This window comes from Mauremys reevesii, linkage group 6 (assembly GCF_016161935.1).
Source record: "Mauremys reevesii isolate NIE-2019 linkage group 6, ASM1616193v1, whole genome shotgun sequence".
NCBI lineage: Eukaryota > Metazoa > Chordata > Testudines > Geoemydidae > Mauremys > Mauremys reevesii.
Window position 1 is genome coordinate 127670312 of NC_052628.1, and position 144179 is coordinate 127814490.

The window sequence follows — 144179 nt, forward strand, 5'->3', positions numbered from 1 at the left end:
ATTTTAATTTACATTTGATTATATGATACTATTTATTTTAAGTACGGTTATTGATGTAAATGATGCTTGATACTTAGCCTCCCTCAACTGGATAATATCCTTTCAATGCTATTAGTGTTCTGAGTAACCATTATTGTTGATTCTCATTGCTTGTTGAAATGTATACTCCCATTATTCAAGTCCTTTAGACAGAGTTAATCAAACTGTCATCTTTTAAATTTTATTTTATATGCTAGAATTTCCTATTTGATTTTTTAAGCATGACTAATGCCTTGCATCACTCCATTTATTTACCTTTCTTCTCATACTGTGTAACTCATTTGCACACTTTATTAGTTGAAGTTTTGTTTTGTTAGGTTTTTTTATTGGCTTTGTGTACTTTAATAAACAATTGCTTTTATTTCAAAGTCAAGTTTGTTTTGTTAAGTTTGGGACATGAATTATTGATAATTGTTGTTTGAGACTGGTCCAGGGAGTGGATCCCACATTCTATCTGTTGATGTTGTTTTTTCTTGAACTAGTCATATGAGAAACAATTAGTTAATAGTTCCATCTAATTGATTGCTGTTTCTCCCAGTTTTTAATTTTCATAATTTGGATTGTTTTTCTTTCTGGTAAGTTTAAAATTAACTGGTAGTCAACATTTTGAAAGACACCTTTTCATCCCCACAGGTGGAGGGAGAAAGGAAAGCTGAGGAACAGAGTGGTGAAGTAATTTAAGTTACTTAGCTTTTTAATAACTGAGCCAGGATTAGAAGCCAGGTCTATACTCTCAGTCTGATGCCCGATCCACTGGATCATACTGCCTCCCAGATGGCTAGCTGCAGAAAGGAGAACAATCAATCGGTAGGCCAACGGACTTGTTGGCTGCCTGCTGCCTATGCTCGCCAGAGCCAGCTAAATGTATACAAACCCCTGCTCAATAGCAGAGCTGGGGAAGAGTCCAGAGCTAGGAAGGGAAGAGTCATGCAAGTTGGAAACAGGGGCTTGGGGTCTACGCTACAAGTTAGGCAGATACAAGTTGCTTTGCATAGCCCTATCATATGCATGTGTCTACACTCAAATTTGACTCTGGCTGATGTAAGAGGACCGTTACAGTGATGCAGTAAAACCACCTGTCTTGTTTCAGTCAGGAAAAGGGTTTACATGAGGAGGAAAGGAAGCAGGGTGGGCAGTGTCAGGAAATGGAAATAGCAGATGGAGCTTGGCAGTTCCATTGACTATGCTTTGCAGAGATCAGTTTGATTATGAGCCATAATATAAGTTTTTGCAATTGCTCTCCAGTTGCATTGGCTATAGAATGGGGTAGGAACTTTGATGACACTCTGTCACTTAGACGGCTTGATGGTCACCAAGACCTAAAAGTTAGGATTGTTTTACATAAAGTACTTGAGTAACTAGAGTAGCTATACATATGAGCAATCCCCTGACAAGTCCAGAGGAACCACACACTCCAGCTGTCAGACTACCCATATTGTAGGAGAGCAATGTATTTTAGCAGCTGTATTGCTGCACAACAGATGGTCTGTACAGACTACTAATAGTGTGACCAAACCCCCAGGCCTTACCATATTGTTCTTCTTTATTCTACCGGCATTAAAAGCAAAATGTTGAAAAGTGTATGCTCCTAAATATGGACACCTGGGGCATAACTTTAAACACCCAGCTTTGAAAAGTTTGGTCTGTGGATGGAACAGTGCAATTTGGGCTGACAATAGTTTAAATTAATTTTAACTGCATTTTGATTAAATTAAAATCCTTCCTGATAATGACAATGATAGCTGTAATACGTTACTAATAAATCATATGATAATAAACTGTTCTAACTTTTTCATAATAGGCCAAATAAAGGGAGTTTTTCCCAAGTTAGTCCTGCAGGATTTGTCTCACAATTTTATTAATATGACAGGCATGTTTGGAATCAATGTTCCAGATTAATCACAGACAATAGCTGAGGTAAATTCCCTCTCCGAGTTCCTTGTAGTGTGGTCAGCAGTACATTCCTTGATGGTGATACTATCAAATCACACAAATATAAATTGATCACACACCCTCTGTGCTTTTGATGACCATCATGGTACTCAGTATTGCCATGGAGCTGTTCAGATGTGTGGCCTCCTCTATCGCAGCTTTGCTCATCTCCAGCTTCCGGTTGCTCCTGCCATTATTTCACAGGGACAAAGGCAAGAGAGAAGCCCAGACAAAGCATAAATATTACACAGATGGGCAATCCTGATGCACTGAAAAAAAAATGAGCCATGGAGATTCAGCTGATGATCACTATCCAAACTCAAAAATTATTTTTTGCCTTCTCCCCTCATAAATCACTTACACTTAAAAGAAAGCCTCTGATTAAACGACCAAACTACTACAGTATTACCGAAACCAAAGATTTTCTGGATTTTTGTTTATTTCACTTGGAGAATTTCTTGTCATATTGAATTCAATACACTGGCCCTCTTAAAAATAACTAATCTTTATGCATACAAAAACTTACAATCAATACTCTCTAGTGGGCATGCATAATGAGAGGCTAAGCTTCCAGAACTGTCAGTCATGATCATTACAAGCTTGGAAAATGATCTTCACTTTTAAATGTTTGGGGAATCATGTAGTGTGCAGTGTGATGTTCAGTTACAAACTCCCAGATGCCCTTTCTTGGCAAGCCTCACCTCCAGAAGTGGCAGGGACACTGATATGACTTGAGGAGAGACTTATGACCAAATTATAAAAACAAATAGAAACTAGCCTTGTGTATATTATAACTTGAGGTACAGCCCCCATGCAAGGAGAGGGGAGTAAGCTGCACCACCCCAGTAGTAGTGCCAGGAGGAAGTGTGTCTCAAACACTTCTCAAGTCACAATTGCTCCCTTTATTCCTCTTTGCATAAACTGGACTAGACAAATTCACTTAGGCCCCAATTCAGAAAAACTCTTAAGCACATGCAACTTTCAGCATGTGCTTATGTCCCATTAAATCGTGGGTGACGTAATAGGACTAAAGCTAATCAGGCGCTTAAATGCTTTGCTGACTCAGAGCCACAATGTAGTGACCACTTTGGGAATTATATAAATATATAAACCTTTTACGGGCCCAATTCCACTGTCCTTATTCAGACAAAATTCCCACTGAGTAAGCTACACAAGGTTCCAGTCATGCCCCACACTGCAATGCACAGCAAAGCAGAGACACTTTGGATAAGCCAGAGATAGCCAGACTCATGGAGAACCCGTGGCCCAAGGAGAACTGTTTGGTCGCATGGTGCTGACTAACCATAGGGCTAGCCATGATAAGCTAATATGTTCTTAGATTTTAGTGCCTGCATCTACACTAGGTGCTAACTGGTTTTTAAAAACAGGTTAAAGAAAATGTTAGTTGATATGTTTTAAAACAACACTGGTTTTCCAAGTGTAGATAAATCCGCTGTCTGCTTTTGCTTTTCATGTCATCTCCCCTTCCACCTCATCAGCCAGCTCTCCACAGGCCACCTATGGTCTCTAAATCACAAGTTTGGGAACTTCTCCCATAGAATCTGGCCATAGCTGGTCACCTGAGAAATTCCCCTTCTCCCCTCCAATGTATGTGGAAATTCTTAACTGCAGTAAAGACATGATAGTTGCCTCTTTCACCAGCTGCCCCTGTCACATACCCTGGTGTAGAGAGTGTGTCGGGGGCAGCACTGGTTTAAGTTAGAGGAGCCCCTAGGCTGCTCAGATTCATGCTCAGTTCAGGACCAGGGTTAGTGCAGATTGGTCCTACAGAATTAGGGACCTGGAACCACCTTCCCAAACCCTCCTGCATCACAGGGCATCTTGGTGCAGGAAAATATCCGCCACTATAAATTAAAAAGGTTTTGACTGGGAAATGTTTGTTACATCTTGAAGAATTCTGGTGTGTTTGACATCACTACTCACATGAAAGGTCCTGTGGAGTAAAGTCTTAGGTGAATAAAGTTAGGCCTGTATATGTGTTAGCAGAATTGGGCCCTCAGGCACTGTAGCACTCATCAGAATGTAGCTGTGGAAGGAAGGCTGGGTCTGATTCTGATCTCCTACTAGTTTGATTAACTATTGCAGATGTAAGCAGAGTCAGGATGAGCCCTACCCTGACATCTGGTGGTAAATTATGAGGAGTGGGCAAAGGAATTTCAGGAATGCACATTTGCATTGGTAAACCCACTCCACTTAGCATAACACACAGAAGCCTGGGATGGTTATTTTCAAAGCCGTGGAATCCCCAATTTCTTTGTTATTGGGGCAGGAAGGAAAAAAAGTGCTGTTACCTTAATTATGTGAATGAGAAACTATGAGACTGCTTTATGATAGAAATGACTCAACCTACATTAAATAGTACTTGCTAGACAAGGGACATGGGTTCCAAAACCCAGTGAATGGAGAGAGGGTGGGGACTGGTGTGTGTACCTGATGGTATGGGCCCCTTTTGAGGGCCTGGAACACCAATTGCACTTCCTCCTCTCTCCACTGTTAAAGAGCAGAGCTAATTTTGAATCCTTTAGGAGTCCATCTAGAGGTTGCTGACCTGAATTCACGTTGGGCCATGTGGCACTGGGGCTCTCCTACTACAAGTTGAAATCACTAAGAGCTGAAATCACTAAAAGAGCTAAGCTTACTGAGCTGAGATCACTGAGTGCTGTGTTAAGTAGTGGGAGAGCCTGAAGATCTATCACCAAGCAGCTGGCAGAGCGGAGCAGTCTGCAGCACGTTGGAGCAGCCCATGGAACAGTGAGCAGTGTGGAGCGGTTTGCGGGGACGGCTGACGTGGTTCACGGGTCTGCTGAAGGAGCGGCACAGCTGGTGGAGTGGAGCCAGTTGTGGTGAAGGCTGCAGGAGAACTCCATGGAGAAGCGGGGCAGTCGGCCCTGGCCCATGTAAGGTGTCCCTTAGCACCCTGTGTGTGTGACCCCCCCCCATTTCCACCCAGGCTGGGGGGGTAAAACTCTGCAGATAAACTTTTGAACTCTGGGGTGGCACTGACCAGAGACTGAGACTTTTGGGTTGTTGGACTTTGGGGTGATTGGACTTAAGACCCTAAGGATAATGCCAAATGTACTTGGAGGTGGGTTTTTGCTTATGGTTTGTGTATAGTCCTGTTTGTGGCGTCTCTCCAACGTGATGCCGCATTGTTTCCCTTCTTTATTAAAAGGATTTTGCTACACTCGGACTCTGTGCTTGCGAGTGGGGAAGTATTGCCTCCTAGAGGTGCTCGGGGGGTGGTAGGTAATTGTCCCAGGTCACTGGGTGGGGGCTCGAGCTGGTTTTGCATTGTGTTATTGAAATGGAACCCCTGGATACTGAACCCGGCCCTTGTTGCTGCCAACTTAGAGGGGCAGAAGGGTTATATTTTTGGGGGATCCCTGGGTCAGTACCCCTCGCAAGCACCTGTTGAGTGTTCCACTGTATTGGGAAACAATTGTCTTTATATTTTGAGGGAATTACTGTTTGTATAATGGCTAATATGTCGGGTTTGTTGGGCCCCAGTCCTGCAGCTTCTAGCTCAGGGGCGGCAGCCTCAGCCAATGATTGGGCACAAGCACTGAGGCATATATTGGAAAAGATTGTGTTGGCCTATGCTACGTCAAACTCTTGTCGTAAGTTAAGGTTATTTGCTGGGGAAGAGGAGTTTGAACCCTGGTTGGAGCATACCACTGAAATGCTGTGGGAGTGGGCCATACTTGATGTAGAAAAGCGAAGATGTCTAATAGAGAGCCTTAGTGGCCCAGCATTAGATGTACTTCGCACCCTGAAGCTCATTGACTCTAAGGTCAGTGTGAAGGACTGCCTAGAGGCCCTTGATAATACCTTTGGGAGCGTAGAGAGCCCTGAAGACAGTTACTGTAAATTCCTTGATTCCCGACAGGAAAGGGGTGAGAAAATTTCAGCCTATATACAGAGGCTGGAGAGACTACTTCAGAGAGCTGTTATGAGGGGAGCAGTGACTGCTGAGCAGATGGATCAGACCAGACTGGCTCAAGTTGTAAGAGGGACTCGGTATCAGAACCCGATCCTACTTCATCTCCGACTAAGAGAACGGCAGGATCATCCCCCAAGTTACTCCCAGCTGATAAAGGAGGTCAGGGAAGAGGAAGAAAGGCAGGCTGCCAGCGAGTGTTGGGAAGCCCAAACATTGGAACCAGCCAGCACAACGCCACTGCAAATGGCCAGTGTACTGATGGTGAGCACCACAGAGGAACTTGCCCAACAAATGCAGGGCCTGACAGAACGGATAGCTGAGCTGCAAAGCACCATTGGCCGAGCTCAGATTTCCAGAAATAAGGAGCCTCAGATTGTGGTGATGGAGAAGTCAGTATCTAGAGCCACTATCGCACCCTGTCGAAGAGGGAAAGGACAATTCTTTTGCTACCGGTGTGGTCAGGATGGGCACAGTGCTGCTAACTGCCATAAGGAAGAGAACCCCTCCTTAGTGTATGAAAAGCTGAGGATCAGTTGGGAGAGACCCAGTAGCTGTCAGAAGGTCTGGGAACGGAGACCACCTAGGCCTACAGGATTTGAAGATTCCCCCAGAAGAGACCGTCCAGCTGGGATCCCTGCAGGACTGATAGGGCCTCGAGCAGAGGTCATGGTGAGGATTGAAGGGGTGGAGTGTAAAGCCGTGCTTGACACTGGATCTCAAGTGACTATTATATTTCAGTCATTCTACCAACAGATGCTTAGGCACCTGCCTATACAGCCACTGACTGGCATTGGTCTGTGTGGCCTCAGCATGGATGAATACCCCTACCAAGGGTATGTCATAGTGCACCTGGAATTCCCAGAGGAGGTTGCTGGGGTAAGGGAAGAGGTAGACACAGCTGCCTTAATATGCCCTGACCCTAAAGGGACCTCTAATGTGTCTGTGCTGATAGGGACCAACTCCAGTCTCTTCAAGGTGCTCGCGGATTACTGCAGACAACGGGCTGGGGACCAGTACCTGAGTACCCTGATGATCCATACGCTTTGTGCTGAAGCCTCTAGGAAGATTGAGAGCGCTAAAAAAGAGACAGCTGAGCTACCGATTGGGGCACTGAAGTACATGGGCACAACCCCCTTAGTAGTGCCTGCAAGGACGGAGCAAGAGGTGCTTGTCATGAGTACCAGGCTGAAAGGCAGTAAAGGGGCATTAGCAATGATAGAGCAGCCAGTTGAAGGAGAGCTCCCGGAAGGAGTGCTGGTCCCCAGTGGAGTCATAACCCTACCTGCTGAAGCCCAGGAAAAGGTGACTATACTGATTGCTAATGAAACAAGTCGAGATGTTGTTGTGAAGCAAGGACAAAAGATAGCAGACCTCTTCGAGCCTGAATCAATTGTGAAACCCCAGTGCGAGACTCAAGTTCCGACAATAGACCCAGCAAAGTTTGACTTTGGAGATTCACCATTGTCCGAGGAGTGGAAAGATCGCCTGAGGAGGAAACTTTGTGAAAGACCCAAGGTGTTCTCACTGCATGAGTGGGATGTGGGATGGGCAAAAGGAGTAGAGCACAACATCAGACTACATGACTCCCGACCTTTCAGAGAGAGATCTAGGAGGATTGCTCTCTCCGAGATGGAAGATGTGTGACAACATCTTCAGGAGCTGGCTGTGAATGGCATCATTACAGAGTCCTGCAGCCCATATGCCTCACCCATTGTGGTGGTCCGTAAAAAGAATGGGAAAATCTGGATGTGTATTGACTACCGCACCCTAAACCGCCGTACTGTGGTTGACCAGTACACAATGCCTCGAGTCCAAGATGCCTTAGACTGTTTGCTGGGAAGCCAGTGGTTCTCTGTGTTGGATCTTCGGAGTGGATACTACCAGATCCCCCTGGGTGAAGAAGATAAGGAGAAGACAGCCTTCATCTGCCCATTAGGGTTTTATCAGTTCGAACGCATGCCCCAAGGGATTTCTGTAGCACCTGCCACATTTCAACGTCTTATGGAGAAAGTTGTGGGAGACATGAATTTACTGCAAGTATTAGTTTATTTGGATGACTTGATTGTGTTTGGAAGAACTTTGGAAGAGCATGAAGAAAGACTTCTTAAAGTGCTTGATAGGTTGGAGGATTATGGTTTGAAGCTTTCAATTGACAAATGCCAGTTCTGCAGGACCTCGGTGAAGTATGTGGGCCACATCGTGTCCCAAGAGGGTGTGAGTACTGATCCTGATAAAATAGAAGCACTCACTACATGGCCACGTCCAAGCAACTACAGAGAACTCAAGACTTTCCTTGGGTTTAGTGGCTACTACCGTAGATTTGTGAAAAACTATGCTACAGTTGTAAAACCCCTCAATGATCTTACCAGGGGATATCAGTCCAGCAAGAACAAATCTAAGACCAAGAATAAAGGGCCTTCTGTGCAGAGACACTATGGCCCCTTCGAACCCTTTGGGCCACGGTGGAATGAGAGATGTGAAAGGGCTTTTCGAGAAATCATTACTTGCCTAACTCATTCCCCTGTCCTAGTCTTTGCTGACCCAAGCAAGCCATTTATCCTGCATACTGATGCCAGTTTGGAGGGTCTGGGAGCAGTACTGTACCAGGAGGTGGAAGGCAAGCGTAAACCTGTAGCCTTTGCCAGCCGAGGACTGTCTGATAGTGAAGCCCGCTATCCCACCCACAAGCTGGAGTTCTTGGCCTTGAAATGGGCCATCACTGAGAAATTTCGAGACTACTTGTATGGTGCTCAGTTCCAGGTGTGGACAGACAACAACCCATTGACTTATGTGTTAACAAGTGCTAAACTGGATGCTACAGGGCAAAGATGGGTGGCTGCTTTGGCTAGCTATGACTTCAGCATTCAATACCGATCAGGGAGAAGCAATGTAGATGCAGATGCATTGTCCAGGCGTCCACAAGCACCAGGAGTTGCTGTGATACCCACAGATGGAGTGAGAGCTATTTGCAGCGTGAGTCGCAGAGAGCCGGAGACCCATGAGAGCCTTCATGGATGCGTTGCTGAAGCTTTGGGCCTGCCCCCTGAATGCGTGCCTTCTGCTTCGGTGAACTATATTGCTTTGGACCAATCTCCCTTGCCCGTGCTCAATGCGGCTGACTGGCAGGAAGCCCAGCTGCAAGATATTGACATTCGTGATACACTACTTGCCAAAAGGGAGGGGCGAGGCTCAGCTGCGGTTGTCCCACCTACCCCAGAGGGCAAACTACTATTGAGAGAATGGACCAAGCTAAAACTGATTCAGAGAGTGCTACACCGCGTGACCACAGACCCTCTACAAAAGCAACGGAACCAACTAGTGCTGCCGAAAGAGTACAGAGCCCTGGCCATGAGGGCCCTGCATGATGACTTTGGACATTTAGGGATGGAGAGGACCCTGGAACTTACCCGCAGTAGGTTCTATTGGCCCCGGATGGCTGAAGATGTTCGCAGAAAATGTGAGACCTGCGCTCGATGTGTTCAAAGGAAAACTATGCCCACGAGGGCTGCATATCTGAAGAACATCACCAGCAACAAACCTCTGGAGCTGGTATGCATTGATTTCTTGTCTTTAGAAGTGGACAAGAGGAATATTGGGAACATTCTAGTAGTGACCGACCATTATATGCGATATGCGCAGGCATACCCCACACGTGATCAGAGGGCCACCACTGTCGCTCGAGTACTATGGGAAAAATATTTCTCAGTTTATGGATTCCCAGCCCAGATACACTCGGATCAGGGACGAGACTTTGAGAGTCACCTTCTGAAGGAGGTGCTGAGGATAGCAGGAATTAAAAAGTCGAGGACAACGCCTTATCACCCGCAGGGTGACCCTCAGCCAGAGAGGTTCAACCGAACCCTGTTAGATATGTTAGGGACTTTGCGGCCAGAGCAGAAGGCAACCTGGAGCCAACATGTTGCATTTCTGGTGCACGCCTACAACGCCACCAAGAACGATGCTACGGGAGTCACCCCGTATCTCTTGATGTTTGGGCGAGAACCAAGATTACCCATAGACCTGTGCTTTGGTGTATCAGAGGATGGCGATAGCTATGAAACCCATCAGCAATATGTATCCTGACTACGAGAAAAGCTGCGGGATGCTTATCACTTAGCTACATCTGCAGCTCGGAAGAATGCAGATCATAACAAACATCGATATGATGCTAGGGTACGTCTGCAAGAGCTCCAGCCAGGGGACAGAGTCCTGCTGCGAAATTTGGGTATTGCTGGCAAACACAAGATAGCTGACAGATGGAAAGCAATACCTTACTTGGTGATGGAAAAGCTAGGAGACCTGCCGGTCTACAAGATCAAACCTGAAGAGGGTCCAGGGCAGACAAAGACCGTGCATAGAAACCTTTTGCTCCCGGTGGGGGAATTGATAGGCAGCCCTTATGAGATGGGCCACAACAGGGCAACTGGGCAGAACGAAGGTGCTGTACCAAAGCCACCTTCCAACGTGGACAGCCAGCCCCCTGCAGCTAACCTACCCCTACTCAGCACATCTGAGAGTGAGTCTGAGGAGGAAGACACAACCATGGTGTATCCTAGGATGAAGACGAGATTGCAGTCTTGATCAGCTGAATCAAAAGAGAGTACCTCCTCTTCCGCCCTAAACCCTATGGCAGAAGTATTTAGGCCCATTCCTGACACTCCTGAGCCACTGGTGGAATCCCCGTGTAATGACTTACACAGATTACTGGACAGTGGCGACATACAGATGGAAGATGTCCCAAGCACCTTCGACCCTCCACTGTTAGAACTGGAAATGCAGGGGCCTATGCCAGTACCTGAGGGGAACTCACAGGAAACCTTCCCACCCATCACTCAAGAGGATGTCCCCCCTACCACAGCAACAGAGATTCTCAATAGGCGAGACAGGGTAATAAGATCAGTGAAGCGGTTAACTTACGATGCACCTGGGGTGACTAGTGAAGAGCCAATACATTTAGCACACAGGTTTGTGAAAGCTAAAGTGGGCTATCTGAGGCCCTTTGGAGGGGACCAGTAAGTTGGTATAGTAGGGAATGTGATTTGTCGGGACGACAAATTCTCGGCTGGGGGGAGGATGTAAGCAGAGTAAGGATGAGCCCTACCCTGACATCTGGTGGTAAATTATGAGGAGTGGGCAAAGGAATTTCAGGAATGCACATTTGCATTGGTAAACCCATTCCACTTAGCATAACACACAGAAGCCTGGGATGGTTATTTTCACAGCTGTGGGATCCCCAATTTCTTTGTTATTGGGGCAGGAAGGAAAAAAAGTGCTGTTACCTTAATTATGTGAATGAGAAACTATGAGACTGCTTTATGATAGAAATGACTCAACCTACATTAAATAGTACTTGCTAGACAAGGGACATGGGTTCCAAAACCCAGTGAATGGAGAGAGGGTGGGGGCTGGTGTGTGTACCTGATGGTATGGGCCCCTTTTGAGGGCCTGGAACACCAATTGCACTTCCTCCTCTCTCCACTGTTAAAGAGCAGAGCTAATTTTGAATCCTTTAGGAGTCCATCTAGAGGTTGCTGACCTGAATTCACGTTGGGCCATGTGGCACTGGGGCTCTCCTACTACAAGTTGAAATCACTAAGAGCTGAAATAACTAAAAGAGCTAAACTTACTGAGCTGAGATCACTGAGTGCTGTGTTAAGTAGTGGGAGAGCCTGAAGATCTATCACCAAGCAGCTGGCAGAGCGGAGCAGTCTGCAGCACGTTGGAGCAGCCCATGGAACAGCGAGCAGTGTGGAGCGGTTTGCGGGGACGGCTGACGTGGTTCACGGGTCTGCTGAAGGAGCGGCACAGCTGGTGGAGTGGAGCCAGTCGTGGTGAAGGCTGCAGGAGAACTCCACGGAGAAGCGGGGCAGTCGGCCCTGGCCCACGTAAGGTGTCCCTTAGCACCCTGTGTGCGTGACCCCCCCCCCCATTTCCACCCAGGCTGGGGGGGTAAAACTCTGCAGATAAACTTTTGAACTCTGGTGTGGCGCTGACCAGAGACTGAGACTTTTGGGTTGTTGGACTTTGGGGTGATTGGACTTAAGACCCTAAGGACAATGCCAAATGTACTTGGAGGTGGGTTTTTGCTTATGGTTTGTGTATAGTCCTGTTTGTGGTGTCTCTCCAACGTGATGCCGCATTGTTTCCCTCCTTTATTAAAAGGATTTTGCTACACTCAGACTTCGTGCTTGCGAGTGGGGAAGTATTGCCTCCTAGAGGCTCCCGGGAGGGTGGTAGGTAATTGTCCCAGGTCACTGGGTGGGGGCTCGAGCCGGTTTTGCATTGCGTTATTGAAACGGAACCCCTGGATACTGAACCCGGCCCTTGTTGCTGCCAACTTAGAGGGGCAGAAGGGTTACACAAATGTATTAACTACAGTAGAATAACTCTTGATTTGCACTTGCATGACGTAGATCAGAATCAGGTCTGACAGTCTGTTGTAATTTGGGGTTGGAGATTTGACTGTGAATTTCCTCACTTTTGGGTGTGACCATGCAAATACTTACACCCAAGGAACTTTAGTTGTGTAAATAGCACCATTGCCCTCAGTGGGATTATTCAAAGCTGATAGATTTTTCATGATCAGGAGGAAATTTTATTTTTAAATGGCAGTTTTAATGTACATTAAAGATCAGGCCTGTCAACCTTGACAACGTTCCTTCAATAAAAAGGAAAGAATACTTTTATTGTTGAAAGATGAATAAAGCTGTGAATATTTAAAATTAGGCTAAGTACTGACAAATATAAACCATTTACACAGAAGTGATTTGTCTTTCAAACTGGAAGTAAGTTACAAAGTCACCTATTCTGGAGCTGTGTTTGCAGTGGGTTTCACTGATTTTGCTGTAACACATTCCAGAAAGGTCCATTGCAATATTGTACTTGTGGATGTAACAGCAACATAGAAACCAGAACTTATAAGCAAGTATGGCATAGATCATTTAATATTGACTCAGTGGAAAATGTCACCCCAATGGGAGGGGGGCAACCACTGGGCCAAAACACATGGTACTAATTTGGTACAACTGATGCCCATTTAATATCAATTGTCAATTGAAAATCACTGTTGTCCAAATGTATTTAGGATCTTGCAGCTAGCCCCATGTGAGTGTATCAGAGTGCCCAGGGAAACCCTCCATGGTCACAGAGGTCCACACATACAGATCTAATTTCAGGTTTGGGTCCTTACTACTATTCACTATTCCCTGAGGCCCAAGAAATTTTTCATCTTTTCAGTTAACAGCACTGTATGTTTTTTGTTTCAGCTTGTTTTCCTTCAGCTCTGTAATTAATAATTTCACTTTGTAATAGTAAGGCAATGAAAACAAACACCTCTGTTTGGGTGATTTGATTTTAAGCTAAGAAATGTCAGATCAGCTACTGAAGAGTCTTGGATAATGGGGAAAAGACATGGGCGAACTGATAGTGACATTAAGTTGGACTGACTGCATCACTGTGATCAAATATTTAGAAAAGAAAGCTCATGTCTTCTGAACAATAGATAACAATCACTGTGGCCATATAGGTTTGCAATCTAGACCTTAACTTAACTGAAAGTAGTGAAATCTTAGGTTTAACTTTACTGTCAGTGAAGCAAACAGGAATTTTGCCATTGACTTTGAATGGAAGCAGTGTTGTGCCCTTACATAGTAAAAAAAAAAAAATGTTACCAAAATGTATAGTTGTGAGCCTTGTTATGATCACAAAGCAATAATTATGATCACAAAGCAATAATTGTTCCAAATGTTGTAGAATGAAAAGAGAAGAAAATAAACAATCAGATTCCATCCCAGAAAATACTCTCTGCTGTTAAGTTCTCCTCACACCTTCTATGGGCCATATTAATTATCACTTCAAAAAGTTTTTTTTCCTCCTGCTGACGATAGCTCATCTCAATTGATTAGACTCTGCCTGTTGGTATGCGTACTTCCACCTTTTCATGTTCTCTGTATGTATAAATATCCTCTGTCTGTGTGTTCCATTCTATGCATCCGAAGAAGTGAGCTGCAGCTCACGAAAGCTCATGCTAAAATAAATTTGTTAGTCTTTAAGGTGCCACAAGTACTCCTGTTCTCTCTGCTGTTGAACGACCAAATACAGTGGAAGCACCACAAAGCTACTATCTGTAGGAACAGAGCTGCAGAAAGAGCATGCAGGGTGTGGTGTGGTGGGGATACCACATCTCCAACAGCCAACATCTGCAGTGACCTGCTTTATGGAAATGAAGAGGTTATGTATTGACCATAGGATTGCCTATACTGCGTTTCTGGCCTGCTCAGATCCACTGGTTCCAAACTCTGCAATGGAGAAGCAGATGGTAGAGTTGCCCCAGGGGCCTTGCCCTATACACTAGGGGAAGATTATGCTTTTTTCCATCCCCTATTGATTCCTCACTTAAAGCCCAAGTAACAGGCTTTGAGAATTTCATCCTAAGAAATGAAATGTCTTTGGATTCAATGGAGACAAGGTGGGTGAGGCGATATCTTTTATTGGACCAACTTCTGTTGGGGAGAGAGACAAACTTTGGGGCTTACACAAAGCTTCTTCAGGTCTAGGAAATTAGCTTTGGACTTGATTCTCATTTACGCTGATGCCATTTTACACCACTCTGCCAAGTTAAAAGGGCCTTAAAGTGGGTATTGGTTTTATTTAAGCCATCTTTAAAGCCCCTGTACGCTGGCACAGAGGTGCAAAACAGCCTCAGCATAAATGAAGATCAGATCCTATATTTGGGAGGAGAAGTTTGCAATGTATAAATTGTAACCATACACAAATGATAAAAGGGATTGTTTATGTTTAACTGATTCTATTTGATTTCAGTGGTGAAGGGTAGTGCAACTGAGGGAAATTGAACTATTCACTACAAAACATCTACATTTGTACTGACCTATTAACTACAAACCAGCTATATTTACATGTAGAAAGCAGCATTTAAGGAGGTTTGATTGCTTTAAATTCAAACACTGCTAAATGAAACGCTGAAGTACAATTAAAGGTTTTAGCTGCAAGACAAAAAATTAGATACAGTAGCACGCAGTAGTAGTAAAAGAGGGCAAATGATGTTTTAACTTGTAAACAAACAACCAGTACAAGAACAACAAGTGATATTAGATGTGCTTGAACATCACTCTCTTTTTGAATTACCTTGAATACAATGCAACCAAGTTATTCTCTGCTGTCAAGAATGCCGGATTCCTATTAGCAACAGTCAGAAGTTTCTTTGGCTGTCTGGTAAAAGTGAGTGCCAGAGCCCAAGGTGCAGTGGATGCAGACAGCAATGCCACACACACATTCATTCTCACTATGAGGCTCCTCCTAAGTCTCCCCTGGACTGCAGAGAAATCCACCAATTTCTGATCCTCAGTGCTGCTTGGGAAACCTTGCAAAATTATCAGAGACATTCATCAGTTTAAGCACAAAATCTAATCCTCCAATTTACCATGCTAATGATGATAATGATCCAAATATTTTACTTGTTCATTACAAAGTTCTACTCACCCTGCATAAAGAGGGTGAATAGAACTTTGCAAGGTGTCCTGGGATAAGAAGGATGGGGGATTTTATTATTATTTATAGCATAGTAATTGGAACATTCATATATGTTGACATCTAAATTACACTAACATTGATATTTAATGAGGATTTTATATGTGTCTGTGCGTGAGAGAGACAAGGTGGGTGAGGTAATAGATTTTATTGGAACAACTTCTGGTGGTGAGACAAGCTTTCAAGCTACTCAGAGCTCTTCATCAGGTCTGAGAAAGGTACTTTGGGCTCGTCTTCACCTACAGCGGGGTAGCTGTACCGGTGCAGCTGTGCCACTGCATCGTTAGTTAATCCACCTCCCCAAGAAGCAGTAGCTATGTTGATGGGAGAAGCTCTCCCATCAACATAGCATTGTTTACATGGGGAGCGGGGGGGATTAGGCTGGTATAAGTAGGTCACTTAGGTGTGTGGATTTGTCACACCCACAACATAGGTCTGTAGTGCAAACCTGGCCTTAGGGCTTGTCTACACTACACAGCTGTGTCGCTAAAGCCATGCTACTAAAAGTCGTGCAGTGTAGCCAATGTTTGTCCGCTCACCTGCTGACAAAAAACTTCCACCCCCAAAGAGCAAGCAGTGTTTGCGTTGTTGGCAAGAGGCTTGTTGCTGCAAAACTTTTGTCTCTGGGGGTGGGGGAGCTAACACCTCTGAAAGACAAGTTTTGTGATTCAATTGCCAGTGTAGACATAGACTTAGGGTATGTCTACATGATCAATTTATTGGGGATTGATTTATCGTGTCTAGTGTAGACGCAATAAAATCGATCCCCGATTGCTCTGCCGTTGACTCCGGAACTTCGCCGCAGCACAGGGGAGCGGCAGCGGTTGACTCGCCACCATCCTCACGGCCAAGTAAATCGACCTAAGATACGCCGACTTCAGCTACGCTATTCGTGTAGTTGAAATTGCGTTTCTTAGGTCGACTCCCCCCCAGTGTAGACCTAGCCTTAGAGTGTCAAAGCTAAATAGGAGATCCAACAGATAGAACATGCACTAAGGGACCATTGAAGGTGAAGTGGCCCATTAACATTGAACACTGAAGGTGAAGTGGCCCATTAAAGAAAAGGGTGGGGGTTAATGGGTTACAGAGAGCAGGACAGACACCTTTAAGCTCCAGTGAAGTATACTCAGACAGAGAATTTTTTTTAATGAGGGCATCATAAAAAGAGCATGGTAACACTTTTGCTAAAATACGGGGGACAGATGCCCTCCATGTGTAATGCTCATCACAAACCCCCATGTGCTCACGCTCCTGTGTATTATATTGTATAACACTCTACAGTAGTAGCAGCCAGGCAGAGGACCCTGGATCCCAGCTCCTCCTCCAGTCTCAACTGCTCTTCATTCACACCCCGGACCTGCCGCTTCCCTCCTCAATCCTACATCCTTCCAGCAGCCCCTTCACCCAACCCCCACAGTCCCACCCCTAACCCTGCCCCCCAGCATCCCCTTCCCCCAGCCCCCCACAGTCCCACCCCTAACCCTGCCCCCAGCAGCCCCTTCCCCAACCCCCACAGTCCCACCCCTAACCCTGCCCCCAGCAGCCCCTTCCCCAACCCCCACAGTCCCACCCCTAACCCTGCCCCCCAGCAGCCCCTTCCCCAACCCCCCACAGTCCCACCCCTAACCCAGCCCCCCAGCAGCCCCTTCCCCCAGCCCCCACAGTCCCACCCCTAACCCTGCCCCCAGCAGCCCCTTCCCCAACACCCACAGTCCCACCCCTAACCCTGCCCCCAGCAGCCCCTTCCCCAACCCCACAGTCCCACCCCTAACCCTGCCCCCAGCAGCCCCTTCCCCAACACCCACAGTCCCACCCCTAACCCTGCCCCCAGCAGCCCCTTCCCAGCCCCCACAGTCCCACCCCTAACCCTGCCCCCCAGCAGCCCCTTCCCCAACCCCCACAGTCCCACCCCTAACCCAGCCCCCAGCAGCCCCTTCCCCAACCCCCACAGTCCCACCCCTAACCCTGCCCCAGCAGCCCCTTCCCAGCCCCCCAACAGTCCCACCCCTAACCCTGCTCCCAGCAGCCCCTTCCCCCAACCCCCACAGTCCCACCCCTAACCCTGCCCCCAGCAGCCCCTTCCCCAGCCCCCACAGTCCCACCCCTAACCCAGCCCCCAGCAGCCCCTTCCCCAACCCCCACAGTCCCACCCCTAACCCTGCCCCCAGCAGCCCCTCCCCCAGCCCCCAACAGTCCCACCCCTAACCCTGCTCCCCAGCAGCCCCTTCCCCAACCCCCACAGTCCCACCCCTAACCCTGCCCCCAGCAGCCCCTGCCCCCAGCCCTCCACAGTCCCACCCCTAACCCAGCCCCAGCAGCCCCTTCCCCAACCCCACAGTCCCACCCCTAACCCTGCCCCCAGCAGCCCCTTCCCCAACCCCCACAGTCCCACCCCTAACCCTGCCCCAGCAGCCCCTTCCCCAACCCCAGCCCCCACAGTCCCACCCCTAACCCTGCCCCCAGCAGCCCCTTCCCCAACCCCACAGTCCCACCCCTAACCCAGCCCCCCAGCAGCCCCTTCCCCAGCCCCCACAGTCCCACCCCTAACCCAGCCCCAGCAGCCCCTTCCCCAGCCCCCCAGCAGCCCCTTCCCCAACACCCCACAGTCCCACCCCTAACCCTGCCCCCCAGCAGCCCCTTCCCCAGCCCCCACAGTCCCCTAACCCTGCCCCCAGCAGCCCCTTCCCCAACCCCCACAGTCCCACCCCTAACCCAGCCCCCAGCAGCCCCTTCCCCAACCCCCACAGTCCCACCCCTAACCCTGCCCCCAGCAGCCCCTTCCCCAGCCCCAACAGTCCCACCCCTAACCCTGCTCCCAGCAGCCCCTTCCCCAACCCCACAGTCCCACCCCTAACCCTGCCCCCAGCAGCCCCTTCCCCAGCCCTCCACAGTCCCACCCCTAACCCTGCCCCCAGCAGCCCCTTCCCCAACCCCCACAGTCCCACCCCTAACCCTGCCCCCAGCAGCCCCTTCCCCAACCCCAGCCCCACAGTCCCACCCCTAACCCTGCCCCCAGCAGCCCCTTCCCCAACCCCCACAGTCCCACCCCTAACCCAGCCCCCAGCAGCCCTTCCCCAACACCCCACAGTCCCACCCCTAACCCTGCCCCAGCAGCCCCTTCCCCAGCCCCCACAGTCCCCTAACCCTGCCCCCAGCAGCCCCTTCCCCAACCCCACAGTCCCACCCCTAACCCAGCCCCCAGCAGCCCCTTCCCCAACCCCACAGTCCCACCCCTAACCCAGCCCCCAGCAGCCCCTTCCCCAACCCCCACAGTCCCACCCCTAACCCAGCCCCCAGCAGCCCCTTCCCCAACCCCACAGTCCCACCCCTAACCCTGCCCCCAGCAGCCCCTTCCCCAACCCCCACAGTCCCACCCCTAACCCTGCCCCCAGCAGCCCCTTCCCCAACCCCAGCCCCCACAGTCCCACCCCTAACCCTGCCCCCAGCAGCCCCTTCCCCAACCCCACAGTCCCACCCCTAACCCTGCCCCCAGCAGCCCTTCCCCAACCCCCACAGTCCCACCCCTAACCCAGCCCCCAGCAGCCCCTTCCCCCAGCCCCCCAGCAGCCCCTTCCCCAACACCCCACAGTCCCACCCCTAACCCTGCCCCCAGCAGCCCCTTCCCCCAGCCCCCACAGTCCCCTAACCCTGCCCCCAGCAGCCCCTTCCCCAGCCCTCCACAGTCCCACCCCTAACCCAGCCCCCAGCAGCCCCTTCCCCAACCCCACAGTCCCACCCCTAACCCTGCCCCCAGCAGCCCCTTCCCCCAACCCCCACAGTCCCACCCCTAACCCAGCCCCCAGCAGCCCCTTCCCCAACCCCCACAGTCCCACCCCTAACCCTGCCCCCAGCAGCCCCTTCCCCAGCCCCCACAGTCCCACCCCTAACCCTGCCCCCAGCAGCCCTCCCCCGGGAGACCCTGCCCTCCCCACGCAATTTAACCCCGCCCCTCTGTCAATCCCCTTCCTACCCAGCAGCTTCTCCCCACCAACCGAAACGCTCCCCGCACATGCGCAGAGGCCACCCCCGCCTTTCCCCTCCCGCGCCTGCGCACGGAGCGTCCCTGCCCTCTCCCCTCCCCCTATCTTGTGCAGGGGGCTGCGGACGCGAGTCATGATGGCGGCGGCCAGGCTGTGAGCCGCGAGAGCCTTTCCCCCGCGCGCCCGTCCGCCCCCGCCCGACTCCCCCCCCACGCGCGCCGAGCGGAGTGAGCGGCCCCGGGGGCCGAGGCGGCAGGAGCGGGTCCGGGAGGCGCAGGCCGCGAGCGCGGGGCGGCCGAGCTCCGGGGCGGCGCCCTCGCCATGCAGATCACCCTGAAAACCCTGCAGCAGCAGACCTTCAAGATCGACATCGACCCCGAGGAGACGGTGCGCGGCGGGCCGGGGGGGAGGCGGCGGCGCTCCCGGTGTCCGGGCGCCAGGCCCCGCATGGCGGGGGGGGGAGGGAGAGTAGGCCCTTACGGCGGGGGCAGGGGAGCAGGCCTCACGGCGGGGGGGAGGGAGAGAGGGGGCAGGAGAGCAGGCCCCTCACGGCGGGGGAGGGGCAGGGGAGCAGGCCCCTCACGGCGGGGGAGGGAGAGAGGGGAGCAGGCCCTCACGGCGGGGAGGGGCAGGGGAGCAGGCCCTCACGGCGGGGAGGGGCAGGGGAGTAGGCCTCACGGCGGGGGGGAGGGGCAGGGGAGCAGGCCCTCACGGCGGGGGAGGGGCAGGGGCGTAGGCCCTCACGGCGGGGAGGGGCAGGGGCGCAGGCCCTCACGGCGGGGAGGAGAGAGGGGCAGGGGAGCAGGCCCTCACGGCGGGGAGGGGCAGGGGAGCAGGCCCTCACGGCGGGGGGGGGAGGGGGCAGGAGAGTAGGCCCCTCACGGCGGGGGGGGGAGGGGGCAGGGAAGTAGGCCCCGCACGGCGGGGGGGGGAGGGGGCAGGGGAGTAGGCCCCTCACGGCGGGGGGGAGGGAGAGGGGGCAGGCAGGAGAATAGGCACTTTGGGGAAGAGGTGGGAGGCTGTGGGGAACGGGAGGTGCGGGTGTTGGGGGAGTGGCATGGGGGTAGGGAGGCCCGGGATGGTGGCTAACAGCTGCCCCACTTTGTGAGTAGGGGTGACCTTTTTGCAGTCTGGGTGGTGTTAGGGTGCCTGTGTGGGGTGACTGGTGCATCTCTCCTGGGTGAGGCCTGAGGTTGGTGTATGTGGGGAGACTTCATTGCCGGCCCTGGGCGGGTTGTAGTGGCTGCACTTCTCTTCTGGGAAGTATGGGTGTGTGTGGGGGGGGGCACTGGGTGTGAATTGAGAGACCCTGCTTCCTGTAGCAGAAGCTTGTGGGGAGATGATTCTAGGACTTCCTTTAGTGTTTCAGTTGCAGTGACTGCTCTGTAGTGGGGGTGCATGCGTGGGGTGACTCTGACAGTCCCAGTGAGTGCTGGGGGATGGGTATTACTGCAAAGTCCAGTGAGCCTGATGTAGGCCCATTGATATTAAGGGAAGTGGGGGGGTTGTGTGTAATTAAAATGAGGGTTAGGTTCTTAAACTGTCTCCAACCTTGGAGGTGCACTACAGTGCCCTTTAAACTCAGAGAGGAGTGTGGATGCAACCTCTTACAGCTAGTTTCCCCATGTTACACCCATACCTGCTGCCATCTTCTAACACCCCACTGGGATTTCAGTGGATCTTCCTCAGGCCTTGCCCATTAGGGTTGGGCAATGAAACCATGGAAAGACCTCTGTATTTCCCCAGGTCTGATTCTTTAAACACTCCTCCCTCCCCACAAAAAAGAAAAGATAATTGAGTGTTGTGAAGGGTAGCTGCAGCTTGCTCACAGGGATGCTTGGGTCTAGACAAGTTGGCTGAGAGAGATTGTGAATGTCTAATTGAAATGTACACAGCGGAGTCCTTCATAGGCGTAAAACACTAGCCTTTATAATTAATCCCTACCCAGGGAGCCGCTTTCTCTCTTTTTATTTCCCTTCTCGTCATATTGAGTGAATTGGAGCAGTTCTGAGGTCCTAGGAAACCTCAGCAAAAGGAGAGGATTAGAGGGGGAGGTTTGCTAGCCACAGAAACTGTGCATGTGAGTCTGCAAAAAGTATTGGCTAGGTCGGGGTGGGGAACTTTTTTTTAATCATCGGGGCACTGACCCACATAAAAAAAATCAGTCGTGGGTCACACATAACCCTGCAGGGGGGCACATCGGTACGGGGCTTCCCCTAGGCTCCAGATTAGGGCCAGATATGAGGGTTTAATGGTGCAGGACAGGGCTCCAGGCTGGGGTGGGGGTTTGGGTGTGGGAGGGGGTGAGGGCTTCAACTGGCGGGTGCAGGCTCCGGGGGGGGGCTGGGGATGAGGGGTTTGGGGTGTAGGAGGGGGCTCTGGGCGGGGGCCAAGGGATTTGGAGTGCAGGATCAGGCTCAGGGCTGGGGCAGGGGGTTGGAGTGTGGGTTGTGGGATGGGGCTCAGGGCTGGGGCAGTGGGTTGGGGTGCAGGAGGAGGTTCGGAATGAAGGCTCCAAGAAGGCATTAGGCTGTGGGAGGTGGTTTTGACCTGGGGCAAGGGATGGGGATGCAGGGTCTGGGAGGGAGTTAGTGTGTGGGAGGGGGTTCCAACCTAGGGCAGGGAGTTCAGGGTGTGGGCTCCAGCCAGATGGTGCTTACCTCAGGTGACACCCAGTTGGTGGCATAGCAAGGCTAAAGTAGGTGCTGTGCTGCTCCCAGAAGTGGCCACCATGTCCGACCGTTGGGGAGAGGCCCAGCCAGGTGGCTGTGTGCGCTGCCCACAGGCGTTGCCCCTGCAGCTCCCATTGGCCATCGTTCCTGGCCAATGGGAGCTCTGGAGCTGGTGCTGGGTGCAGGGACAGTGTGCGGTGCTTCCCTGATGGCCCCTAGGAGCAGGGGCAGCGGGGACATGCTGGTAGCTTCTGGGAGCTGTGCAGAGCTGACCAGACTTTTAACGGCCTGACAACCCCAGCTTCCGCCCCGCAGTGGGGTGAGCTGGTGCTTGTGGCTCCAGCCCCATGGGATGGGGGGAGGTGCCGAGGCTCAGGGCTTCTGGCCTGTTGTGCAGAAAGTTGCCATGGGCCAGTTACAATGAAGCAGTGGACTGGATCCAGCCCACATGCTGTAGGTTCCCCACCCCTGGGCAGGTGTTGGAGGATGGGGAAATAGAATGGTTTCTCCAATTAACAAACATTGGATGGCTGCGTAAGTGTAACTGAGCAAAGAACTTGCTCCAGTAGATATGGGACTTTGAATACACACAATGATACAGTAGAATTATGGCTAAAAGTATGACAAGATTTTTTGGGTATCTTATGTCAAATTATTGTGACAGACCCAGGCCAGTGGGGTACAGGAGTCTGGTAGAGGGCAAATATACTGGTCACTGGATGAGTAGTTTTCTGTTCCCTGAGTGACCAGAGCAGGGGCTGCACTAGAGTAATCAGGAACCTGCTAGAACCAATTAAGGCAGACAGGCTGATCAGATCACCTGCAGCCAATCAAGGCAGGCTAATCAGGGCACCTGAGTTTAAAAAGGAGCTCACTCCAGTCAGGTGAGGAGGAGCCAGAGGAGAGGAAGTGTGTGTGAGGAGCTGGGAGCAAGAGGCACAAGGAGCTGAAAGGGAGAGGGTGTGCTGCTGGAGGACTGAGGAGTACAAGCATTATCAGACATCAGGAGGAAGGTCCTGTGGTGAGGACAAAGAAGGTGTTGGGAGGAGGCCATGGGGAAGTAGCCCAAGGAGTTGTAGCTGTCATGCAGCTGTTACAGGAGGCACTATAGACAGCTGCAATCCACAGGGCCCTGGGCTGGAACCCGGAGTAGAGGGTGGGCCCGGGTTCCCCCCAAACCTCCCAATTCCTGATCAGACACAGGAGGAGTTGATCCAGACTGTGGGGAAGATCACTGAGGTGAGCAAATCTGCCAATAAGTGCAGGGCCCACCGAGGTAGAGGAGGAACGTTGTCACATTATGTATAGTGAAACCATGATCTTGGTAACTTTGCAGCAATAGGGTTGGAGTATTTAAAACTAGTGCATTCAGTAGAAACTTGTTGGAAAAAGTGTGTCAAACATTAGAACAGTTGATGGTACACTTGTAATGCCAACTTTATAAAAAAAAAAAAATGCTCATGAGGCCTGTGTTAAAAACCAAAGTCAGTTAAAATCACCAAATCCTTTAAAACAGCCTTGTTAATAATTTTGGTTTCAAAGCTGTTTTATTGGTTGGATGTTCCTTTTCAGTCTAATTTTGAAAATGGCCCTTTATAGCACTAAGTATACTAGTGCCCAAACCAAATGTTAGACTTGTGCTTTTGAAAGGTTACATTTAGTCAATTCACTGTTTCCATGTGCTCAGTGCTAAAGGTAGGTTTGATTACTTGGAGAACTGCCCTGTACTGTGACATGGCCAAAATTATCTAGTTAAGATAGGCTCAGGAAACTTCTGTTTTAAACCTCCTACTAGTCTAGCAATTTATGGCCACTTCTTTAACTTTCTTTATATAAGTAAAGCTTAAAAAACCAACCAAACAAAAACTGATGTTGAGTGCAAAGTAAGAAACACTACAGATTGTCATTAGAAGTATTCAACCATTTAAGTATACTTTCCACTGAGAACATGAAACAACCTGCTTAATTTACATTTGATACTAAAATAACCCCAAATTCAGTAACAATTTCAGCATTTTGCATAAAATACTGACAGTATTTCCCTTATAAAAGAACAGGCTTCCATAGCCAAGTGATTGAGTGTTGTTGCTATGGTCCTGAGTTAGATGTCGGTGTGTGTGTGTTTGTTTTATTTATATTTATATTTATTTATTAAGTATTAGCATGGTCTGAACTTGTACTTTCTAATTACTAGACTTTCTAATTACTAGACTAGGACCTGTCTTGTGTCCGTGGAGGTACACTGCTGAATTTATCAGGTAGAAACTATAGAAAATCTCATCTGGTATAATACTTGGTTTAAGAAAATTTTGGCTAAAGGCCTCATGGTTGGAGAAGTTCTGTAGGGTCTGCGTTGAGGGGAAATACTTGCCACACTTTGTTCTGGCCTCTGAATTTTGGGCAGTCAACTTCTGGAACAAATGTGTAAAGATCATATTTATACCCCTCATTCTCTGTGGAAAATTGTTTTGCCAGTTGGAGTGTTCTAAGTTTTGCTGGCTGAATACTTGTAATGCATTCTGGCTGGTTCAGGATGAACAAAAGCACCTGTTTATATAGTAGTTGGTACTCCTGTTTACTGACAACCTTTGATTGAAATGGTGAATGCACTAGAGGACCACAGGCTGAAATAATTCCCACTACCTGAGACTTTTGCAGTACTGTCTAGCAAAGGAGTTCTTGCCTGTGGCTGAAAGACAGTCATGACAATCCAGAGTTGTAGACTTTGAAAGGTGTTATGTTGTTGGGAATGCCTAGACCAAGGTGCAGTTGATGTCACCCAGGAATAGCATGCTTCTAAATATACAGCAGTGTTGGGTAAAACGTTCTTAAGTTTCCCTAATATGTTGAATGCTGGTCTCAATAATTCAGCCTAGTTAAATTAATTTTAGCTCATATTTTACTAGGCTATTGAACTAAATCTCTTGTTCCAAGCTTAGAGAAATGCCAAAAATGTCACTATTTTTCCAACAGTGTCTAGTTAACATTGTCTGCGTTCTTCTGTGCTAGCATTCTTCAAGGAATGCCTGTTTGTTTAAGAAATGTCTTTTTAAAAAAAGTTGTGAAAGCTATTTAAACAACTTTTGGACAAATTTGGTGTTCATGTTAATTTTAACAGTAAAATATAAATATAACTGCTGTATATACTCGATCATAAGCCGATTCGTTTATAAGCTGATCCTATAATTCAGGGGTCAGCAAACTTTGGCTCCTGGGCCATCAGCACAAACCCCTGGCAGGCTGAGATGGTTTGTTTACTTCCAGTGTCTGCAGTCACAGAGATAAACCTAAGTAAACAAAGTGTCCCAGCATGCCAGCTGCTCACCCTGATGGGCTGGGACAGCAACTGGTGGGGGAATATTTTGTGGGGGGGGGAGAAGCTGGAGGTCAGGGGAGTAACACCTGTGACCACCCCCCACATGACCCCACCCCTAACCTGGGACCCCCACACTTTCCCCATCTCATCCCACCTTATCTGGAGAGGGCCAGGGGAAGATGTCTCTGGCCTGGCTGGAGCTGCTCCCACAGTCTGGGCAGCGCGGCTGTAGCCTGCTCCGGTGGGCCAGACCAGGTGCCATGGCTGCAGTATGTTCCAGCGGGCTGGGTCAGGAGGCACAGCCGGAGTGTGCTCCGGTGGGCCGGGTGGTGTGGCCACAGCCTGCTCTGGGGGGCGGGGCAGAGTAGCACGGGGCGGAGCTGCAGCTGCTTTGGAGGCTGGGGGGAGAGCAGTGTGGCCAGAAGCAGAGAGAGACTGGCCCCGCCTCTTCCCTTCTGGCTCTGCTGCCTTTCCTTGCTCCCTCTGTTGGGGGAAGGGGCTGTCTCCCACCTCTTCCTCTCTATACCTGTTCATAAGCTGACCCCCTTTTCTGGTGCTTCCCTTTTTTACTAAAAATATTTGGATTATGAACGAATATAGACAGTAGTATGTACACCTCAAAAAGCCCTGTTCATAACAGATATCTGTGGTGATGTTGAAAGCTGTATTTTAGATAGCACATAGCTTCAGCCTCTCAAATTTTAGCATTACAGTATCTGCTTGGAGGGTAGATTCTAACAAAGAAGGAATCCTGGACGTGAAGCAGGTTCCATTGAAGCTGCAATGGGAGGAGGAAGGGGAAAAAGCTACAGTGGGGATGATGGTGTTGCATGTAGGGCTTCATTGAGTCAACATCTGTAGTGCTCCATCAAGGATGATATACAGCTCTTGGAGGATGATGGGAAGAAATGACTACTCTAGCAGGGAAGGTAAGGGAGATTTTGAGGGATGGGGAGTAAGGCGGCAGGCTTACAGTGAAGGATGTGGGTAAAAACCTGTCAGTCAGAGGAGCACAGAGCCTAGGTAAAATCTGACAAATCTGAAATGTTTTTTCTGGTGATGTAATCGCAAACATATATATGGGTGGAATCCCAAAATGTAACTCTCGTTCTTTTCTGATGTCTGTCTTGTAGTGGTAATGTCAAATTTGTGAATCAGATAATGTTACTAAACCAAATAATCTTTTGGGTGGTTGAAACTTATAAGTGGATTTATATGCCGGTTTGAGACTGAAAGACATATTGGTCCCATCAGTTTCTAATCTCTTCAGTACTTCAGAAGTTTTGCTAAAGACTATTTAAAAGCAGTTAATGAAGTGGGAAGACCACAGTGCTTAAAAGCACAATTCTGCCCTAACTGAAGTCAGTGGCAGTTTTGTCATTGAAATCAACAGGAGTGGCATCAAGCCCTAAACACTTGATTTTTGTGGCAGATAGAACTTGACATTTGCTCAGTATTCAAGAATGAAGTGAGTGATAAATGTAATTTTTCCAAAAATCTGCTTGAATTGTCTAAATTTTAGACTTGCCCATAGTTTTAACAGATCACCTTGTGAGCAGATCTACGCTGGAAGCACTACAGTGGCACAGATCACCGCTGTGTAGACACTTAGTGACAGAAGGTGTTAGCTAGGTTGATCTAAATGTTAGGTTTAGGCCAAGCCTAAGGTTCGGAAGTATCCCTGTTCATCTACCTTAACTTGTCATTTTCTCTTTCCTAAACATTGTCATCAGCTGCCAGTGCCATAGTATGCTTCGCACTTGCTAGCGTGGAAGGGCACACTTCTTGACTCAACAGCCAAGTTGTGGTGTTATGACATAAAAGTAAATATTGCAGTTCTGCTACTTTCATTTCTTATGATGTGGTAGAAAAGTCAAGCATTTCTTTCCATTCCAATAAATCTTCAAAGGGAAAAGTTGGCAATTTTAAACCAAAATGGAATATAATGTGGCATGCTGAAACTGAAGCTGTTCTGCTGAATAGAGCCTCTTACGTGACCGATCGAATGTAATGCCAATTTTAAAAAAAGACTTCAGAGGCTATCTTGGCAATTACAGGCTAAGAAGCCTAACTTCATTACCAGGTAAATTGGCACATAGATGGACACGATGCATTGGGGAAAAGTCAGCATGGCTTTTTGCAAAGGGAAATCATGCCTCACCAGTCTATTGGAATTCTTTGAGGGTATCAACAAGCTTGTGGATATAGTGTACCTGGACTTTCAGAAAGCCTTTGACAGGGTCCCACACCAAAAACTTAAGCAAAGTAATCAGTCATAGGATAAGAGGGAAGGTCCAGTCATAGATCGGTAACTGATTAAAAAGATGGTAATCAAAGGGTACGAATAAATGGTCAGTTTAAACAATGGAGAGAGTTAAATAGCGGGGTCCTCCAAAGAGCTGGACAGGGACCTGTGCTATTCAACAATAATCTTGAAAAGTGGGTAAACAGATGGCAAATTTTCAGTTGATACAAAATTACTCAAGATAGATCCAGAGCTGACTGCAGAGAGTTACAAAGGGATCTCACTAAACTGGGTGACCGGACGACAAAATGACAGATAAAATTCAATGTTGATATATGTAAAGGAATGCATATTGAAAAACATCCCAGCTATACATACAAAATGGTAATATCTAAATTAGCTGTTACCACTCAAGAAAGAGATCTTGGAGTCATCATGGATAGTTGTCTGAAAACATCTGCTCAATGTGTAATGTCAGTCAAAAAATAAGGTTAGAAACCATTAGAAAAGGGATAGATAATCAGACAGAAAATCTGCATGCTGTGTGCAGTTCTGATCATCCCATCTCAGAAAAGATATTAGAATTGGAAAAGGTACAGAGAAGGGCAATGAAGATTATTAAGAGGATGGAACAGCTTTCGTAAGAGGAGAGATTAAAAAGACTGGGACTCTTCATCTTAGAAAAGAGAGGACTAAGGATGGAAATAAGAGGTCTATAAAATCACAAAGTGTAGAAAAAGTGCAGTATGAAGGGATCAATAACACTTTCTTATTCACAAGAACCAGGGGTCACCAATGAAATTCATATGCAACAGATTTAAAACAAATATAAGGAAGTACTATTTCATACAACACACAGACAACCTGTGAAACTCGTGAAGGCCAAAATTATAGCTGGGTTAAAAAAAAATTAGATGAGTTCACAGAAGGTAGGTCTATCACAGATTATTAGGGTTGGAAGGGACCTCAAGAGATCATCTAGTCCAACCCCATGCTCAAAGCAGGACCAATCCCCAAATGGCCCCCTCAAGGATTGAATTCTCAACCCTGGGTTTAGCAGGCCAATGCTCAAACCACTGAGCTATCCCTCCTCTCCCCCCCCCCCCAAAGAACGTGTCAAGAGTGGGATCCATGCCCTGTCCTCAGCTTCTGGCAGTCTATCAATGGCTATTAGCCATAGGATGCAAACCCCTGTCCTGGGTGTCCCATAACCTGAGACTGCCAGAAGCTGAGGACAGGGCATGGATCACTCCATGATTTCCCTGTTCTATTAATTTCCTCTGAAGCATCTCGCTCTGTTCACTGTCCATGAAAGATGGGATATTGGGCTAGATGGACCATTGGTCTGACCCAGTGTAGCTGTTCTCATGTAAGTGGATCGAACAACTAAGTCTGCAACATACCTTCTAGTTTCAATGACTTAATTTCATTTTCTAGTACCAGCAGGAACCACTAGGCCCAAAGTCACCTAACTTCTTTATTTTTAGGTAATATAAATTCATATGGGTTGGCAGACTAGTCATTAGTTTTAAGCCCTATGTTGTTTTAACTTTACCGCTTTGGGATTTAACTTCTCTTTAGAAACTAGCAGTGAGCTGGTGAGGGGAGTGGGGGAAGGGGTTGAGTAAGATATTGGAGCTGAAGTTCCAGCTACCATTCAATAAACAATTGAGGCCTTGGCTACCATTGTAGGTTTTTTCATTACCTGTTTGGTTTTGTCAGTGTCCTTTTTGAGATCCTTCTTTTTCTCTGTTGCTGCAATTTCCCTTCTGGCTGAGGAAGATTAGCGGTGGATACTCTGTCTACACTGAAGTCATAAGTGTGATTTGCAGCTTGTGTAGATATACTTGCACCAGCTTTAATCTTGGCAGCTCACTAAACGTATGGCAGTAAGGACCTGATGGCGCAGGCTTTATAAGCCTGCCCGACCCCTGGGTGTGTATTTGCACTGGTAGCCTACGTTGCTGCACATCCTTCTGTAGTACCTGAAATGAGAATTTGGTCCTGAACTTTGAAGTGTTCCTATTAGACCACTGGACCAGCACCTCATCCTCTTAATCGTTGTTTCTTCCCCTTCGACGTGTGTGTGTGTGCGCGCTGTTGCAGAAGTGTGGTAGTTGGGCCAAGTAATCCACCATCTATTCAGCCTCTCTTACAAGCAATGAAATTGTTGCATCCAAATTAGCTGTGGAGTAAAGGTTCGTTGAGTTACCTACCTCTGATACCACAATGGTCTAGGATTCTTGGCATGGCATTATTCTGAACAAAAAACTTTTCCATCATGCTTGTATCTGTTTCCATCATTTAATACAGTATCAACAGACTTTCTAGGCTTCAGAGTGATAATCCTGGGATCTCATTATATAGAGCCTATGGTGCAAAATTCTTGTGATATAGTCACTAAACTAATTGCTTGAAACGGTCTCTAAAAATTGTCATGAAGGTCTTGTTAACTCTAAACAATAAGGGTATGTCTACACTACAGCAGCACAGCTGCCACTATGCTGTTGTAGTTTACATACTACAGGAAAAGAAGGGATTTTTCTGTTGCTGTAGTAAATATTCCCCTCCTCCTCTTCCTCTTCTCCCCCCTCCCCCCCCTTAGCTACATTGAAGAAGAAGGTACATATTTCTTCAGGACTCAATTAAATCTTGTTAGGTGAGGTAGGGGGTTGTGCCAGGAAAACACCTACTGCTCTAGTAGCCTCATATAACTGAAGTGTGAGGATTAATGGATTTCAAGTGTGGGTTAGGATAAGAAGTAGGTGTTATTTACAGACAGGAGGAAAAAGTGCAAGATCAGCTTCCTTCAAACATCTCAAACTGTCAGGCCTAAAAATGGGCACAAGAATGAAAGTGCTGAACACTCTATAATGTGGAGTTGCTGTGTTTGCTCTCTCAGATTTCTATCACCACTATTTCACATGTCAAACCTCTCACAACTTTACAGTAGCGAAAGAGAAGATCCCTTTGTTTAGAAGTAGATATGGAAGTTTAATTTTAGATTCATAATTGTGAAGAACAGTTGAAAGGCATCCTTCCCTCTATACCCCTATTTTTGTCCTTTGTGGCTTTCTCCACTCCAAATATGTGGTTCATTCACAAGTTACTTCTCCTGACATGCTAGCAGAAACACAAGAATGATCTGCCTAAGAGGGGAATAATGTTCACATTGGTTGGAGGAAAAATATTTTCATGAAGCTGTGCAGAATTCAAACCTGTTTATTTTCCTCTTCTAGGCAAGAAGATGTACTTACATGTCCTTCATCCCTGATGACTTTTATCACTTTTCAGTCGCTATATGGCATCTTGTTTCCCCTCTAAAGGCTAGTTACATTGCTCCTTTAACTGCTACTGCACAAATAGTTGGGGAAGCTGTGAAGTGTAAGGGCCTTACTTACAACATTCAAAAACCAGTCAGAGAACACTTCAGCCTCCCTGGTCACTTGATTACTGACCTTAGAGTCACACTACTCCAACAAAAGAACTTCAAAAACAGACTCCAATGAGAAACTGCAGAATTGAAATTAATTTGCAAACTGGACACCATTAAATTAGGCTTGGATAAAGACTGGGCGTGGATGGGTCATTACACGAAGTAAAACCTATTTCCCCATCCTAAATCCTCCCCCCCCCCCCCGTTACTCACCTTGTCAACTGTTGGAAATGGGCCATCCTGGTTATCACTAAAAAATGTTTTTTTCCTCCTGCTGATAATAGCCCACCTTAATTGATTACTCTTGTTATAGTTAGTATGGCAACACCCATTTTTTCATGTCCTCGGTGTATATATCTTCTTACTGTATTTTCCACTGCATGCATCCAATGAAGTGGGTTTTAGCCCACGAAAGCTTATGCTCAAATAAATTTGTTAATCTCTGAGGTGCCACAAGTACTCCTCATTCTTTTTACTTTGCTTCTTGATTCTTAATGGATGACTCTGCAAAAATAGTAACTTCAAAATTCTACTCTGTCAGAATAAACATTTAGTAGTGTAATTTTTTGCTTCATAATTTGTCATGCTTTCCTCCAAATTAAGATCTGTGGGCAAAGTGAGACATCCTTTTGAGAAGTCAAACTTGTATTTTTCTGTAAAATGCATTTTGCTTTTCTTGGGCAATTCTGTTTGCTTCCAGTCTTATAGCCACAGTTTGAGTTCTCAGGCTAGGGAAGGGTAAAATCCAGTTCTCTTTGGTTTTCTAATCCTCCTCAGTATTGTGTGGTATTTCTTAATATAAATATATTGTATTCCGTAAATCTTCATTAAAGGAATGTAAAGACTGCATGAAATGCCAGAGTATGCTCACAACTAATTTTGTTCAGATACATTACAATGTGGCCTTATAGGATGATTATTTATCTCTGAAGTACTGGGGACTCTCAGCTATTTTATAACCATACATGTTCACACACTCTCTAATAATTTTGTATGCCTATTCTAACTTCTTAAAGTTTTGGATTTTGTGGATTTTTTTTTTAATTTTTGTATTTTATATTATACTCCTTTCAATGATCACACCTTTCCTTGGATGAAGTTCAGAGTATGGGCAATTAACTATCAGGCTAACTTTACTACAGACTTTTGGGGCTATGTGCTAACAAATAACACAGAAATGTTCAATGAATATTTCTGTTCGTTATTTGGGGAAAAGTCCAGGTGATATAGTTATATCATATAACAACGCTTTCTATTCCAGTAGTAATTCATGAGGATGTTAAACAGCTGCTACTAAAGTTAGATATTTAAATCAGCAGGTCCAGATAATTTGCATCCAAGAGTTTAGAAGAGTTGGCTGAGGAGCTTGCTGACCCATTACTGTTGATTTTGTTAAGGTGGAAATTTTGGGAATGTAGACAAGTGCTTTGAAAAATTTACCAGACCTACCTGTGAGGTCTAAACCGTTTACCCAGACATGCTCAAGGTCTAGCAGTGAGAAATCCAATTGCATTTCTCTTTTCTTCTGTCCTGCAGTGCCAATCCCCCCAAAACTTTCAGGTATTGGGAAGGCAAATAGAGTCCTGTCAAAATTCTATCTCGTGTATCAGCTTTTGGTAGCAGGTGTCTGAAATCTCAAATCTACCCCTGCTGCTTTCTGCTGAGAGAAGAAATCTTACATCTGCCTTAGTCTTGACTACTGGGCAAATAGACCTCTGTTCTTTCCCCCTTTCCTGGGTTCTGTGTTGGGATTTTTTTTTTAGGCCTTTTCTCTCTCAGATAACTTCAGTGCTTACCTGTAATGCTCAGAGCTTTTTCCTGTCATCAGCAGAGTGAAGTTGATGTGACTCTTACTTGTGTGGCTTCATTCCTATCCATAGGGTTTTTGAAAATGAGAATTGAAACTTAACTGTTAATTTCCCCTTCATATTGCTTGAGAAATCTATGGATAGCAATATCACTGCAGCTGCCTCTCTGCATCTGAAGAAGTGTTTTTTAATCCCCAAAAGCTTATGCCCAAATAAATCTTTTAGTCTTTAAGGTGCCACTGGACTCCTTGTTGTTTTTTTTGGATACAGACTAACACGGCTACCCTTCTGAGTCTCTGCAAACTGAGGGAAGAATGGCATTAGTTTAAATTTGGTACACCTGCAAAAACATAGCTTCACAAACAGAAGTCTAGAAGCTTTTTAAAGAAAATGATTTGGGTTAGTCCTCCCTCCCCCACCCCCTATATGCTTATCAGGGACAGAATCCTATTTCCTACTGGCAAATGGACTTTAAAGTCCTGGTATTGTCTCAGTATTACTAGTATGAGAGGATGGCGGAGACATCAAAACTAGTGAACCAGGTTGGGTTAATAGAACTTTGTTCTCTTTCTCACTAAATTGCCATGTCTCTACATGCAGCTGTCAAGACAGTTTGCTATTCTGCTCCTGGTCCAGAGGTATTATATAAATTGAGGATAAATAAAACCTGGCATCCCATGTAAAAAGCCTCACTGTAAAGTAGGCTCATGTCAACCAAGACAGTTTTTGATACCTAGCTCCAGCTTTTAGTAGAAGTATCCCCTTATCAGTGAAGTTTGTGTTAGGTTGTCTTCACTAGAAATGTTGCAGCTGCTCCTCTGTAGTGCTTGTTACAGTGACGAGAGTGGTTCTCCCATTCTTGTAGTTAACTCCCCTCCCCAAGAGGCAGTAGCTAGGTTGTCTGAAGAATTCTTTCATCAACCTAACGCTGTCTACACTAGGGAAAAGGTTGGCTTGACCGTGTTTCTCAGGAGCATAGATTTTTCACACCCTTGAGCGATGTAGCTGGATCGACTAACTTTTTAGTGTAGACCTGGCCTTACACTAATACACTGATTATTTTAGTGATCAGTGAGATGTTGGTCCTTTGTCTCTTAGTATTCTTGGAGGAGGGTGGAGGGGAATAAAACCTGTTATATCGGTCAGCTTACCACTTCAGGCTCAGTTGGTTTGTTTCTTGATCTAGCAGCGATGTCATGGGCTGACTTTGAACACACACTATATAGCAATCATCACAGTGCAAATATCCTTTTCAAAGGCTAGACGGCAATGCTTGAGAACCAAAATGTGGGCACTAGTCCACTAGGTTGTGTTCAAAGTGAAATACAAAAAAAGTATTAAAAATGCTTTGGTTTAAATGTTTTGTGAGCAACCTATAGAACTTATAAGATGGGTAAGAACTTCGTATATGCTTTGAATCCACTGATACTGTACTTAACAATCCATTTGAACTGGAAGCTGCTGCTTCAGTCGTCGTCATCTTAGCATGTGTGCAATGTTCCTCAGGTAGTACCTGACCAGGATTCACCACCAAGTTTGGTCTGCTGGTTGATCATTAGCTGGTCTGGGCCGGGAACTGATGGGGAGTGTGCGGTAAATGCTGATCCCTCCCTCCCCCCGCTGCAGTAACTGCGGATCAAATGGTGGTAGAAAAAACAAATAGTGAATGTTCCCAGCATATGGAATAAAATAAAACCAGACATCCCTTTTAAATATTTAACATTTGTAATAACAAAAGTGATGATTACTTCAAAACAGTCTACCAGCCCCACTTAAGAGCTAGAGTCAGACAGACCATTAACGTAACTTTTGTCCACACTGAGTATCTTGCACTGATTTAGTTGCTAGGTAAAAACTCAGTGTAATCAAAATCTTAGTTTAACTATAGATGGTTGCCTGGGACTCTCGCTGAACTTTGTTAGCAGCACTGTAAAATGCAATTTTTAAATCAGTAGTAGTATTTACCAAGGATTCATCCTAGGAAGCTCTTGGATGTGTGCTAGGTATTTTTATTTGTGACAAGGAACATGACAGTTCCCACCAGATTAAAACTTTTTGCTTTTAAAAAAATCACAAGTTAGATTACAAAAAAAACAAGTAACCACTACTTCTGTGAGACCTGTGAACAATTTGAGGTCACTTTACTGCTGCATAGTCATCACCAAACCTCTGGGAATGGTGACAGTTCAGTTTAGTGGTAGTGCAGAAACAAACAGTGGGTTGGCTAGTAGGAAACTTATTTTAAGTTTCTAAAATGGTGTCCTAAATAGGGGAGAGCAAAAAATCTATTAAAGCATAGTTTGCAAACTAACATCTGCAAAGCAGTTTATTCTGTACTGTCCCTCACTTATGACCTAAGTTCCCTGTAAGCTGCACAGCTGTGCAGCAGCCTATTTAGTGATGCGCAGGTGCTCAGGGAACCCACCTGGGGAATGGCCAGGAGAGGGGCACTCCTCCACCAGCCCCAACCTGCTGTGGCTGGGGTGGCCCCCGCAGCCCCAACTATGCTGCAGCCCACACCTGCTGTGGATGAGGCGCCCCTACCCCGATCTGGCCAGGGTGCCGTGGCCTGGACCCAGCTGCTGCTGGGGCCTTATTGGAAATCCTGGGAGGTGGGCGGCCCAGCCCAGTCCCAGCCTTGGCGACTTGGCCCGAACCCGGGCGGCCCTGCCCAGCCCTATTGTGGGGCACCCCTCTCCAAACCCAGCCCCAGCCCAGACCTGTCACGGCTGGAGTACCTCTCCCTGAACCTAGCCCTGGCTGGATCTACAGGGGCCAGGGGAGGGCACCTATCCTGTGGCCCCAGCCCTGGAGCTGCTGTGGTAGGAGAGGTGCCTCTCCCTCCTAGCCCAGGTGCTGCTGCGAGGAGAGAGGGCTGCTGGGAGTTCTCTCTCCACGCTGTAGCCCCAGAGCACCCTCCTACACCCCAAACCCCTCATCCTTGTCCCCACCCCGGAGCCCTCACACCCCTGCACCCCAATCCTCTGCCCCAGCCCTGAGCCCCCTCCTACACTCCGAACCCCTTGGCCCCAACCCCACCCCATGAATTTTGTTTTGTGCACTGATATGAAGATGATGTCACACATTACCTCCATATTAATGCACATAACAAAATTCATTCTGCCCATGGGTGGGAAAAATTAGAGGGAACACTGCTTATGACTTGCAAGAAGAAATCCCTGTAGGTTGAAAGGCTTCAGCTGAAAGCTGACTTTAAAAACAACAACAAAAAGTTTGAGGGGGGAAAATCTGTTCATGCACTCCAGCTTTCTGCCTTTCGCAACTCCAATTACTGCTGCACTTTCCTACAACTTGAATAGCTAACTGAACTTTGAAATTTGGTTTGTAAATAGTGCTCGTTTGACGTGCACAACCAGTTTACAAATTGTTTTTTAAATAAATAAGCATGCTTTGTATATAGGCATCTAAGATTTTTATTGGATCCTAATGATACAGTGCTCCCCCTCAAAAATCACAATGTCCATTTTCTCTGCCTAGACTGACAGTCAAGACACTGCTGTTCTTAGGCATCCGCTGGGTGTAGTGTTTGTATGCTGATGCCTATGTCTGTTGAAACACAGCCGTCTGTAAACTGTCTCATCCTCGACATGAGGGAATTGTGAATTGTGGATTTTTAGGGTCTTCAAAATCTTTGCTTGATTCATCTGTGCAGTACAGGCTTTCTTTTGAAAAGATAAGAGTTCCTCGCCGTCAAGTGCAAAGAGAGCCATCATAAGCAAAAGATACCTGCCCCACTAGCTTTGTAGAAACGGTGTCCAGCCAGACAATACATAGAAAGGTATGAACTTGGCTTTACCACCTTCATTAAGCTTGCTGTCATGGGTACAGTGTATTGGGACTACTTAAATGCCAACTGCATTAAGCATGGGCAATTTCTCTTAAAAATAAACCAAACTTCATAATGCCATTTTTAAGGTTGCGGGGTGAAAGCCAGAATGCAAAAGGTAAAGCAGTAATGTGACCATTTTGCACAACCTGTGTATTATACATTTAATTCTTAAGAAGAAAACAAGAATAAAAAGGACATGTTTACTGTGAGTTACTGTAGTGTTGCTTTAGAAACCTTAACTCTTGTATTTCCTGACTTTCTACTTTGCATTAACAGCATTTTTATCTTGTATACAAAGTTCAACTTCTATATCTTCAGAGCAAGTAGGTGCAGATGATAAACGAGGGTCCCTGAGGGTTTTGGAGGCTGTGGAGCTAATGGGGAGAATCCTTTGCTTACTCTATAGTGAAGTCTTGCATTAAATATAAGAACTAGATTTGTTGCAAACTATTACAGTGGTAAGTGGGTGAAGCGCTTCTTTCAAAAGCATCAAAATCCAGTTTTTCAGGATGTTTAAATTTGCTGATTAGAAGAATTCCCATACTGTTACTTCATCTCCAGTTGGGGACTTCAAGGATTCAAGGGCTGTTGCATGCTATAGATTCTACCTTAATCAGTGGTATGTGTGAGGGGCATCCCCTCAGCTAATCATAAGACCTGTCAGCTGTGGAAGAGGCCAGTAGCTACCTTGCTACAGTCCCTCTAAACTTCCCTAGTTGAATGAAATCAGTTCACTATGAAATAATTTGTGTAAGGCCTACCCTTCACTTAAAAGCTAGATTGACATAGCTGTTGCATTCATGGATGTGAAAAAGTCACCCCCCTCCCCAAAGCTGTAGCTATAGTAAGCTAACCCTCAGTGTAGATGTGGCTAGGTTGACGGAAGAATTCTTCAGTTGACCTAGCTATCACTGCTCAGTGAGGTAAATTACCTATAGTGATGGAAAAGCCCCTTCCTTTGCTGTAGGAGGTGCCTACGCTAGGGCACTACAGTGGTATATTGTGCTGCTGTAGCAGCTGTAATATAGACATGGCCTAAGTATTAAAAAGATGGAACTCTGAGCAGTGGAGAAACACTTCAGTCCTCAAGAGTAGATAGCTGTATTTGGCTGACAAATTGGGTCGAGTCAAGCTTTGCTCTTTGAAAAGGGGTTATATTGAATGCTTACTCAGCAGGCTGGATGTCTGCCTGGTTGGTGTGTGCTTTGAGAACAGTGGTCATAAGGTTATGGATTTTTCTTTAGTTGTCCTTCTGCCTCTTTAACATTGCTTGCTTTTAAGTCAGTTTAAGTTTTCACTTCGTCCACTAATCTGGTGGTACTGCCGAGCAACTGGTCTGTTTGTCTCATCTCTACTCAAAGATTTAACTTTTAACTCTTAGAGAAACTTGAGTTGCTTAATATTTCAGTGATCAAATGGCTTAAAATAAAATTGTCATAAATAATTAAACATGATTATAGAATCAGTGGCAACCATGACACAGGTCTAGCATTACTCATAAGCCCTCTGCAGGTGAGGAGAGTCTTGGCTGGATAGTTCAAAAGACCAGTAGAGTTTACAGTTGCCGAAACTAATTATAGCTGGAATGTCTTAAGGAATTTACTTCTGTTTCTAGTAGCAGAAGTCTGTTGGTTTCTGTACTGAATACATTTTGTGACAGATTACACCTGTACTGACTTGGTAACAGCAGAAAAACTTCTCATTCTGGTTATTTTTCTGAGAGAAACAACCACTTTAAACTTAAGTAAATGTGTTTTTTCAGAGTGTGATTGAGGTCCTTTAGGTTTATCGAAATAAATGTGTGTATTTTTAGACATTGCTGTTTTGGAAGCAATTTGAGTATTGCATAAAATGGTAATAAATTCAGCTGGTCAATAGAAATTCTCTTAATTTATGACTTAATTTAACCTTCAGTTACACCCATGCATCCACATTGACGTCAGTGGAGTTGCACAAGCATGATTGAGGATAATCTGGTCCACAATGTCAGAAATTAATATATGCCTTGTTTTTAAAGTGATGGACACCTGTAGGTTTATCTACACAGGGATGTTCAGGAAGATTAATCTGAATTTGAAGGTGTGAATTTGAAGTGGATTAGTTAAAATGCATTAAATACTTCAGAATTAGTGGCCTTAATTTGTCTTCAGAAGTAAATTCACCAAACCAAATTAAGGCCACTTTTATTCTGAATGAGGGTGTTCACGTGGTTTTAATGTAGTTTAATCCGCTTCAAATTCACACTTTTAGTTAATTTGGATGAACTTTTTCCTAGATGTCCCTGTGTAGACAAGTCCTAAGTTTGAGGTAGTTTGAAAGACACATCTCTTATAGCTTTTTTCAATTTACTGTCGATTTATTTACTTGTTAAACAATTCTGGAACACTTTTTTAAATTTTATATCTCATGGCTCAGTCTAGTCAAAAGTATATCAGTGATCTGGTGTAGAAGAGTGGTTTGGCCCTGCATATGGTTTTGTTAGGTAGGTAGGTTTTTTTTTTTTTGATGCATCTGAAGTGGGTATTTTACCCATGAAAGCTTATGCACAAATAAATCTGTTAGTCTTTAAGGTGCCACTGGACTCGTTGTTGTTGTTTTTTAGATATCTCCAGTATTTTTTTTGTAAACACCACCTTTTTGAACTCAAGTAGATTGTTTTCAACTCATTGTTCAAGTCATTAGCTGAAATTTTAGTAGGAAAACAACCCTATCGCTCTTATCGGTGACCATAATTAGCACATTGATCTTAGCTTTGTCTACAGTTGCACTTTCATTGTTAACTTTTGTTGCGCAGGGGTGTGGAAACCCCCCTTCTCTCCAAATGACAAAAGTTTTAAGAATGAAAAGTGCAGGTGTGGCTAGTGCTTCATCAGCTCCTGCCGCTCTCCTGTGGACAAAGCAACCGCCCCTTGGTGGAGGTGGTTTTATTTTCTCACTGGGAGATCTTGCCCAGTGACAGAGCAGCTACATTGTGCACCCTACAACAGAACAAAATCTACAATATCCTTACAAAATGGGTGTTAAACATTTAAGTGGAAGATGAAATAGCATGGTCAAAGGGCAGGGCAACTGAATGTGGTGGCTGAGTTTGAGTGTGACAATGATAAGCCAAGTTCTAATTAGTTCAGCTGCTAATGGCAGCTTTTAGTCTTAGCCAGTAAAGTCACTAAAACTTTTATCAAACTTGCTTACAAATCACATTTACAGGTTTGTTTATTGTGGTAACAAATGATACAGACTTAGGGTCTGACTAAACTGCCCACGTTACAGCACGGCTGCAGCAGCTCTGCGACATGGTCAGTGTAGTCATACTTTATGGCCGGGGGAGAGCTCTCCTGGTGATAAAATAACCACCCCGAACAAGGAGTGGTAGCTTTATCTCCTGGCAATAAAGTGTTGTCTATACTAGCGCTTTTCAGCGCTAAAACTTTCGTTGCACGGGGGGGGGGGGTGTTTTTTCACACCCCTGAATGACTAAAGTTTTAGTGCTGAAAGTGGCAGTGTAGAGACAGCCTAGGTTAACATTTCAAAAACAAGGTTAATGTCCTTCAATCTCAAGAAGTAGTCTGTTCAGATGTAAATTCTTCCTAGTCATGGTTTTGTGGACTCCATGTAAAGCCTTTTTGGAGTAAACACTGGATAAAAACTGGCATTTTATTATTTAAAGTAAATATAATGCAGCTTGCCAACAAGTCAATAGTATTGCAGGAAAAATTCAGAGGGGAATAGAGTGCCTTTTATAAACAAAGAAAATCCTGTCCATGGTAAAGCCATGTAGAGGTCATGGAGTTGTAACAGATCCAAAGTCAAGAGCCTGGCTAGTTTTCCAATAGAAATACAACTGATTAGCTGGGAGGCTGATATGAGAGAGCTTCTGATCGGTCCCAGGGCAGCATGTCTAATGGGAGTATCAGCGCAGTTTTCTCCCCAGCTGCTGGAAAAAGAGGAAGGCGTGACTCCTCATGTGAGTTTCCCTTGGACAGTGGGCTCTCATTTCTAAGCCCTGTGGTGAGAGGCTGCTGGGAGAAAGTTAAAATACGGTAAGTGTGTAAAATGTGTAATGTAGCAGGAAAAAAAATGGAAGAAGCAAAGTTGAGGGGTGGGGGCCAGGGAACTGGAGAGGAGAGGCAGAAGGAAGAACTACATAACACAGTGATGCCAGGAAATATACAGGAAGCATGTAAGGGCAAATGTTTGACAGATTTCACCAGTGTTAAGTGACATAACTTGACAGCTTTTTGTAATACCTACGTTAAGAACTCTATCAGCTATTGAGTAGAAAGTATATTTGAGTGTATATATAGCCATTGGGCTAGCCCTAATAGCAAGCTGCATTTGAAAATTAAACAATATTGATCATGTAGCAGCTACATAGGGCACAAGTAGTATTGACTGACTTGTATCCTAATATCACAATTTATCTTTTGCCTTGGTCAGTAAGCATAGTCCTCTGAGTTAAGCGTGTTGTGCACTTTTCAATCCCAATGTCTTTTACTGACCATGCACCAGCTTGTGTTTGTTACTTTTGAAAGACAAGTATGGAAATCCTTTAGAAGATAGGTTAGTTTGTGGATGCCCGGGTGTGACTTCCAGATTGCCTGTTTGAAAGCTGTCACGGTTCTTGTGAACTGTCAAGGGATAAATGCAACAAATGTAGAATGCTTCCGGGTACACTACATTTGAGTGTTTATATTTAACGTTCTAAGTGCATTAGTATAAAAGCATTTCTTTAATCATGTATACTGAAGAGTTTTTAGTGATCCTTTTGCACGTTACTACCAGAATATAGTCCCTTTGGATAGGAGTCCTCTAACTTTAGCAGCAAAACTGGACAGCTTGCCCCTCACAGTGGTCTAGCACAGCGGTTCTCAAACTGTGGGTCAGGACCCCAAAGTGGGTTGCAACCCTGTTTTAGTGGGGTCGCCAGAGCTGGCATTAGACTTGCTGGGGCCCAGGGCCCAAGCCCGAACTCTACCACACTGCGCCAAAGCCCAAGCCCCACTGCCCAGGGCAATGGTGCTCAGCTTACGAGTCCCCCAACTGAGGCTTAAGCCCTTGGGCTTGGGCTTTGGCCCACCATCCTGGGGCGGCAGGGCTTTGGTGGGCTCAGGCTTTGGTACCTCCTCTTGGGGTCATGTAGTAGTTTTTGTTGTCAGAAGAGGGTTGCGGTGCAGTGAAGTTTGAGAACCCCTGATCTAGCAGATCACTTAGTGACTGCAGTGATTAAAAAAAGTGCAACTGAATTTATAGATAGATCATCATTCAGTTGGGGGGGAGGGAATATTTATTTATTTATTTTTTAATCTCTTATCTACTCTGTATTCTGAGCAAGTGCTTTAGGGAAGGGCCACTAGGCATGATACCTCGTTTCTTTAAGGAGCACTTTCTGCATCAAAGCTCATCTAGAATTCAGTGAAAAGTGAAGATCTGTATTTCATATTTGTCAGGGGAGTGATTGTAATGTGACACTGGATTGTAACTCTAATTTGTTTTAGTAGAAAATTCCTTGAACAATATTGCTCCAAGAGGAGGCTGGAAGGAAAGCTCTTTGGCAGTTTGACTTTTGTGACATAATGTTCCAAACCTGGGATTGAAATACTTTGTCTATTTGTATCTGCTGTTCTGTTGAAATACACACAGTGTTAGCGGGATTTGAAGTGTGTGAATCTACTTTCCTCTAACAAGAACTATGTGCTTTAGGTGAAGGCGCTGAAAGAGAAGATCGAATCAGAAAAGGGGAAAGATGCTTTTCCAGTAGCTGGCCAAAAACTAATTTATGCAGGTAATATCTTCTAAAAGTAAAGATTACATCTGAAACTGACAAATTTTCTGCTTTTCACTGACTTCTTACTCAATATCCCCCTGTTCCAAGGATTAGGATTTTGTTTAGCCTTTAGAAGTACTAAAAACCAAAACAAGCTGTCTCATCAGCAGAGGGAGTTCTTGGTATTTTGGGATCAGCTCTCAGTAGTAGTTTTCCAGGTGCATCACAATCAATCACCTAGAAACATACAGTATATACCAGGGGTCCCCAATGCAGTGCCCACGGGGGCATCTAAATGCACCCGCGTCCTGGCTGGTGGTTGAGCATCTGCTGAAATGCCGCCGAAATTCAGCGGCATTTCAGTGGCGATGCCTCTGGATGATGCCGCTTGCTGCTGCCGAGGGGTGTCATCCAGAGGCGTCGCCGCTGAATTTTGGCAGCATTTCAGCGGATGCTCGACCGTCGCCACGGTCCTTCGTCTGGCGCCTGCCAGACGAAAAAGGTTGGGGACCACTGGTATATACCAATGAGAAACTGGCCATGGAAGATAAGACATTAGGGCTTAAAATCATATTCTTAATACTTGATTCCTGAATCGCTTGGTGAAATCCAGTGGCTATGTAACAACCATCTAGTCTGATCTCTTGCATAATGGTCCCTTTTGGCTTTAAAATGTCTGAATCCACTCTCCTTCCTTCTCATAGCTTCATTTCTGAGTTGAGAGGACACTTTTATCTCAAGGACCAAAATACTCTCTCAGATTCCTTCTTCTCCCAAAAAAGCCTTGTTAATATCCTTAACATATTGGAAGCAGCTGCCTTGACATCTCCCCAACACAGCAAGGCGGGATTTCTGGAACTCAGAACAACTGTTTGTTCTCCTTCAGAGGCAAAAAAGTCCTTAAACTGGAGTTAAGGCTGAGTGCACATGTCAGTAACTTAAGAGAAAAAACACCTAGGGACATTTAGCATAAATAAAAAGGAAATAGAAAATTAAGATTAAACTTGGAAACCCCACATTTGAAATAAGGGGAAAGACAGTAAAGGCAGCTGTTCTGGATTCTCTTCACATCTCTGGTCCTGGAGGGTTTAAGTCAGGGAGAACAATAACAGGCAGGAAAGTACCCCAGGATAGTGAAATGGACTTGTCTTGTCTGATTTGTTCTTATTGACGTCAGTACATAAAGATGGATTTCTAAATATATTAACTAGAAAACTTTCTTCATAAAATGTCTCGTGCATGTATTTAAAATTGCATGAAATTCTGAAACTTCTGTTGGTTATGGGGCTGAAAAATCCTGACACAGCAGGGTGCAGGATTTAACACAAGTTAAACTTAATGCAAGTAGCTGCACTTTTGAGTTTCTCAAATTCTTATGCCTCTTTGGCAGCACTGTGCAAATTGTTTAATCCAAAGAAAATTGTATAGGGACGATAGGGAATAAGATACAGAATTAAAGTCTAAACTAAGGAGTCAAGACTCATGTTTCCACCATTATTTTTTTAAATTTAGAAGCAAGGTATTGGTGGTGTCATTGGTTATGGCATAAAATCCTTTCTTAGGAAGGTGAGTGGGGAGGGCTCGTTTTGGCATTCTGTGGTGGTTTTTTTTTTTTTTTTTAAAGCACTGTGCTAGGCTTTGGTTCAACCTGGTGGAATTGTGGTGGTTTGCTTTAAAAAACAAACTGCTCAAAGGTGAGGATAACTTTGTTGTAGTCTCATTTATATTACGGTAGTCCCTGGAGGCTTGAGTATTTTGGGGGATGTGGTGCAGAGTCCTGTGCATACACAGGTGGTAGTTCCTTTCCCACACAGCTTACAAGATAATAAGGGGTCCTCAGTGGGCAAATAGACCAATGCAAACATTGGCCATTCAGACACTGCATCCACATTTCACCTTTGGTGTTCAAATGACCAAACCATGTAGGACTCAAGTGTACCTTCAACTCCTAGGTGGAGCCACATGAGTGAGAGACTGTTCTATTCATATCCTCCCTTGCCCAGACTTTCTACACCACAGGCCAAGGAAATATCCTGTTAACTACAGCTGAGGCAGCATATTGTTTTTAAACCCCACTAATGTGGGGATGGGATCAGTTGTAAAAGTGCATATGTATGTTAGTCCCAACCCTTCCTCAAGACTTGCTGCCTCTGCAGGAAACCTGACTGTTAGAACTGAGACTATTGCTCAGTTTTATAGTAGGATAGTATTCTCTAACCTTATCTCACCTAATTTCTCAGACTAGAGTTCTATAGTGATGCTAAAGCTGAGACTACTTTTACCGGATATTTATGTAGTGTAATGAAGTTTTAAACCAAACTGGTATAAGTGAACTTGACCATTTTCTGCTTAATAACAAAAGATGCTAATCAACAATGGTGTTGCAAATTAGAAAGGCACCACTGTTTTTTTTCTTTTTTGTTTTGTCTCTACCTTAATCTTTTTGCAAGACAGGATAAAAGAAAGGTTAAGCCTGTTTCACATAAAGCCAGTATTTGAAACTCCTAAGTTTAAATTGGTAAAATTGCAGAGTTGCAAGCTTGCCTCATGCAGATGCATTTATGCTGATCAGTTGCTGGCTAAGAGAGGTTAACAAAGTCACAATAAGGCAGTAGAGAGATAAAGCATGGAGGATATTGATTTTTTTTTCTTTATCTTAAGCACTAGGCAAATTTAAATTATTTGATTGATACATTGAAGTATTTTTTCTAGTTTGAAAAGATCAGCGCTGAACAAAACCTTTTCCTTGATGACAATCCTATTTTCAATATTACGGAACATATTTGACACTGTTGGTGTAGTGTTGAATATGTCAGAATAGTCAGAACTGGCTTCAAATAACTTGTGCTATAGAAGGGCACAGCAGGAAAATTTTATTTGGGAGCTCTGCAGCCAGCGTTTAGGGGTAAAACCTTCTTTGGCTTATGCATATTCAGGTGTCTGCATATAGCTATTTTTAGGTACTTGATATCGTTTGCACTAATGGAATATTAAGATGAGCTAACAAACTGTTAAATGACTTCTCAATAACTTTCATATTGAACTTGCTAGGTAAAATCCTTAATGATGATACTGCTCTTAAAGAATACAAAATCGATGAGAAGAACTTTGTGGTGGTTATGGTGACAAAAGTAAGTTCCAATTTTCTCATCAAAGTCGCATCTTACTGTGGTTCTCAGCATTACACATGTAAGTGTATACCTACAGAACCACTAAAGTCTATTTAAGTTATCTGAGAGTTACGTTATTCATGAAGTGTGTGTGTAGGGGAGATTGAGTTGAAACTTTGTCCTTTATCCACTCCTCTGTGCATAAATGTTGCAGCATGTAATAATGAACACCAATACTAGAATGCAAAAATCTCCAACAAAATTTTGATGGCTCCTGGGTGATAAGTGGAGTCTGAATTTTACAGTCCATCCTTTCTTACAATCTCTCCATGTTTCATTTTACCTACTTGGATTACATTCTTGTCCTCCTGTTCATGAGTTCGTTTACTAAAGAAGGAAGACCAGTATTAAATCCTCAGGCTCAGAACTTCCAAAGTTTCTAGTGGCTGCCTTTCAAAACTCATGACTGTGGTCCTTTGTCAACTTCAACAGTTTAAAGCAGGAAAAAACATGATTTGTTCAAGGAAGTGGACCTGTGAATTTTGACAGCTGTGGCAAATTAGAGGGGACCATATATGAGGACTTAACATTGAATGTAAATAAGTTTTACATGTTTCAAGTGGTGAGTGGTAGGGAAGAGAGAATTGTAGAAATCATCATGTTTGTAATAGCAAACCTGTCACATATTGCTAACTAATTTATATTAAAGACACTGCATGACTTCTGTGGACTTCGGTGGTAACTATATAGCTAAAATGCTCTGCAGTATTTTGAAAATGGTGCTCTAGTACAGGGGCGGGCAAACCTTTTTGGCCTGAGGCAGCATTGGGTTTCCAAAATAATATGGAGGACCGGTTAGTGGAGGCTGTGCCTCCCCAAAGAGCCAGGCATGGCCTGGCCTGGCCCCACCCCCTATCCAACCCCTCCTGCTTCTCGCCCCCTGTGGCCCCCCCCAGGGACTCCTGTCCCATCCAATCCCCCGACAGACCCCAGCATCCCCGCCCCTGACTGCCCCCACCACCCCATCCAACCCCTCCTCTTATTCCTGACTGCCCCTCCCGACCCCAGCCCCCCCAACCCACCACCCCATCTCCCTGACTGCTCCCTGGGGGCCCCTGCCCCCCCTTCAACTCCCCCCCCCGTTCCCTGCCCTCTGACCATCCCAACCCCTATCCACACCCCTGTCCCCGACCACCACTCCGAACTACCCTGCTCTCTATCAACCCCCCCTCCTCCGCCTCCTTACCACGCTGCTTGGAGCACTGATGGCTGGTGGCGCTACAACCGTGCCGCCCAGAGCACCAGGACAGGCAGCCACGCCACCCGGCAGCACAGAGCACCAGGTCAGGCCGCCCCAGGAGCTTGCAGCCTCCCGCTGGTGGGACGCAGAGCAAGTTGAGGCTGCGGGGGAGGGGGAACAGCAGGGGAGGGGCTGGGGCCAGCCTCCTGGGCCAGGAGCTCAGAGGCCAGGCAGGAGGGTCCTGCGGGCAAGATGTGGCCTGCGGGCCGTAGTTTGCCCACCTCTGCTCTAGTACCTAGGCATACTGGTAGTGGGTTAAGCTTAATATTAAGGATTTACTTCTAATCTTAACTCTTGGTACTTTACCTTCCAACATATTAACAGCTAAATGTCAAATTTTCATTTTATCAGCTTATTTCAAATTTTTTTCAAACTCTACACTCGTCAAAAATCTGCTGATTATCTTAAAGAATTTCCTCTATAAACATTGTTGCTTATAGAATATTTATGAAAGGTACATTTTATAAAAAGGTGTAGGCATTCTTTTAATGTACAGTATTTGGATTTTTATGAAGCAAAACATGAAGCCTCTAACATAGTACTGGATGTTGTAATTATGTATTAAATAAATTCCTCAGTTCTGATTGCAAAATGATGGCCTTTAAAAATGTCAGGTTTCAGAGTAGCAGCTGTGTTAGTCTGTATCCGCAAAAAAAAAAGAGAGTGTGGCCTTAAGAAGACTAACAAATTTATTGTAGCATGAGCTGTGAGCTAAAGCTCACTTCTTCTGGATGCAGAGATGAACACACAGACAGAGGATATTATACATACATGAGAACATGAAAAAGTAATGAGTATAACAGGCAGAGTCTAATCAATTGAGATTGAGATGAGCTATAGCAGGAGGAAAAAAAAACTTTTGAAAAAAAAAATTTTTGAAGTGATAGAAGGTGTGTGAGGAGGAGGGTGTGAGATAAACTTAACATAGGAAATAGAATCCATTTATTCCCAGTCTTTATTTTCCCAGACCATTATTAATGGTATCAGTTTGCATATTAATTTTTTCTCAGCAGTCTCTTTTTTTTTTTCTCTTTTTTTTTTTTTGTTGTTGCAAATTGCCACAAGTCTGTCACTGAGTGGAAGGTTTAAGGTTGAAGGACCCACCCTCTCACTGCCATGTACCACAAACAAACTGACAGCCAACAATAACAATCTCTGGACAAAAGAATAAATAAACAAAAAATCACATATCATCAATCAACAACAAACAAAACCAAACCAGAAACCACTTCCTTCTTCCTAACTAACACTCTACAGAAAAACAAATAGAAAAACAGAAAAACAGAAACTGCTGAAAAAACTTAACTGCTGATACCAGATACTACTAAAAAAATGCAAAAAAAATACCAATAAAATAACACTAAACCAATTGAGGATTATGTTAAGTATCTCTATCTCTTTATCTCCTCTTCTATATATCTCTCTTACCTCTTTTTTCCACTTTCTAACGTCTTTCCTCAAAGTTTTTTCCTCCTAGACTCTGCCTGTTGGTATTGATACTTCCACCTTTGTGTGTATTCATATGTATAATTATCTCCTTCCTGTCTGTTGTCTCAATATCTCTGTCTCTGTGTGTTCCATTCCATGCATCCTCAAAGTAAAGCTTTAGCTCACTTGTTAGCTTTAAAAATGTGTATCTTTAGATACTTAAGATGTTGTAAATTTAGGTTTTTCAACTATACACCTTCATATTTTTTAAATGTCTTTTATAAAATCCACTAAATGGAGAGTTTGAGTTTGCAAGTTACTATCTGAAGCATAACTGGTCCTTGCAGAGCATACTTACGGCAAGAATATGCTATCTTAATTCTATTTCATTGTTTTTGTAGCCCAAAGCAGCAGCTGCTCCAGCACCATCACCAGCTACAACGCAGCAATCAAATGCTGCTGCTGCTACTACTGTTAGTTCTACTACAACAGCTGCTGCAGCCCCTGCACCAGCTGCTCTACCAGTCCCTTCTCCTGCCCCAGCCCCTACCCCTCCAACACCAGCTGCAGTGGCTTGTGAACCTGCACCTATAAGTGCCACTAAAGAAGAGAAACCAGCAGAGAAGCCCATTGAGGCAACAGCTGCTGTCAGCCCAACATCAACTGACAGGTATGTATGGGCCACTTGGAAATTGTTGAAACCATTCCATGTGAAATTGGCCATTATTCTTTCCTTTAGCTTTGATTTAAATTAAATCTGCCACTAAAGTGGGACATGGAGTGAAAAGATGGCTAATTATTTTTCTCCATTACAATAATTTTCATATGGCTGTCTGGCCGGTGTGAAGCTTTGTAGAGTGCACTACCCTTTTTCAGGGAAAGGACGGTCTTACGATTGAATCCCAGCCCTGTGGGTTTGAGAAATCTAGGTTCTATTTCTGGCTTTCTCACAGACATATCTGACCTTGGGTGTGTCACAGAATTACTGTGACTCTGTTTTCCCATCTAAGTTCAGTATACTTTCCTGTTTCCTGGGGTATTGTGATCCATAGTGAATTAATGTCTGTAAAGCCCTTCCGGACTTAAATGGATTGCTGTCCAGAAGCAATGTCTTGAAACATCTTAGTTAGATGCACTAGACACATTGTTAAAGTTCTTATTCTGACCAGAATCTCACTTAGTTTCTGGAAAGAATAATTTTATAAGGCATCTATTGTACTGACTGTTGCTAAACAGATTCCAAAAGATTGACTTATTCCATCTTGCCACTATTGGAAAATATCTAGAATAAACATTTGCCTCCTGGGGAGTTCAGAGGTTGAGAACCTCTTGTCTAGATCTTGTTTGCCTTTCCCTATTCATTTTGAAGATGGTAGTTGACAAATACCTCAAACACACGAAAGTCTGAAGAGAGAGGGTTCTTGGTTATTGAATGACTTCATATATGGACTAATATAAGTGAGTAAAATGTGGATACTCACTTATACAAGCACTTCTTAGTTAAATACACTTTTTGTCTTCTGGATTGTAAATATTAAAATTCACTCAAGTGATGGTGTGGACTGGAGGGGGCAGCAGGAGATTCAAAGATGGCACAGAAACTGGTGTGAGAGAAAAGAGGAAGGCCACAAATAAAACTTCAGGCTGAATATGAAATAAGTCTTTGTGTAAATGCCCAACTCTGAATTAGAGATAGGAAGAGTGTAGTAATGGAAATAGAATCTTCTTTTTAAAATCTTGCTAGATTGTGGCAGGAGGTTTTACCATAAACCCACTTGCTCAAACTGTTGCTTAACAGTTTGGAGTATGGCTGTGGATTTCCCTGGCATTGGCTAGTAAAAACAGATCTTCCCTCACTCCGTAGCATTTCTAGCTCTGGTAAATCTTGTCCGTGTCAAATGATAGCATGGTACTCTTTCCAGAATATTTTTCTTTATCTGTAGAAAAATTCACATTCATTTAAACAGTGTCTTCTGAATGGTTGTCTTTTTGGAAGTGGATTCAGACAAACTGTGGGAACAGGCGGGCGGCTCTAGCCATTTTGCCGCCCCAAGCACGGTGGCACGCTGCGGGGGGCACTCTGCCGGTCGCTGGTCCTGCGGCTCCGGTGGACCTCCCGCAGACGTGCTTGTGGAGGGTCCGCTGGTCCCACGGCTCCGGTGGACCTCCCACAGGTATGCCTGCGGATGCGCCACCGGAGCCGAGGGACCAGCGGACCCTCCGCAGGCGTGACTGCGGGAGGTCCACTGGAGCCGTCTGCCGCCCTCCCGGCGACCGGCAGAGCGCCCCCTGCGGCGTGCTGCCCCAAGCACGCGCTTGGCATGCTGGAGCCTGGAGCCGCCCCTGGGAGCAGAGGTCTTCATATGTTGCAGGAATTTTAAAGGGAATGGATAAGTTTTGATCAGTTGTCCTTCAAGGGGCGTTACTGAGAGAGTTTAAAAAGTGCTCTGCACTGGCCTAACTCGGCTCCCGCTGAATTCAATGTGAGTTTTACTGTTGACTTCTGTGGGAGCAGTTAGGCAAACACTGAGCACTTACGAAAATCCCATCCTACCCTTACTTTTCTCGCAGCCCTAAAGGCAATATTTAGGTAAGCAGGTGTCAGCACTTGAATGGATAAGCGGTATTCCAAATGTAGATATTCTTGATGGGAGTCAGCAACAGTAAGGGTTAAAAACAGTAGCATTAACTTAGAGCACAGAAGTATGTAAATTCTGGCTTCATACCAGGTCGTAGACACCCTTAACTCCTTTAGTTACAGATGCTGCTTCTACTTACCAATTATGTATTCCAAACTTGTATATTTGAGATCTTGTTTTGTCTTGCAGTACATCAGGTGATACTTCTCGATCAAACCTTTTTGAGGATGCTACAAGTGCACTTGGTAAGTGTTTATCTAAACTTTAGCTTGCACTTAAACCTTGTTTCACTGCAGCTGAAATAAATGGTGGGTTAACAGATAAGTTGTTTGCATTCTCTCCTCTACTATACCTTTTTATCCTCAGGATTATAATCAAAGCACTGTTCCCAAAGAACAGAAGTAAATGTAGTAAAATCAACCTCATGTAAACATTCTTCTCACTTTAGTACAGAGGTTGTTTCAACTTATATACGAAGATGTGTTGTATAAAGACAGGAAAACAAACTTATGACAGCCCTTCTGGTTTTTCCAGATTTCTTATACTCTTTCCCAGTGATTCAACTTGAAGTGGTTTGAATGGAGTACTGAGTGTGGTGTGTTTTGTTTTATGTTATGGCCATTAAACACAACCAATGACTTGCACTCTCTGTCATTATGTTCACAATATTGAAAGAACCATTCCAACTTCGACAGTACTATATAGCATGTGCACCTAGTGAATTTAGGGTCACTAGTTTGAATGCAGTCCTGGTCACAAATGGTCTCTGCAGTAATTATCTCTAGATACAGTGCAGTGACCTGTGAAGTGAGTTGCTGGTTTTAATTTATAGCACATGCAGTGCTTATTATCCTTAACTCATAATTCTTCACAGAGTGAGTGGGCATAAACTCACTTTTTTTTAAATGTGGAAATGGACTTAGAAAAGAAATGAATTTCCCAAGATCACGCATCACATTAGCAGAGTTGGATCTAGAACCCAGGTATCCTGACTCAGTCTGATCTTTAACTTGGCCTCTGGGCCATATTACATCCCAGAGAGGATTTTATGGAAGGACATTTTAGTGCCACAGTCTGTCCAGTAAAATGATTACTTTCTATGGAGAGGTCCTTCTCTCTCCACTTGAATAAACCTGCTGCTCGCCCTTCATATGCTACAAGGATGGATGGCACATCTGTCAGTGTTTCTCAGTGTAAATTAGCTGACTGTTTACTCCTTTTTCATTGGAGCAGTCCAGGTTTCACTGGAGGTTACAGTATCCACAGCTGAATATGAATGAGGTACTGATGGATTGTCAAAACAAAAAGGTGGATCCTAGAGTACCAGTCACAAGCCTGCTTTAACACTACTTAGGAGTGACTGGAGAAATCAAATTTGAGTGCATGGATTGCTGTTGACTATAGATGCATAAATTACCAGTATTCAGATTTCTCCTTCATCTTAGTCGATGCGTACTGCAGTAGGCTAGAATAAATTGACCTTTATCCTTTCAGATTTCCTTTAGTTTTCCCCATTCATCTAGTGTTCTAGTTTACACCTGGATAACACTGCTGGTCCCAAAAGGCACTTGAAAAAAGTGACCAGTTTAATGTGGTTAGGGACCAGACGTGATGGTGCTCTTCACTTGCACTATGAATCATATTTTTGCCAGTCTTAGTTTGTGATTTGTAATATGAGTAAATGTGGCAGTAGAAAGAATTGCTGATCTTGTAAGTTAAGATCACCTCACCTAAGATGATTGTACTTGTACTGGTTTTCTGCCACTGTTTCTCAAAACACAAATCTATTACTTTACAAGTTTGTATTTTAAGACGTTTCTTTCTGTAAACTTGGAAGGCCAAGGAGAGACAATGGTTAATCCCTTACTGCAGATGCACACACAACCACAGTACCTTGTGCATGCACTTCTTTAAACCTGACCCAAAGTTATTGACCCTGCATTGACAGTTTTAGTCTAGGTGGTACTCACTCAGAATTGAACTGATTTTTGTTTAATATTGAATTGACATTACTAATGCCATGGGGAGCCCAGCTCTATACTTGGTTTACCGGGTTATTTTGGCTAAGCCAATGGCTTATGTATGTTATCTCCACTTATCTACAATGAATTTAGGGGGTAATAGAGTATGTCTACACAGCAGTGTAAGCCTAGGGTTGTTGGGATTCCAGTCAGCTGATGCATGTCAGAGAACCCTGGAATTGTGCATCTACATTGCATTTTAACCGTAGGTTAAGAGTTTTCTGACCCATGCTCAAACCTGGGACTCTGGCATCCACACTGCTGTGCACAGATCTGAGTCAAAGAAACCCTATCCCAAAGTGCCTAGCGCGCCTGACCCTGCAGCTGTCGACACTCTAGCCCTAGTAACATAATGCATTGCAGGGAAACTCTGCTGCCCACCTTGTTTTCTAACTGTGGTGGTGCTATTGATGGCACTCTAGTGTCCATAAGGGGCGCGTGAGTACGTAATCTGAATAATTAACTCCTTTCGTGACAGTTGCAGTAGAATGACTGCAGTTTGAGAAGGTTGATGCTGAACTACCATATACTCTGAGAATTGGGCTTTCCAGCTCTAGGCTGAGATAATTAGGACATCAGTCTCTAGGGCTGTCAAACTATTAGCATGAAACTTTGCAATTCTTAATTTTTAAAATGAGATGTTCAATGAAGGTGTTTTTGGTTGGCTTTTATTTTTGTCTGTTTTGAAGTTAGATACAAAATACAGGTTTCAGAGGAAAAACGCACACAGCCCAGCCTAGCAGCTCCCGGCTGCCTGAATGGTGGGGGTCATCCCTTCCCCAGCTGTGCTGAGCTGGGAGCTCTGCCGCTCTCACCCCTGCATGGGAGCTGCTTGGTCCCACTCTGCTCTCTGTCCTGCTCCCAGGCCACTCCTGCCCTCCTTCGGGCTGCCTGTGCAGGGGTGGCCAGGCTGTGTGCTTGGTGAGGGAGGCAACTGGGATCTAGCCCCAAAATACGAGAGTCTTTTCCATTGTTACTTAGTACTCCTAGCAGAGTACAATTAGCAAATTTAGAATATGGGTAAGTACCAGGAAAAGAAAACTGTTAGTTGCTGTAATTGCAATTATGAATGGTTTTCACAACCTTGCTCAAGTGACCTGTCTGTCACTGGTATCTAGAACAGTGATGTACAGCTCCATTGAGTCAGTTAGTGCTGATCAGGTCTGCCACACTTTTAGCCCCTCACCACACCATGAAAGTTGTCAGGTTACAGTTCAAGATAGAATAGCCCTTGACTTGACTTGTGTAATGTGCTCCTTTTTTAAAGAAAGGCAGCAAAGCATTTAGAGTAAAATGACCGATTTTTTGCATTTAATAGTAATGTGTCTGAATGTACTTTCTAGGCTCTTACACTGCATTTTTTCGTTTAAAAAAATCCTTAAGTATGCTACATATAATGAGGCAGGGCACGTGTGCACCTTTTCCCCTTCACCTTAGTGTTGGGACCTCTGGAGCATCTTCAGATGTATCTAAGGATGGAGGCAACAGCCTAGTGTAGAAAGCCCTGCCTAGGAGGGCTGTACACCAAGCTGCTGCCTATGTTGTCTGTGATACCCCAGGAGCTCACTCGGTTTTTAATGAAGAGAAGATTAATGGATAACTTGAACAGTCTGTATGTACCTACACAGGAAACAGACATTTGATAAAGGGCACTAATCTTATCTCTGCTCTCTAATCTCTCACGTAAAACAAGATCCAATGGCTGGAAGTTTGAAGCTAGACAAACTCAGACAAGAAATGAAGTGCAATATTTTAATAGGATACTTAACCACTGGAACAGTTTACCAAGACTTGTGGTGGTTTCCCCATCTCTGCAATTTTTAAATCAAGATTAGATATTGTTCTAAAAGATATTCTAGTTCATCCACGAAGTCCTGTAGCCCATATCGTACAGGAGGACAGATGAGATCAGACTGCCTTGGTAACTTAGAATCTATTAAGTTAGGAGGGTGTCAGTTGGTGGGGCCATAAATATGTAACACTCTCTCAATTTTGTTGGACCCAATTCACTATCCACTGACTGTTTTTAAAAAAAAAAAAAAAATTTTGCATCACTAAACAGCACTTCAAGCCTTCTGTTACTTTTCAGAGCTTCCCTTCTCTGCCATCTTGGGTTGATCCATCCAATGCTTTACTGCGCTGTCCAGGTGGCCTTCACTCTCTCTCCTTACCATGTTGCAGTGGTGCAGAACTGTCAGTTGGTCCACACTTACCATTGGTGACCATTCCAGCTGTTGTGTTAAGTTGTCATTTGGCTTTCCAAAGCAATCTGGCACAGATTTCGGTTTAGTGGGATTAATATCCAGCCTTAAACTGCAGGAAGCTTTTTAAATTAAGCCAGGAACTGAATATTAGATAGCTGTGAAAATGCCCTTGACCTTAGTGAAGAGTGGGGAAGAGGAATTATTAGTACAAGGAGTGTCACAAACACATTGAACCTTCCATAGAAGCCTGCATTGTGCTCTGTCCCTGGGAACTCTGCCATCCTGTTGAGTCCTTAATACAAAACTTGAACATACTGAAAAATGAAATACACTAAATTTGCCAATTTCTGTCTGACTTTCCCTCACTTCCTCTGGAGTGAATGTCTCAGTTTTGGCATTTCTCAAGTCTGCTTGCACCCTTTTACCGCATTTAAAACTGCTATTTTTGCCCCTCTAGTGACAGGTCAGTCTTATGAGAATATGGTGACTGAGATCATGTCAATGGGCTATGAGCGAGAGCAAGTAATTGCAGCACTGAGAGCCAGCTTCAACAATCCTGACAGAGCAGTGGAGTACCTTCTAATGGTGAGCTATTTTTTCATGTTTTCACTTTCTCCTCATCTTTTTGGAAGAATTCATCTTTGAAAAAGATACAATTTGTAAGAGATGAATAAAAGTCCACAAAGGAACAGCAGCTTTAAGCAGAGAGACTGGGAGGTTGATAAATGGATTTTAAAGAGCCTACTGCCTTAAGGGTGATATTGGTGTCTAAATTTTGTGATTGCCATATTTTGTACTCATTTATTTGGCTGTGTATGCAAGGTGTGTCTAAAAATTTTGAAGCTGCCGTGATGTGGTTTAATTAGCTATGCTCTATCTCAATAGGATACTGCCTGTATCAATGAACTAAAAATGATTCTCTTATTGTGACCAATTGAGGATAATAGTCACTGTTTTTTGTATTGGCAGCTATAGTATCACAAAACAGACCAAGCCCTTAAAGCTATTGGTTCATCCTTGGTACGAATCATGCTATAGAACCTAGAGAGCATATCATGTATGCATAATATTAACTTAGGGTCTGGACTTCAGTGTTCTCTTTAAATAGTAGTTAAACTTGGAGAGGAATTGATTGATGAATATGCTGAACAAGATAAAACCTGTCCGTAGTAAGACTGGCTTTAAAAATGCAGTGCACTTCTATTTGCTTAAGAGGAAATGGAAAATGGCTACAAGTCCAAGTGAATCTTGTTAAGTTACTTCATATGTTGAAATCTTCCTCATTCCATTTTTGTATTGGGTTACGTTCAGTTCTGTTTCTCAGCCCGATAAGTTACAAGCAGCTCTAGAAATGAAGAAAAATATGAAAATGGATATGGAAGCTCAGTGGGACAGATGGATATTTAATGCATATTTCCAGTGTCTCTAGTTTTGGCTACCTTTTGGGTTCATTTGAAACGGTCACTTTTTTTCCCCGACATCAGATTCCCTTTGCTATTCCCCATTCACACTTAATGAACTTAATTTCTGGTTTATTTTGAGGCTGAGATATACAGATCATGTGTGAATGGGGCTTTCTATAGACCGAGGAAGGAAAAAAACTGGTTTGAACTTCCTAGGAGGAAGCTTTTGAATTGGTAACTGTTTTCCATAGGCATCATTCGTATGTTAATCCTTCAGGTTACTACTTACAGTTTTAAGCCAGAGCTGCACTTGTTACTTATGACCAGAGCTTTGGAGCTGTGTTCCGGCTCCACTCCAGCTCCAGGCAAAAACCTGCTGCTCCGCGCTCCAGCTCCGGGCTCTGCTCCAAAGTCCTGCTTATGACTCGTTTTCAACATAAATTGTATTTAACCGCTTCTGAAAATGATTTCAAACTTTAAACTGCAAGGACTAAACATTGCACTACAGAACAGATGTAAAGTGACCTCAATCCTCCCCATTAATGTTATAGGTTTCACAATGTTGGTCTAATAATAGAGAAATGTCTTTACATAGCTGTTTAATAAGCCAGCAGTAAGATAATTTTTTTAATGATGTAAACTTCCGCATAGTTCCTGTGTGTCTGGGATTGGGGCTTGATGAGGGATAGCTAGCTAACCATAGAAATGTAGGGCTGGAAGGGACCTTGAGACATCGTCATCTCCAGTGTTTCTCAACCTTTTTGATACCAGGGACTGGCTTGCTGCCTTCCTAAACTGTGTCAGGGAAATTTCAGGGACTGGTAAGGAGGTTGCAAGTCATTGAGAAACACTAATCTAATCCAATCCCCCTCACTCTGTGCCACTGCTGAGGCAGAACCAACTAACTGTACCTAGACAGGTGTTTGTGCAATCCCTATCGCTGGAGTTTAGACAACCTCCCTCGGTAACCTATACCAATGCTTAACTAGCCTTATAGTTAGAAATTTTCCCAAGTTTCCAACCTAAACCTAGCTGCAGATTAAGCTGATTACTTGTTTGTCCTGCCTTTAGTGAATATCGAGTACAGTTGATCACCATTGACTTATGGTCATCTTTTCTCAAGACTAAACATGCCCAGTTTTGTAATCTTTCTTTGTAGATCAGGTTTTCTAAACCTTTTACAATTTTTGTTGCTCTCCTGTGTGTTCACTCCAATTTATCCACATTGTTCTTAAATGGTGGCACCCAAAATAGAACATCTACTTCCTATGTTTCACGTACAATGCTCCCATTAATACACCCCAAAATATTAGCTTTTTTTACAACTGCCATCATAATTGACTTATATTCAATTTGTGATCCACTGTAGCCCCCAAATCCTTTTCTGTAGTACTACCACCTAGCCATGTATTCCTTATTTTGTGTTTGTGCATTTGATTTTTTTCCTTCCTAAATGTAGTACTTTGCACTTGTCCTTATTAAATTTCATCTTGTTGATTTCAGACCAATTCTTCAGTTTGTCAAGGTAGTTTTGAATTTTAGTTCTGTCCTCCAAAATGCTTGCAACCCTTCACAGCTTGGTGTCATCCACAGACTTTATTAGCACACTCTCCACTCCATTGTCTGAGTCATTAATGAAAATGTTGACTAATACCAGACCCAGGACAGAACCCTGTTGGGACCCCACTAGATCTGTCTTTCCAGTTTGATGCCAAACCATCAAAAGGCTTACTAAAATCAAAATGTCAAGTCTGTTTCTCTCCCCCACAATCCAGTAGACCAGTAAGGCTGTAAAAGAAGGAAATTAGGGTTGGTTTGGCATGATTTGTTGTTGATAAATTCATATTGGGTATTACTTATTATCTTCTAGATGCTTACAAATAGTTTTAATAATTTTGTTCCAGTATTTTTCCAGGTATCAAAGTTAGGCTGACAGGTCTCTAATTCCCCAGGTCCTATGTTCCCCTTTTAAAGCTAGGTACTGTAGTTTCCCTTCTCCCTCTTGTACCACATCGGTCTTCTATGAATTCTCAAAGACAATTGCCAATGGTTCCAAGATTGCTTCAGCAAGTTCCTTAAATACACTAGCATGAATTTTGTTAGGCCCTGCTGCCTTGAATACATTTAACTTATTTGAATGTTCTTTAACATGTTCTTTCCGTATTCTGGTTTATGTTCCTTCTTCCTTGTTATAAATATTAATTGTGGTAACAATTAACCCTTCTGGTCACAATTAACCCTTTTAGTGAAGACTGAAGCAAACTAGGCATTAAACTCCTCAGCTGCCTTGGTGTCATCAGTTATTAGCTCTCCTTCCCTGCTTAAGTAGTGGACCTACACTTTACATTAGAAGCAAGAGAGAGGATTTATAGAACCTCCTCTTATTGCCTCTGTATCCCTTGCTAGTTGCAACTCATTTTGTGCCTTTCGCCTTTCAGATTTTGTCCCAACATGCTTGTGCTGTTCTTTTGTACTCACCTGTAACAATTTGTCCATGTTTCCATTTTTTGTAGGATTTCTTTCTGATTTTTCAAGTTACTAAAGAACTCCTAATGCAGCCATATTGGCCTCTTACTGTTCTTCCTACTTTGCTTTGGATCAGAATAGTTTTCTGTTGAGCCTTTAATGTTGTCTCTTTGAGAAACTGCCAGCTCTCCTCTCCCAAACCCGTAGATTTTCTTCCCATGGGACCCTATCTACCAGTTCTGGGTTTGTCATATATCAGGGTTGGAACAGACCTCAGGAGGTCATCTAGTCCAACCCCCTGCTCAAAGCAGGACCAGTTCGCACTAAATCATCCCAGCCAGGGCTTTGTCAAGCCTGACCTTAAAAACTTCCTAAGGAAGGAGATTCCACCACCTCCCTAGGTAGCCCATTCCAGTGCTTCACCACTCTCCTAGTGAAGAAGTTTTTCCTAATATCCAACCTAAACCTCCCCCACTGCAACTTGAGACCATTACTCCTCGTTCTGTCATCTGGTACCACTGAGAACAGTCTAGATCCATCCTCTGTGGAATCCCCTTTCAGACACACCTCTATCTCGATATAACGTGACCCGATATAACACGGTAAAGCAGTGCTCCAGTGGGGCGGGGCTGCGCACTCTGGTGGATCAAAGCAAGATTGATATAACGCAGTTTCACCTATAACGCAGTAAGATTTTTTGGCTCCTGAGGACAGCATTATATCGAGGTAGAGGTATAGTTGAAAGCAGCTATCAAATCCCCCCTCATTCTTCTCTTTGGCAGACTAAACAATCTCAGTTCCCTCAGCCTCTCCTCGTAAGTCATGTGCTCCAGCCCCCTAATCATTTTTGTTGCCCTCCACTGGACTCTCTCCAATTTTTCCACATCCTTCTTTTACTGTGGGGCCCAAAACTGGACACAGTACTCCAGATGAGGCCTCACCAATGTCGAGTAGAGGGGAATGATCACGTCTCTCGATCTGCTGGCAATGCCCCTACTTATACAGCCCCAAATGCCGTTAGCCTTCTTGGCAACAAGGGCACACTGTTGCCTCATATCCAGCTTCTCGTCCACTGTAACCCCTAGGTCCTTTTCTGAAGAACTGCTGCCTAGCCATTTGGTCCCTAGTCTGTAGCAGTGCATGGGATTCTTCCATCCTAAGTGCGGGACTCTGCACTTGTCCTTGTTGAACCTCATCAGATTTCCTTTGGCCCAATCCTCTAATTTGTCTAGGTCACTCTGTATCCTGTCCCTACCCTCCAGCATATCTACCACTCCTCTAAGTTTAGTGTCATCTGCAAACTTGCTGAGAGTGCAGTCCACGCCATCTTCCAGATCATTAATGAAGATATTGAACAAAACCGGCCCCAGTACTGGCCCTTGGGTCACGCTGCTTGATACCGGCTGCCAGCTAGACATGGAGCCATTGATCACTGCTGGTTGAGCCCAACAATCTAGCCAGCTTTCTATCCACCTTATCGTCCATTCATCCAGCCCATACTTCTTTAACTTGCTGTCAAGTTTTGTCTGCTTTTTTTTTAAAAGTCCATTGTCCTTATTCAGCTGATCACTCTTTTCTTTCCTTAGTCACGAAATGGTTGATTTCATGATTCACTTTCAGCGAAATTGCCTTTCACTGTCAGATTCACAACCAATTCCTGTGTTAGTCAAAATCAGGTCTAAAATGGGTGTCCCATGGTTATTTCCTCCACCTGCTGAAACAAGATTTTATCCTCCAGGAAATGTTCTAAGAACTGCTCAGCCCAAATAAGAATATTGAGAGGAGCAATTAAGGAACTAGATCTGTACCTCTGACAGAGCCCGTTGTAATACAGACTTGATGTTTAAGGGTCCTAAATCCTGGTCCACTTCTGAACTATTGAGTGCTGTAGGCAAGAGTGCTCTTAACCATCAGCGGCTGGCAACAAGTGCAATCCTCCCATTTGGATGTGGCCCTTATGACAGTTATGTATCGATTACCTCTATTAAAGTCATACAACGCAGCATTCATCGTGCAAAAAACATATTGGAACACTGCGCTTCTCTGGATTAAGTGCCAGTAAACTTCCTAGTGCAATTCAAGATGTTGAGCACTAAATTGTTGAGACCTTTCTCCCTTTTCAGTTTACTCAATGCTATATTGAATGACTTGGAGCTGTTTGTAGGTTTGTTAGCAATAGTGTCTGCAATTTGTAGTATGTTAATTGGTTTATATTTGCAACGAAAGTATTGAGTCTTACTTCTTGGGCAAAACAAGTGCAGTGAAACCATTAACTTTGATCTCTACCCATGAAAATGCCGTAAGTTGTAACATGATCCCTGGATTTAGGGTATCCCTGGAGATAGAGAGACTCAAGCTGCAGCTGATCCCCCTCAGGCTGCAAGCACCGGTGCTTCTCAATCTTCAGCAGTGGCAGCAGCGGCAGCAACCACAACTACGACTACTAGTTCTTCAGGAGGTAAGATGGTCTTGTGTTTATGGGTAGCTGTTAAGCAATCTCTGTACTAGATGTTTAAATAGTGGGTTTAAATTCATGAGGCTTTTCAAAGTGAGACACAAAAGAGCAGCAGAACTTGCTTGGAGGAAACACTTGTGGGTGGGTAGATCTGTAATGTTCCTTTTTATTGTCCCCTCTCCACAAATTCCCAAACACCACTGTTGGTTTTATACCCACTCTGATCCAATATGTGTGGTTTTAAGTTTCTGAGATCGCAGCTATGGACAACTTCATATTTCCCCAACCTCACCTCTGGCTTCTTACTGTCTAGAATTAGAGTTGTGGCAGTACATCACTTCAAAACTTCCTCACTTGTAACCCCAGAGTATTACCTTTAATTTATAAAGGTGTCCATTTTTGTATTGCCTACTATAATAGGCATCCCTGCTTGTGGCCACCTGAAATTTTTAAACTTATTAGTAAGCTCTTTGGGGCTCTTTCTGTTTGTACAGTGCCTAGCACAACGGGGGTCTTGTCCATGACCAGGGCTCCTAGGCACTACTGTAATATAAATAATAATCAGGGTCCTCAAACTCAAAATGTGGCAAATACTCTTAAGTAGGTGATCCGTGAGAGCCTCCCCTCTCTTGCACCCACAACAGTGGTACATGGAAAATCAGTGTTGAGAAAATGGTATATTTCCTTTTTTTTAATGTAGTAAATGTCTTCTCAGTGCAACTCAATTTTCAGTCTTCATCACGGTGTTTTCCTTTTTATTGTCCCCTCTCCACCTGTTCTGCATATGTTACTTGATCCTCGGTTGCTTTGCTTCCAGTGATGTGCCTTTCTAGCTAGTGACTCCAGTTTATCCTCCTGTGTAGTTCCCAACCCTAATAGAAGCAGCTAGACTGACTCCACTATTTCTGGCTTCTCCATGCCTCCAGCTATTTTCAAAGAGGCCTATAGAAGTAGCTGGAAACAAAGCCAGCACTACATGTCCACCCAGCTCTTAATCAGCTGCCATGAAATGCTCTGTGGGCCATCTCAGTTTGGGCTCTGCTGTACATAGACCACTCTTTTGGGTAAGCCTTGGGTGTGCATGGGAAGAGGACCTGTTCATGAATATCATTGTACCCCCCTCAGATATACTACCTCACAGCAGCAGAAAGCTTTGGAGTTTTCTGCAGGGGACCCACCAGTCCAGCTATTAAGTTCAGAGGACTCAAACTTGCGTTAACATAAGCATTTAACAAGTACCTATCATGTTCATTAAATGCAATGTGGTTGCAAAGTTACACTGTCAAGTATAAAGCTTCAAACGTTACTTTTCAAAGGAGCCCCTATAGTTTCTTCTGCATAGTTTTGAAAAGTTTGAGCTGTTGTTTGGAGACACTTAAGGGAGTGCACATGCATCATCGGGAAGGTGGCAAAAGGAGTAACACTTGGAATTGGCACTCCCAAAATGAATCTAGTGTGAGGAGGTGGAGAGTGTCAGTAAGTGTGTCAGCTCATTGCTATTGCTTGTCCTTCATACTTCAGTGAATGCTAAAAATAAACTAAATTGTCTGCTACATTTTTGTCATTGTAATGACAAGTTTGCTTGAAGTTCTGCCTTTTTTGTGTGTACCAGAATAAAACTACACCCGTGCTGCATATTATAAAGGCTTTTGCTGCTGCTTTGCATTTTTATCTTTCAGATGTGGATATTTGGGAGGGAGTTATATGGTTCACAGACACCAATTTTTTGACTTCCCCTAGGTTAGCAGAAACATCTGTTTTTCCAGTGTGAATCATCCTGCTCTTTATCTAAAAAGCAAAATAAAATGTTGTATGCTTGTTAAAATTAATTCTGCTACAAATTATACAGAATGGAAAACCACCCTTGGAATCTTATGTTCTGCTCTTTAAAAGGTTAGATGTTAGTCTTTATTTGAGGTGATACATTTTCATTACTGTTCATGGGTGGTTGGAAAGTAACAGTTCAATCTGTGAAGGGGTGGGGAAGCCTCTTAAAAGACTTTGTACCAGTAAATGCTGGTCCCAAAGAGGCTGAACATTTTGTCTGCTTTTACTTGATCTCAGCAATTCAGCTGCAGTGATCTTCACATTAGCTCTCCAGTCACCATCTCATTGGGGTTTGAGACACCGCTTGTAAAGCCACAAGATCCTTTGAACTTGTATATTTTGCTTTATCCCTTTGTATTACATTTTACTTTTTAAACTGTAACACTGTGAAATTAGTCCCCAACACAGCACCACCTTAGGCCTTAAGAGACCAAAGTCTGCTTTTATTTTTGTTTAAAGTCATGTTCTAAATTCTTGCGCAATGTTGCTTGACATTCTCTTAAACTGAAGTTTTCTGTGTAGAGCCACAGAGCAGGAGCCGTGTGATTATTGGTGAGGCAAGCTTTGCTACCGTTTCACTGGTGCACCTCCTCCCTAAGAGAGGGGCCACTTCTATGGGTGAGACAGGTCCCGCTGCCAAGCCCACTCCTTTGTCTGAGCCTGTCCGTAATAAGGCCATTATGAATATTGTACACTTCAAAGACTTGAGTCACCTTGAAAGGAATTTCACATTACCCTCCAATTGTGAAACTTCAGCTAATCCAGTTTTTTTCCTTCTAATATATATTGTTGGTCTCATTTACAGAAGCCACTGTAGTAACTTCTTTGCTTTTTTTCTTAAGTGTATAACTCTTTATATTGCAGGACATCCACTTGAATTTTTACGAAATCAACCTCAGTTCCAGCAGATGAGACAAATTATTCAGCAGAATCCTAATCTGCTACCAGCATTGCTACAGCAGATAGGACGGGAAAACCCCCAGCTACTGCAGGTGACTTAAGCACCATGGGATAACGTGTCTAGATCAGGCAAGGGCGCTTTAATGTATCAATACTAGCAATGTGCCCTCTTATTTTTGGGGGGTGTGAAACAATTTTATTACTGGAAAGTACTAGGATGGAGGCTTTCCTTCTGCACCTCGCCCAATTTGGCCACAAACCAACGTACTAGCTACTGTCTCAGAGTTCATAGAATCATAGAAGATTAGGGTTGGAAGAGACTTCAGGAGGTCATCTAGTCCAACCTCCTGCTCAAAGCAGGACCAACACCAACTGAATCATCCCAGCCAGGGCTCTGTCAAGCTGGGCCTTAAAGACCTTATCTCCCTAGGTAATCCATTCACCACCCTCCTAGTGAAATAGTGTTTCCTAATATCCAACCTAGACCTCCCCCACTGCAACTTAAGACCATTGCTCCTTGTTCTGTCATCTGCCACCACTGAGAACAGCCGAGCTCCATCCTCTTTAGAACCCCCTTTAGGTAGTTGAAGGCTGCTTATCAAATCCCCCCCTCACTCTTCTCTTCTGCAGACTAAACAATCCGGGTTCCCTCAGCCTCTCCTCGTAAGTCATATGCCCCAGCTCCTGATCATTTTTGTTGCCCTCCGCTGGACTGTCTCCAATTTGTCCATATCCTTTCTGTAGTGGGAGGCCCAAAACTGGATGCAATACTAGAGATGTTGCCTCACCAGCGCCAAATAGAAGGGAATAATCACTTCCCTCTATCTGCTGGCAATGCTCCTACTAATGCAGCCCAAGATGCTGAGTCACTGTCCTTAAATCCTTAAGATATGCTTGCAAATTCTCCTAGTTTTCATTTTCTTTACCATCTCTCAAATTATAAGTGTGGTGAGTGGAGTGGGAAGGAAGAAATGAAACTTTTTCAGAGAAGGGGAGCTATTGAGACTCAACTGAATTAGGATCATATGTTAGAAATAGATGGTAGGTATTCCTAGTGTCATCTGTGACAAGTTAAGCTTCCTCAGTAGCTGTCTTTTTGGCCAGTGAGAATAATGGAGAAACAGTCTTAGTTCCTGCACCGAATGCATGACAGCTTATTTCCTTTATACGGGATGCAGAGTTTGTAAGGGGGTAAGGAGGTAGCTGCAACTTGACTCTGGTAACGATAATGGCGTCTCGTCTCTTAGGGCTTGGCTACACTTACAGTTTGCAGCGCTGGTCATCCAGCTGTGTAGGAGCAGCGCTGGTGTGTGGCCACACTCACAGCTACCAGCGCTGGTGTGTGGCCACATTTGCAGCATTTGCAGCGCTGTTGGGAGTGCTGCATTATGGGCAGCTATCCCAGCATTCAAGGGGCAGCAACGTGCTTTTCAAAAGAGGGGGGTGGAGGGTGGTGTACTGTGACAGGGAGCGGGGAAGAGAGAGACAGTGGGTTTTTGGAGCCAACACTGTGTGTTAAGTTTCCTGGATTGAAAAATCACAAAATGTTTGCGAGCCCTTAGTCTTAACTCTTAATTGCAAACAGCCTGCCTCCAACACGGACTCCCCGCTGTTTCACTCACTCCCTGTGGTGTACTGTGACAGGGAGTGGGGAAGAGAGAGAGAGAGAGAGTGGATTTTTGGAGCCAACACTTTAGCTTCCTGGATTGAAAAATCACAAAATGTTCGGGAACCCTTGGTCTTAATTGCAAACAGCCTGCCTCCAACGCTGTTTCTCTGTCAAGCAAACATTCTCTCCCTGTCTCTCATTTGATCGTTCACAGCCAGGTACAGATAGCTCCTGTTTGCTGTGATCAGTGTTTGTTTTTTAGATAAGCAGTTCAACGGAGCTCCGATCGGAGTTCACAACAAAACAAAGAGGCTGCATAACAAAACAAAGAGAGTAATTTAGTTAAAAGCTTTCTGGGATATCTCCTTATTCCCTGGAGGCCAATTAAAGCGCTGGTGTGTGGCCACACTTGACGAGCAGCGCTGGATCACCAGCGCTGCAATACTTATTCCCCAAGCAGACCAGGTGTTCAGCCAGCGCTGCAGCCAGGGAGTTGCAGCGCTGGATGTGCCTTGCAGGTGTGGACGGTTACTAATTGCAGCGCTGGAAAGCCTCTACCAGCGCTGCAACTTGCAAGTGTAGCCAAGCCCTCAGTCAGAACCTGCCAAGCATTATTCTCAAAATTAACCAGGCTTCTGTAATATTTCTCTAGACCACAAAGTTCACTGCAACTAGAAACTTTTAGTCGCCGGTTGGCGGGACTGAACATGCTTTATTTCAGTGTATTGCTTCCTTTTGTTCTCCCATGCACCACAGCAAATCAGCCAACATCAGGAGCATTTTATTCAGATGTTAAATGAGCCAGTTCAGGAGTCTGGTGGTCAAGGAGGAGGTGGCGGTGGTGGCAGTGGAGGAGTAGCAGAAGCTGGAAGTGGTCAGATGAACTACATTCAAGTAACACCTCAAGAGAAAGAAGCTATAGAGAGGGTAAGCCACCTTTTTTAGGTTTAAAATACTTTACGTGCTCTTGCTATCTTTTTTTTCTCTCTCCCAAGATTAGGCATTGTGCAGGTGAAAACCTGCACTGAAGCTGTATGTGAAGTTGATATCTTACTGCTGTGAATCATCTTAATTTTCCAGTGTAAGATTTACAAGCTGTTGTAGTCTTTTCCTGGTGGAAATCATGTCCTTGCTGTAAGGCCATTGCTTCCCAACCTCTTCTGGAACCTGCCTTTTTAGAAGACAAGCTTAAAAGGCCGTGCAGTTGCAATCACAACACTACAGTTTGAAGTGGCCAAGGGTCCACTGTGCACATGCATAACTGAATGAGAAGAATAGAGCCCTATTCAGGAAGAGGATAAAACGAGTTCCTTTGAATGATAGCTCATATCGATTCCAATTAGGTGTGCACATGCCACGTGCACAGTCGTCGGAAAGGTTTTTCCCCTAGCAGCACCCATCGGGTCGGCTGTGGATTCCCCTGGAGTGGTGCCTCCATAGCACTCTATATAGACCCTGCTGACCTGGCACCTCCTCAGTTCCTTCTTACTGCCAGCAACAGTCGTTGGAACTGTGGTGTCTTGCTCAGCAGGCTTGCACGTTTCCCTAGTGCTGTTTACTTAGTGTTTGTTTTCCTTAGTTAGTTATTAGTGTAGTGTTAATAGTTCACTGTCAAAAGTGAGGGGGTTCTCCTTCAGCCCGACCGTGCTCTCGCTGGGGACTCAGGGCATGCTTATGTCCCAGGGGTTCAAACCCTTCAAGTCCTGCAACAAGCCTATGCCAACGGGCGACCCCCATGACAATTGCTTGAAGTGTCTCGGGGAAATATATCAGGTGGATAAGTGCAGGATTTGCAAAGGGTTTCACCCAAGAAAGAAGGAGCAGGACTTTAGGCTGAAGCAGCCCCTCATGGAGGCAGCATTTAGACTGCAACCAACCTTGGCACGGCAGGATCCGGCTCTGAGTGCATCGGTGCATAGTGCCCTGTCAGCGGTGGAGATGGCACTGTGGAAGGACAGAAGAGACCCGCATCACTGCCGCCCTCCATTGTGGAAACAGTCAGAGATGACTTGGCATTGGTCCCATTACCTGGGTCAGAAGTGGCACCGGAGACAAAGGAGGAGTGGTTCCCTGACTTTGGGACCCAACCCCTCGGAACCGGCCAGTGGGGTGTGTCCCAGGGAGGAGCCCCCAGTGCCGAAAACTTTGGAGCCAGCACCATTGAATTCAGTCCTGCAAGAGGGATCGTTGAGTCTGGTGCAATTGGACTCACCGTGTCAGGTGGTGGAGGAGGTACAACTGCCTTCCACCCCAGACGCGTTTGAGGCCGTGAGAGACATCGTAGATATGAGAGCACTGCAGTCCCTGGCCCTTCGCACCAAGCCCCCAATGCCACAGCGTGCGACACTGTCCCGAGAGAGCCTGCAATGCTCCACCCGTCAGCGCTGCCAGGGACGAGGTACCACTTGGAATCCCAGCACTGCTCAGAGTCCTAATCCCCAAGGCAAAAGGGGGGAGGGGGGGAGTCTCTGACCCATTCTAGACCTGCAAGGACTCAACAAATTCGTGGTGAAGTTGAAGTTCCATATTGTCTCCCTGAGCACGATTACCTCTTCCCTGGATCCAGGAGACCGGTATGCTGCCCTCAACATGAAAGACATGTACTTTCACACAGCCAGTCGCCCCATGCACAGGTGATTTCTAAGGTTTGTTGTCAACCACAAACACTGTCAGTTCATGGTCCTCCCATTCGGTCTGTTGCCAGCCCCCTGAGTTTTCACCAACTGCATGTCAGTCATAGCAGTCTTCCTTCTCAAGAGACAGGTGCAGGTATACCCCTACCTCGAGTGGCTGCTCAGGAGGCACACTAGGGAGCAGGTGGAATCTCAGGCCTGGTTCATCAGATCCACTTTCGAGAGACTGGGCCTCCTCAACGTGAACAAGTCAGCCTTGTCTCTGACCCAGAGAATAGAGTTCATCGGAGCAGTGCTGGACTTGGTGCAGGCAAGAGCATTTCTGCTGGAGACATGATTCCAAGCCATGTCAAACATCGTTCAAGGCCTCAGGCAATTCCCAACCACTACTGCAAGAGGTTGCCTACATCTCCTTGGCCACATAACAGCCTGCACGTAGGTAGTCCAGCGTGCCAGGCTGAGGCTCAGACCCCTGCAAGCGTGGCTTGCATCGGCCTATCGCCTGGGACACGGCAACCTGGTCTTAGTAGTGATGGTACCAGAGCACATACTTGAGTCCCTCCAGTGGTGGCTTGATGGTGTGTGAAGGAGTCCCCATCCGCAGCCCTCCTTGTCCCTAGTAATGGATGTTCGGCTCTGGGTTGGGGTGCGCATTTGGGAGATCTACAAACGCAGGGCCTATGGTCTCGGGACGATCTCTCTCTTCATATCTACATCAATGACCTCAGGGCGGTACACCTAGCATGCCAAACTTTTTGCGCCTGGCCGCAAGGCCAGTGCATGGCAGTGAGGATGAACCAACACCACTGCCATGTTTTACATGAACACACAGGGTGGAACCCATTCCTTTCCCCCCCCCCGGTATCGAGAAGCCCTCAGGCTCTGAGAGTTCTGCATAGGATGCTTCCAGGTGAACGGAGTGGGCTATCTCCCAGGGGCTCAGAACGACCTGGCAGACCGTCTCAGCAGATTGTTCCACAATCACAAATGGTCCATCCATCCAGAAGTCATACATGCCATCTTCCAAAGGTGGGGGTTTCCCTAGGTCAACCTGTTTTCCACCTGCAGCAACAGGAAGTGCCCAATGTTCTGCTCCTTCCAGAATCACAGCCCGGGCTCGGTCACGGATGCGTTTCTTCTATCCAGGGGAGGCTGCCTGTTGTACGGCTTTTCCCCATTCCCTCTGGTGCACACGGTACTTCTCAAGGTCCGCAGGGACCTTGAGGGGAGGTAATCCTGGTGGCCCTGGCATGGCCTCGACAACGCTGATACATCACGCTCTTGGAACTGTCAGTGGACACCCCGATTGTGTTGCCACTCGACCCTGACCTAATCACTCAAGATCAGTCGCTTACTCCACCCAGACCTCAGGTCTCTCCATCTCACAGCTTGGAAGCTTCAAGGTTAAACCCCATGGAACTTCTATGCTTGGAACCAGTAACAGAGGTCCTACTTGGCAGCAGGAAATCATCCACTTAGCTAGATAAGTGGAAAAGGTTCACCTGCTGGTGTGCCCAGCATCACACCCCTCCAATCCAGGTGCCTAAACCACTCATCCTAGAGTACCTCCTACACCTAAAACAACAAGGCCTGGCAGCGTCGTCCATTAAGGTACACCTCGCTGCTATTTCAGCCTTCCACCCAGGAGTATCTGGACACTCCATATTTGCCAACCCCACAGGGGGACGTTTTCTCAAGGGCCTGGAATGCCTCCATCCGCAGATTAGATGGCCAGTTCCTGTGTGGGACCTGAACTTGGTGGTCTCCTATCTAATGGGGCCCTCGTTTGAACTGGTGGCAACTTGCTTCTTCCTCTATCCTACAAGGTAGCTTTTCTGATCGCCGTTACCTCAGCACAAAGGGTGTCTGAGTTGAATGCCCTCACCTCTGACCCACCTTACACGGTCTTCCACTAAGCCGTTCAGAAAGTCAAACCAGCTATTCATAGTCATGGCATCTGCACGTACTATGAGTTAGCCAAAATCCCAGCTCCAGCACTTACGGCACGCTCTACAAGGGCACAGGCCTCATCGTCGGCATTCCTGGCTCAAGTACCAATCCAAGAAATCTGCAGGACAGCGACTTGGTCCTCGGTGCATATGTTCACCTCTGATTATGCCATCGTCCAGCATGCTACAGATGACGCAACATTTGGCAGAGCAGTGTTTCAGTCAGCAATTCCATAACTCGGACCCCACCGCCTAGGTAAGGCTTGGGAGTCACCTAATTGGAATCGATATGAGTAATCACTTGAAGAACGAACGGTTACTCGCCTTCTCATAATTGTTCTCCGAGATGTGTTGCTCATACCCATTCCAAACCCACCTGCCTTCCCCCTGTCAGAGTAGCCGTCAAGAAGGAACTGAGGGGGTCATATGTAGAGCATTACAGCAGCACCACTCCAGGGGGCTCAACAGATGACCTGACGGGTGCTGTTAGGGGAAAAAACTTTCCAATGACTGTGTACGCAGCGTGCACACACCTGATTGGAACGGATAGGAGCAACACATCTCAAAGAACAACAGTTACAAGAAGGTGAGTGGCCATTCTTTTTTGCAAAAGCTTCAGATACCAATGCTGGAAGTATAATAGTGCTTTGGTAATGTGCAGGGGGAGTGCTTTTTTTGTACCTTAAAATTGATTCCTAAAGTATTCAGACTGGCTCTGAATTTTCACAGGAAGTAGACGAAAGTCACTGCTTAACCCAGTTAGTTGACTGTTTGAATTTTTGCTCTGTAGGTTGCTAAAAATACTAGTAAACATCTAAATAAACTTGCAGATCTGCAAGGCCTGGAAACGTAATGCAGTGAATGCATTAAATTCCACTTGCTGCTCAGTAAAGGTGACACACATACACATGTAGTAACTTGGAACAAAATGAAACTTGAACAGTTGAGACTAAAATTTGTAGAATAGACTGCGGTTGCATTATTTTGCTAACTAGAAGCATAGCTGTGGAATTTTGCAGTAGTCACTAGATTGGCGCATTAAAGTGTAAAATGCACAATAATTTTTACCTCTACCTATCAGCACTAAGGAAATAGTTAAATATCTAAATCTGGATTTATGTCAAGGGGGTGCTTCCATTAAGTTCTTTTAAAACACAGGTTTTTTCTATAAATAGTTGCAAAAGAATAATTCCTAGACCTGTCAAGCGATTAAAAAATTAATAGAATACCATTTATTTAAATATTTTTTGATGTTTTCTACATTTTCAAATATATTGATTTCAATTACAACTCAGAATACAAAGTGTACAGTGCTCGCTTTATATTTTTTACTACAAATATTTGCATAGTAAACAAAAGAAATAGTATTTTTCAATTCACCTACTACAAGTATTGTAGTGCAATCCCTTTATCATGAAAGTTGAACTTACAAATCATCATAGAATATCAGGGTTGGAAGGGACCTCAGGAGGTATCTAGTCCAACCCCCTGCTCAAAGCAGGACCAACCCCAACTAAATCATCCCAGCCAGGGCTTCGTCAAGCCTGACCTTAAAAACCTCTAAGGAAGGAGATTCCACCACCTCCCTAGGTAACCCATTCCAGTGCTTCACCACCCTCCTAGTGAAAAAGTTTTTTTCCTAATCTCAAATCTAAACCTCCCCCACTGCAACTTGAGGCCGTTACTCCTTGTTCTGTCATCTGGTACCACTGAGAACAGTCTAGATCCATCCTCTTTGGATCCCTATTTCAGGTAGTTGAAATCCCCCCTCACTCTTCTCTTCTGCAGACTAAACAATCCCAGTTCCCTCAGCCTCTCCTCGTAAGTCATATGCTCCAGCCCCCTAATCATTTTTGTTGCTCTCCGCTGGACTCTCTCCAATTTTTCCACATCCTTCTTGTAGTGTGGGGCCCAAAACTGGACACAGTACTCCAGATGAGGCCTCACCAATGCTGAATAGAGGGGAATGATCACGTCCCTCCATCTCTTGGTGATGCCCCTACTTATACAGCCCAAAATGCCGTTAGCCTTCTTGGCAACAAGAGAACACTGACTCATACCCAGCTTCTCATCTACTGTAACCCTTCGGTCCTTTTCTGTAGAACTGCTGCCTAGCTACCCAGTCCCTAGTCTGTAGCAATGCATGGGATTCTTCCATCCTAAGTGCAGGATTCTGCACTTGTCCTTGTTCAACCTCATCAGATTTCTTTTGGCCCAATCCTCTAATTTGTCTAGGTTCTTCTGTATCTTATCTTATCCCTACCCTCCAGCGTATCTACCACTCCTCTAAGTTTAGTGTCATCTACAGACTTGCTGAGAGCGCAGTCCATGCCATCCTCCAGATGGTTAATGAAGATATTGAACAAAACCGGTCCCAGGACCAACCCTTGGGGCACACCGCTTGATACTGGCTGCCAGCTAGACATGAAGCCATTGATCACTACCCATTGAGCCCAATGATCTAGCTAGCTTTCTATCTACCTTATAGGCCAATAATACATAATTATTGTACAATAATAGAATTATGTACAATACAACCTGCATTCAAAAATAAAACAATGTATAACTTTAGAGCCTACAAGTCCTTGTTCAGCCAAATGCTCAAACAAGTTTGTTTGTTTGCAGAAGATAATGCTACCTGCTTCTTGTTTACAATGTCACTTGAAAGTGAGAACAGGTGTTTGCATGGCACTGCTGTAGCCGACATCACAAGATATTTACATGGCAGGTGCGCTAAAGATTCATATGTCCCTTGATGCTTCAACCCCTATTCCAGAGGACGTGTCCATGCTGCTAACGGGTTCTGCTCGATAACGATCCAAAGCAGTGTGGACCGGCGCATGTTCATTTTTATCATCTGAGTCAGATGCCACCAGCAGAAGGTTAATTTTCTATTTTGGTGGTTTGGGTTCTGTAGTTTCCACATTGGAGTGTTGCTCTTTTAAGACTTCTGAAATCTGCTCCAAGCCTCGTCCCTCTCAGATTTTGGAAGACACTTCAGATTCTTAAATTTTGGGTCGAGTGCTGTAGCTCTCCTTAGAAATTTCATATTGGTATCTTCTTTGCATTTGGTCAGATTTGCAGTAAAAGTGTTCTTAAAATGAACAACTTGCTGGGTCATCATTCGAGACTGCTATAACACGAAATATATAGCAGAATGTGGGTAAAACGGAGCAGGAGACATACAATTCTCCTCCAAGGAGTTGAGTTACAAATGTAATTAACACTTTTTTAAAATGGGCATCATCAGCATGGAAGCATGTCCTCTGGAATGGTGGCTGAAGCATTTTTAAATTCATTTTTATGCAGCAAAGGATTAACTCTAGAATAGCTTCAAAACCTCATAAAGAGTGTAACATTTTTCTCCTGTCAGATGCTCAGCACACTCCAGAGCTCAAATGCCTTATGTGGTGTTACCGCTGACGTGCTCCATAGAGGTACACTATGATAAGTCTCTAGATTTAATTGGGGATTGATATCCTCCCCTGGTTAAGATCACCCAGTGTCTCAGACCAAGTGCTGGTCTGGTATTAATTTAGAATATGTGCAGAAAATCTTGTGACAGAAAACACAAATTCCTTAACCTGACTGACTTATAGCTAGCTAAAATGAAGACCTAAACAGAAGTGTAAAGTGGATAAATCCAGCACTCAGTCTTGTCGATCCAAACCTAATGAAGTAGGCAGAGGTTAATGGTCTTCACAGCAGCAATTGCGCTCGCTCAGTTAAAATCACTCTTTTTGCTATAGTCAGTTCCACAGTGTCCTTGCATTCTAGACCCTCTTTGCTACTATCTATACTTATTGCTAAAGGCACTGAACTATCATACTATTCATATTTCAAATGTTCTTTGTGTTGAATGAATTTTAGCTACAGCAGTGCAGCATTCAGCCGCTATTTCCTGGTGCCTGTTTTATAACTTATTACAGCAGTGAAAGCATAGTGATGTGACTTAATGTACTCAGTCAGACTGACATAACCACTTTTTAAATGAGAACTTAATTTGAGGTTACTACAAGAAATCAATTCAATTCAAAATCTCTAGTAAATAAGGAATGGGAAGAGAAGCCTAACTGTGGTCACAACATTTATTTGAACAAATGACTTAAATGGTGAAATCCTAATATAGTAAACATTCAAGGAGTTTTAATAAATGTATTGGTTTCTAAATGCATCTCTCTTCTTTAGTTAAAGGCATTAGGATTTCCTGAAGGACTTGTGATACAAGCATATTTTGCTTGCGAGAAGAATGAAAACTTGGCTGCCAACTTTCTTCTACAACAGAACTTTGATGAAGATTGAAAGGGAGAGACTTTTTTATCTCACGCTTCACACCAGTGCATTACACTAACTTTGTTCACTGGATTGTTTGGGGGTATTTGGGCTCATATCCACAATACTTGGTGTATGGTATGGGGGGAGGGAGAAGAAAACATAGGAAACAAAGCAAGGATAAATAAAGCATGTCTGCTTTAAATTGGCAGACGCAGCAAATCACACAGTGTAAAATACTATACAACCAAAAATCAGCTTCTGCAGGTATTTAGTTCCTTCTATAAACTGTAGGTTAACTTTTTTCTAGGTTTTCACTTTTTCTGTACTAGTTCCAGAAACTTAGTGTAATGCCCTGCTTCATGTTTCTTTTTACTTAACATTGGTATTGGAAAATAGCTTTTGCTACCTAGAATCTACAATCTGTATTTCATGGCAACACTGGATAATGGCTTTGTGAAATCTAAAAGAATTGAGCAACTGTAAACATACATGCCAAAATATAGGGGGTTATTTTGCTGCTTCAGATGTATTAAATTTAGTGCAAGAAGCCCATGATTTCATGTTAAATGCTGGATTTAAGAAAAAAATGCCTTCAAATGAAAACTCATTACTGTTATGTTAAAATTTGTTGATCATTGAATTAGACTCCCTTCTAACATGATCTGAGAAGCTGTACACATACAGGCAAACTTATTTTCCTGTTTACGTCTTTTCTTTTTGGGGAAAAAATGATAGATATCTAATTACTGTTTACTTCAATGTTACGTTGCAGTAAAGGTTTTAAAAACAACCGTTGCATGTTTAGTTTTGATGTATCCCTTTTTGTGAATTGAGCACTTTTTGGTCAGCAAAAAAAAATGTAAACTTCACTTCTCTCCATTGTAGTGAAATATTTATTTATTAACAAATCAGATTCCACTGTACTTCCTGTTTTCTTAAAGTTGTTTCACCAGTACAGCTGGAAGTATTTCAAAACCAGGTATCTAATGTTGTAATACCTTTGCTTTATTTTTTTCATCTTCTGTGACAACGTAGGACCACTCTAAAGCTATTGGCGTTGTATTGCTCTTGAAAGGATTGTAATGTTCCAGGAACTTCTCTTCAGGAAGGACATTGTGTCTATAAATTGCTGTGTGAGGGAATTCAGAACCTGAGAATTAGGCGAACAATCAAGTTATTGCATCCCAAAACATTATGCACACCTACTTTTCCTTCTATTAAAAGTAAGCTCCAATTGTAGAGTTCTGAGTCTTATTTCTTGGTGCCTCATTGTCAGTTATTTTGAGTGCTGAGCGGCTAATTCAGTGAGCTTCCTTCTTAAGTACATTTTGGCTTGGTAGAGACAACTTTAACTCTGCTGCAGTGCTGAGGAGGAAAATTATTTTTACTTTCTCCAAAAATCTCTTGTACAGCACTTCCTGAACATGGTTGAAGATAAGTCATCACTTTTTGGCCATAAAGCAATTATATTTTAACTGTCTAAACTCTGTGTTTAACCTTTGAGCTCTTCATCCTTATTCATCTCTATCTTTAATGGTACAATTCTGACCAGAGGAGGGATTGGGTATGGAATGGGTAGTCAGTATGCTGACTGATCTCATTGTTCACCATCTACAATGAGTCATGGACCTTGGAAAGAGAATGAGATGGGGGAGAGCAAAACAAAGCTCCCAGCCTGGGATTTTATCTTTGGATTGACTAGTTACAGTGTACTAAACCTTTCAGTGCCTAGAATAATGAGCTTCGGGATGCCTGGGGTTTAACTCAACAGAGCTCTGCAGTAGCCTTCAATCATGTTGAGGGTCTTCAGTTTTCTGATGTGTTTCTTATTCATTCAACTTTCATTGCAACTCCTTAGTGTCTTTCATAATATCCATGAGTGCTAACTCTGCAACAATATGGCAGTGGTATCATGGGCAGCTGTATAGACCTGTAAATAGTTCCAGAATGAACTTTAACCTTTGCAAATTTACAAAATTTAACTTCAGGACTTCAGAAAACAAAACAAATAAACAAAAAACTTCAATACGCTTCAGATAATTTAAATATAAGCAGGGTTTCATAAAAAGTTAGTCAAGCTTAGCCCCTTTTACCTGTAGAACATTATCATCTTGAAAATAAGCATCACTGCTAGATCTAGTCAATATAGACTGGTAATACTATGCACCTGAACTAGTGCTGGAAAAATGAGTAAAACTTCTACTGTGGATGCAGGCTGAGACAAATCCCAGCCCCTCCTTAGCCGCAGCTGGAAAGGCACATCTCGTATAAGTCAAGTTTTTAAGTAGGTAGCAATATGATGTAAACAAGTCAGCCTCCTATTATCTCCTGTTTTCCTTGAAGTAAAGGTCCTAGGGCCAGGAACTGTTTATGTGGGTAACTGCTGTTCTGCTTTTGCAGATTAATAGGTGTGCTGGACATCTCCAATGAAAAAGGTTCACTCAGTCTCAGCTCTGCTAGTTATGGTTAAAGATGTCCCTAGTCCTCTCTGCTTCCCCTTTCAAAGAGCAGGGGTGGATATTCTTGTCCCAATCGCACATCCTCTCATGGACCTAACTGTAGCCGAAGAGTTTAGAGCAAGGGTGGCCAAACTGTGGCTTGTGTGATGCGCGCCTCCCCTCCCCCCATTCTCTGCCCACTGGGAGTGGTGGGGCTAGGGGCTTCTGACAGACGACTGGTGCCTGCTGGGGAGCACACAGCTGCTGCAGTGGCAAACAGTTGAGAGCTGCAGGGCGGGGTCTCTGCTTTCTCTCCTTGGGGAGAGGCAGCAGCAAAAGCAGCAGCTCCGCCTCCAGCTCCTAGCTGTTCGCTGCTGCCTCCACCCAAGGCACAGCTCACCAGTTCCAGCAGCTGCTGTGCAGGGAGGGGGCCTTGCAGCACCATGTGACCAAGCTGCGCTAGCAAACCCTGGCAAAAATTGGGGAGGATGTGACCCCATGTGTCCCTCTCACACTGCCTCTGGTTCCTACCCAGGAGGGCACTGGGGCTTCAGCCGTGCGGGACAGGAGGGGCCTGGCCGGTGCACCATGCTTCTCGAACTTCGGAAGTTTGTTGACTCAGAGTCAGTAAGTCTGGCCACCCCTGGTTTAGAGTGACCTGGTCTCCCCCTTCCCCTTTTGGGGGCTTAGGTAAGCAAGTGTGTGGCCAATGTCACTCCTGAAGCTTAGTCAGATGGTGTGACTAAGTTTTGAAATGAAATCATCCCTTTGGAAAATGAAAAGTTGGATTGTTATGAAACACAATAATGGAAAATGCCTTTGAATTTATTAAACTATCCAAACTATTTTTTTTCATTAGCCTATGTCATAATCCCTGAGAGGACATCTGTACAAATGGTTACTGAACTAAGCTGCTACAACCGTGGTCACGCTCTGTTGCTCATACTTAAGACTGTAAATAGCAGACAAATAAGAGGACTTGCCAAGGGGGAGAGTGGTTACTAAAGGTGAATTGCAGAGATGCTGGAATACTGAGTGCAAAAAAAAAAAGGGTCCTATTCCACATCACCCTATTGATGCCCATTTTCTAAGATGCGTGGAAGTGGCCAGTGGAAGAAAAGTTTGAATGGGTAGTAAGGTGCTACCTTTGTAATTGCTGTGAGTTTAGTGCTGTTAGCTAGTTTCTGATTTGTCCAGTTACTGTGCTACATGCATACAAGTCTTTTCTTAGTACTAGGTCAGTCAGGAATAGGAATGTTGAGTCTGACAACCTTGAGCTTGTACTAGAGATAAAATATTAGGCTCGCTCTGAATAGCTTCCCCCTCCTCTGAAATGAGAAATGAACATTGGTTGGGCAAGAGATTAAAACACAAATAATAAGCAATTTAATGCTTCTTTTAACTCAAAATGCACTTTAGTAAAACTGGTATCTGGAAAATCTATTGTCCACAAATTTTGTTAGGATCAATCTCCATGCAGATCACTCAATCTTGAGTGGTTTTAGTTGTCAATTTAATAAATAGTACCATCTAAAGTCATGTTATTGCTGTTCACCCCATCCCTCTGCGTTCTCCCCTACACACTTTCAGTACAGAATAACAATCAAATGTTATTGGTACTAGGAAATCCAGTAGCAAGTGGTGGTGATCAGGGCCTTGTTTCTCCTGCACTGCCGCTCGTGCAGCAATGCTTAGAAGAAGTAGACCATAAAAAGCTTCAAGCCTCTAACTTAAAGGTAATGTGTGAGCAAATCCTCAGTGCCCTCGTGCGGGAGCATCTTTGGAATTCCTATTGTCTGAGATAACAAGGATCTCAGGCATGATACGTGAGGGATAGTCATGTATCAAGTAAGTCAGCCAAACAGCGAGGTGATTTGTTGTGGCCTCCTGCGTGATGGATTCATTGCTGTTTGTTCGTTCATTTGAGTTTTAAAGACTGCAGCCTTGGATAAGAAAATGGGTGAATTAATCTATAGTTCATACATATGAGAATTTTTAGAGCTAGTCATCACTTTCCAAGTTCAGGTGGTGGTTTTTTTTCCAATGAAAAACTTTGAATGGAAATCCCCTAAAAACTTTTTTTGTTCCCCCTGTGTTTTTATGTACTGCAGTATGCAGTGCCACCTGCTGCCAGGGCAGCTAGAGTTACTGCTCCCCTGGGCTGTCATTAGCGGGCTTCAGCTCAAGCAGCAGAGGGATGAAGCCATGAGAACAGTGTTCTGGGGAGCTATTTCAGAGCATGTGCTCACTGCTCCTGCTTTTCTAGACCCAGCAGGAAGTAGGAATGTTGCAAAGGTTGAAGAATTCTAATTGTCTTGAGTTTTGTACTGTGTGATCATTTGAAAATGAACGCTAAAGGGAGGGTCCTAGGCTGGGGTTGGGTGTTTGCTAAGAAGAGTACTCAGTCTGGAGGGTTGAGGAGTGGAGGGGGAAGTTGGATGGGAGCGATATTCAGAATCTGTTGGATGGCAGAGGTTTCTGAGCTGAGGGGGTTGGTTCTGAGCAGTAAAGAGACTAAGTAGGAAGAGGGGCTGGGGCATTAATGATGTGAAGGGAAGGGTCTCTGAGGAGTTGCTAAGTCAGCCACGGGACAGGTCAGTTTAGCAAGCTTGAGTACAGGGGCAAATGGGGTCAACTAATGAATGAGAGTGTGGGTGAAATGTATCTGTGAGGAAAGGTGGCAAGGAGCGAACAGTAAAAGGGTCACAGAAGGATAAAAACCATAGGTTACTATATACAGACACATTCTTTGGAGGTCTACTCAATATAATTCCGCCTGGGCTGCTTGTCTGCCAGCGTGACCCTGCTTGGAGAAAAGGAAGCTGACAGGTAAAACTTTCTCTTTCGTTGTGTGAATGTCGTGGTCAGACATTTTTTAACTTGCACTTCCAGCCACACGTGTCTTTTTAGCTGCTTTTTCGGCTTCTTTACAATTCCTCCCTTTCCTATTTGAGCTGATTGGAGAGGGAGAACCTGGCTAAACAGCACATTTCATGGTCATGCTATTGCTTGTTTTGTTTGTATCTATGGCTAATTTAATTAAATCCCCCCCTTGCCAATTCACAGGGTCATGGGTACTATCGAGGGGCTGATCATGTGGAGTTCATTTTGACAGTTCATTCTGTCGGGATTATGGGATACTGGCAAATCTTTAATTCATGACCTGTTGGCACTTGTCTTAAATTCTAAGCAATTGTGACCTTCAGAACAGTGCTAAGGAAATTGCTGGAAGTACTTAATCTCAGAAGAGCAGCAGGATTAAGATAGGAAGTTATCAAAATGCATGAAATGAGGTGCTAAGTAAGCTAATTTTTGGCAATCCCTGTATATGACATGACTCAGTGCTAAGTGAGGGCATAGAAAGCTGCAGTACGCAAGTTTTTTCCCCATGCCACATGTTTTCAGTGGCCCAAGTAACATGAGAGTTCTCACAAGTTGGAGGAAATGTGACCCAAAATAGGAATTTAAGCATGAAGGGATTGCAATAGAGAGAGAGAGAGGACTGGCTATTCTGTTTACCTGTTTAACTTAAACATGCCTCATTCCATAGGATAGTGGGCCTAGATTGCTGTTCAAAATCAAATTAGCTGATTGGCATTCCCAAAACACTTCCTTTACAGTGGGCCAATCCTGTGACTTTGTTACTGCATTGCATCCTATAGCCTCGGAGAGTGCAAGTCACTGTTTCCAAACTGCTAGAGCTGAGGAGGATGACGTGACTACCCTCTATGGGGAGGACAGCAGCCTCTTGGGTGTATGACACGCTGGCCCTGACGTCGGGCAGGGGTGGGTGAACATTCCAGGGTTCGGTCAGCAAGACAGCTTGCTTAGAGGTTCAAGTCAGATCAGTGCAAAACCCCATGGGGAGAGTCTCCTGCTGCCATCAAAAATCTCTCAAGAGCCAGCTCCCTACACCACTTAGGGGAGGGGAGGGCTGGTTGGGAGGGAGCTAAGGATGCAAACGAGGGGGATGGGAGATCCATTGGCTACTAGTTGAGTGGACATGAGCCCATATTTTCTAACCTTGTTTAGGAAAAGCAGTTGTATGATCCAAGCAGGATACACAAAACAAGGCCAAGTTTGGGTGCTGCTGCATGGTGCACAGCTCTAGCCTCAGAGGCGGCTGCTTGCCTGCCTTGCAGCGTGCGGAATAAGCATTGCTGCTGTCTAGGAGAAAAGAGGATCTTTGGAAAGAAGGAGTGCAGGATGAGTAACATCTTGTGGGCAGGATCAAATACGGTAAGACTGGGGGGGGGCGGCAAGGGAGGGGTTACTGCCATCCTCTGTGTATTTCAGTTTAAAATGAAGGAAATTAAGGATGCTCATTAATTTGTGTCAGGTTGATTGTTTTTTAAAGTTGCAGCTTGAAGTTGCTCAGGGTTTGGAATGTTTCACGTGTCCTAGGGTAAATAGATTGGTAGGAAGAGTGCCGGTGCGGTGATAAATTGCAGAATCATACAACATACTTATCACATGGCAATTACCTCAACATATGTGGGGTGTGGGTGTACATACATTTTGAAACCATCTGAGTTGGACTTGCATCCTTATTGTCTATTAAAAGTTACATATGTTTGCAGTTGGCTGTAGTGAGCAAATAGTCTGAATGCAATTTTAGTGTGTAATTGTGTGGACTGTTCTTTTGTGGTGTAATGTTATTCCAAATATGAATAAATCTAAGTACAAATAAAACCCCACATGGGATTTCCTGGGAGACAGCCTGGAACTGGGATTGCAGCATTTCACATCTGGGTGGAAGAGATTATTTCATTTCCAGGTTGAGCAAAGGAAATATGAATGTTATTCAACAGATCTGAACAGGCTAAATATTACTGCAATTCTAATTAACTTCCATTCACATGAGAAGTGGTGATAAGTGACGTTCGCATGGCTTGATTTTTGGAATATATTTGTCACTATATTGTTATAGGCAGAGCTGGTAGCATCACCCATATAGTTGTTTGCCTGACACTTCCCTTTATGAGATTCTTGTTTCAGTGGCTTACAACTTTGCAGATTTAAACATTGACCTTTGGCTGAATATTTGAGGAAATTTTCTGCTAAAACAGTTTGGCCATTTCAGAAGGAGATTAAGGAAAAATCCACTTTTCCAAGTTAATTTTTTTTAATAACGATTTTGTTGAGAGGCTCTCGCACATCCACGGTTTTGAACAACGGCTTGACAACTGTGGGGGGGTAGGGGTCACCCCCGTGGCTGGAATATGACTTTTGCTGTTCCCTTGAACAACTGCCCAAGTTTGGCCAAGTTATAAGCCTCTGAAAATCTCTACACATGCCCACAAGAGAGCTAGGTAGCTACATTCGCTGAAGATTCCATCTGCTCTGACCATGCACCCTCCCCTCACGGTTCCTAGAACTGACAAGACTGCACATGCACCATCCCCGACAAAGCATGCTCCAGTTGCTGTAGGCTATAACTTTTTGACAGAAGTTTGGGTTTTTGACTAAAATTGTTCATGAAATGTGTCTGCTTTCCAGGAAAAATTGCCTGAAAACATTTCAATTCAGATACTCTGCTGTGGTGTCTCATGCTCTCCTCTCCTCCAGTGGCCTGGTTCCCCCCAGCCAGATTTTATTTCCCAGGATACTCTGTAGCCATGGGTCTCCCATGATGCACTCCCTCCCCTCAGGAAGAGAGGAGGCCATGATGCATCATGGGACATGTAGTACAACCAGGGAGCTCGGCTATTGAGCAGACTGGGATCATGAGGCACCTATACTACAAGTCCTCTGAAGCACTGCAGCAACATTTCTGAATCAAAATATTTGTTTGTTTTTTTTGCTGAAAAGTCAAAATGTTCAGGGGGAAATAAGGAATTCTGACCAGCTCTACTTGTAACAGTGACCCTGTTGAGGCTGTTAAGTCTAGAGACTAAAGCAATCTTTGACTGCTTCCCTCCTTCAACACAACCTGCCCTCGTGCACCTCCTTTCCCTAGTTCCTTATGGCCTGACTTTGAGATGCTGATCTCCTACAGCTCTCGCTGCCTTCACTCAGAAATGCAGGTGCTTCACACCTTTGAAAAGCAAGCCACTAGCCCATGACTTGGGAGAGAGTGTATGGATATTATGGATACTTTAGGGTTGTTAGCAGGCAGAAAGCCAAAGTCTGTCCTCAACCAGATGAGAAGTGTGATTGTTGTTTGGTAACGTTCTATAACATTTAACTAGTGTGTCCTGCCCCTTTAAACATATGCTGAACTGCATTCTTTTCAACACCATTAAAGCACTTGGTAATTAATCTTTGTTAAATGGAAAATGACAGTATGGAAAGGAATTTAATTTGGAAGCTTCTAAGAGAGTTATTAAAGAAACAAAACATTAACTGACAATCTCCTATTAATTAAGAACAGCCTGGGAAAAAAATCCAAATGTTGGACCCAAACACAAAGGCAAAAGAAACTATAAACAGCAATTAAACAGTGAAACATGCCTCTCCAATGTGTCTCAGTTCAAAGGACCTCACTCATTTTAGTCCCAAAATTACCTACCACCCACACAAATGTGGGGTCCATGCTAAATTGCATAAACAGATAGCTACCAATGCATTAGCTCCTTTCCTAGCTCTTATAGCACTTTTCATCAGCCAGTCTCAAAGGCCCAGATGCTCAAATGTACTTGCCATTGAAATCAGTGGCAGTTCTTGAGGATCTGGGCCCAAGCACTTTACAAAGAAGGGTGGTGTATTCTCTCTGGTTAACAGATTTTGGGGAAACGGGCAGGGGCAAGAAGCGACTTGCTCCAAGGTCACTCAGCGAGCAAGTTGCAGAAGCAGGGATTGAACCTAGGTCTTTGGAGACCCAATACTGCTTTTCCACCTATGTAATTGCTGTAAAAAGAACAGGAGTACTTGTGGCACCTTAGAGACTAATACATTTATTTGAGCATAAGCTTTCGTGGGCTAAAACCCACTTCAAGGCTGCATGCAATGGAAAATACAGTAGACACACACACACACACACACACACACACACACACACACGCCCCCCCCCCCCCCCCATGAAACAATGAGTATTGCCATACTAACTATAACAAGAATAATCAATTAAGGTGGGCTATTATCAGCAGGAGAAAAAAAAACTTCAGTAGTGATAATTAGGATGGCCCATTTCCAACAATTGCTGTAGTTGCTCCATGGATGTAATATGCTCATGAATGAGAGGGGAGGTTCCATGAATGAGGTGCCCAGGAGACAATCTCTTGGTTAAGTTGTACCCTAAGAAAAAGTCTGAGATGTGTAAGAATAAATTGTTGATTTCTATCAGTTTACCTTATTAGCTCATTTCAAAATACTTTTCTGTGCTATAGTAATGGACCCAAACACTACTGCTTACTCTAATATTAGGACAGTGTCCCTGACCATTAGTTTAGGGTTCTATTGGGTTTACTTAAGGCTCTAGCAAGAAACACCCCTTCCCCTCCTGCGGGAATGCTTGCTAGAGTAAGAATTCATTCACAAGGGCTAGATGGTGCCCTGGTGTGTCACAGTTCTAATTCTTTCCCAGTGCTGCTCCTGGGGCAGCTGCACTGGCCCTGCTCAGACTCAGGCTGGAGCTTTATGGCTCAGTCTCTTTCTAAAAGATTAAGGGGGAGATTTTCAAAGGCACTAACACAGTTAAGGGGCCCAGCTCCCATTGCTTTCAGTGGCAATTGGACACCTACCTGCCATTTATGCCTTTGCAATTCACCCCGAAGCATGTCTAATCCTGAGTCGCTGGAGCTGGGGTCCGTCACACATCCCTGCATAGGCATATCAAGAATATCCAGAGTTGTTCTTACTTCATTTATTTTTTATTCTTTGTATTACCATAGTACCTAGTCATGGACCAGCAGTCGATTGTGCTAGGCACTGCACAAACCCAGGACGAGAAGCCAGTCCCTGCCCTGAGAGCTCACAACCTAAGTAATGATAACAATGGTTAAGGAAAGGGCGTAGTTAGAGTGTTACTGGAGCTCAGGCAGATTATCCTACAACTGGCTCCTGTGTGGTTCTTACACCTTCCTCTGACACATGCTGCAGACAGGATACCGGACTAGGCCTGGTAGCCTCTTTCTCACTGAACTGATAAGATGCAAGTATTAGCTGAAATAAAGTGTCAAGGTGTAGAAATAGCTGGGTGCTATGACTTAAAAACAAACATAACTCACCAACCCTCTGACTCAGAACTGAATCCATTTCCATCGCTTACTGTTTGTTAGTATTTCAACAATTAACTGATCCCCACAATCTGACCTGCTCAGACCTATCTTTCTGCCAGGTAGGCACTAATGAGACATGCTGTATTTGGCAATGTGTACCTGAGAGAGAGCTCCCAGCCTGCCATCCAAATATTTTAAAAGCTTTACATTTTAAATGTATTTTTTAAAGTGTTTGCTAAAGCCATCCAGTGCCTTCCAAGAGAAAGCATGGAAAGACCTGGGTAGTGTAATTAATTTTTTCATTTTTCCAGATCTCACATTCACTTTTCCAGAGCTTTTCTTAGCAGACTATAAAATCTCTGTTACATCTGTTCCAATATTCTTCACAATGGAATGCTGGATGCTGCAAGCGTTCCAGACACTCTTGATTTTTTCCAGATTCTCCTCAGAACATGAGAAAAATAAACAGAAAGGCAAAAAGACTTTGGAGATTCCGCTGCTCAGGGTGCACTTAGCTTCCTGCTTAGTGCAAACACTTCAGACAGTGGAGCCAGCTTCTCATTTACATTATGATCCCTTTACCCCACTGTGGGCATGTAAAGAGTCCTGATACTGTACATATTTAAGGCACCTTTATGTTTTCTGAGTGATGTAAAGGGGCCTTAGTGTAAATGAGACTCAGAGTGGATCGCTCATGTATGTATGGAGCCACTAATTTTCCTTTCATGACAGGCCAGTGAAGGTCATTGAAAGAGCCCAGCTCAACCCTCAACTGGTGTAAATGGACATAACTCCACTGATTTCATACCAGCTGAGGCTCTAGCTCTGAAACCTTCACTTGAATTTTGTGGCATCAGATCGGCACGGAGAATTAAAACATTAAAGCATCTACTTGGGTAAATACAAGGCATTATAGGCCTGATTTTAAAAATTAGGTATGCACATTATGTGGCTAATTTTCACATGGAATTACAGTGATTGCACATGCAAATAGGGGTAATTATGCATGCAAATAGACCAGTTAAATATGTAAGTGGTCATTTGTCTCTGCAGTTAGTTGCTTTGTGTGTGTAATTATGATAACTGCATCTTCAAATTAGGGCCTTGATCCTACCAACATGTGTTACCAACGTGTGCTTAACTTTGTGCATGTGAGTAGGTCTACTGACTTCAAAGGGGTTACTCACCTATGCAACTTTAAGCAGGAGCCTGTTTGCTGGATTGGAGTCGTAGCCTGTAATTTCAGGTGCATACTTTAAAAAAAAAAAAAAAAAAAAAAGGCCTTAATTCACCAGACATGACCTGCATCTTCCAAGTGTAAAATTGCATCATCTGCTAATAAACATCCTTTTTTTTTCAGTTTGTAATAGACTTTCATATGGGGCATTTCCTGGGGATTAAGGAATGGTTGGAGTTAATAGTTTTTGGCTGCATCTTCAGGACAATGTGTCCTTCCAGCCAGTCATAAGTCATAGATATTTGAGCTGGAAAAGACATTGAGTTCATCCGGGCTATCTTTCTACTAGTGTAGGATTGTTCTCTCCAGTATGTTGCCTAGCACTTTGTATAGTCTCCATTAAAAAGTCCAAGTAATTTAATTGCTTCTTCAAGGGCTTGCCCGTGTCCATTCCAAAGCAGGTGTGTGCTCACCCCTGACACTGCCGCTGGAAAGTTTTCCCCTCCGTGGTATCTGTTGGTTCAGCTCCGGTGCCCCCTGGAGCAGTGTGCTCATAGTGCTGGAATAAAGGTTTCCAACGACCTGCAGCCCCCTTCTTATTGCCTGTGATGGTCGCTAGAACATCAGCTCGTCCTTGTGTTTTCTGCAAGTACTCCTCTCAATGGACTTTGATTCTTTAATTGTACATCGTTCTCTTCATTTGTAGTAGTGAAGTTTTAGTTAAATTACTTAGATTAGCGACCCCCCTCAACAGAGTTAGTCTCTCCTGGCACCAGGACATGCCTCGGTCTGTGGGCTTTAAGCCTTGTGCTTCGTGCCACAAGCCTATGCCTGTCAGCGACCCCCATTCCAGCTCCTTTTAGTGGGGGAAGCTCACATGCAGGAGCACTGCAAACTGCGAGACTTCAGGCCCTGCACCAAAAAAACAAGGACACCAGGCTTAGGTTCCTCCTCGTGGAACAGCTCTTCGTCCTCCCACATCCTGATGAATATGCTGCTGCGTGGCCCTTCAAGAGTGGCTTTGCCCTTAAATGAGGCTATTATGGACTCCATCAAGGCCTTATGGCAGACCCCAGCGTCCCTTCAGCCAACAGCAAAAAGGATGAAGAAAAAGTACTTTGTTCCAGCTAAAGGTTTTGATTTTTTGTACACCCATCTACCACTGGGCTCATTGGTAGTATCAGCACCCAAAGAGTGGGAGTGACAGGTCTGCATGGTCCAGCCCCCAAAGCCAAGGATGCCAAAAAACTAGACTTTTTTGGCAGAAACATCTATTCACCTGGTGGCCTCTAGCTCAGGAGCGCAAATCAGCAAGCACTCCTGAGCTGCTAGGATTTTAATTCCTGGGACACTGTGGTAAAATGTAATGAATTATTGTCACAGGAGTCCAGATGTGGATTTGCAACCCCTGTAGAGAAGGGAAAATCTGGTCAGGGCATCTCTGCTGGCAGCCTTGGAAGCATGGACTCTGCAGTCAACTCCATGGTCTCAGCAATGGCAATGCAGAGAAGCTCCTGACATCACTCCTCATGCCTACCTCACAAGGTGCAGCAGACATTGCAGGGCCTCCCTTTTGAGGGTACAGTGCTCTTTCCAGAGCAGACTCCGAATTGCACAGCCTGAAGGACTCGAGAGCCGCCCTGAAGTCCCTAGGCCTTCTAAGGGCTAGTCTACACTTACCAGCCGGGTCGACGCGGTGAGTTCGACTTCTCGGAGTTCGAACTATCGCGTCTAATCTGGACGCGATAGTTCGAACTCCGGAAGCGCCGCGGTCGACTCCGGTACTCCACCACTGCAAACGGCGGTGGCGGAGTCGACCTTGGAGCCGCGGACTTTGATTCCGCGGCGTCTGGGCGGGTGAGTAGTTCGAACTAGGGTACTTCGAATTCAGCTACGCTATTCACGTAGCTGAATTTGCGTACCCTAGTTCGACCCCGCTTCTTAGTGTGGACCAGCCCTAAGAAACACTTCAAGCCCCAACCAGCTACTCGTTTCTTCCCGGCACCTGCCCAGCAAGACTATAGTAAAAGGAGGAGCAGGGGCTACAGGAGAAGACCTCTGCCCCAATCCACATCTGTGTCCAGGCCCGCCCCCCAGACACTTGGCAGGGTCTGAGCAGGCATTTTGATGGGACACTCGGGGACAGATTACCTCAGATCGCTGGGTGCTACGCACAATAGCACTGGGATACACCCTTTAGTTCAATTGTTCCCCTCCTTCCCATCGCCCCTACCCATCCCTCTTCAGAGACCCTTCTCACGAGCAACTGCTAGCCCAAGAGGGGCAGTCGCTCCTAAGGGTGGGAGCAGATTCCACAGGATTTAAGGGGTCAGGAGTTCTACTCCCATTATTTCCTAACCCCGAAAGCCAGTGGTGGTCTCAGACCGATTCTGGACCTACAAAACCTCAACAGATTCATGAAGAAGCTGAAATTCTGCATGGTCTCCTTGGCCTTCATCATCCCCTCCCTGGATCCAGGGGACTGGTATGCTGCGCTCTATTTGAAGGATGCTTACTTTCATATTTCAGGGATGCAGAAGGTTCCTCAGATTCATCATGAACCATGCGCACTACCAATTCGCAGTGCTCCCATTTGGCCCATCAGCGGTGCCTCGGGTGTTCACAAAATGCACGGCAGTCGTTGCAGTTTTTCTGAGGATACAAGGGGTTCAGGTCTACCGTACCTCGATGACTGGCTGATCAGCAGTCGGACCAAGGCCCAGGTGGAGTCTGATATAAATTTAATACCATCAACTTTCCAGGACGTGGGTCTGCTAATAAATATGCAGAAGTCTACCCTCTCCTCGGTTTAAAGGATAGAATTCATCGGGGCAGTCCTCGACTCGGTCCAAGCCAGAGCCTTCCTCCGGGAAGCTCAGTTCCAAGCAATAGGGATGCTTAGAGAGAGCCTCAGAAATCACCCCATCACAAGGGCAAGAAACTGCCTAAAGCTCCTGGACCCCCTACAACCACCTACATTTTGCAGTGTGCAAGACTATGGCTCAGATCTCTTCAGCTGTTGCTGGAGTCTCTACGCACCAGGCCAACACCACTTAGATATGGTTATCACACTTCCCCCATCAGTGATCTCCCTTCTTTTGTGGTTGGACCCACTGCTGGTGTGTGCAGGAGTCCCATTTTTCAAGACCCCGACCATCAGCGTATCTTATCACAGATGCTTCTGCAATGGGCTGGGGAGCTCACCTGGGATCTCTCTGAACTCAGGGCCTTTGGTCTCCGGAAGGTCTCTTGCTACACATCAACATCAAGGAGGTCAGGGCAGTTCACCTGGCTGTTCCAACCCCACATGGTGGGTAAGTGCATGTCAGTTCTCATAGACAACACAACAGCGATGTTCTGTAACAGGCAGGGTGGAGCACGCTGGAGGTACCTGGAGTGCCAGGAAGTACTTCTCTTGTGTGAATTCTACAAAGCCTACTCAATCCACCTCAAAGCCTCCTATCTCCTGGGGTCACAGAACAAGCTAGAGGATCATCTCAGCAGATCCTTCTGCATCCACCATGAATGGTCCATCCATCCAGATATCATGAAAGGCATTTTCCAGAAGTGCGGGACTCCCCAGGAAAATCCGTTCGTGATGAAGCACAACAGGAAGTGTCTCCTGTTTTGCTCCTTCCTGGGTCATAGCTCAAGGTTGCTCACAGACACCTTTCTCCTACCTTGGATTGGCCATGTTTTCTATGCAACACATCTCGAAGAACAGTTGTGAAAGGTTAGTAACCATTTTTACCTTTTCAGCTCTTAGATTCTACAGCAATCGGCTCTGTAGAAAGCCATAAGATAGATGAGGGTTCTGTGACTTCCTATGGGAGACTAAGACACAAATTAATACGGTTCATTGTAAGGATGTTTTTTTCTTCAGTCTATAATTTCCTATTGTTAGTATTCATCCTATTATAGTTAATACACCTTCTCCCCCCACCCCCACTCCCCCACACACATTTACCACCCCAAATAATCCCTCTTTATTCGTGGTGCTGACACCTCCCAATATGTTCATGGATTTACATCTGCCTCATTTGTTGCTTAGCCAGACTAAACATCTGAGCTCCTGGTTTGATCCAGCTCCCAGTAAAGTCAACAGGACTCTTTCCATTGACTTTAGTGGAAGTTGGATCAGCCTCTTGGTCTTTTGCTTCTTAGGCTGTGCCTACACTTAGAGTGCATGTCGCACCTCTCCCCCGCAGCACAGGTACAAATAGCAGTGTAGGTGGTGAGGCACTACATAGGTGAGTAAAGACGTGAATGAACCCTTAGGGGTGTATCTACACTCCTCAGCAGTGCCTCCCCGGTTAACAGTGTAGTGTCCTGCCTTCCTCCCCACTGCCAGAGCCTTTCCTCACCGCCTGCTCCTGGCCAGAGCTTCTCACTGCTATGTGTAGCTACACTCTACCATGTGGATGCAGCCTGCTTTTCATTGCAGTACCCTCCTACATGCCACCAGTGTAGACAAGTCCTTAGAAATTAATGCTATTGGATTTTTCAAAAGAATCTAGGCACCTATCTGCATCTTTAGGTACCTAAATCCCTGTACAAATCTGGCTCTGAGTGAGTAAATTCAGGAATTATTTTGGGGAAGTTCTGTGGCTTGTGTTGTTCAGGAAGTCAGACTAGATGATCACATTGGTCCCTTCTGGCCTTAAAAATCTTTGAAATCCCAGGCCAGTGCTCTAGCCTCGTGCCATTCTTGTTCTTCTCTACACTGGATGTGTTTTCTGGTTGTGCAGTTTCCAGGATTGAATGCAATATTCCACGAGGACCACTGCTTGACTGCGCCATGAGGTGATACAACTAGGCTGGCCTGAGCGATCTGTGATGAGTTGGCAAATCAATTTTTTTCCCCACCTCCTCCCAATTGCTTTGCAATATGGTCACACAACTGTGCTCAGGGCTGGTTTTGGGATTTAGGAAGGGTTTAGAGACAGTTATTCCACATAAAGCCCAAATTTAACTGAATTATTTTGTTTTCACTTCCTCTTTCTGCCACGCTGGCTGCAGCTTCAGAGGGTGGGGCTGAGGGAAGCTTTTCCCTCCAGTAAGGTCTTTGGATGTGACGGTGGAAGAGTCTGTTTGGTGAATGGTGCACGGGCTGGTAGATCCTGTGGCACTGTCCACTGAGTTGATGAGCCTTATTCCTGTGGTGGGTTGGAGACAAAGGCACCTGTGGGGAAGTGACTTGGGAACTCTACTGGAGATGGGGGGTGGATTTGGGGGGAAGGGATAGGCCGAGAGGAAAGGAGAAAGCAAAGGAAAGGAAAAAGAGTTTCCTTTCCCTCCTGCAGCTGCTGGAGCAGACGTGGGCAAACTACGGCCTGCGGGCCACATCTGGCCCACGGGACCATCCTGCCGGCCCCTGAGCTCCCTGAGGAGCCTAGTCCCTGGCCCCTCCTCTCCTGTGGGGAGCGCAGCTGGCTCTGGCCAGGTGTCACGGCTGCAAGCTCCTGCTGCTGGTAAGGGGGCGGGGAGCGTGGGAGGGGGGTAATCAGGGAGGATGGGGTGGAGGTTCTGGGGGGGCGGTCAGGGGATGGGGAACAGGGAGGAGTGGGAGTCCCAGGGGGCCTGTCGGGGTGGGGATGTGGATGGGGTTGGGAGGGCAGTCAGGGGACAAGGAGCAGGGAGGGTGGATAGGGGGCAGGGGGTCCTGTGAGGGATTGGTCAGGGGACAGGGAGCAGGGGGGTTGGATGGGTTGTGGGTTCTGAGGGGGTCAGTCGGGGCAGATAGGGCTGTTTGGGGAGGCACAGCCTTCCCTACCCGGCCCGCCATACAGTTGCGCAACCCCGATGTGGCCCTTGGGCCAAAAAGTTCGCCCACCCCTGTGCCAGAGGGAGCCCCTGGTGTGGAGGGCATGGAGCTAGGCCCCCTCACACTGGGAAATGCTTTGCAGGGCCTGTCCCCCGGTTCAAGCTTAGCATGGAGCCTCAAGGAGGGGCAGGACCACTGTGGTGCTTTGCAACAGTTGGGTTGTATCAATAAGGTAGGGGGAAAGGGCAGGTTAGCAGCCAGCCCTGTGGTAGTACTGGGCTCTTCTCTGTGGCAGGGGCTCCAGTCACTTTAAGGGACTCCCCTCAGGGCAGGATTTGACCAGAAGGAGAAGTGGCCCCAAAGAGGCATTTTTTAGAATCCAAAGTGGGGTCTTTTGATTCTTTTGCCCCTGAGGATCCCAGCAGCACAAAGGGACGACTGACCCAGTGCTGTGGAGGGAGCACAAAGGGCTGCCATGAGTGAGCAGCTGAGGAACAGTGGCAATAAGGAAGGCTCTGAGGCAGTGGTCCCCAACGTGGTGCCCGTGGGCGCCATGGTGCCCGCCTAGTGCCCAGCAGGGGAGAGAAGCCGCGGCCCCGCGCCTGCTGGGGACAGAGAACTCCAGGGCTGCAGGCTGCGGGCGCCAGTGTTCTCTGTCCCTGGCAGGCGCGGGGCTGTGGCTTCTCTCCGGCTTCTCCGGGGCTGCAGACTGCGGGCGCCGGTGTTCTCGGTCCCTGGCAGGCGCGGGGCCGCGGCTTCTCTCCGGCTTCTCCGGGGCTGCAGGCTGCGGGCGCCGGTGTTCTCGGTCCCTGGCAGGCACGGGGTCGCGGCTTCTCTCCGGCTTCTCCGGGGCTGCAGGCTGCGGGTGCCGGTGTTCTCGGTCCCTGGCAGGCGCGGGGTCGCGGCTTCTCTCCGGCTTCTCTGGGGCTGCAGGCTGCGGGCGCCGGTGTTCTCGGTCCCTGGCAGGCGCGGGGTCGCGGCTTCTCTCCGGCTTCTCTGGGGCTGCAGGCTGTGGGCGCCGGTGTTCTCGGTCCCTGGCAGGCGCGGGGCCGCGGCTTCTCTCCGGCTTCTCCGGGGCTGCAGACTGTGGGCGCCGGTGTTCTCGGTCCCTGGCAGGCGCGGGGTTGCGGCTTAAGCCGGAGAGAAGCCGCGGCCCTGCGCCTGTCGGGGACAGAGAACTCTGGGGCTGTGGGCGGCGGGCGCTGGTGTTCTCTGTCCCCGGCAGGCGCGGGGCCCACCTAGTGCCCAGCAGGGGAGAAAAGCCAGATCCCCGCGCCTGCCGGGGACAGAGTACTCCGGGGCTGCAGGCTGCGGACGCCTGTGTTCTCTGTCCTCCCGGCTTCTCTCTGCACTGCCCAGAACTGGCGCCAAAAACAAAACCGCTCCAACTCTGCAGAATGGACGGAATGCCGCCCCATAGCCTGTGCTGCCCCAGGCACGTGCTTGCTCCACTGGTGCCTGGAACCGGCCCTGTATGCGAGTAATTGTTGGTGCCCACCACACTCTTCTGAAAACATGAATGTGCTACTGGCCACAAAAAGGTTGGGGACCACTGCCCTGAGGTGTCTGTTTCCAGCCATGGGTCTCCTGAGGAGCTGCCTAAGAAGAAATCCTAGTAGCAGCCACAGCTGGTCAGGATCAGGCTGCTGGGCAAGTCTCCCCACAATGGAAGCATTGCCTTAGGATGCCTCAGCAGAGAGATGTGATTCGACTGCACGGCCCAGGGGACATGAACAAATGTCCCACTGCACTAGGGGTTATGTTGTTGGGACTCTTCTGTTAAAATCTTTAGGATTCTCTCCTGCTCAGCTGGAAGCTGTGATGCATCTGCCAGGCAGCAGGGAGTTTGGTGTCAGCTTTCATGGTGAAGTGGAATTTTTCTGGCAGTGGTTGGGATTTAGGAAGGGGACTAGGGATTGGGGAGTAGCCATTTCTTTACTCCATCTGGCTATTTCCTTCCACAATGAAAACATACCCGAAGTGGATGTTCTGCATTGGGTTTCATGTTACGCTAAAGTGTTGCAGCCTCCAGTTAAAGTTTGTGATCGATTTAGGGTTTGGAATGGTGACTTCAAAGGCACCAGTGAACTCTTCCAGGTAAATAATGCGGTGTAACATCTCCCCAATATATTGTATTTAGGTTCTGCGTGGGGTTATTGTAGGTAGCCTGGCCAGCCACACACTTGTTTTATCTGTGACTCTAGAACATTTTACTGTGCGCTGTGGTGTGAGGAAGTACAAATGCTCACAAGCCTGAGGACTGCAGGGACTTCATTGGCACAACGTGTGGGGAAAGTGACATGTTTTATTATAGGCAGCGGCACAGTAGGGAAGGACATCATTCCCAGCCTCGCCGGAACCCTTTCTCTTGCTGAGAGCCAGTGGGCCGGGTAATTCCAAGCAGCCATGCAAGGATTGATGGAAGCCACATTTTGAGTGGTAGGGCCTCTCTCCTTCCGAGGGAAGGACAGACCTTGGCCTTAACTGATACAGGATTGGGAAGGTGTCAGGGGGAGGGAGTGGGAACCAATGAGAGTGAGGATGATGCAGATAGGGACGTGATCTCTGGTAATGTGGGGGAGACTATCGGAGATGGGGAGGAGGGAAAAGAGAAACTGGGGAAGGAACATCTGCAAGCACACTTAGTTATGCAGGAATCCCAATCATCAGCTTGGAATTGGCAGGCTGGGTTATGGCAGACCCTGTCATTGGGGAGCAGGTTTTGGTTTGTTTAACCCCAAGAAGAGAAATGTTTCTTGAGATTGGACAGAGGAAGAGAGGAGCCAAGAAGCCTGCTGGGGTTATAACAACTGAGGGTAGAGTCGCTCTCCGAAGCACACAGCATTTTCACAGTTCAAATGGTAATAGGTTTTCCGTGTTAGGAGCTGTGGCAGACGAGAGAGAGCAGAGGGAGGACCCTTTGGATGGTTAGAAGCATGTTCTTTGGGGAAAGAGGCACACGGGTTAGCGGGCTGGAACAACTTCAGAGAGAGCGATGAGAGTTGGGATTGGGAGCTGAGGACTCAGGTGGCCCCCAGGTGTGAGTAATGAACCAATCAACACAGAAAAAGTGGCTAAAGAAAAGGAAAAACTGAGAGCAGGATAAGTCAATCAGTTTAGCTGTAGCGACAAAGCAGGTAACCAGATGGTGTTTGTTAGTTCCTGTGTGGGCCTGAGTCTTTGTCTAGAAGGTTCTACACACTGCAGTGTGGAACGTGCTTTCCACCCTGAGCATGTGCTGGAGGCAGAGGGTCTCTTCGTTTAAGGCGGGATTTGGATCTAGCAGGAATCCAGGAAACAGGACTAGGTTCTAGGCGTGACAGTGAGGGACTGACAGAGGGGGCCTGGTGTTTATGGGGGTACGGTTCATACTTGTGTGGTATCAGTGCGCAGGGTGGCAGAACTGCAGTCAGGAAGGGGTTTGTTGGCTGATATCTGTTATTTGGCGGTGAGGTATTGTTTTGTCACCAGCTATGGCTCAAAGCCTCAAGAAGCCAAGAAAAGGTTTTTTTTTTATGGAGATTGCTCCTTTTTTATTGCAGTTGTTTTCTATGGGGGATTTTAATTGTGTAGTTGAGGGATGACAGAGCAAAGACACCTCAATGGTTATGAGCTGATGAAACTTACAAGCAGTGCGTGATGCTCCTGGGTTAAAAGATATTTTTGGCCATCCTGATTTAAGGAAGGAGGAGATGTTTGCTGTTCTGTTTTTGGAGGGGAATTGGATAGTTGTTGGGACAGGGTGTGTATGAGAGCTACATCAGTGATTGGCCAATATATGGAGTGCTGCCTGCAGTTTTCTGACCATTGCTCAGTTTAGCGTGGGGAGTATGGAACCGTGACCTTTGGCTGCAGTTATTGGAAATTAAATACTCGTTCACTTAATAATGCAGTAGCAATTAGAAAGTTTAAAGGTATGTTTATGGCATGAGAAACACTTCTGGAGTTTTATGCGTCCCAGATGGAATGGAGAGAACCGAAAAAGAGGAGTTCGGTGGCTGCTTTATGTACCTTTTCAGGACGTCTGTATACATCTGATTAAAAGTGTTCTATAGCATTGCAGAGCTGTTTGAGAGAGCTTTACGGTCGACTGCAAACTGGGGGACATAGAGAAATAAGGGTCTTAGGGTATGTCTACACTACCAGATTAGTTCGATTTAAGTTAATTCGAATTTTTGAAATCGACCTTACAAAGTCGAATTTGTGTCCACACTAAGGACACTAATTCGACTTTGTGAGTCCACACTAACGGGGCAAGCGTCAACATTGGAAGCGGTGCACTGTGGGAAGCTATCCCACAGTTTCCGCAGTCCCCACTGCCCTTTGAATTCTGGGATTTCCCCACAATGCATGCTTGGGGGGGGGGAAATGTGTCGAGGGTGGTCTTGGGTAACTGTCATCATTCAACGTGCTTTCGGACGTCTCAAGGGGAGATGGAGGAGCTTACTGACTCGCTCGGATCTCAGCGAAACCAATATCCCCATTGTTATTGCAGCTTGCTGTGTGCTCCACAATCTCTGTGAGAGCAAGGGGGAGACCTTTATGGCGGGATGGGAGGTTGAGGCAAATCGCCTGGCTGCTGATTACGCTCAGCCAGACACCCGTGTGATTAGAAGAGCCCAGCGGGAAGCGCTGTGCATCCGGGAGGCTTTGAAAGCTAGGTTCCTCAGGGAGCAGGGTAACCTGTGACTGTTCAGTTTCTTTACAGAGAAGCTGAACCTGCCCCTGCTTCAGTTACTGTTGACTGTCCTCTGCAGTTACATACCCCGTTCACCACGTTTCCCCCTTTCCAACACACGTTTAAAAATAAAGTAAATGGAACATTGTTAATGAACAACGTTTTCCTTATTAATGACTTTGCGTTAAAGGCTTGAAACAGGGACGCAGACTGTGCTGGGTAGGGTGTGCAGTGATGGAAAGACCGCTTCTACACTCGAGGAATGATAAGCTCCTGCTCCTAGAGCGGTCTGCAGTGCCGGACTGGTTGTTTCAATGGAGCCTGCCACCCCTCCTTTTCGGGACTCTGTGTGCGGGGGCTACGTGACCTTGTGGCGTGGGAGGACGGTTACAGATTCCCCTGCTGCGTGGCTCTGTGGTCCAGGACAAGGACTACTGCATATGATCTGTAACCGCCCTCCCCCGCCACAAAGTCATGTAACCCCCCCCCTCCACAGAACATGAAAAGCACCTCCCAGACCGACAAGGGTGCCTAACTGACTGCACTGTGTGTGAGACCTGCTGTTGATCCTGCCCCCGTGTCTGTGCCCTGGTAATGGTGACTGTCCTATGCAATTACCAACCCCCTTCCCCCCACCCCTTCACACAAAGTCGTCTTTAAAAAACCATGACGGAAACAGTAATTAACAGCAAACTCTTTTTAATAATTATCCAGACAGTCAGGGGATGAAACTGGGATTGGGGCTTGGGTGAGTCAGGAAGGGAAGGACTTCTCAACATTTAGGGTATGAGAGCTTTCGGGTACTCGAGCACTCTGCAGGGGTGGAGTGACAGTTTTCACGGCCCCTGTCACCCCTCCTTCTTGGTCCTTTGGGTGAGGGGGGTTTGGGACTTTGTGGCGGGGGAGGGCGGTTGCAGATACAGTTCAGGGGGGCTCTGTCCTCCTGGCTGCGGTCCTGCAGAACATCCACAAGGCGCCGGAGCGTGTCCGTTTGCTCCCTCATTAGTCCAAGCAGCGTTTGAGTCGCCTGCTGGTCCTCCTGCCGCCACCTGTCCTCCCGTTCACTGTGTGAGCGCTGCTGCTGTGACATGTTCTCCCTCCCGGGGCTTTTCCTGTGTGGCTGGTCAGAGCATCCAAGCTCAGACTGCTGTCCAGAGCGTCAACAGAGTGGTGCACTGTGGGATAGCTCCCGGAGCTACTAAGGTCGATTTCCGTCCACACATAGCCTAATTTGACATAGCAATGTCGAATTTAGCGCTACTCCCCTCGTCGGGGAGGAGTACAGAATTCGAACAAAAGAGCCTTCTAGGTCGAATTAAATGGCTTCCTGGTGTGGACGGGTGCACGGTTAATTCGAATTAACGCTACTAAATTTGAATTAAAGTCCTAGTGTAGACCAGGCCTTAGAAGATGTTAAGAAGCAAATGGTTCAGCACCAAAAGGGAAAGCTGGAAACAGCTACATTTGCAATGGACTTTAGGACAAAAGGTGGGACAGCTGCCTCTGATATATTTGCAAGATGTAAGGAAAAGACACTGCAGTGGGATTATGGGATCCTAGCACAGGCCTGGTCCACAGGGACCTTGCTGGTATGTTGAGGATAGTTCAGGAATATTATAGTGAGTGCTTTAAGGGACAAATCATTCTTCCTTTCCAGCAGCAGCTGCAGTTTTTGGGTAGTACTGCAGGTTTTCCAGCACAGACAGGAGTTGGTTGTGATGAGGTCAATAGAAGAGATGGAGGTTTGTGCAACTATCTCAGGTATGGCACGGCATGGGCCCACCCCTGAGGGCGGCACACAAGCTGATTTTCAATGGCACTCACTCTGCCCAGGTCCTGGCCACCAGTCTGGGGGTTCTATGTTTTAATTTAATTTTAAATGAAACTTCTTAAACATTTTATAAACCCTATTTACTTTACATACAACAATAGTTTAGTTGTATATTATAGACTTATAGAAAGAGACCTTCTAAAAACATTAAAATGTATTACTGGCACATGAAACCTTATTTGAGAGTGAATAAATGAAGACTCGGCCCAGCATTCCTGAAAGGTGCCAACCCCTGAACTATCTTATCACTGAAGGAGGGAACTTCCCTGGGGGCAGGTGGCTTGACAGCAGCATTTTATTAGAGGTTGGTAGATCCTGTCTCTGTGGGGCTCTCATGTTCTTTCAATGATGCTTTGACTAGTGGAGGATTTGTAAGCTATCAGGAGTTGGAGGTGAATTGCCCTTTGGAACACAGATTACAAATGTTGGCTTCCATTTTAGCCAAGAGATTGGAGAAAATAACAGGGAAATGATTGCGTCCCAGTCAATCTAATGCATTTAAAGGACAGACACTTCGTGTAGTTTGCAGGAAATATTTGCAATGGGGCAAATCGGGAGGGTTATGTTATAGCGTTGGACCAGGCCAAAACTTTTGATAGAATGAACTTGCTTTACTTATGGTTGGTCTTGTCTCAGTATGGTATTTCTCCACAGTTCATTAGCTGGCTGCAGCTTTTGTACGTTCATTCAGTGTGTATTCCTCTAATAAATGAGTGGAGGGGAGAGGCTGTACAGATGCATTCTGGGGTAAGACAGAGTTTTCCCTGGAGTCCATTGCTGTATTGTTTTCCTTTGGACCCTTTACTGTGGTTAGTGTAGGGTAACAGGGGCTTGCAGGGGAATTTCACGTTGTCAGTGAAGGTTTTCACCCAGGCGTGTGATTTCTGGGCTGCACAGAGGATAGGGACGTATTTGTTTAATTATTCAGCTGCAGCCAGAGCCGTAATTAACATGAAGATCAAGGCTTTGTGGGTGGGTCCTTTGGGGGGCGCTCTTTTGCTCTTCCAGAAGAGATGTGGATTGTAATGTGCCCCCCTCCCCCCCGTGGTTAGTCTTTTGGGACTCACCTTTGGCGGTGATTCAGTAGCCGAGCTGAACTGGGAGAAGCAGTTTGCCTCCTGTCAGATTAAGGTCATGAGGCGGAAGAGATGGACCCTGATGTTGGCAGAAACGTGGTGTCAATTAAAACATTCCTGTTACACTTGCCACATAATGCAAAGGAGTATCATTGCCCTGGAAAACTATTGGTCAAAGTGACAGGGTTATTTTTTCAGGGGCTCTGGGGCATTAAATGTAACCTTGTGAAGAGAATCATAGTCTCTATGCCGGTTAATGAAGGGGCTTTAGGGCTGGCATGCTTGGGAGCATTTCTAATGGTGATGGTTTTGTTTTTAATTTTCATAGTGTTTGCACAGCTTGGGGCAGGGGATGGCCAGTCATTTCCCAATATTACTGGGAAATATCACAGGGGAAAAATGGAGTAACTGGTGGGAATGTAACCCCTAAAAAGGTATTTTTTTCCCTCCGATGGCCTAGCATCTCCTGCTTGCATACAACTTGCTTTACATTGCATTTCCCAGGGGCAAATTCAAAGAGCAGCAGTCCGGCAAGGTGGCTCACAGTTTGAGAGCGCGTCACCAGAAGGTGCTTAAGGAATATTTTTCAGAACACCCTTTAGCAGTACTGAATTGCTCAGAAGATTGGGGCATTGCTGTACCATAGACATCACAGAATTTCCTTTAAGTACAGAGGTAGACGGTGGTGAGTATTTCATGGTAAACTGTATGTTGGAGGTAACCTGTAAAGGAAGCATAGAGTAGGTAAAGGCTGTCCCCAAGAAACCTGCTCTGAATCAGAGGATACTATGAAACACTTTTTATTACTCTTATTACTGTTACGTGGTGAGACCTATGGACAATTGACTTTTGCAGACACCAGAGGACTCATCATCTGCCTCCCTAAGGAAGGACAAACGTTTGCCATTAATTTTTGTTATGTTTTGAGACTTTGGCAGTTGTTAATGGAGTGGTTTTATACTACCTCTGGCAGTGCCACTGCTTGGCCTGGTTCCAGCACACAACAAGAAACCTGAAACTCTAGTTGATGCTATTTGTGCAGTTATTGGTTGCTGGCAATGGTGGAGAAAAAACGAATTAATTTGGCAGAATGGGGTGTAACATGGGGGCCTAAGATACTGTATTGGCCTTCTAGTTTTCAGGATAGAGTCTGGGGTGGGAGGGTTTGGGTGGCTTCCTTTTGTACCTGCGATTCATTCTCATTGTGACTGTAATTTCTGGGTTTTGTTTTGTAACTTTTATTTCAATAAATATGGAGAAAATCACTGAAATTTTGGCATTAGAGGTTTTTTTGTTGGGGGGGGATGGAGGGCTTTAATTTATTTCTTATTTCCCTAGGCCTGCTGTGAATTTTCCGGTAGCTCAGACCCTGCTACAAAGATCTTAATTATGCTGAACAGTTGTAAGCGGTGGAAACTACCAGGCACTGAGAGAAAACACCTGTTCCTTGGGTATTGGAGTCTAAATCTCAAATGCACAGCGAATGACACAGCACTTCTTCACATGCTGGCTGTCTGAAAATCCTGCCACGAGTAGAAAATGTTTGTAAATCCCTTGCAGACACACATACCCTTCTGCCAGGATATCCCTTCTGTTGCAAGTGTCCTCGAATCAACTACTAAAGCTAATCCCTCTGTTAATCCAGCAGCACAGTGGGAGATTCCAATGAAGGGGATTCATTCAGATACACCATCAGCTGTTCCTTAAGCGTGTTCCTTGGTTGTTCCACTTCTGTGAAAGGGAGTTCCTCCTTTTTTAAGATCATCACTTAAACATTCCACAGCTTGGAAGTGCTCCACTCTGAGTCCTGGGGATGGCTTGCAGGGTAGTGTGGGTAATTTTAGGATAAAGTTGAAGAATCAGCACATAATTATGAAGAATTGCAGGAGGTTCTCACCGTTGTGTTAGTTTGTGCTGCCTAGACACTGCAGATGCCACCAGGTTTTAAAGCAGCCTTGGAAATGCAGATTTTGAATGCATGTGGTAAAAAATGTTGATTACTATTATTTTCTGTTTCTTCTCAGAGACTACTATTCACATTTTCCTTCTAAAATGGAATAAAAATAGTTAAATGTCACTCATCCCCTACTATATGTAAGTACCATGCACAGAATAAGACAAACTACAGAGGGAAGATTATGCATAATGTAAGATAACGCTGTCTACAGAATTCCTTACTAGCAATATTTCCTGCAGTCAAGAATACATTGGGAAACAGACACATAGACCCAAGTAATTCAAAGACTTAGTCTGGAAGCTGTTTGGGGCAGGAGCTGTCTCTTTGTTTTGTGTTTGTACAGTGTGTAGCACAAGGGGGTCCTGGTCCCCGCCTGGGATTTCTAGGTGCTACAATAATAAATAATATTATTTAAGGGAACAGTTCAAGGCCTAGACCCAATTCAGTTATACTGGTATAATTCTGGAGAAACGTCTATGACTTCTAATCTTCAGCTGAGATCAGAACCTAGCCTTTAGTTTAAGGATGCACCAAGCTCTTCTCTCACAATGTTGGTGCTCTCCCATTGACTTCAATGGAGTTACATCAGTGTATCTGAAAGGAGAACGTGGACCAGTGTGTCAGATCTGATCCCAACATAGCATTCAAGTTGAATCATTCACAAATGGGTCGATTCACGGTCAGAAGAGACTGTTCTGTTCGTGGATGAGTCCCTGATCTAAAGCTCCAACCTCATGTATGCTGCTGCTTCTGTTATCGTCTTTGTTCTGCTTCTCTCTGGTGTAGATAATCTTTTAGGTGGGTTTTTTTCAAACATGCTTATTACTGGCCCAGCGCTACTCACGTTGACGTCTCGATGGGTGCTTTACCATTGTCTTGAGTGGGAGCAGAGTTAGGCCAACACTGAGTGCTTTGCGAAATCCCAGCCTTAAAATTCAGCTAAGCCCCTGGCAATGTCAAAATCTTGAGAATAATCACAATTCTGAAGAAATTATCAATTGATTATTAGTCGCTGCTGCAAATAGGAACTGCCTTAATCAGGGGCTCACTCGTCTTTGAAAACGTTGGCTTACGGTAATTGGTGCCTTAGAAATACCTATGATAACCAACATATTAAACCTCTCACATATCACAAAATAGGTTAAAGTATGTGGAGCCTCTTCTCAATATGCACAATTGAAATAGGTGAAACCATAACCTGAACCAACGTTTCCAACCTTCATTGAAACAAGTTCTGGTGTACAGAAAAAATATATGTAGTGAGCTCTTTGGAGCAGGGACCATATGTTCTGTTTGTACAGCACCGATGGAGGTCCATTACTGGGGCTTGTGTGTGTTACCTCAGGATAAATACTACTACTACAGCATACAGTCGGTGTAATTTAAATTCAAGGATTACTCTGAAAGTTAGTTATTCCGTAAACACTCCACACCTTTACTCACACTGTGACAGCAGTGTTGGAATTATGCCAGGGCTGAGACAGGAGCGCTCCTGCTAGGTGTTCAAACGCCTAGTCACTTACCTGAGACTGTGGTGTAACGCGCAGACATCAGAAGGGATCTCTTACTTAGGATGCTTACCATGGAAGATGATTTTTATGATGGAAATATTCTTATTCTAGGGGGAGACTAGTTTCTTCTCAGTTACACCACTGTAAGTATGGATACACTCGTGTGACTGAAAGTAAGAATCTGCTCTCATGCATAAAACCACAGATCAGCAACATCTTCTATAGTTAAGGAAGAGATGAGGCATTAGGAGACCTGAGTGTTTTCTGTTCTCAAGCCTGTTACTAACTTGCTGTTTGAAACTGTTATGAAGTGACAGTTATGATATGGTGGTAATATGACTCTCTCCATCAAGTCTCTGGCCCCTAGCATCTCTCAGGCCATAGCGGTAGGCATGTGGTACACACAGGAATTGTCAGACTAGGGCAGAGCAGGGGTCTGTATTGTCCCGCATCCTGCCTCCAAAAGAGGGCAGTGCCAGTTGCTTCAGAGGAAGATACAAGAACCCCTGCAGCAGGCAGTGATTGGATAACCTGCTCCCAGGGAAAATGTCTGATTCCTTGATGCACAAGGGTTTATAGCCTGTAAGTGAGTGGTCCCACCCCTGCAGCGCCTCCCGCTGGTCTCTTCTGGGAATTAGCTCGTTTCCAGCCTTGGAGCACCCTCTGCTTCCAGCCTTGGAGCGCCCTCCCAGGACCCCGGTGCCTCTTTAACTGGGTGCTGCCCCCTGGCAGTACCCCACAGTTCTGGGTCTCCCCCTCCCAAGGGAACCCCCCGACTATCCCCACTTCGCCTCAGTCTTGGCTACTGCCCAGTCTCCATTTAGCCCCGCGCCCTGGGGCAGGCTGCAGTACCAGCCACTCATCACTGGCAAAGGGGTTTGGACCTGCTGCCTTGGCCTACCCCTGGGCTGCCCTCTGCAACCCCCAGTACCTGTTAGCCCAATGCTAGGCCACAGCCTGGGGCTTTCCAGGCTGGAGCTCCCCAGCTCCTCAGCCTTTCCCCAGCCCTGCTCCACTCAGGTACCCCGTGTCCAGCTCCCTGCAGCCAGGCCCTTCTCCCTCTACAGCCAGAGAGAGACTGTTTGCTTGAGTTCCCAGCTCAAGCCTTTATAGGGCCAGCTGGGCCCTGATTGGGGCGTGGCCCCAGCTGATCCTGCTTCCCACTCAGCCTGGGCTGTTCTGCCAGCCCTCCAGCCCTCTCCCAGGGCTGGTTTTAACCCTGTCAGGGCTGGAGCGGGTCACCACCCCGCTACATCGCTCTTCCAAAACTCAGAATATTTTGGAATCCTTCCTGTTATAACTCTGGACGTTCTCATTATCTGACTTGTTTAAAACCCTGCTAAGCTCTTGGCCTTGATGATGCAGTATATAAAGGGTCTATTATGGCCTGTGTATTGTTATCTGATACATTAGCTTGAGATTTGCTTCTCTGTCAGTTTGTTCTCTCACACTCAAAATATTTTGCCATTGCTTTGGTACAACGCCTTTACCTATTAATTTGCAATGTTCAAAGCACCATTTCACACACTCAAGCAATAAATCAGATTTGGAAACAATATGAGGGCATTTCTACTGTGTTCTGCAAATGTTTGCTAAAGCTAGAAACTGGGGGTGTTATCTGAAGAATGTCTGGCAGGTTAGTCTCAGGGATGATAGCTTGAATCTTGCTTCTGTGACAATCCAAAAGCTGGAAGGCAATTAAATGTTGCATCTTTCACACGCTGTCTGTAAATCTAACACCAGCTTATCCCAGTTCCCAGAATAAAATGCATTACTGTTAATCTGAATGTTCTTATGTCTCTAAATAGAGACATTAGAATCAGGTCAGCTAGATGCAGTCACTGCACTCAGAATTAGCACATTGCTACTATTATTATTTCTATGATAGCAGCATCTAGAGGCTCAGCCAAGATTAGGGCACTGTGCTAGGTGCTGTACAAACACACAGTGAGAGAGAGTCTCAGCCTCCAAGAGCTTACAATGCAAACGCACAAGACAGACAAAGGGTGGGAGAAAGGAAGTATGGTGGTTCCCATTATGCAGGTGGGGAATTGAGGTCCAGAGAGATTAAGTGACTTGCCTGAGGTCACACAGCAAAGTCAGGAAATGAACTCTCATCTCCTGGATGCTCAATCACATGATCATTCTTACCTCCTTTTAAAATGTATTGCTGATTTTATTTAGCATATCTTTTCAGGCATGTTTCAGAATGGGCTTTGGTTAAGGAACCCCAGCAAACAAGCTTCTCCACCAGCCAGGAGAGAAGGCAAGTATTTTAGTTCAGCAGTGTGCTGCTTCTGGCTGTGATGCCCATCTTTCCTTGATCGGTGGTAGCAAGCCGAATGAGTAAGGAAGGAACGCAGTGCTAGTCTGCGGCCAATAAGCTGCTTTCCACAGTGGGCTAAAAAGCCACCTGGTGCACGTTGCCATTATTACTGGCCATCGCAAATGCTGCTGAGCAGGAACATGTTTGGTCACAAGCACTGGGGCTGTTAATAACTGTTAATAACACTGCCGGGGCTGACCCCTCCTCCTCTCCCCAAGCTCCCGATGCTGCGGCCAGGGGTTAACCCCTCCCCCATAGCTCCCCAAGTCACAGCCAGGGGCTGACCCTTCCCCTCGAGCTCTGCATGCCGCTACAAGGACCAGGGCTGACCCCTCTCCCGCCCCAGCTCCCCACACCACTGCCAGGAGCTGGGGCTGGCTCCATTCTACCTGCTGCCTGACACCTTGTGTTGCCACCCTCCTTCACATGTTCTTCCGTGCCCCATTACGGGGGTGCACTGGATATTTTGCTAAACTGGGCAGTTGTTCATTTCCTCTTGCCAACTGATCAGCTGGCAAGAGCAAATGGGCGAAATGCCTGTTTTTGTCAAAAAAGTTGGGACGGACGGGACAGAGCTTAAAAAAAGACCTGTCCTGGACAAACGGGGACGTATGGTCCCCCTATCTCCAGGCAGGTGGGCCCTGAGGGAGCCAGGCCAGGGCAGGTGCAGACCCTGGCCTGGCTGATAGCGCCCCTCCCAGCTCAGCCTGGCAGACGCAGTCACCTCCCAGCAGGGCTGGTGAGTGTGGCCAGGGGGCAGGGTGCGAGGGAGTGGGTCTCTGGAGGTGTGTGTGGGGGGGCTGCTGGCCAGTGGGGGGTCTCTTGGGGGAGGGCTGTGTGTTGGGATGCTGCGCAGTGGGGGGTCTGAGTGAGGTGCTGTGTAGTTGTGCTGGGCTGTGGGGAAGTGCATGAGGGGTGCTGGGCAGGGATTGGGGGGGTGCAGGCTGCTGTGCATTTGTGGTGGAGAGTTTGTGGGGGGCTGCTGGGCATAGCAGTTCTGGGGGACGCTGGGCATAGGGAGTCAGGGGCTGTGTGGCAGGACATGGGCCCACCCCCGAGGGGAAGGGACATGCTGGCAGCACAGGGCTGGGTGGGCCAGTGTGTGTCTGGCGACTGCTGGTTTGTATACAGTGCCCTGCACTGGGCTGGGTGGAGCAGAGCCAGCCCCGCCATGCTCCACCCCAATGCCCTGGCTGGCCCCTCACTCTGGGGACCGACCTCCCCGCGCCAGGCTCCTTTGCCCCCCATGGGGGCCCACAAATACGTTTGGCGCCAGGCCCATGAACGGTTAACCGGCCCTGTGTTTGCCGCCAATTTGAAGTTAAACTAGATTAGGGATTGCTGAGAAGCTACAGAGAAGGGAAAGCTGCTTATTTCCTTGTGTGGAGATCGCAAGCAAATGAGAAGTGCTGGTGCAGTGAAAAGCAAAAACGATGTCAATGGGCCAAATTCCCTGTTGGTGCAAATACTTGAAACTCCATTGACGTTAGTGGAGTTGTGCACATTTACACCTGCAGATATTTTGGCCCCAAAAGGTCAAACCACATGCCACTGACCACATCTGGAAAACTCAATAACCATCTTCCTGGATTTGATTTAATTTGAGGGGCAAAGGGACATCAGCTTTACTTAAATATTTTTTTCTTTCCATTATGTTATTGCTGAGAGTTCACCCCAAATAAATTCTTCTGAGGCTGGTAATGTTTTTAAACACTTGCTTTGTAGCACAGAGCTGCCAAAGGGTAACTTAAAACACGTCCTACCTTTCCATCTAAGGCTGGGTGCCTCGACTGGACAGCAGTGGTTTTATGTGCTATGTGTAAGCCGACTGTAACGATTTCCAACACCCGAGACCCGCACGAGCACACAGACTGGCCTGGGGCCTGGACATTCAGCTTCTCCTGTTTGTGTCCTCCAAGGAAATGCAGCGTAAGTGGTGCCAGGTAGGTAGAAAAGCTGTAGTGTCTGCATACAGTCTATGCAAGGTCATAGATTTAGCATTCGGGGTGGGGGAGCTTATGTGCAATTAACATGGATCCTCTTGTTATAGCTTCATAAATTTTAAGGCCGGAGGAACCATTAGATCATCTAGTCTGACCTTCTGTCTATCACAAAAGTTTCCCTGGTACTGAGCCCAGTAACTTGTGTTTGACTAAAGCATCTCTTCCTGAAAGGTATCTAGTCTTGATTTGAAGACCTCAAGGGATGGAGAATCCACAACTTCCCTTAGTAGTTTGTTTCAATGGTTAATCACCCTCCACATTAAAAATGTGTATCTTATTTCTAATCTGAACGTGTCTGACGTTAGCTGTCAGCCATGTGTGCTTGTTATGCTTTGCTGCTATACTGAAAAGCCCTTTAGTACCCTGTATTTTATCCTCCTTAAAGAACTTTTAAGGGGAGTAAGTGTGATTGAGTTGTTACAGTAGGGGGCTAGGAGGCACTGAATTTACAATTGCTACAAATACACCCTTTGCCTCTCACACTACATAATTAACCTGTGGGACTCACTGCCACAAGATATCAAGGCCAAGAATTTAGTAAGATTCATATATGCACTGGCCATTCATATAGATAACAAGACATCCACAGTTACATTAGATTTGTTTATAAAAAATACCCCCAAGCCCCATGGAAATATGACCGGGATGTAAACTTTCATGCTTTGTGTTACAAGCCAGACTGATTGTTGGGGGTTAGGAAGAAGCAGCCTCTATGAATAGGTTTCAGAGGGGGAGCCGTGTTAGTCTGGATCTGTAAAAGCAGCAGAGTCCTGTGGAACCTTATAGACTAACAGACGTTTTGGAGCATGAGCTTTTGAGGGTGAATACCCACTTCGTCGTCTGTTAGTCTATAAGGTGCCACAGGACTCTTTGCTGCTCAAATAAATCAAGGCATCTTTCCAGTGTGGGTAGGAAGCATATGGAGGACTCTCCATGCCCTAGTGAAAGGATGTCTTGCACCTACAGTTTACCCTTAGCAGGAGAAGCAGGGTGGTGGTTTTAGGATTAAGTCATTAGCCTGAGATACAGGAGATCTGCGCGTGATTGCCAGCCTGGCCAAAGGTTTTTCTGTTGGACCTTGAGCAAGTCACAGATGGTGGGATTTGCTAAAGCACTTGCCACTGAAATCATGGGAGCCATTGGCTGCTGTTGGGTCAGAGTTAGGCCTTTCACACAGTCCCCAGCTGTAAAACGGGGCTGCCATACTTTGTTTCTCCTTCCCGTTCTGTCTCTGATCTACTGAGGCCCCGATTCAGAAAGGCTCCCTACTCAGGACACCACTTCAGCACGTGCTGAGCTTTAGGTGTGTGCGTAAGTCCCATTGAAATCCACTGACCTTAAGCAGACACATAAGTAAAGCCTGTGTAGGGCTTCTGGTTCGGGGGTGTATTAATTTGGGGGGACTTGTTTTTGAGTTTTTTGTAGATGTCCAAAATCTGGGGCTCTTTCGGTGCTTTCGCTTTGTACACACTGTCATAAATGTATATTCCATACATGACTCGTTCCAGTAGTGTGTACAGTAATGAGTAATCTCCTTGGGCCGTGCCCTTTAACATAGTACTGGTATAACCAACATTAGCTAAAGTGCATGTGCACCAGCAGGGATTACACAGACCAATTAACACACAGCATATTAGAACTCACCCCCCCACCGCATCACTGACGAGCTCATACACACAAGTAACCATTTCGGGTGTTTTCCCAGTATTTGTTGAATAAACACCATTTTTTTTAATTGGGGGAGTTTTATCGGTAAACTCCAAGCTCTAAGGGTGTACTTGATTGCTGGCCTGAAGCTGGATGATATACCTATGTACGTAAGTGCTCGTCTGAATTTGACCCTTAGTGTCCAGGGCAGGAACTGTCTCCTGCTGTATGTATGTACAGCACCAAGCACAATGGGACCCTGAGCTTGGTTGAGGCTTCTAATGGCGATGATAATACAAATAGGAAATAACACTCCAACATTTTGAGAACAATACTGTGGCAAATACAACACTGTGGCATGGTTCCTGCAGAGAATTTGAAATATTTAACCAGAGCTATGAGGTTCAATGAAAATTCTTCTGTCAGAAATGTCCCCCGCCCCCACTCCCTTTAGTTTTGTTTTCAGGCCAGCTCAGCTATAAAGTTAATGCAAGGCCTGGATGAGAAGTGCTGCTGGACAAACCCCTCCCACAAAAATCCTATGGCTTGGGGCTCTGAAGAAGGAATTGTCCATGAGGACACAGAGTTTGTTCCTCCAGAAGGTGGGGTGAGTTCCCTGGCCTCATGAACAGGCTGTGGGCCCTGCCCTCACAAGTCCCGTATGTTTCCGGAGATTCCAGGGAAGCCAAGGCTAGATGGAGGGCCTGTGCCTCTGCAGTGCCTTTGCCCTTTGTGTTCCGCTCAGTCCGGGACAGCCTATCTCCTCCTGGCAGCAGCAGCAGCTCCTGGAATCTGCTGGGAGAAGTGATCTCAATGGAAAAAATAATAAAGGCCCAGGCCTGAGGTCCCTGGGGACAGAGGAGAACAAGATGCATCCTCCTTCCTCCCATTGGCCCTTCAAGTCCCCTCTACCCATGTTGCCCATGGATCTGCAGAACATCCGCCACGGAGCTTGGAGAGGGTTTTCCTCCATGTGTGGATCTAGGAGTGGGAGGGGAATGGAGCCCACCCTGAGGACGTCAGGATTTTGACCCTGTCAGAGAAAAACTCAGTTCTCGCTTTTTTGTTTGGGTGCAGCAAAATCAAATACTTTATTATTTCTCCAGTAATTACAATGGAGGGAGAGAGTGCCATAGGACACAGGGTCGCCCCAGTCCCGGACAGGTCTCTCAACTGGTAAACAATTACATCAAGCCTTTATACCTTTGTTACAGACAATTTCTAGCAATCATGGAGACAGTAAAGAGAAAACAATTGCATTTGTTTATACATAAGCCTTTCTGCTATCTTATTTATCTCACTACTAAGAAAAGCAAGCCTGCATATTTGGTTAGACTGTTGCAAGGTTGTAATAACTTTTCACACAGTTCACTCTGTCTCACATTATCTTGCTTCTACAAATCTCACGTCATTAGGGTCACAGCTAGCCTAACTCATGCTAAGTAACTAACATGCATTAAGATCCCTTCAAATCCTTGTTAATTATTTACTGGCTTCCACAACCCAATGTATTAAAACAGTAGTAAAGCATACAATTAATGCAGTGGCTTTCAACCCGTGGCCCAATCAGCACACAGCTGCAGCCCATGTGACATTCTCAGGGCCATACAGGTAGTATTGGGTGTGGCCAACAATGATAAATAGTTTGAGAACCACTGAAAAAGGGAAGGAGGAGGATCCGGGGAATTACAGGCCAGTCAGCCTCACCTCAGTCCCTGGAAAAATCATGGAGCAGGTCCTCAAGGAATCAATTCTGAAGCACTAAGAGGAGAGGAAAGTGATCAGGAACAGTCAGCATGGATTCACCAAGGGCAAATCATGCCTGACTAACCTAATTGCCTTCTATGATGAGATAACTGGGTCTGTGGATGAGGGGAAAGCAGTGGATGTGCTATTCCTTGACTTTAGCAAAGCTTTTGATACAGTCTCCCACAGTATTCTTGCCAGCAAGTTAAAGAAGTATGGGCTGGATGAATGGACTATAAGGTGGATAGAAAGCTGGCTAGATCATCGGGCTCAATGGGCAGTGATCAATGGCTCCATGTCTAGTTGGCAGCCGGTTTCAAGCGGAGTGCCCCAGGGGTCAGTCCTGTGGCTGGTTTTGTTCAATATCTTCATTTATGATCTGGAGGATGGTGTGGACTGCACCCTCAGCAAGTAAACTGGGAGGAGTGGTTGATACGCTGGAGGGTAGGAATAGGGTACAGAGGAACCTAGACAAAGTAGAGGATTGGGCCAAAAGAAATCTGATGAGGTTCAACAAGGACAAGTGCAGAGTCCTGCACTTTGGATGGAAGAATCCCATGCACTGCTACAGGCTGGAGACCGACTGGCTGGGCAGCAGTTCTGCAGAAAAGGACCTAGGGGTTACAGCGGACGAGAAGCTGGATCTGAGTCAACAGTGTGCACTTGTTGCCAAAAAGGCTAATGGCATTTTGGGCTGTATAAGTAGGGGCATTGCCAGCAGATCGAGGGACGTGATCATTCCCCTCTAATCTGCATTGGTGAGGCCTCATCTGGAGTACTGTGTCCAGTTTTGGGCCCCACACTACAAGAAGGATGTGGAAAAATTGGAAAGAGTCCAGCGGAGGGCAACAAAAATGATTAGGAGGCTGGAGCACATGACTTAGGAGGAGAGGCTGAGGGAACTGGGATTGTTCATCTGCAGAAGAGAAGAGAGGGGGGATTTGATATCTGCTTTCAACTACCTGAAAGGGGGATCCAAAGAGGATGGATCTAGATTGTTCTCGGTGGTAGCAGATGACAGAACAAGGAGTAATGGTCTCAAGTTGCAGTGGGGGAGATCTAGGTTGGATATTAGGAAAAAACTTTTTCACTAGGAGGGTGGTGAAGCACTGGAATGGGTTACCTAGGGAGGTGGTGAAATCTCCTTCCTTAGAGGTTTTTAAGGTCAGGCTTGACAAAGCCCTGGCTGGGATGATTTAGTTGGGGTTGGTCCTGCTTTGAGCAGGGGGTTGGACTAGATGACCTCCTGAGGTCCCTGATATTCTTTGATTCTATGAATTAATCATTCCTCCCCTCAAGCTGCCCTATTCAAACATGAATCAGAGGCAAAGTGGGGTCTGATTATTAAAAAGATTAAAGCAATTAATATAATTTCAATACTGTTTATTTACATATATTTAAAATTCTGTGCACAGTGATTTATGCATGCTACTACTTAATCAGTATGTGAATTATAATGGAATAGAGAGAAAGATAGCAAGTTTGCACCACTCATTGTTTACCATTTATTTCTCTGTGTTTATGTATATCCATGCACACACACACATTTGTGTCTGCATGCATATTATCCTCCACCTCATGCTGGTTAAATAACAGTCTGTCAGCCCCTACATTATGATGATGATAATAATAATAGGAGACCAAGGTTCTATGAATGTTTGCAGTATTTAATGATGGAGCAGTTTTTCACATTCATACATGCTAATTACCAAGTTCAGCTAAGTGTTACAAGACGCCTGACCTGTGTTTTTGCCATATATTAAATACCATATTGAGATCTGTTATGACTCAGCTGCCCACTCTAAATGGACCCAGGGGGAGGGATTTGGAGCCAAATCAAATACGGGTCCTGTCTGATTTAAAAATGAGGCATTCTGGTTTATAGGTGATCCCTGAAGGCAGTTTGGCTCCACTTTAGATCCAAATGCTGAATCAAAATCTTGAAAAGTACATGGAAACATGTACAAAAGGATAATGGGTGAAGCAAAGTCATTTATAAATGCAAAGGCATATTCATAGAGCATGTTTTGCTTGATTTCTCCAGCTGTAAGAAGTCAGCATGGTCTAAAGAATAAGGTACTGAACCGGGATCAGGTGAGCAGGCTTCTGTTCCCAGCTCTGCCACAGACCTGCCACGTGACCTCAGGCACATCACTTCACCTCTGTTTCTCCTCCTACCCGTTGTCTGTCTTGTCTATTTAATTTGTAAGCTGTTTGAGGCAGGGGCTTTGTAACTGTGCCTAGCACAGTGGAACCCCAGTCTAAGTTGAGGCTTGCAGGTGCTACTGTAATTATTATAATTGTGCCACATGGGTCTCCCTGGATATAACAATAATGCACCAATTCTGTACACCAAATGGTATGTAACTACAATAGTGTCCAGACAGTGAATATACCCACTGGTAACACCAAACTATCTGCGACCATGCAGGGTGACCTGTATGCCCATTTTGTGTATACTTTTGTTTGCCTACTTTCTTACTACACAAATAGCAGGACAGGGGACGGAACTGCCAAAGTACCGGGCTGTCAGACCTGAGCTCAGACCACAAACAAGCAAGATCTTTAATACTGAAGCAATGAAGGGGCTCCCTTTTGGAGCTGAATGACTTTACAACAGCACAGTTGAAAATATTCTGAGACTTGCCAAGGCCCAGATTTGGGACACAGTGTATGACAGTGTGATGTTGCATTCCATATGCTTTATAAAAATATGTTTATAAGTGTGACCATGATGTAACTGGAATATGCTTTATGCTAAAAGTCTCCTGTAAGGTATCATTACAAAGCTTATGATCTACTGAGTGTGTTCATCCCATTTGTATGTATGTATCATTCTTGTATCTAAAACTAGAAATATGAAGTATTGCTCTGAGGGTCTATTGTAATAATGCAACGTGTGGGCTGTTAATGGTGGTTTAGAACCTTGATGGCTCCCATTGACTAGGACAATTGACGTAGATGGCTGTTTACTGCAAGCCTCCACTGCATATGTGCTGGCCAGCCTTGGAAGAATGGAGACTAGGGGTCTCACAGGACATGTGACCATGTCACATGATACTGGAATCCATCAAACCTGGTGCTTTTCCATTGAGAAGGAGGGGTGGGAACGAAGAGGGAGACAAAGGATTCCTGCCTTGGGCCAAAGCTATAACAGGGGGTGCAAGAGAACAAAGGGGGGTGCAGTCATGTGGAATCCCCTGCTTTTCACCCAAGATGCTGCTGGAACTAACAAGGTCCGTACCAGGGACAGGATTGGGCCCAGAGTGGGAAGGAGTCTAGTCTGTGAACGAAGCTTATTGGAACATCTGAGGGTGAGATTTACCTGTAACCAGTTTCTTCATGTATTAGGCTTAGACTTGTGTGTGGTGTTTTATTTTGCTTGGTAGTTTACTTTGTTCTGTCAGTTATTACATGGAACCCCTTAAATCCTACTTTTAATACTTAATAAAATCACTTTTGTTTATTAATTAACCCAGAGTAAGTATTAATATTGGGGGAGCAAACAGCTGTGCATATCTCTCTGCCAGTGTTATAGAGGGTGGACAATTTATGAGTTTACTCTGTATAAGCTTTATACAGAGCAAAACGGTTTTATTTGGGGTTTGGATCCCATTGGGAACTGGGTGCTGGAGACAGGAGTATTTGCTAAGCTGTTTTCAGTTAAGTCTGCAGCTTTGGGGATGTGGTTCAGACCGTGGGTCTGTGTTGCAGCAGGCTAGAGCAGTGGTCCCCAACCTTTTCGTCTGGCGGGTGCCAGACGAAGGACCGTGACGGCGGTGCAGCACCCGCCAAAATGCTGCCGAATTTCTGCGGCATTTCGGCGGCGATGCCTCTCGATGACATCGCTTGTTGGCGGCAAGTGGCGTCATCGAGAGGCGTCGCCGCCTAATTTCTGCAGCATTTCGGCGGCGACGCCTCTCGATGACGTCACTTGCCGCTGACAAGTGACATCATTGAGAAGTGTCACCGCCAAAATGCTGAAATTTGGTGGCATTTCGGTGGATGCTCCACTGCCAGCCAGGACGCGGGCGCATTTAGATGCCCCCGCGGACGCCATGTCGCCCACAGGCACCGCATTGGGGACCCCTGGGCTAGAGTGTCTGGCTCAACAAGGCAGGGTTCTGGCGTCCCAAGCTGGCAGGGGAAACGGGCTCAGAGGTAGTCTCAGCACATCAGCAGACAGTCCCAAGGGGGTCTCTGTGACCCAACCCGTCACACACAGACCCCAAGTTAAGGACACCCTAAGGTCTCTCATGCAGGGACTGTCACAGATGCACAGGCTTTGTGCTAAACAGTCCTAGGGAGGTACCCGACCTGCCAAAGGGTTGCACTTTGCCCCAAGGAGAGGCCACACAATCTCAATGCCTCCCAAGCTTCAGCATTCCTGCTTCTCCCCACGAGCTCTTCCTGGTGAGCCCCACTGAGACGGACTCCTATCCAAAGGTTTTCCCCCTCTCCAGAGATCCATGCACCTCAGCAAGTATTTGCAGTGACACCAGCCAGAGCAGGATTTCTGAGTCAATTGGAATACAGCTCCGGGAAGGCCTTAAGTTAACAGAGAGAAGCAAAGTTAAGACCTAGTCCCTACTGGCCAGTGCCTGGTCTCCCATAAGCTAAGGCACTGTGGGAACCAGCTTGGTTTTCTGGCTCTGTCCCCTTGTCAGTCTCAGGTGAGAGCTTCCTGTTCTCTGTGAGTTCAGCTCTTAACATAGACACCTGCCAGCCACCCTTTTGTCCTGCACAGCCTTGCTGAGTTCACATGCTCTACCTGCTGGAGCGTCCCACTGTCAGGTTTCGGAGTGGTAGCCGTGTTAGTCTGTATCAGGAAAAAGAATGAGGAGTCCTTGTGGCACCTTAGAGACTAACACATTTATCTGAGCATAAGCTTTCGTGGGCTAAAACCCACTTCATCGGATGCATGCAGTGGAAAATACAGTAGAAAGATATATACACACAGGGAACGTGAAAAAATGGGGGTTGCTATACCAACTCTAACGAGACTAATCAGTTAAGGTGGGCTATTATCAGCAGGAGAAAAAAACTTTTGTAGTGATAATCAGGATGGCCCATTCCCAACAGTTGACACGAAAGTGTGAGTAACAGTAGGGGTAATTAGCATGGGGAAAGAGGTTTTACTTTGTGTAATGACCCATCTACTCCGTCTTTATTCAAGCCCAGTTTAATGGTGTCCAGTTTGCAAATTAATTCCAGTTCTGCAGTTTCTCATTGGAGTCTGTTTTTGAAGTTATTTTGTTGAAGAATTGGGTCTGGAATTGAGTGTCCAGGGAGGCTGAAGTGTCTCCGACTGGGTTTTGAATGTTACAATTCTTGACGTCTGGTTTGTGGCCCCATTGGCTTTCTGGATCCGCCACTGAGATGGGTTGGTTCGAGCTAATCCTGAACAACCCATTGATACAGAAAAGTCCCATTTTTGTCTCACAGGGAGGTTAAAATGCTGTGGGATTTCCACCCCCCCTCCCGTGTAAGCAACTCCCCTTAATCTAGCCTCTATTGACAGCAAAAATAAAGAATCATTATTCAGTAAAAACAGGGACACCAAGTTTGTGAGGAGCAGTGGGCACTTTGGCCCAGAAGCCCAAAAGGACATAGCTGCCTAGCGCCCATTGATTTCAATGGGAATTCTACGCTTCTACACCTCTCAGGGTCTGGGCTTCTGGGACTCAAGCGAGCAACATCCTTTCAGTGAGCTACAGGGGAGGGGCACAATCTGAACCGCAGTGCCCATTTCAGACCCACTCAGCTGAGCCAGGCAGCCCTTCTTAAGCAGAGCACAGCTGTGACCCATCCAGCCCTTGACACCCCCCATCATAACTGGTTTTTAATGGACTGCATTTGTTTCAGTATTGGAGGCCATATGGTCTGAACAATGCCCCATTAAACATACATTTACTGGCTTTCATCAGCCTGTGTCAAGCTTCAGCAGTTGTTTAATGTCAGTTTCTGTGTGTGACCAAAGGTTTACGATGTGCATTAAAATGTGTTACATACAGCACGAGACAAAAATTTCATCATAAATTTGGGGGAAATAAAAGCTAATGATACCTTTAGTGAGGGCAGTAACGCTGTGCTTTGTTCTCCGTTTGGCTGCAGTCTAGAGAGACTGAATTCTCTTTCAACTTTAAGTGGTGTGTGCTGTACATTTGCAAGAGGAAAATGTATTTTATTTAAAAAAGCGTGTGGAAGGCAGTTTTTACAGTCCTGGGCTAGTCTGTGTATGAATGTGTGGGTGAGAAAAGAGAGAAGGGAGTAAGGAGGACTAAGAACACCGGCTCCCATTTCTCTTTGGGCAGGGGGTGGGAGGGCTAGGTGGATATTCAGTCCAGGTGCACTCTAGTAATTAGGTGCTGCATGCTTGCTGTCAACCCAGAGCATGTGCGTAGGGAATGGGCAGACCTTAGGCTCCAGCCCGTACTTGCTGGTCCACACAGGTGTTGTGAGCAGCAAACGCCTGCCCATGAGAAGGAAGTGAGCTGTGCCTTAGAGTGGGTGCCCCACACCTAACATTTCTGTTTACTGAGATCATAGAATATCAGGGTTGGAAGGGATCTCAGGAGATCATCTAGTCCAACATCCTGCTCAAAGCAGGACCAATCCCCAGACAGATTTTTTGCCCCAGATCCCTAAATGGTCCCCTCAAGGATTGAGCTCACAACCCTGGGCTTAGCAGGCCAATGCTCAAACCACTGAGCTATCCGTCCCCCCCGATCCAGGGCCGGCTCCAGACCCCAGCACGCCAAGCGCGCACTTGGGGCAGCATCCCGCGGGAGGGCGGCAGGTGGCTCCGGTGGACCTCCCGCAGACTTGCCTGCGGAGGGTCTGCTGGTCCCGCGGCTCCGGTGGAGCATCCACAGGCGTGCCTGCAGGAAGTCCACCGGAGCCGCGGGACCAGCGGACCCTCCGCAGGCACATCTGCAGGAGGTCCGCGGGACCGGCGACCGCCAGAGCGCCCCCCCACGGCGTGCCGCCCTTCTTGGGGCAGCGCAAATCCTAGAGCCGCCCCTGCCCCCATCAGAGATAGGCAGGAACTTTTTGAAGCGTGTCTTTGAGATCAGGTTGGGTTTGCTGTGACAGCTCATATGATCAGACAAAGTCAATGGTGGGAAGCCACATGGAATCTCTCCAGCCAGGGTCTCTGATTGGTTGGATCTAGCCCATGTGACCAGGCAGGTTAGCTCAGCAACTCTATTTTCACTTCATTCCTCAGAGACAGAGCTGATCCCGCTGTAAGTGTGGCGTGGGGGTGGGTGGGAATCATTTTCTCCTTGCTTATGTCTCTGCCTAATTCTGGCAGGCAGAGGTCTAGTGCTTTACATTACTGCCGTCTCGGAATCCCCCAGCGAACAGGAACTGTTATATTATTAGTTTGTAATAAGCCCATCCCATTGTCCAAGGAAGCCCTCCTCTTGCTTAGTTCAAAGTTCTGCTTGGCCCCTAGTCCTAGTTCTGGTTCAGGAGACCCTGTGGTCATGTGCAAGCACCTGTAAATAGACGTGGCCCCATTTGGCATGACTCTGGCCTGGGCAAGCACCAGGGAGTTAGGCCAGGGGACAAACAGCTTAATTGAACGGAATCCTTTTTAAAATCTGCAGGGCCTGTAAACCAGCAGGCGTCTAGATGAGTAAAGTAGTGGAATGACCCATACTGTGGAAGGAAAAGCAGAGTAATCGAATAACGGGGAACGTCAGCTCCCTCTCATCTCATAACTATTGCACTAGGGCTCAGAAACAGCTGGCATGTGCCCATACACTGTCCCAGCACCATTCTGAAGCTACCATCTTATTATTGGCTTGCATTTAAAAAGAAAAAATATATCACTAGTTGTTACTGGTGTGAAGAAAACCTCTGCAATCTGAATGCGTGTAACCAATGCAGAGATGAGAACAGTAGCTCAGAACAATAGATGGAACAATAGCTCAGAGAGTGCAAACTGCCCCATTCAGCTGAGTGAGCAGCCAAGACAGATGCCCAATGACGTACACATTAATTATTTCATCCTTCCTGTAAGAAAAGAGAGGGTGGCGCTCAGATCCACACAGGTCACTGTGAGCAATGCCTCAGTTTGGTGCCACAGGGTAGCAACATGTGGGAGCTACCAGCAAGTTAAAGAAATATGGGCTGGATGAATGGACTATAAGGTGGATAGAAAGCTGGCAAGATTGTTGGGCTCAACCGGCAGTGATCAATGGCTCCATGTCTAGTTGGCAGACAGTTTAAAGTGGAGTGCCCCAAAGGTCGGTGCTGGGGCCAGTTTTGTTCAATAGCTTCATTAATGATCTGGAGGACGGCATAGATTGCACCCTCAGCAAGTTTGCAGATGACACTAAGCTGGGAGGAGTGGTAGATACGCTGGAGGGTAGGGATAGGCTACAGAGTGACCTAGACAAATTAGAGGACTGGGCCAAAAGAAACCTGATGAGGTTCAACAAGGACAAGTGCAGAGTCCTGCACTTAGGATGGAAGAATCCCATGCACTGCTACAGACTAGGGACCGAATGGCTAGGAAGCAGTTCTGCAGAAAAGGACCTAGGGGTTACAGTGGACAAGAAGCTGGATATGAGTCAACAGTGTGCCCTTGTTGACAAGAAGGCTAATGGCATTTTGGGTTGTATAAGTAGGGGCATTGCCAGCAGATCGAGGGATGTGATCATTCCCCTCTAGTCGACATTGGTGAGGCCTCATTTGGAGTACTGTGTCCAGTTTTGGTCCCCACACTACAAGAAGGATGTGGAAAAATTGGAAAGAGTCCAGCGGAGGGCAACAAAAATGATCAGGGGGCTGGAGCACATGACTTATGAGGAGAGGCTGAGGGAACTGGGATTGTTTAGTCTGCAGAAGAGAAGAATGAGGGGGGATTTGATAGTTGCTTGCAACTACCTGAATGGAGGTTCCAAAGAGGATGGATCAGATGACAGAACAAGGAGTAATGGTCTCAAGTTGCAGAGGGGGAGGTTTAGGTTGGATATTAGGAAAAGCTTTTTCACTCAGAGAGTGGTGAAGAACTGGAATGGGTTACCTAGGGAGGTGGTGGAATCTCCTTCCTTAGAGGTTTTTAAGGTCAGGCTTGACAAAGCCCTGGCTGGGATGATTTAGTTGGGTTTGGTCCTGCTTTGAGCAGGGGGTTGGACTAGATGACCTCCTGAGGTCCTTTCTAACCCTGAGATTCTATGATTCTATTTATATTTTTCCCCCAGTCAAGAAAGAGCCAAACCCCAGGAGCGCAAAAGCCCCAGAGCATGTTCAAAGCCCAGTGAGGGGGAGCCCAGTGCAACATGTGCATATTTTGAATATCTGCAAAATCTACTGTGAGCAGCAGCTCATTTTGGCAACTCAAGTGTGTCAAGCTATGGGAAAAGTAGCACTACTTTCCTCCCCAACACCTGTATTGCAGTGTACTTCAGGTTAAGTGATGGGCGTATCAGAGCTGATTCTCCTTTCAGTCTTAACATATCACGTTCGATGACTTTGGCATCAGTGTTATCAATGGCTGATGATTGCTGCGCATCTCTGTTCCACCTGAATTCCTTTCTCCTAAGATCCAACAGCATTGTCCTCCAGGACTCCCTAGCAGAGCATTATTTGGCTCTGATGGTACCTTGGGGACAGATATCCCAGGTCTATTAGTGAGTCGTCTGTTGTTTATTTAATACCTTTTTAAGAACTGTCCTTAGTTTGTACCTTAATAGGTGCTCAGATATAATTTAACAGCTTTTTAAAACCACCATGGACCATAATGATCATCTAAGCTGACCTCCTGCATAACACTAAGATCACAGGTACAGTATAAAAACTTGGATAAATAAATAGTGTTCTTATTTAGCTGCCAGGAGAGGAAGGAAACTTTACTGCATCAACACAGAGGCCCTGATCTTCAAAGGTGTTTAGGCTCCTATATTCTACTGAAATCAGTGGAAGTTAGGAGCCTAAATACATTTGAAGACCTGGGCCTAAGTGAATGTCCAGATAGCCCGACGATTATGTTCTTTGACTGACCAGAACAATAACATAATCCTGGAAATCTTTTCCAGCTTTAATTTCTGTGATTTCAATGACTATGAGAATCTGGTATTTCCCCCTCCTCAGTTTTATTGATTAAACAATGCTTACTATGTACCTGAATATAATTCCCTCTGTCACATTAGTCATTGATCCACATGAAATAATAGCAAAAATCACAGTTAGCTTAGCCATGCATCCGACGAAGTGGGTATTCACCCACGAAAGCTCATGCTCCAAAACGTCTGTTAGTCTATAAGGTGCCACAGGACTCTTTGCTGCTTTTACAGTTAGCTTAGCTTTATCAAGAGAATCCTTATTCCTCTAGGGGGCACTGCAGTACAGATTTTAAAGTAATAGAAATAAATGAGTCATTCTATTTACTACCATATTAGTTCCAGCCTTTTTCTATATTAACATACAATTAGGCTGGAAAAACAAAGACATTTGGCAATATTGCACCAATAGATGTGCTTTTTTGTCCTACAGACATTAAATCCCAGAAGGCTGAGAGAGGTAATAGTTGGGGAGGAGTGGTGACACAAGAAAAGGTTCATTGCAGATGCTGGGGGTGGGTGCTGATCTGGGCACCCCCAGCATAGCTTTATCAATACAATTTGGCAGATGCCTGCTGGGGCGACTGGCTGTAAACACTCCACTGTCTTTTCTGAGATACACTGATTGAAAATCGAATTCTGCTTCCACCTCAACCAACTTTCATTTAAGTATGAAATGATTTTTTGCTGTTGGATGAAAATTGTTTTTCTGTTAATGTTTGTGTTAACAAATCACTGCTCACACAGATGCCACACACAAAAACATGGTGGGCCACCCCTTTCAACAATGACTAATGGTTTCGGGTGGCCGAGTTTTTGGGTGCTAGTGTTGATACACCTGAAAGGGGGTCCAATTTTCAGAAAGGACTGTTGTATTCCTTTGAAAATCAGGTCCTTTTAAAGTATCTCAAGTTGAACATCAAGTACTGAGGCTCCTCAAATCATTAGTCACTTTTGAAAATCTTGGTCTGTGATAAGTTGAAATTTGATTTCTAATATGCAAAGATGTTCATTAATATTTTGTTACTATTTTCCCAGCTGTAGAAATGCTTCTATAAATGGATAACTTAGTAACAGTTTGTCAATTTGATAAAAGAAAAAAATCTCACACACACACACACACACACACACACACACACACACACACACACACACACACACACACACACACACACACACACACACACAGTTTAAGGTAAGCTTTCCAGATACACTGGAAACGACACAGACTGTACTACCAACAGCAGGTTGGCAAGCTAATACAGTGATCCATTATGAAAATAAGCACGATGTTGGCATATTCAGATCCTCAAAGAAATTTAAATGCAAAGCTCCCACTGAAATCCATGGGGGATAGACACCTAAATACACTGTAGGGTGTGGCCCACGTTAGCGTAGCCAGGTTTTGTAAGTAAGGAGAACACAAGGATGGTGATGAGTCACCGGCAGCCATTTTTCACTGAAAAATAGGCTTAAAAACGCATCATGTTTAGACCTAAAGGCCACTGGGACGGCGCCTCCTCTGCCTCTTGCTATTGCTGGACCATAAAGTGTCCATCACAGAAATAGGTTCAGCGGGAGACAACAGTCAGAACTCATCATATTCAAGAAGCAGAGAATTAGAAATTACATCACGGTCAGAGCCATTTCAGTTATCACCAGTGAGATCTGCCTGCCAAGAGGCTTAACAGAGACAGATAAACTGGTTCCAAAAACATGTGAAACTACCGCACCCAAACTTTTTGCCCATTCCTAGAACTGATCTCAAATTACATGTTTTCAAAGGCTCTGAAATGTTTGTTTTTTATTTATATTTGGATAGTGCTTAGAGGCACCAACCGAGATCCGGGCCTCCATTGTGCACTGTACAAACAGTCTTTTCCCTGAAGAGCTTACACTCTAAGTAGTCAGGGGCCCAATTTTTCAAACGTACTGAGCTCTCAGGAATTCCCCTTTATGTTTATGGGAATTGATGGTCCTCCGCGTTTCTGGAAACCAGGCTGCTGATTTCAGTGGTTCAAGATGGATCTAAGAGCCTAACTTTAGGCAACCAGTGTGAGCTCCTAACTCTCTCTCCATCCCGTTTATATTGCCTCTTATGTTAAAGGGAGCCTAAGAGTCCTGCATCCAGCCAGGCAAGGATTCCCTAGGCACAGACATGGCAGAAGACAGCCATACGGCTGCCTCCTGAGGACCCCCTTACAGGTCCCAGCACTGGGACATTCTTGGGGGTCTGGCAGCACTGCACACACAGATAGGTCCCTGGAGCCATCTAAGTTTTATACTGAGGGCCTTTCCAGCCCCCACGACAGCCCAGGATTGTGAAGGTGTAAGGATGGCTTATGCCAGGTTAGCCCCTCCTTTCCCTGGGCTGCTAGTTCTGCGTTCTGCCTCTTAGAGCTGCAGCAGAGTATCTCACGCCTTCCTGATTTGTGTCTAGACTGGACTTGGGATATTAGTGCAAACCGTTATTTGAAAGTGAATTTCAGTTCACATGTAGCTGTGATCCTTTTCTGTATGTTGTACATGAATATTGGAGTTTTCATGTTCTACTAGCACAAATACTTGTAAAAAATGGGTTTTTTGACTAGCATGCTGTGAAGTATTAGCCAGTGAAATTTCAAATTGTGCAACTAACAAAAACCCGTGTAAATATCAATTTGCAAGTTTTCAGATTTTACACTCAGATATGGAATTCAGCAGCTGCACTCTTCTTGGTTAGTTACATAAGCTATCCAATCAGGAAAGAGAAGCAGTACTATGTGATGAACATAACTAACCAATACATCGTATATTTCAAATTTGGATTCTTTGCAATTCTCAAATGAGCTCCAGACCAAGACTATTTCAGTGAAGAAATTCACAAATAATTTGAATTCATCAATACATCTGAGAATTTGGCACACATTTCTGGACATTTCATCAACAGAAAAAGAGGTAAATTTGTTAAATGATTAGTTTCAAATTATTCTCCCGGCTCCAGTCTTGGCCTGAAGTTATTTTACTGCAGCTATTTATACTGTACACATTGCTACTTACAATTCACTTTGCTGGATATCATCATGTAAGTGAAACCAATTTGTTCAAATTACCTAGAAAACCAGCATCCAATCAAACATCCAAAATCCATGAACTGCTGACATCTCACTTGCCCTTCTAGTAAACAGTCACATCATGGAGGGTCGCTTAACTGAATTGGCTACTTGCTTTCTACCTCCCCTGTGGGCATTTTCACTTCCTCCTCAGAAAAGCTAAACAAGCTGCTTAGACTGAAATTTAATAATGAAAGGAGAAAACCTACCACAGAGAATACATGTCCTTGTTATGGTTTTCTTAGTACTGAGCAGTAACCCAACTGCCTGAGCAGTACGTTTGAAAAATAGTTTTAATGCTGACTGTAAGGGCTGGTCGACACTAGGAACTGACACTGGTATAGACACTTGTCTCAGGGGTGTGAAAAATCTACAGTCCTGAGAGACGTTACTATACCAGCGTAGACAGTGCTAGGTTGATGGAAGAATTCTTCTGTCGACCGAGCTCCTGCCACTCAGGGTGACCCCCTTCCAGCAGGGTAGGTAGTGTCTATACTGAGGGCATGTCTACATATACAGCATTACAGCTGCAGCACATCTGGTGAAGGCACTCTAGGCCATTGGGAGAGAGCTCTGCCTTCCATCCTCATAATAAAACCACCTCTGTGAGCGGCGGGAGCCATGTCGATGGGAAAAGTTCTCCTGCTGACATAGTGCTGTCCACACTGGCGCTTCTGAATCATGATAGCAGTCCGGGTGCAGCACCACAACTGTAGCCTTCTAAGTGTAGACACCCCCTAAGTGTTAGCGCATACACACTTTAGATTTAAGGGTTTGATTTTCACTTACACTTAGGCTCCTTTGCACTCAGAGGAGTGTAATGGGGTCTTTAAGGATCATACATTGCCAGAGTGGTGTATACAGGCCTTAGTATAAGTGAGAATCAGGCCCTATTATCAATCACTTCAAACAATTCTCAAAAACTTGAAAGACAATTAAAAAAAAAAGAAAAGAAAAAAAGTGTGACAATTTCTGCTTGTGACAGCTGGAAAGTAACTGATCAAGTTAGTAAACAAAACTGAGACAGAGCATTACAGACTTCTTGTTGAGTTGAAAAACAAGAGCAGAATGAGAACAATCAAGACCTTGAAATATTGAAACATGCTTTTGTACAACGTGTATAACTCCAAGATATCTGTGTAAATGCCAAGGTCTGGCCTCCATACTTCCTATTCGATAGAGATCCCCCCCCTTCAGTTATCAGTATGCTTCCTTGTTTGTACTTGTCAAGGGTTGCAGAAACATACAAATGTTGTGTTAAGTAAATATGGTGTCTCTTTGCCAACAGGAATATCCTGTTTAGGGGAGCTTTCTTTTACAAGGTGCCAACTATATAAACACTCTGTTGCCATATCAGGAGATTCTACAGATAATCAAAAGCTATTTCTAGCAAGACCATATTTTAATACCAAAAGGGATTCCTGGTTTTTAAACACATTTAGGGGGGCAAATTTTCTAAACCTACTTCTGATTTTTGTATTCACCCTATTAATGGCAGGGACAAATGATTTCTTATCTGTGAAGCACTGACAATAGTCCATTTTCCAAAGGCAAACAGCATTTGTGTGCCACAAAAACGGGACACCTTGCAAGTGCAAATGAATGCAATGTCAAAATGAGCGGCTGCATTGAGAGCTCTGAGAATCCGGACTTCTCTTTATAGACATGGGTTGGTTTTACAGGAAAGCTGTTCAACTCATTCCCTAGAAAAAGCCATCTGGCCCTTACACACAGTCCCTATGTGAACGTGCTAACTGGCTAAATAGGCAAGTCAGGCACAGAGTGGGAGAAAGGCAGTATTAGTGTGCCCAGTTTACAGATAGGGAACTGAGACTGAGAGAGATTATGATTTGGATTCAGCAAGGTGCTTACACACATTTAACAGGTGAAGAACATTACCAGTCCCATTGAAATCAATGGATGAAATCCTGGCCCCACTGAAGTCAATGGCAAAACTCCCATGGGCCCATAGGTGGCAGGTGAGTAGGGCTAGAAAGGCCTCAGCCCCTATAAAGCTATCAGCCCTGCTTACCAATTGCCCTCTCCCCTGTGCCTGTCCATGGCTGCCACGTGCGGCTGTGGTAAGCTCCCCAAGCAGTGAGAGCCGATGGGCTGGACAGAGAGTTGGGCCCAGGCCAAGCCCATAGGGCAGTTGCCATGGCTGCCCAGGATGAGTGCTGGTCTGGTTGGGGTCATGCTGCAGGCTCTGGGCCTAGCCCTGTGGCTGAAAAAAGGAGCCACAGCTGCTCAGGGCGAGGCCAGGCGGGCTCGCCTCCCCTCTGCACCAGGCTGGGCTCGAGCCAGGCCCAGCCCTGTGGGACAGGAGCTGCTGCTGCCCACCTGCCTTCTCCTTGAGCTCCGGGTGACAGGCTGTCTCCTGACCTATGCAGTCTTTGGCCTCTCTGCTCAGAATGCCATTTAGTGCCTTTGAAACGCCCCTTCATTGCTGGGGTTGGGCTGTAGGGCTTTGGAATAAACCTGCAAATATTTGTATAAGGCCTGGACATTTGCCCAGTAGGAAGGGAACTGAGACCACAGCACTCATCACACAAGCCTCCATAGGACAGTGGCAGGGGCTCTAACAATGCCATAGAGCGATTTGGCAGCCACCCGATAAGGCCATTATGTCATGGGGCACTCATGGCTCCACCCTGTAACCCTGTCCCTGCACTCTGACCCCACCATCCTTTTGGAGTGTTGGTGGGAAGGGCCCTCTGCCCTCTACCTCGCGTGAGGCTGAGACAGTGGCCTGGAGCCCCTTGTCCTCCAAGGAGCGGTAGTAGGGGCTCCACTCCCCTCAAGTGCAGAAAAGGCCCCCTTTCTCCTGCAGCGATGCAACAGTAGGGGACCCCAGTACTTACACTAGTCGGTCCAGGGCAGGTTCGCTCGCCAACACCCCAAACAATATTTTCACCCGCCACCTGTGCATGGGCCAGGATTTCACCCACTGTGACTATGCATGTACTTTGCTGAAGAGGAGTAAAAAATCACCAGCAAGTTCACTCTCAGCAAGCAGGAGGCTCTGAGGCTTCTTCCTCCTTGTCTCTCTGGATTTGCTGTGCCTTACAACCATTGATTTAAACTAAACTTAAAATAATAATCAAGCTGTCCTTGGTTAAGCAGAAAGGTCTCCTGCAAGGGAGTCTCCCGCTGCCCAAAGCTCCTGCCTGGCCAGTTAGTTTGTGTGCTTAAGAAAGCAAATTGTTGGCCCTTCATGTGCAGAGAGATGTGCAGGGCATGCAGGGAGTACATTGCATGCGGCTGTTAGTCCTCATGGGGGCACTACAAAACAATTCATCACCGGCTCGGCAAGCAGCACTTCGCCTGCTTAGCTCTTTAGTATAAACACATGGCTTAAGTCCCCTTTCCACTAGGGCCACTTTTTATTGCTCTCTTGGCCTGAGACCTTAAAGTGCAGGTTACACCCACTTTTTAAGTTCCCTTGCACTGCCTCAGGCCTGGTCTGCAACTAAAACTTAGGTCGACCTCGCTGCATCGCTCAAGGCTGTGGAAAATGTTGTGCTGCTCAGCAAGGTGGATAAACAACATCAATGGGGGAAAAAAACCCTTCTGTTGATGTAGCGAGTATCTACAGCACAGTGCTACAGCGCCAGAGCTGCCATGCTGCAGCCGCTGTAGTGTAGGCATATGCTTAGTGCAAAGAAGAGTCAGGGTCAGTATCTTTCAAATTGTGCTAATCAGTTGGGTCCGTCCATCCTTTTCAGGATTCTGCCATTAGAGGAATTGTCAACGTGATTGTGAATAGATTTCCATCAGGGCGAATATGTTAGATCATGCATGGATGGTAAGCAATTTAAGGTGCTACCAAAGAGCATTCAAACCCCCTGCTGACAAATATTCCTTCTAAACACAGGCAGATGTGAACACACAGGGCTCGCTAATCTGTTAATGTTTAGTAAAGGGATTTGATGCAGTTCTATTTAAAATGGACCAGCAAATGGTACCTAACAATACCTTTCTGCACATTCAACCAGCAATATTGGATATTATTTTCCTTATGTAAATACTGGTGTAAAGCAGAGGGGCAAACTCCGACAAACCCAGCATTCCCAGCAAGCAGTTACTATTGGGGTAGTTCATGCTTATAAATCAACATGCTGCTTTTCACACCCAGCGGGACGGCAGAATGTTTGTTAGTTTAGCCCAGTGATACTCAGGAGCCATATTAGTGATCAACATTCCCCAAAGGAGCCACAGTCCTGGGAATTCAGTTTCATTTACTACAGTGCTAGATATTCACCTTTAAACAGTATGACGGGGAACTAGAATTCTCAGAGCAAAATGACTGACCAAGTATTATCAATTATAACTGGTTAATAACATAGTAACAGCATCCTGATTGGTTAACAACTTAGATTGGTTAATAATTAAATCACACAGTGTTTTAATATCACGTGCCGCAAAGAGACGCAGGAGACACACTTGGGGTTTGCAAGCCTCAGGCTGAACATCACTGGTATGTTGAATCTTATACGAAGCCAAATTCTCCTCTCAGAGCCTTCAGAAAACAGTGGGAGTGGTGTGCTTGTCAGCCCCGATTCAGCAAGATATCGAAATACATGAGCAGTCCCTCTGGCTTCATGAAGCTTTGCATGAGCAAGTCTTTGGTCACACAGCTGCATGCCAAAAAAATGGAAAAAAGGGTCATGATTTTCCAATGTGATTAATGATTTTGGCTGCTTCAGTATTTGGGTGCCCAGCTGAAGACACTTTAAAAGGGGCCTGATTTTCAGAGGATGGGCAGGTGCTCATTACTTTCTGAAAATCAAGTCCTTATAAGGCAAGTCAAGCTGGGTGCCCACACATCCCGAAAAGCCGTAGCATTGCTAGCTGCATGCACTGATATGGCAGTAGTTCTTCTTTCTCCAGTGTAAATAATGGACCACCACTGAAAACTAAGAGATCTGATTCGCCTCAGCACATAGGAGCATAAAACACTTTAGTATTGGTTTAAATTCACCCTGGGTGCTACACAGCAAGACACTATGAAGCGGTGCATAGTTCCTTGGAAAGCCATCTGCACTAGGGTGAATTTCACCCAAGAGTCTTTCTCTCATTCATAAAATTGAGATCTGTACGAACACAGGCCACAAGGTGTTGCCATACGCCACTGGTCCACCTAATTCAGTGGCTTGTCTCTGAGAGTGACCGGCTGCAGGACTGGCCCCCTTCACTGATGCAAACCAAACTGGAGTAGGCCACAAAAAAGCACCATGGACCAATCTTAAAGTGAAGTTGGGTGGAATTTTCAAAAATACACCAGTGATTTAGGAGCACAAGTCCTATTGCCTTTTGGAGTGGAATTGTGCGTCTAAAAATCCCATCCATCATCTTTTCTTTTTTTCACAGAACAGCTTCACACCAAGCAGACATTCATTATAAGCCTGCTCCTGCATGCCGGCTGTCAATGGGAGTTTTGCAATGGAGTTCAGTGAGAGCAGGATCTAGCATAAGAAGCTTGCAAAATTGTATATTGAACATGGACCGAAACACCTGGGGTTTCGCCTTCTACTTCACCATACATGGAATTTCACAAGGTCAATGGAGGTAAAAAATCAGCGAGGGCTGAGCAATAAGAAGCCGTAACAAATAGCCCACTTCATTTCAAAGAGCTTCACAGAGGAGATGGGGAGCATTTTACAGATGGGGTGAGGTGACTCCCCCAGGGTCATGCAGCTGGCCCACGGAATGCCACTGAGCTCACAGCACTTCAGCAGGATCAGTTAAATCACATTTAAGGGCCCTTGTTACGCGCTTAGGGCTCAATCCCACTGCCCCTGAAAACAGAGGGGCAAAAGTCAGGATTTCACCAGGAGAGTTTTGCTTCTGAATTGAATGGGAGCAGGAGCAGGCGCCTACGTTGGGTTTAAGTGATGAGTCAGCGTACGACTCTTTGCACTGGGGGCGGGGACATGTGGTTAGAACCAACCACGTGCAAACACAGAGCCCACCCCAAGGTTCTGCTCATGTTTCTGGGCTTCAGGGGGAGTTTTGCCTGACTCAGCAGTTCAAGATTACATGGTCCCTGGTGGCTTTAAAGTCTATGAGATTAGAACCGTAAATAGCTACAGCACATATGGTGTCACACAGCCCACCAGAATACAGAATTATCCATTTAAAAATAGCCATGGATCTACCCTAGGGTCCTTGCACTTCCCTGTTTCACTGTTTGTGAACTTTTCAGTGTGTGCAAGTAGCAGCATGCAGAAGTAGGGAGAGCAATGCAGGCTCCTACAACCACTGAAGTCAATTGCAAAACTCCCATTGACCTCAGTAGCAGCAGAACAGGGCCACCAATCATGGGGGGGAGCAGGAGGGGGGAGCATGCGGGTTGGAAATACTAACTAGACTAAAAATATTTTCTTTCTCAACTTAATGTGAAAGGAATTGTGGTGTCATGAACAGCGCAAGAAGAGATGCCAGTAAATAGTTAATTGCAGGGTGCAAATTCCTTCCAAAAGGAGTGCTTGATTTTTTTCCCTGCCAAGAACTTATGTATTTTACATAGATTTAATTACATGATATGAGAAAGGAGAGGAGAATTGCCCAGACACTATGGTGATGAGTGCCATAGAAATGCCTGTATATAAATAAATACACAGAGCAAAACCAGACGTTTTACATGGCGTTTGAAAAGCAGCAATAATTGCAGCCTGGAGTTTTCGTCAGTCTCTGTCATCTTAGAGACACACAAAAGCTCAGCACAGCCTTGTCTGCACTGGGATTTTAACCACTGGTGGAGTGCAGTGTTGTCAACCTCGCATTCACAAATCATACCTCAGCCGCCCCCCACACCGCCAGGTAATGAGATTGGCTTAAAAATAATACATTTTCACATAGGCGCTGACTTTTTAATGTGCCAGGGGTACGCTCCCCCCCCCTCGCCCCAGGCCTGCCCCACTCCACCCCTTCCCCAACCCCCGCCTCTTCCCACCTCCGCTCTGCCCACTCCCCCCCCCGAGCATGCCTCGCCCTTGTTCCTCGCTCTTCTCCCCCAGTGCCTCCTGCATGCTGTGGAACAGCTGATCCATGGCAGACGGGAGACGCTGGGAGGGCCAGGGATGTGCTGATCGGCAGGGCCGCCGACTGACAGGAGGCACTGGGGGGAGGGGGAGGTGCTGATAGGGAGGCTGCCAGTGGGTTCTCAGCATCCATTGTTTTTTTCCATGGGTGCTCCAGGGCTGCACCTATGCATTTTCATCCTTTTTATCTGACTTTTGGTGTCTGAGCCATTAGGTGCACTTGCTAAATGTTTTCAAGCTTCTTGTTATGATCATGGAGGCTAAAAAAGTATTGTTATAGTACATGAAAGCTGCAAATTGGCAGCAAATGATGTGACTCCAGGAGCTGGGGATTTAAGAAAACACTAACTGTCCTGAGACTCCTCATAAAATTGTGAGTTGGTTGACCCTGCAAAGTGGTAGTGCAGATGTGATTTACACCACTGCATCGTATCACTGTTTCACATTGTGCTGCACCTCTGTAAACTACACCTAATTAGAGATTTGCACAGTGCAGCTATACCAGAGGCTGAAACCCCAGTATAGTCAGGGACAGATTAGGGCATTCTTATTAGTGCAAACCAGTGTGGCTTACCCCAGGATAAACGTCTTGATTAGTCTAGACACACTGAATGGGTGTAAGAGGGGGTGTTTCTGTGTAATTTATCCTGGCATACTGATGTAGTTACACCTGTGTACATTTCCTTAACGTAGGCAAGTTCTTAGTTATGGTAAATACTTTGGGATGAATCTTACCTCTCCATACTGCAAGGAACAGCACTAAACAAATACGTGTTTAGTGTATGACTTCAAGTCAGCCAACGGCCGCGTATAGTCAGCATATTGCAGAGAAAAAGGCTGGAATGGAAACAAAGAAGCATATACATTGAAAGATTCTATAACAGGGGTCGGCAACCTTTCAGAAGTGCTGCGCCGAGTCTTCATTTATTCACTCTAATTTAAGGTTCCGTGTGCCAGTCATACATTTTAACATTTTTAGACGGTCTCTTTCTATAAGTCTATAATACAGAACTAAACTATTGTTGTATGTAAAGTAAATAAGGTTTAAAATGCAGAGCCCCCCGACTGGTGGCCAGGACCCAGGCAGTGTGAGTGCTGCTGAAAATCAGCTTGCGTGCCGCCTTCAGCACCCGTGCCATAGGTTGCCTACCCCTGGTCTATAATCTCATTTCACTCAGACCTACTTATTTATTTATTTATTTATTTATTAAGAGGGATTAAAATCAGAACAACTGTAACTGTGTTAATTTCTCTCTACCATTTTTAATCAACTTCGACTGTGTACAGCCTTTGCTAAAGATGTCTTCTCAGCTTTTTCAATCCCTTTCTTTGAAAAAGTTCATGTTAAAGTCAATAGAATGCACCACGGTCACTGATATCTCACTAAAGCTGAATGTGCTCTTTCAAATTACTCTTACAAGTAACTGTGTTGGATAATTGTTATTAATAGTCCTGTCCTGAAAAAGGAAGACGTCAGCCCTCATGTAACGTCACTGTGTTCACCCTTGTAGACTTGACTTTTTAATGCCAATTGTTTCATTCACAAAGCCAAACAATGCACAAAACAGTAAATCATTAAAGTCCCTTTCTTGTTTTAGAGCAAATCTCTCTATCAAGTTATATAATTCACACCTCCGACAAACAGATTTTTTTTCACCTGTTTATGCTGCTATTCTCCTCAAGGAGTTGCATCCTTGGACAGTCACTATTTATTTTTAGTAACTAACTATAGCAGAAAATTAAATGTAAACTCTGGCATCTTGTGTTTAGTAAAGGGTAAAATGCTGGGGAAAGCTGGTCACAGAAAATGTCAGCTGTTCCCAGTGTTCTGAATAATTCTCCCTGACCTCTATCTTATCATACTCCGGTCACCTGCCCCTGCTCCAGCCTCCACCCCCAGGCACACACAGCTTCCAAATTTGGATCCTGAAGATTCAGAACTTAGTTTTTTCAAAACTCAACCTATTTTAGTGATGGTTTGGATTTGCTCCACATGGTTCATTTGCTCAGTCCCAAACCAGCATAACCTCTGAACCCATTTCAGAAAGGGGATTTACCTGGGACTACCATAATATAGTTTTCTAATTAAGTAATCAAATAGGCAGTTAAATACTCCTTTATCACGCCTTTAAAAGTTTATTTGGTCAAGTAGAATTAATTTTAGTGTCCACTGCAAATTCACATTGGTTTATCTCTTGCTATTCAAAAACTGCAAGACATCAGGAAGAAAAGTGTTTTGGGAGAGTGATCAAAAGGAATAGGTGGTTTGGAAAGACTGGTTTTAAACTGGTAAATGCTCCTATTATCAATTTCCATTTCCACCTAAAAATAAATTAAAGCAAAAGCCCATCCTTAATTAAAATTTAGAGAAGGACTTTTTCTTTTGTAAAAATGTCTATTACTTGAGCAACTAAAAGGATCCGTGTGTGTGTGCACGTGCGGGTGCAGAAATTAATGGTTCTAGTCAAGAATTCAGTATTCTACAGTGCCTGATGTACCTAAGTAAAGAGATATTAGGCTTATGCAATATGATTTTCAAACACTTTTATCTATGAATTCTTTATTAATCGCAATATGTACAGTCATAGTATTTTAAATAAATAGCAATTAGTATCAATTTCTTACAAAATAGCTTGGTAATCTAAAAATTCAAGATAAAGCATTTTAAAATGTCTTCTAAAAATTCATATTATGCCAAATCCTGCTGGCCTTATTCATGAAAGCAGGTCAGCCACATCAGGGGACAGCCACATCAGTAAAAACAACCAACATATGTAAAAACTTTTGAGATTTGGACTCTATCTATCCAAAGCAACTTAAAAAAATCAGAGTTGAATCCTTCTAATCCTAGGTTTAAAACAGAAAAAAAAATAAAAATCATGGTCTAGAGAAGATTGATTGGGAACTTCTATTCCCTCATAACACAATAAACACAGTTTCAATGAAACTGAAAGGTGACAAATTCAAAATCTGATTTTTTTATAAACATAGCACAAAATTAGCTTGTAGAACTCATTGCCACAAGATATCTCTGGAGCCAGGAGTTTAGCAGGGTTTCAAAGGAGATCAAATATTTATTGGACAAAAAGGACTATCCAGAGTTACAATAGTAAACATTATAAAATAAACAAGAGTTTTGGAAGGGATATACATCCTCAGACTTGAGAGCCTAAGTGAACCTTATTATTATTGGGGAGTTGGGAGGAAACTTTCCCTAGGGGGAGATTACCTGATAACTCCCTATTACTGCCTGGTTAGTTATGCCAATAAAGTCAACTGGAGTCTTGCACCTTCCTCTGAAGCATCTCATACTTGCCACTATCAAAGGCACAATACTGGACTACATGGACTACTGGGCTGATCTGTATTCCTATGTTCCTAAACAAAAGAGTTAAAAGGACGTCTAATTGTCTGAACCATAACAACCAATTAGACAGTTTCTTTGAATACAAAGCTTCTTTAGTAGGTTTTATATTACCTACATGGGAGCTTTGTCAAAGCAAATGTTAGTAAAAACTGTTTACCAAAGGAAAGGTAGTTAAATATCTTGTGCAGATGACAGCATTGTTATAGCAATCAATAAGGAAATACATGTGTGGAAAGGCAGCTGTAAATACCCGGGCAAGAACAATGACTGAGGATAACATTTTTGCTATCTAGGTGAGCAAACTTTTTCACATTCCACTTTTAAAAAATATATTTTTTAGCAGGTTCTTCCAGCTATTCTTTACTGAGCAGTGGAAACCTGCTATTAAAATATACAAATGAAGGAATTTAGATGGGCTGCTTAAGCTCAGTTCACTCCAGTGCAGGAAAATATGGGATTTTTTTTTTTTGTAACTTTTGGTAGCCAGCAAGATTACTGACTCAATATGTTTGGAGAGTAAGTATGGCATAAAACCTTGACAGTTTAGAAACAAAACTCTGTTAGACTTCCTTAATCAATGCAAACATTCAGCACAGTAGTTTAGCAATTTATTAACATACAATATCAATTATACCAGACTATGAATATAAAGGTGATGAACTATATAAGCCTTGATGAGGTCATGGTTTTTTATATGATGCAAATTGAGAACCAGACATCAAACAAGAGAGATCTGCTAATCCCCTCACAAAGACCCAGACTGCATATCAGACTCCCATGTCAGGGTGGCTTTGACTAACAAAGTCTACAATATGGGGCTTATTGGTATTTCTACAAGCTCCAACACTGGAGGTAAAATCCTAGACCCATTTACGTCAACAGCAAAAGTCACTTTGACGTTAGGATTTTACCCTGGGTAGCTGTGGGTCTGATCTGAAGGCCAGGGAAGTCAATGGGAGTAATTTCAATGAGCTATAGTATTGTATTAGGACCTACTCATGGTAACACTGCGGACAATGGCAAAACTCCTGTTGACTGCCATTAAGTGATACATAATTAATTTCAAGTAGATAACATGTTTTGGTGGTACAGAGTTATATATCAGACCATCTACCCCATCAGTAGCAAATTGTTGCAAGGGAGGTTTGCTTTGAAGAACTGCCTGATACCTGTTGCTATAATTGTTTAAAGATATTTAATCAGCCAATAAGGAGAAGCTGCATCATTTTTGTTGAGTAAGGCTGAAACCTTAATAGCACAGAACTTGAATTACAAGATTGAGCAAGCCATGGCTTGTACCACATAAACAAGCCTACTGTACCCAAAACAAAATTATGCAAAAATATTTCGAGTTGCAGATAGATAGCTGTGTTGATAAGACATTTATAATCCCTTTCTGAATCTGAAACAAGTTCCTAGGTGGAATGAGCTTGGCATTTTCACTTTAATTGATTAGTAACCATTCATATTGCCAAACTTCACTGCAGAGATTTGCTTAAAAATTCCAGTCTCCACCATGGAGAAAGTCAGAGGAGGGGTGCTGGGACAATTTGTACAGTGGGGGTGCTGAGAACCATTGAACCAAACTGTAAACACTGTAGATGATGGAAACTACTCCAAGCCAGGGGGTGCAGCAGCAGCACCCCTACTTGCAGCACCTATGAGTCAGAGCTTCAGAAATGAGGGCAGCATCACCTTAGGAAATCTAACTCATGTGCAAGACACCTGCTGTGGTCAGCTGCTAGTATCATTAGCCTTCTGGATCACTTACAACACTCACACTCCAAACACAGAGGAGATGCTAGTAAAACAAGACTTTCTTTTTCTTTTGCAACAGCAAGCATGGTTCATACATAGGGTTTCTGTTATGAGGGTTCATATGCAAGCCTCTAAGGGTGAAATGCAGCCTAGAAGACGTTTATCTGAAGTATAGTGAGAACAAAAGCAGTGGAAACACCACCACGGGCATGCGTGCCCCAGAGAGTACCTCCACAGCTGGTCTCTAGGGCTGTGCCTATAATAAACTTCACAGCTATAATTTGCCACCAGAGCTAATGACAATGGAAGCTCAAGTCACCCCAGGGCACTGCAGAGGGGGAAATGTTCCCAGATGCAGCCAATCCACGCAGGTTCCCTGAGTTAAGGCTCAGGCTTCTGTCATTCAGTTTTATGGGAGTTTCACATACCCGAGGCTGTGCTCATTGTCTCAGAATGATGCTCGTAGTGCTTAGACTTTCCAGTCTTCTGTAGCAGAACATTCCAGCATGACAAGTTATGATTTTATAATGCACTCAAGGTCCCCAGTTATGCAAAAACAACTGCATTTATGCATAACAAGAAGGAGCAGCAAGGCACCTAATGAATACAGTTGAGTTATTTGACTATTTTAGCCTCTTTATTTGAAATGCCTGATAAATGCATAAAAACCAAGTCCATGTTCTTGATCCATTGCTGCCAATGGAAGTTTTGTCCCTGACCCCAAAGGAAGCAGGAGGGGCCCAAGGTCTAGGATACATTTATAGAAATACATGGTAAACGTATTCAACGGAGCATTACATCACTAGGGGTGATTATCTACACTTCCTGTGACCTCACCTTCTTAAAGCAAAGGGGAAGAGATTCCGTGATCTACAGCAGCTTAATTGAAATCAATGTGCATCTCAGAGTTGACTTCAGTAGAAGCAGGATTTGGTCCCCAGGGGAGTAGTAAATCCACTAAAAGAGAAACTCTTAAAGTAAAAATGTCTGATAGGGAAGAGATGGAAGCATTTGCATGAGATGACAAGTAATGAAATAATTGGAAGTAGACAAGTTTCCACTCTAAACTCCACAACAGACAGAAATAAAGGATTAATGAGCAATAATCCCATCTATTGCCTCGAGTCATTTGTATACAAATATACACTTCTGAAAACTTGGCACCTTCACGATAGACATGTGTCATCTTGGAAAGAGCTCATCTTCACACACCAAGCCCGCTTACAGGGGATGTTTAGGGCTATGGTGGATAAGGATTGAGAGGGGCTGTAGTTTGTATTTCACTCTGCACAGCCTTTTTGAACGTGGGGGCTTTCTCTAGGCATCTGCAAGAGTGGCCTTGAGTGAATGGGAGCTATTGGGTACTCAGCTCCCTTTGGAAATGAAGCCATTTTTAAGATGTCTTCTTTTAAGGTGCCTATACACATAAGTATCCTAAGCTGTAAACATTAGCATATGTACATCACTTTACTATCCCTTGCAGCTGAGGTAAACGGAATATGATTTTTCAAGGTACTGTATAACAAAATTGTTTGGTGTTTTTTGCTTGCCTTTTATGAGAGGCATTTATTATTGTCTATATTGTGCCTCAGGATGCCTTTGTATTGTCACAGCTAAACGCACCTCAAGGAGGCAAGACATAATGGAACAGGTGGCTGAGCTTGCTATTTTTAGCTATACCTATCTATCAAAGTACAACTGGTAGAATTGCTTGTTTCAGTCTTTCCCAGGAGCCCTCCTAAAGAGTAAGGCTGAGAGACGTGGGCTTTACCCTTGCCAGTGAAGAATTGTGAGCTGGCCTGGCTCCATACGTATACGCAGTATCAGTTGGGATCTGTTTAAAAGTATTTTTAAAAATACTCACTAAGCTGCTTCCATCTCTATTAGCTTTTGAATGAAAGTCAGAATATAAAAGAGAGGCCGTCTGTGGCAGGAAACAATTTTGGATGGGGGAGAGAGAGAATGAAGCCCTGTTTTCAGAACATTGTTTGAGCAACTATAAAGTTCAGGCCTGTGAAAGCATCAAAGAAAAAATAAATAAAGTTCACTTTAATAACCATGTGTCTCCAAATGTTCAGGCATCTTTATTTTTTATAAAGTGCTTACACATTGTTATGAGAGTGCTCTTGAAGCTCAAAACAGGTATAAGATTTATCCAATGACCGTGTTTTTCTAGAGCTAGATTTTAATGGACTGAATGAGGATATACTTGATTCGGAAGATGAACAGGGTCGCTGATTCACAGTCAAAGTATCTGTACATACATGTTATCTACAGAGTTGGAAATATGCTTCGGCTACATTGGGAAGTGCATAGCACAAACCCAGGAAAGCTTGGCAGGGTCACACAACGGGTCAAACAGTTTCCCACTTTTGACATTTGATAATCCCTCCATGGCAGCATCAATATTTGAGGCAATGCAACATAAAAAGGTCAAAACCAATTACTACTTTAAATATTTTAAACGTTAAAAATCCTGCTGATCAAAAAGTGACTCCTAACTTTATCAAATAGACAAAGCTAAATTTATTTGCAAATCAAAAAGGATACAATTTCCCTCTCTCTCTCTCCACCCTCCCCCCCCCCCCCGCTTCATTCCCCGTTACCTGTATGCCAAACAAGTCAAGGCACCTTTCAACTGAACAAGAATGCATATAATCAGTAAGGCATGGACTTCATCACAAAGAAAGAACACATCAAAATGTGAAATCCAATAGCATTCTTGAGACAGATTTGAAAAAAAAAAATCAAGTAGGTATTACCACTTGTTTTGACAGAAACTGCAAAATATAAACTGACCTTATCAGTAATACTTATTTTCCATGTTCTACTTTATTCATTCTGATATATGTATAGGCAAAATAACTAGATGACATTTTTAAACCAGTGCAAGACAATTTGTTTCTTTTTACAATAAATCCTGGTTTTGGGCCTGATCTTGCTAACACTGATCACAAGTCAGTCTATGTATTTATACCACATCAACCACAAAGGGGGCCTTGAGCCATCATGGGCCCTTACACACTACTGCAATAAAAATAATTACCTTATTCATGCAACTAGTTCCATTTACTTCAATAAAGTGAGAAAAGTACAAGAGTATGTTGAAGTGTTTTCAGGATCAAGCACTTTAGTTGTAACCACTGACTGTGTAGATCCTGAAGATGTGTTGAATATTAATGCGTAACATTCACAGCTTGTTGAATTCAGTGCAGAAGAATCAATACGGCTTAACTGAGCTTCTTGTTAGCAACTTGGGCCATGCACACCTGTATTCCCTGAACACTCACAATTGTCACATCACTAGGAATTTTCAGTGCACATCAAATTCTACTATTCCATGTAATGCCAAGAAATTACATACACAATGCCCCAAGTTTATTACTAGCATATAGCTGATTTTTTCAAGATATTACTCTAAATTTCTCAGCAGTATGAAAAGATTAACAGTGTAAACATAGCTTATCTATGTGACTTTACAGGAACAGAAGCTGAAAACTCAAACTGTAAAAGTTTCAGATCGGGTAGTCATATGGGTGTTGCACTCGAGACACACAAACACTAAATTTGCTCAGTACAAAACCATGGAAAGACTTCCAGTTTCTGAGGATTAAGGGTTTTTTATTTTAATGCTTCTAAGTCTCAGACAGACATTTTAGTTGGTTACACTCTAACCACGAGTAATTCAGAAGACCTTAGTTTAAAACTGGAAAGTGTGCTTCTCTAGTGCAGAGGAGAGAGGTGAGCAAGGACTCACTATTCAGAACAACCAGTTTTCAGTGCATTTTTCCCCAAAGACAAAGCTTTATAGCAGTACTGGAAATGTATGAGCCTAATGTTGTGGTCTTTGCCCTATGAGCTTTGTCTGAGTAAAGGACTACGGTATTGAGCCACTCATGAGTATTTAAAAGCAAGGTTTCTTTAGACACAAATGCATAGAAGACAAAGTGGAAAAGCCATTCAGATAAAATATTATAGGTTTATTTAAAACTTATTTTCAGCTTGAATATGCAAAATACGAACTTCAACAAAATGTTCATTTTTACTTTGTAGTTTACAAATATACAAAATAGACGTTTGTTTAAATTTATATTACATATTTATTATGTAAAGAACTATATAGAAAACATTTGTTCTGCTTAAGGCATATTTGGAAATAAACCATTGTACAAATTATTGCACATTGAAACCACAGTGCATTACAGACTGTCTGCATAAAGTTTTTTTCTTAAGAAAAAAAAGAAAAGAAATAAATCAGGTTTATTTACCTGACTTAGGTCAATTGTAGATCGGAAGACAAAAATATTTCCTTGTCAGATATGCAGCAGTTTGAGAACTTTGGCTTCCTGTTTTTGGTACCTTTAGAACCAACAGTCACTAAGCACCATGAAATAGGCTTTTAAACAATTCTGTACCTGAATTTCTTCCTCCTCTTTTAACATAGTAATGGCTTTTAGAAGGAAAAAAAAGACAAGACGATTTACATCTCATATTGCATTGAAACAAGATTTAAGGGAATGTAATCTCCCTGTGTAATCTCCCCTCCCACCCAACAAGCAGTCTATTTAACCCTGATATCCTTGACTTCCAGTCACTCCTTGGCATTTTGTAGTCCAGAAATATTCAAGTTGGATTTAGAAATGGAATGATAGAAGATCCAGTCATTGACCCCAATGTTTTTCTTTAATTTATAATTAAAAAAAGAAGAGTTCCAACATTTGCATTTGATTATCTATTTCCTGTCTTTGGAAGACTTCACCATGATTCCTTGTAGTGCTTTAGCTGGGCTCCAGCCTCTTGTGGAAGACAGTCTGTGCTGTAAATACTGAATCTCTTATGGCAGTATGGGAAAGATCCACTGCTTTTGATTAAAAGTGCCTCTTCATATGTAAGGCTAGGTGATCTGACCTGGAAAATGCTCTGTCACATCTCTGACACTGAAAAGGGCGGTGGCCGGTGTGTTTCCTGTAGTGACGGGTAAGTTCATCGGAGCGGGCAAATTTCCATCCACAGCCCTCCCAGTCACAGTGGTATGGTTTTTCGCCTTCAAAAATAATAATAATAATAAAATCACGTCAGTTAAGTCCATATTTGTCTGCAGCCGTGCACATACTTTAGTATGTTCCAGCCTTCTATTAATATCTTCACTCAAGAAGCTTGGTAACATACAGGAAAAGTAATGTTTTCATTAAAGAAAATAAGATCAATAAGGCTTTTTGTGGTAGTGAGATATATATATTTTATAGCTACAAAGATGCTAAAATCAGACAAAGGACAAAAACCTCCTATTCTTTGCATGACCGTATGACTAAATGTCATATAAGAACCTTCCTTTTATTGAAACCTTAAGTACAACACTTATTATTTCCAGACTATCTCATATGCAGGAATTTAGAATACAAAGCTCAGATAATGGTATCAACACATATATGCATTTTGCTGATTGAGGATTGTTAAACAAGGATCAACCAGAAACAGCTCAGAAGTAATGGATTTAGATTAGAGTAGATTTCAGGAATAAAGAATCTGCTGTAAACTTCATTAGATCAACTTTATTAAAAAATTAGAGGGCTCAATCAATCTTTTAAGCAAAGCTCCTATTGACTTCAGTAGGAACTTTACTTAAAGATTATAGACTCATCACATTAGCATTCTGGAAAGTATCTATCCAATCTGAAAATACCAGAAAAACTGTTAGCCATTTCTCTGGAGAAATTCAAACCCAGTCCTGCTCACACTGACATTAGCTGGGACATGATAAGTATCAGTTTCCACTCAACTCTGAGATGTCCCTTAGCTCTTTCCTACCGCTTCTGCTCACAGAATAAATTGATTCAAATTCCTACAACTTCATTCAGGGATCCTGAATAATTCAAATCTAAGTTATACCGTGCGTTTAGAGAATGTCAGAAGTAGTGACTATTATTTATCAGAAATACTTTCACCAACTTCATTACTGCAGTAAGCATTCTTCAATGGCAAAGTTAAATGATACCTGTGAGATCAAGCTTAAATATTTATTATTTTACTTGTATTCCAATGGTAGTTGAAGATCCTTAAACTAGATTTCTTGCAGTGATAATAAAGCAGAAGAATAACTTTTAAAAGTAGACTACACATTTTATCTTGTCATTAACACAGAATTATCAAAATGTTCTCGGAGTATCTTGCTTCACCTGCAAGCAACAGCATTATCTTTCCTTGATTTCAGAACTGCGGTAACTAGGGACATGCCAGTAACAGACTCCCTCCAGTTAGAAGAGCAAACCAGGACAAAAGAAAAAAGTTTTAAACCAGGAGCAAAGAAAGTAAAATCTAAGGAGATACCTGCAACATAGGCTCCTGTCATACAGCTGAGCCAATGCTATCTAGATCAACAAATTCAGCTCGACTTCCAACTACCTGCCAATTAACTAGCCACATAGCAATAGACATGCAAACAAACCTTGTGTCTGCAAAAACACCCTGCAATGTCTGAGTCATTTTGAGCCATGAAGTAACCTCCAATCCAGTAGGTAAAACCATAAATTGCATGTTTTTTTAACCTGAGTAAAAAGTGGGATTATTTTTCCCCACAAAAATTGCATCCTTTTATCTGATCAAAAAATGTGGAGATTCAGCATTTTTGGATCAGCTGGATTTAATTACCCGAGTAGACTACACCTCCCTAAAGAGAGCCCAGAAAGGGGTCCGTCTCCTTCATACACTTTGGTAACACTTAAATAGCGTGCCATGCCAACAAAGCCTTACTGAATGGACCTTACCTGTGTGGGTCCTAAGATGTGCCTTGAGATGAGAGCTCTTGGTGTAGGTTTTGCCGCAACCCGCATAGTCGCAGGTATGCGTGGCGGTCCTTTTCCTGGGCCACGACCTACGTCCCCTCTTTGGCTTGGTTTCTTCTGGCAGACAGCTCCCAGGTGGCATCAGCTCTAAAGGTGAAGAGGGCGCAGTCAGCATCATCACCCCTTGTACCAAGCGAGGCACATTTAGAGGCTCCCCTGAACTAGTTAGACACTTAGACTGACCTTGATACTGTAGTGCACTTGGTGGGAGCTGCTCTGGCAGGAAAGGAGGGTAGCCTGGGGCAGGGTGGTAGCCTGGGGGCAGTGAGAGGTGACTTAGGCCCTGGGAGGAAGGATGGCAGTCTCTGCTGTTCATCATCTCCTCTGGAGCCAAGGAGGGGTTAGTCCTGCTGGGCAGCGGCCTCCCCAGGGGGAACTCGTGCTGCTGGGCTCGCTGGCTAGCGCCAGGAGGAGGCTGGGCAATGGTGCAAGAAGGGGCTGCCTCCTGCTTGATTTTTTGGCACATCCTGGGGAGGGAGCCGTAAGGGGCCCCGGGGCTGTCCGTGCAGCCAGCAGCCGGGTTGCTCTTGCAGCTAACACTGATGTGGTTATATTCCCCCATGTTCACCGTGGCTTTCACAACAAATTTCCCATGCAGGCTGCCCAGAGGCGACTGCTGCTGCTGCTGCTGCATGTAAACCGGGTCCAAATCCGGCCTCATCAGCTCGGCTACAAATCCACCGGACGGGGACACGTCGTTGATGTCGGCCAGGTTGAAGGGGGCGGCGGGGGCGGGCTCCCGGGCGGCGCCGTACAGGAGGCCGGGCTCCCCCCTCTGCAGCGGGTAGGTGAAGTGGCAGGCGCTGGCGGCGGGCGCCGAGGGGCAGGCGCTGGCCGGGGGCGAGGCGGCGGACACCACCACGGCCGCGGCGGCCGCCGGCTCCTGGTGGATGAGCGAGTTGGAGAGGATGAAGTCGAAGTCC

At 45.2% G+C, this 144179-nt stretch overlaps 2 protein-coding genes and 2 long non-coding RNA genes across 6 annotated transcripts in view; 1 reads left to right on the forward strand and 3 right to left on the reverse strand.

The window, feature by feature from the left end:
• Positions 1-1914: 1914 nt before the first annotated feature.
• Positions 1915-19498, reverse strand: LOC120407800. Its single transcript, XR_005600258.1, has 3 exons — positions 19449-19498; positions 15077-15311; positions 1915-2158 (listed from the first exon to the last, which is right to left on the reverse strand). It is a non-coding gene; the product is annotated as an uncharacterized LOC120407800 (long non-coding RNA).
• RAD23B (RAD23 homolog B, nucleotide excision repair protein) lies at positions 19478-76007 on the forward strand. 2 transcript variants are annotated; one of them, XM_039543925.1, is made up of 10 exons: positions 19478-19845; positions 42486-42567; positions 45601-45680; positions 48789-49057; positions 51216-51271; positions 55709-55836; positions 61449-61578; positions 64267-64394; positions 66650-66838; positions 74682-76007. In XM_039543925.1, the coding sequence occupies exons 1-10, from the start codon at positions 19780-19782 to the stop codon at positions 74793-74795; spliced, it is 1242 nt and encodes a 413-aa protein (XP_039399859.1). In that variant the 5' UTR covers positions 19478-19779; the 3' UTR covers positions 74796-76007. The 2 variants fall into 2 exon arrangements, with proteins under 2 accessions (XP_039399859.1, XP_039399860.1); XM_039543926.1 differs by having other exon boundaries at positions 19479-19845; positions 66668-66838.
• A 52521-nt stretch (positions 76008-128528) lies between these two features.
• LOC120408739 lies at positions 128529-139688 on the reverse strand. Its single transcript, XR_005600929.1, has 3 exons — positions 139461-139688; positions 132025-132126; positions 128529-128869 (listed from the first exon to the last, which is right to left on the reverse strand). It is a non-coding gene; the product is annotated as an uncharacterized LOC120408739 (long non-coding RNA).
• Positions 139689-140454: 766 nt separating this feature from the next.
• Positions 140455-144179, reverse strand: part of KLF4 (Kruppel like factor 4) — a 4765-nt gene continuing 1040 nt past the window's right edge. The window contains exons 3-5 of one of the 2 annotated variants that reach the window (XM_039542771.1): positions 143440-144179; positions 143179-143343; positions 140455-141458 (exon numbers count right to left, since the gene is read on the reverse strand). The exon at positions 143440-144179 is cut by the window's right edge and continues 164 nt beyond it. In XM_039542771.1, the coding sequence (XP_039398705.1) occupies positions 141283-141458; positions 143179-143343; positions 143440-144179 (1081 nt within the window). In that variant the 3' untranslated portion in view covers positions 140455-141282. Of the gene's footprint in view, positions 141459-143178 lie in introns of both variants that reach the window. The other variant, XM_039542770.1, reaches the window with a different exon arrangement.

Bases quoted from the DNA above. Each gene is read 5' to 3' on its own strand.
- RAD23B (XM_039543925.1), top strand. From the start codon at position 19,780: ATGCAGATCACCCTGAAAACCCTGCAGCAGCAGACCTTCAAGATCGAC. The intron at 55,837-61,448 runs GTGAGCTATTTT...CCCTGGATTTAG, and splicing joins CAGTGGAGTACCTTCTAATG to GGTATCCCTGGAGATAGAGA. The intron at 61,579-64,266 runs GTAAGATGGTCT...TTTATATTGCAG, and splicing joins GACTACTAGTTCTTCAGGAG to GACATCCACTTGAATTTTTA.